Source organism: Cyprinus carpio, chromosome A14 (genome assembly GCF_018340385.1).
Source record: "Cyprinus carpio isolate SPL01 chromosome A14, ASM1834038v1, whole genome shotgun sequence".
Taxonomy (NCBI): Eukaryota; Metazoa; Chordata; class Actinopteri; order Cypriniformes; family Cyprinidae; genus Cyprinus; species Cyprinus carpio.
In genome coordinates, this window is record NC_056585.1 from 13,894,365 (window position 1) to 14,038,543 (window position 144,179).

Here is a 144,179-nt window from a genome sequence, read left to right on the forward strand (position 1 = left end):
TCTGAGGTGTGCAGTGGAGTAACTAAAGTGTTGTCCACTGAGCAACAGCGCGTGTAGATGAGGTCAAGTTGGTTGCCCGATTTGTGAGTCGCTGTAGTAGAGACTCGCTTGAGATCAAATGAGGCGAGCAGAGTGTTGAAGTCAGCAGCCTGGGGTTTATCTAGGTGGATGTTGAAGTCGCCAAGCAGTACCAGAGGAGTACCATCTTCAGGATAGTTTGATAGCAGCACGTCCAACTCCTCCAAGAAGTTTCCCAATTGACCTGGGGGGACGATAAATGACCACAAAGTGGATTTTTAAAAGGGTGGGTTACAGTAACAGCATGTGATTCAAATGAAACGTTACCTGTAGGTGGTGGTTGAAGATCAAATTTCCAGTCTTTCGATATAAGGAGACCAGTACCTCCACCCCTCCCAGTCGTACGAGGGGTGTGAGAACAAGTGAAATGAGAGGAGAGGGCTGCGGGAGTGGCAGTGGTCCTCATGGTTTGATCCAGGTCTCAGTCAGTGCCATGAGGCTGAGACCAGAATGAGTAGCAATAGAAGAAATGAAGTCTGCTTTGTTAACAGCGGACTGGCAGTTCCAGAGACCCAGTGGAATAGAGAGCGTTGGAGTAGAGGTCTATCACATGTTCTGAAAAAATATTAAGCAGCAGAACTGTTTCCAACTTTGATAATGAATCATCATATTAGAATGATTTCTAAAGGATCATGTGATAATGATCCTAAAAATTCAGCTTTGCATCACAGAAATAAATGATGATTTAAAGTATAATAAATTTAAAAACAATTATTTTAAATTGTAATAATATATCCCAATATTACATTTTTTTTTTCTGTATTTTTGATCAAATAAATGCAGGCTTGATGAGCAGAAGAAACTTCTTTCAAAAACATTATAAATAGTAATGTTTCCAAACTTTTGGTCTTTACTATATATATATATATATATATATATATATATATATATATATATATATATATATATATATATATATATACACACACACACACACACACACACACACACACACACTTTTTTATACACAAACAACGCTTTATACAATATAATTCATGTCGCGATTTATTGTTATGTCAGACCATTAAGACATATGCATTACATTGATTGGTTCACCAGTTGTACATATCATAATTTATGTTCACCTGCGAATACAATAAGCTTTCCTGCTGTTAACAGGATGTAGTGTTTAACTAATCACCTCTCTGAACAATCGGACCAGTGTTGCTTCCTCAATAAAGTTTATCATTCTCACGTGTTTTAAGCCGTGTCAGTTTAAATATTAAAGTGTTTTAAGCCATTCAAGCGTGAGATAGCACAGAATATATTTCAATGCGGTATTTACACACTTTGCTAGACCTGACAGTACTGCAAGAGGGCGGCGCCCTTGCTCCAAAAGCTATAACAAAACATCCCCTTTTCTTTAAAATGGTTACATTAATCATGTCTGTTATATATTTTTTAATTACAATGGAATTTGTTTTCCTAAATAATGCAAACTTGACTGACTGCTTCATTTCCACTTTAATGCTTTAAAGTGTCTCTCGTGGTTGGGAAGGGTGTTATGTACATAAAAAAATATTACTGGTCTAGTTTGTCGGGTTCGGTGTTGACAGAGGTATGTTTACTTTCTCTTGATGCTCTCCAACTCGGTCTTTGTGGCTAAAACTTCCCTGTTTATTAAGCCTCCCATGGATTATTCTGAAAAAACTTCTAAATCAAATTTAGTATCCATCTAATTACAGCTAAACTTTGATGTAAAATAAGATGTTTGGGTTTTATTTTGCTAATCTTCACAACAATAACATCAGGCGTTTAACAAGCAACGAACACCATAAATTATATTTTCTCTTCACACAAACACAGCTGCGCATAAAATACACAAGACCAGTCTGATTGGTGCAGAGGGAAAGATGTGTGTCTGTGTGTGTGTGAAGGTGAACCCTAAGTAAATATTAAAGTAAACCTTAACAGGATAATGATCTAAAACAAATTTGAGTAAACTTAGAGATAAAAACACAAATATTTAGTCATTACTTTGCATGGATCATGGTTTTATAACTTTGCATGTAGAAATGTGTCAACAGTATCATCCAATCACACACACTTACACACACACACACACACACACACACACACACACACACACACCTGTATTTGAACTCTTGATGTATAATCATTATAAAACAGCCTATTTTTTGATGTTACAAAAGAAAACCTATATTAAAAGCAGAACAACAAACACCATCACCTAAAAATATGTAAGTTTACATATCTGAATTTTTTACCATAAAAGTAATAAGACTTTTTGCAAAAAGTTATTGTTTTTTTTATTTTTTTTTTTTTTTGGTTTATGTGTGGGAGGCAGGCCATGCCGAGGTTGTTAAAACATGGATCATTAATCTTGTCTTGCTGGTTTCTGTGCACTGAGGCCACCTGAGAGTCTCTGGCCAGTTTGTCCACCAGGAAACAGGTTTGTCTCTCCAGGGCGAGGCAGACTTCGTGCAAACCGTGTTCTTATTCCCACTTCATTGTCTATGAGTGCTTAAGAATCCCCAAGTTATTTCGCCTCGTCTAGTAAGCCAGATCAGTTTAGGATTTCATGAGGAATTGCACAGAAGTGTTCCATACCTGTTGTCATTGTTTAGTTGGAACAACCTGGAATTAAACACCCTAATGACAAGGGATGGCTTTTAACTAAGTAAACCATTAGCTCTGAGGCAAGATCACATAGGTGGTTAGGCAAGATTTAATGGTTTTTTGTGCATGGAAAGTTCAACAATGGCCTGTTAGCTGCATGTCTTCTGCTGAAAATGCCATGATGACTGCCTCTGGCCAAACATTTCATGTGACTGCCTTTTATTACAATTCACAACACACCCAAGCAAAGTGAAATCAAACACAATTTAATCATTTATTTTCCATAATTCCAAATTACTTTAATTGTTCACTGTCAAAATAACAAATCAAAGAATTAAAAAAAGAAAATTAATTATGTGCTGGCTCTCAAACAAAGACCATTGTCTAAACAGATTTAAACCTTGCTTTAACTGACCTAAGAGGGAAAAAAGCCCAAGATTATTTGCCAAAGCATTTGGTTTGAGAGACAGCATTAGCCGCTAATCCCTTCTGCTTGCGAGTGCCGTGTCGTGTGGAGAGGTAGTTTTCTTTCCTGGTGCAAAGGACTTTTTATAAGGCATTGGAGAGTTTTTAAACTGGAAAGAAAATCTATGGGTCTTTTGGGGTGCTCGGCCCAGAGGAAAAAATTTGGCTGGCGCAACTTAAACATTCAGTACATTGTGTACGGGCTGTTAGTCGCCATCTTGAAAAGCACTTGAGCAAACAGCTGACACACATTCATTTGCTTCGTCTGCATTTCGTCCCCTGACGGAGTTGAAAGGCATTTTTGGTTTCCACAATCACAGGTTTTAGAATAAAACACAGTTTTCTTTGTTCAAAAGAATTTAAGAGCAGACCAGCACATGTGAGAGAAAAAAAAAAGCTACAAGTATCAACAGGTCAATTCAGCAAAGTTCTCAATGGCTTCATGTTTTCATTACAGTAGAGAGCTTGAATATTCTTGTGCCCTTAATAGCCAGCATAGATCTGAGAAATTCACAATGCAATAAAGGACCGAAAACCATGAAAAGGAACAGAGCAAATCTGAAAGCTTGGCCTGATAATGCTGCATTTGATTGGATAGATTTGCAATCAAAAAAAGATAATGCACCAAACAGAAGGGAGGAAATTAATGTCTTTTAAGATGCAAGGCTGCTACTTTGGTGTTCCAGCAAACATAACAATGGTCCAATATGCATCAAGCACTTGAGGATAAAAACCATGCAGGCCAATACATTCAGACATCTCACTCCTAACAAAGAGCGATATCATTTAAAAGGCTCTGTAAAGTACAAATAACTTGGTACAGCAATGAGATAATGAGATGCAATGCATAATACAAGTAAACAAAAATGTGTCAGCCCAAAAAATGCCAGTTTGTCAGTATCCACAACCCTTGATTGGTAGACCTTCAATTTTTTTTTTACATTGCTTAGGTTGCTGATTAACAAAATCGATCCTTTAAATATTCTCTTTCAAACACACAACTAAATGAACTAAATAATCCCATACACAGCAACTCGCATACTTTGTCCACAAGGTTATTTTCAACAGCAAATCAGTTTACTTTAATTGGCTGCTTTCATTGAATGGCTCAAAATATAGTCCTTCCTCAGCAGAAGTGTCTGAGACAGAACAAGGTTGGCCCGTCGCCTTGAGGACAACCTGAAACCCTTGTGTGTCTCCTTTAGCAGCCGAACAGTTCTGATACACTGGGCAAAAGGAGTCCAGACCCCTGTGTTCACCATCACATGTGCAAAGATGGCAAAACAAACATTTCTTAGTACTTAGGTGTCTTTTTAAGAATAGAATCCACTTTGAAAATTATCCATTTGACTATCAAGGCACTTTTGGTTTCGACAGCGAGCGCTGCGGTTTCACTCAGTTTTATGTTGGTCTCTACGCAGGAATCATGGTTTTCCCACATCCACTGTGATTTTGGTGAATAGCTGGTCTTTCTCAATTTTAACAACCTTATATGTTAATGAATTGATCCCATCTCTTGCCATTGTTTCCCTTGTGTGAGCTATTCGGTCAAACCTGTGACAGGAAATGACAATTAACATTACTCAAAGCAGGACTATTTATAACCTTGTACATCTAAAATCTTGCATTCAACCTATATGAGGGGTTATCACTTTCAATTAAGTGTATGCAACAAAATAATTTTTTACTCCCACACAATTTCATCTTTTAAATGTTGCAATGTATTTAACCAGTGAGATTATCAGAGTACTTTACAGCTGTAATATGTTTAAGTACCTCTGTGGATTGGGGTCGTTTTGTTTGTCTCGATCATGGCGGATCATTCTACATCTTCCAATGATCCCATCAGGCCTTGATATAGACATCCCTTTGGAGGCAACCCTGTGAAAACATGCAGCTCATGTCAGCCTCTTTTCAGTCCATAATTAATACATCTGATTCAAATCGTATTGGTCTAGGCACATAATAAGTGGAGGAGAACAACACTGGACCCCAATTTTTTAAAGGGACAGTTCACGTAAAATTTAATTTTAGGTGAACTGTCCCTTTAAAAGTGTCAATAAACATGATAGATACTGATCTGTCCTAATTCATGTAGATACAAGAGGAATTTGTTTGATTGGAAATAGTCTTGCTTGACTTCTTAAGGTCTTACAGAGTGCGTCAGTCGGGTTCTGGAAATGAAAATGTCATTTATTTTCATCTCAATGTCATTCACCAATCAGAGAGTCGCAGCAAGCAAATCGTGCCAGACGATCCCAGAGCTCCGTTCTCTCCCATGAAGTACCGCAAATGGCATAAACGAGTCAGTAACTCCATGCTCTCAAAACACTTAAATATATATAAGTTTGTAATTCTACTCATTACTGGTTGGCCTGGTTAATAGCTTATAGCGCTTTAAAACTTAAACAAAGACTTTTTTTTAAATTCCTATTGGAAAAATTATTCAGAGTAGCTGAAAAAGGGGGGCAAGCACCTGTTAAATCCTATTCACATTGTTCTGCAGTCCATGGTGCTCTGGGTGGTTGCTAATGCTTTCCTTCACCAGGGAACTGTTTTGCCAGACAGAAGACTTGAAGGGTTAGTTCACCCAAAAAGGAAAATTATGCTGTGTGTTACTCACCCCTGAGGCATCCTAGGACTTTCTTCTTTCAGACGAATCCAGTCAGAGTTATATAAAAATTGTCTTTGATCTTTCAAGCTCTATCGTTGCAGTCAGCGGGTGTTGCATTGCTTCAGTCCAATAGACGTGAAACAAAAAGTGCCCTCAGTGTCTCACATGGCTCCGGGGGTTAACAGGCCTCCTGTAGTGAATCGTTACGTTTTTGTAAGAAAAATATCCATATTCAAAACATAATAATTGCTTGCGCTCATTGTTTTAAACGGAAGCAGTTCTGGGCGGATGATGTATGGAGGTCAGCGTTGCGCATGCGCCGCTCAGAAGTGATGCACGCTGAAGCGCAGCAGAGAGATCAGAACAAAACAACGGTCACTAATTAGAAGTACAAAATGAGGATTTGGAAAGAAGAATGTTTGAGAATTTTAACATAAGCCAAGAGGAGACTGCAATTGGCGAGACTCACTGGAGCATGCGCAACGCTGACCTCATACTTGATGCTGACTGAACTGCTTCTGTGTAGAACTATTGGCGCAAGCTAGATTCAAGGGATTATTACATTTTGAATATGGAAATTTTTGTTACAAAAACGCATCAATTCGCTACAGGAGGCCTTTGTTCAACCCCCATAGCTGTGTGAGACACTTTTTTTTTTATGGAAGGGTGCTTTTTATTTCACGTCTTTTGGACTGAAGCAATGCAACACCCGCTGACTGCAATGATAGAGCTGGAAAGATCAAAGACAATTTGTAATATAACTGCCTTGGGGGTGAGTAACACACAGGATAATTTTCGTTTTTGGGTGAACTAACACCCAGTAAACCCAATCACCCAGTATTCTTAGGTTTTTCAAATATTAAAAGCAGTTTCCTGCTCTGCAAGTATTTTCTGTTTCCTGAATGTTTCGCAGCAAAAACAAGGCTGTAGCTGAGCAGCTGAAAAATGTAGGTGTTCATGCAGATGATGCAAGTTCACAATATTTCCCAGTCGAGTGTAACTCTCCACTACCCTTTAAATAACAGTGGTGAAAGTCACACACAAAAAAAAGATTAAAAAAAACACAAACATGAGAAACAAGACAGCTGTGGAAAATGACTCTGCGACATGCAAATAAGACGTTAAACCGCTATCGTCTTCCCTCTGCACTCTGACAAGCTGATGATAAGAGTGTTTATCTGCCATGTCCTGCTGTTTGCAGAATGCTCTTTATCTCCCAACTGTTATGAACATAGAACCAGGACATTTCAGTAATACTATGCTATTCATTTAAACTACATTACAGTTCAAATGTTTGAGGTCGGTAAGATTTTTTAAATGTTTTTTTTTTAAAGGTGTCATTTGATGCGATTTCAATTTTTCCTTTTCTTTGGAGTGTTACAAGCTCTTTGTGCATAAAGAAGATCTGTAAAGTTGCAAAGACTATGTTTCAAATCCAAAGAGATATTCTTTAGTTAAGTTAAGACTTGTCCTCGCCCTCCTAAAACGCCTCATTTAAACATGCCCCAACATGTCTATGTCACTGCGTGGGGAGATTTGCATAACACTGGCCAAATGTTCACACAAAGAAAGAAGGCATAACTTTTTTTCTCGCTGTTGCCGCTGCCAGCATGTTGTGGAGACGCTGTGTGTTTCGTTGTAAAAGCAAACCTACTTTGTTTGGCCTTCCAAAAGAGGACGATATCCGCTTCGTCATGCCTAGAGCTGATCTGTGCTGATCGCTGAGGAAATACATAAACTTTGCGCTGTGGATCGCCAGATCGGCTTTCACCGTGGACGAAGCGGAGTCCAGCCCGGGGTCGTCACATGTGGTTGCCGCAAGCTCCTTCGTCGAATCCGCCGGATAATAAATTTATTATAACGACTTATACTGTCTTTTTATGCAATGTGATGTGTATCGCGCCACATAAACATAAAACCATGTCTGCATTTGTGATCGGAGAAATGACAAACAACAAGCACTACTCTACACGGCTCAAAACTTGCATTCGAATCATCAGTTCCAAATTCTTTAAATATAAAAAACGTACTTTGACCCCTTTAAAGAAGCCTCTTCTGCTTGTCAAGGCTGTATTTATTTAAGAATACATTAACACAGTAATATTTTTAAATGTATATATTTTAAAAGATATTTTAAAATTTAATTTATTCCTTTGATGTTAAAGCTGAATTTTCAGCACCATTACTCCAGGCTTCAGAGTCACATGATCCTTCAGAAATCTAACAATGGTGCTCAAGAAACATTTCTTATTTTTATTAACATTGAAAACAGTGGTTCTTAATATTTTTGAGGAAACCAGGATTATTTTTTCAGGATTCTTTGATCAATAGAAAGAAATAAAAATGCTGTTTTTTTTTTGTTTTTTTGTTTTGTTTTTATAGATATTTTTGTAACAATATAAAAATCGTCGCTAAATAAAACTAATAAGTTCTTTCAAAAAAGAGAAAAATCTTTCTGACGCCAAACTTCTGAATATAAGTGTATGTGCTTTGTGATTTTGCAATGCCATGCTGACAGTACAGCAACAGGATGTGTGAGGCTTAAAATGGAACCCTCAGCTGAATTTATGTTTCCGGTTTTCGCTGGATCAGAGGTATCCTCGGTTAACTGCACTAAAAGACAGACCACTGGATGAAGCATGGAAACACATTAAACCGTGTTTTTCAATGTAAAGGAGCATTCACACTAGACTTTCAACTCCATTCACAGACAGTCCCAGACAGTATTTTAATGTGGATGTGCACAAATGTAAATACAAGGGAGGACATTTCACACTGTGATTTTCTGCCATGGTTTTCTCACCCTCCTGATGTTCCAAACTTGTTTGCCATTATTTTCAGTAAGCAATATCTCTTTTATAATATCTTACATTTCACAATTCTGACTTTTCCCCCTCACAATTCAGAGTTTACATCTCGCAACTGACATTTTTCTCCATTCAGAGTTTATATGAGAAAAAATCTGAACTGTGAGATAAAAAGTCGCAATTGCTTTTTTATTCCATGGCAGAAACGGTTTATAAGAACTATAAACTGCTGTTGTATGGTACAAATCTGTGAAGATGTATTTAGATTTATTTAGTAAACACATTTTTGTGTGTGTGCCACAGAAAAAAGAAGAAAAAAAAAAAAAAAAAAACACTCAGTAGAGGGGTCTGGAACAAGATGAGGGTGAGTAAATAAGTATAGAATTTTCATTTTTGGGTGAAGTATTTTTTTAAAAGAGTTCTCTGACCTGTTAAATATGTCATCATCTTCTCCTCCCCAGCCCCAGTAGTTGTTTGGGAAGCCGTTGATCTTCAGATACTGTTCCTTGCTCAGGGATGACACGCCACCAAAGTACTGTACGTATGGCAACCTGTTTTGGAAACGGACAGAGAGAGATAGAAACACTGAGGAACAGTTGCGTGTTGGGTGGCAGTTGCTATGTCAGGTGCAGAAGAAGTGCAGCATATAGCTTTATTTTTCTCTGCAGGGAAATGAGTGTTTCAATGACGGTGCACTAATGAGAACTGGGAGGGGGCTGAACATGAGCCATTAAACATCTGCCTCCTCTGTGTTTTGCTGTAAGTCAGCTTGTTTTGTAAATGATCAGGTGGTGTCACTCCTACTAACCCAAACTTGTGATGGTTGACATAGTGATAACCACAGCAACAGTTGGTCGTCAGGAAACACGCAGTTTAACCCGTTTGGTGTGAGATACTTTTGACCAAACTGAGGGCACCAGAAATTGTTATCTATTAATACCTACTGCAAATCACTGCATTATTTCACATCTGTATTCTTTTGGAAAACACTAAAGAACAAAGTTTTAAACCTAACCAGCTTTAAAGGAATTTTCAAATAAAATTCTGTCATCTGATTCCAATTATAAGTAGTTGACACAAAATGTACAGTTTCAGCAGTCTTGTTACAAAAAAAGTCATCTAGTACAGTAATCTCAATGTGACATCAATCACCACATCCCTTCAACCACATCCCATCACTGCCGTCTAAAAAAAAAAAATGTTAAAACCTACTATAAATCACTGCATTATTTCAGTGAAAGTGCTGCAGAGGGTTTATGAATTGATGAAAAGATAATATTTAATTCAATAATAAAAATGTCAAATTAAAATGAATAAATTAAATAAAATGTCTACATTTGAAATAGTTCATTTGTTGACCTGCATGTCAATGTGACCATTAACTGACATCAGAGAACTGTGAACATGAGTTGTTAAATTATTAAAAATGTACATGTTATAACTGACTGAGACGTGCTTTTGTCCACAATTTCTGAAGCATGGATTGCAAATTAATTTACATGAAAATTTACATAGCCATTCTACTATTTACATAGCCATTCTACTATATTGTGAATATTCAAAGGTAAACTATATGACACACATTCAAATTTTTTTTAGAAAGGAAAATCTGAAAAGAGAAATAAAAGGGGAATTAGGTAGAATCAGTAAATTATGAATAATTTACTGCCATTGTGTGAATAATTAGTAATCATGCAATTTATAAAAAGTAACTATAATCTGATATGAGTGTTTAAAAAACAATATAATCTAATTATAGTGCTAAATTTTTAAAATCTGATTAGGTAATCTAGATTACATGTAATCAGTAGTAACCCAGCACTGGTAAATGATAATATAACTTAATTTTTGGGTGGACTGTCCCTTTAGAAACTGCAAAGTCACGGGCAGGTAAAGTGAACATGCATTCAAAATAACATTCAAAGTAACACAAAATGCATAGAGAGGGAAACAAGTACATTTAAATACATTAAAATTCAAACACAGTACAATTATAGAGGAAAGCATGCCAAAGCACATTTTCTTTTAGCCAAATGTCCGTCCAATCTTCACACCATTCGTTATCATTTGACAGCTATTTTGCTTAGTTTCTACATAACTGTCTCTACACAAAGGTGTCTCTGTTTGAAATTAATGAGCAAACACTATCCTACATCAGGTTCTGGCCCGCTCTCGTCTGACTTTCTTCCGCACGCTAACTCTTCAAAATTACAAATTACATCCAGATGCGTTTGAAGTTCTGTGAGGGAAAAAAACCCTCCCAGCTCCTGCAGCCCATGCTAGCAGTGGTGAACGCTGTTAAAGGGTTTCTCCATCTCAAAATAAAAATTGACATTAATCACTTACCCCCATGTCGTTCCAAACCCATATAAGCTTTGTTCGTCTTTGGAACACAATTTAAAATATTTTGGATGAAAACCGGGAGGCTTGTGACTGTCCCATAAACTGTCAAGTAAATAACAGTGTCAAGGTCCAGGAAAGTATGACAGACATTGTCAAAATAGTCCATCTGCCATCAGTGGTTCAACCGTAACGTTATGAAGCGATGAGAATACTTTTTGTACACGAAGAAAACAAAAATAATGACTTTATTCAACAATTCGTCTCCTCTGTGTCTCTACGCATAACCGTAGCGCCATTTTGGAGAATATCCGCAGGCGGCGAACGCTCTTCTGTGTCAGCATGGTGCTACGGTGATGCAGAGAGACACAGAGGAGACAAACTGTTGAATAAAGTAATCTCGTCGCTTGATAACGTTACGGATGAACCACTGATGGCAGATGGACTATTCTGACGATGTCTTTCATACTTTTCTGGTCATTGACAGTGTAATTTACTTAGCAGTCTATGGGACAGTCACAAGCCTGCCGGTTTTCATCCAAAATATCTTAAATTGTGTTCCGAAGACAAACTACGCTTTTAAGGGTTTGGAACGACATGGGGGTAAGTGATTAATGACAAAATTTACATTTTGGGGTGGATTATCCCTTTAAGACCTTATAAAAGACTGCCGACATAGGTTAACAAAGAGCAACACAACTGCTTCAGTGTGTGGGAGTTTAATACCTAACCTTTATTGTTTCCTCATTACACACTGTAAATACCAAAGGAAACACGTGAATGCACACATGCCTTCAAATACAGCATTCTCATGTTACACAGAACTTGTGCTGGAGGTCACTGGTACAAGCCGCTCCAACAAGCTACAGTTTCATTTCAGACAGACAGTTGTGCTCACAATGGGCCCTAATAGGAATCATGTGACGTCACTAGAATATTCCTATCCAAACGCCACTGCTTTATCATTTATCTGACACTTTTATCTAAAGTGACTTACTTATTACAAGTCAAAGTCCTGCTGGCCTAACCTAAGGTTAAAGGATATTCTGGATTAAATATGACCTGGTTAAATCAACAGCATCAGTGGCCTTATGTGGATTACCAATGAAAACAAAGTTGACTCATCCCTCAATAAAAATTTATGAAAAACACATTTACAGCAAATTTAACCCAGAATATTCTTTTAAGAACACAATGGTCATAGACCAACCACTGAGAGTCTGATCCTACAACATTTGGATTTGTCTCATATTTTCACATCAAAGCTCAGGACTGCAGATATCTTAGACTTTAAGTACTGTGGTGGTACCATGCTAGATATAGGTGTAATTTGGTATATATACCATGGAAATGAATGATTACCATATACATATACAGTGGTATTTAGAAAAGAGAGTTGTTTTATATCTCTGTGACTGCATATCCACTAAAAAATTTTAAACTTTAAAAGTTTGAAGTCAGTAAGATATTTGAATGTTTTTGAATGAAGTCTCTTATTCTCAAACTTTTAAACCATAGTGTGAGACAATAAAGTAATTTTTCCAGAAAAAGAAAATTATTATTATTAAAGTCTATGGCAATAAAAAATACTGTAAGGCAGTACTGCCTGCTGATATTCATGTAAATATGTACACTGCAGTGTACAAATTTGCACATACATACAGCCAACATGATACTCCAAGGTATTTCAGAGAATAATTTGTCCAAATACCATGTTCAAACAAACCATGTTTGTTCCATATCACCTGTGTATTTACTATCCAAATGAATATAAATATATTCTGGCAGCTGAAAACACACCATTAAAAGGTTAGTTTACACGGAAATTAAAATTAGCTCATCAATTACTCACTCTCAAGTCATCCTAGGTGTATATGACTTTCTTCTTTCAGACGAATCCAGTCGGAGTTATATTAAAATTTGTCTTTGATCTTTCAAGCTGTTTAATGCCACTCAGCGGGTGTTGCAGTGCATCAGTCCAAAATAAGTTAAGTAATAGGCACCCATCCATAAAAAAATTGTCTCACACGGCTCCGGGGGTGAACAAAGGCCTCCTGTAGCGAATCGATGCATTTTTGTAAGAAAAATATCCATATTCAAAACATAGTAATCACTTTAATGTACCTTGCGCCAACAGTCAGCGTTGTGCATGCACCGGTGAGTCTAGTGAAAACCTACGTTTGTTAACAGGAGCAAAGGAAGCAAAGTTTCCTTACTTTAGCAAAGGAAAACCAGTCTCCTCTTGGCTTATATCGAAATCCTCTGTCATTCTTCTTTACAAATCCTTGTAAAGAATTTGAAACACAAATTCACAAATTCTCTATTTTTATGTTTCTAATTAGTGAATGTTGTTTTGTTTTGATCTCTCCCCTTCTGAGTGGCGCATGCGCAAAGCCGACCTCCATACGTCGTCCGTCTGGAACTGCTTCCGTGTACAACTGTTGGTGCAAGCTACATTAAAGTGATTATTACGTTTTAAATATGGTTATTTTTCTTACAAAAACGCATCGATTCGCTACAGAAGGCCTTAGTTCACCCCCCGGAGCCGTGTGGATGGGCACTTTTTATTTAACTTCTTTTGGACTTATGATCAAAGACATTTTTTTAATATAACTCCGACTGGATTTGTCTGAAAGAAGAAAGTCATATACACCTAGGGTGACTTGAGGGTGAGTAACTAATTGGGTAATTTTCATTTTTGGATGAACTAACCCTTTAAGTCACAAAATGAGATAACAGTCAACAAAGACTAAAAATACCTGAATCCAAACTTATCCATAGACACAGACAGATGCCTGGGCTGATTATAGCATTTGTAGAAGTTGCGGTCATCCATTGGGATGAGGTCTACATCACTGAAGACAAAACAATTGTAGTCATACTCCTTCAAAGCCTCAGCGTAACCAATGTTGAGCAGTTTGGCACGGTTGAAGATATCCTCGCCGTCCTGTCATTAAAAGAGAGAGAGAGGGGTGAGAGGATGATACAAAGCTAACTACACATTTAATACAAATGAAACAACATATGAGAGGGTGGTGGAAGAAATGTTTTACGATGTCTATAAAGCAGTGTGATTTATAGATGACCTTTTGCGCCATAAAAATTAATTTAGAACGGGTGTGTATGTTTAAACAAATAAAATCAGAACACTTGTGCTTGCTGTATGGGACCACGTCACTGCTATCGGTTTAATCTTTCACAACATGGTTGGCAGGTGGCAAAAACTAACACCCGTAACGCAAACTGAAAAGTGAGCTTTTCAGTTGGGCAAGATAAATGACCTGGGCTGATATTGAAGTGAATAATCTCAGAGAAAATAACTGATTTCTTAAATATACACTTCCTTATTCAGGTTTTGAATGTTATCCATTATTTAATAGTAAAACAAGAAGTCATCCTTTCTACTGTAAATCAAATGCAATCAAATTGGAATTTTCATGTGAATGAGGTTTAAAATAAAATGACGACAATACAGACTTAAAAATTGGATCATTAAACAACATAATTACCCATTATTAGCTATTGGACAGAAAGTATTATACTTTAAAGGGGTCATATGATGCGATTTTAAGTTTTCCTTTCTCTTTGGAGTGTTACAAGCTCTTGGTGCATAAAGAAGATCTGTAAAGTTGCAAAGACTAAAGTCTCAAACCCAAAGAGATATTCTTTATAAAAGTTAATAGTCAACCACACCCCATTAAAACAGCTTGTTCTACGTCACTGTGTGGGAAGATTTGCATAACGCCACCCAAAGGCTCACGCAAAGAAAGAAGGTGTAACTTTTATTCTTGTTGTTGCCACTGGAGACGCTGTTTCGTTGTGAAAGCGAAAATACTTTGTTTGGTCTTCCAAAGGAGGACACAACTAGAAATCAGTGGTTAAGTTGCATTTACAACACTGTTCCAGAACAGTTCAACCCAAATATTTAGTGTGCAGCACATTTTATGGAGGACTGTTTCCTGGTCCTGGGAGAGAAGACTACAATGCCGGCTGTTCTGACTCACAGTCTGTAAGTACGTCTACATATGTAAAGGATTTGCCACTGATGATTCAAACGCGAGTTTTGAGCAGTGTAGAGCAGCGGTTCTCAATTCCAGTCCTCTGAACATTTTGTATGCTTCTCTTATCGCTTCAGACGTTTGTTCTATTTGAACGTAAGTGCTCTGCAAAGTGGACATCACAGGATATTCCTCCATGATTCCAGTTCGACGCAAACGTATATGTTCCATTCAAAGTGCATTGAAGTGAGTGAGACATGAATTTAAATTGATTTATTTACCAAGGTATATGATGTCACATTTGTCCGTGTGTGAAGACGTTGCGCAGAGCAAATCCATGAATGAATGCTGCGAAGTGAGGTATATTTCAACAGATTTCCCCTGCTGAGGGAGCAATGAACACTGTGTAGGGACCATGTCAATGGGAACACAGTTCATGCACGGAGCTCACTTCTAACGAGCTGATTATATGAATCAGGTGTGTTAACAAAGAGAGACATACAAACTATGCAGAGCTGGGGGGCGTGAGGACTGGAACTGAGAACCGCTGGTGTAGAGTAGCACTTGTTGTTTGTCATTTCTCTGATCACAAACACAGACATGGTTTTGTTTACACGGCGTGATGCAACGTGTAAAAACACAGTATAAGTCATTATAACCCATAATTATTGTCTCCACTGGATGCAACAAATGGCTCGTTTGTAATGGGTTTTATTGTTTTTGTCTTGTGGTGCCGGTGTTCTGACCTGGACAAGCATCACAGTATAGTAAGGGGTGTAACATTTCCGTCACACACTTGAGGTATTCGGCCAATCACAAAACACTGAATAGTTGGCCAATCAGAGCACACCTCGCTTTTCAGACCAATGAGCTTTGTACAGTATGTGGAAAATACTGTTTTTGAACCTTTGAACCTTTCATTACACCAAATACACAAAATAATGTTTTTTTTAGCAACATCATATGACCCCTTTAGTGGTAAATAACAAAATTCTTATTAATTCTACAAGGGTAAAAACTTTTTACTAGATAGAAACTACTTTTTTAGCCTTTGTGTGGAAGTTGACATTTTTGAGTTTCACACAATTCCTTTCACATTGGAAAAGGTTGTTATTTGTTTTGAGATTTTTTTATGGATTTGAGGTGTCATGGTAATCATAGTGTCTGGCAAAATATGCTAGTTATTGTTACTACAATAAAGCAAATATGGTATTATGTGGTATTTGCCACCGCTGCCATTATAAAAAGAAAGAAAGCTTCTTCCACTGTGGTTAAAGAAGATCTTATACTAATTAATTAAATATTAACTTTACAGCAGGGTTTCCCAAAACTGGGGTCTGCAAATTTAATTACATTGTAAAAAATTTTATTTGTAAATAAAAATATTTTATTTGTTTACCTGCATGTCATGTGACCATTACCCAACATTAGAGAACCTTGACCATGCAAATGTGTTAAATTACTGAAATATTTACTTAAAATCTCAGGTGTACTTCATGTAAATATTAGTGTTAAAAAGGGTTTGGCTGAGAAAAAAGTTTGGGAAGCCCTGTTTTACAGTGAGAAAGAAGCCTCAATGTTTATTTGTGTTTTTAATGGTGGAACCTACGGTTACCATGGTACATTTTTGTAAAGAAGATCTTGGAAAGCACAAATATGACATTCCAAGGTGACTCATTCCCAACTGTCATTCAATTCTTTCTGCTGGCTTTGGGCCATGACTGGGCTCATGATTTATAGATGCACTCTCTGGAGCACAACTTTTCTTCCTCTGAAGAGCATCACAGTGGCATTTGAGCTTGTGTAATGAAATTTAATGATGGCGGAGCCTCAGGAGCCCAGAGGTATCTGTTAACCTCCTTGCACCCGACAGAAAGTAGCAATCCTCTCTTTTATAACACACAGCAAACTCAAATAAGCTGCCCTAAATGAACTTAGGGATGCTGCTTCTACTGGAGCAGACAACATCCATGATTGATTCAGAAGATGTGGCCTGTGCATTCAAAGCAAAACTTGGCTTTGAAGAACAAGATCGTCCTGTTCTATGGCCATCTTTTGAGTCGACATAATGTAGTGTTCTCACAGATGTAAGTAGCACAAACAGATGCACACTTCTGAAAATAGGACAGCAGAGAAAACAAATAAAAAAGACACTTCTGTCATTATTTTCTCACCCTCATTACATTTAATTTAATTCAATTCATTTAACCGTGTTTAACAGAAAAATTAGCAACATATGGGTTTGCGATGTCATAAGGATAAGTAAATAGTTATAAAGCATGTTTGGATTAATATTACTTTTCACCAGTAAATAAATAGATAACCTTTAAGAAGTCATCAGTCTTTCAGAAAGATTAGATAAAGTGATTAAATTACGCTTTGGCAACACAAACCAGCTATTTTTGGCACAGAACTGCCATCCATGGTAAAATGAGGAACTTAGAGTGAGAGCCAGAGGCCAGAGAAAGAGAGGAAAAAAAAGGAATGAAAAAGAAACCGACAAAGAGAAAACAGATAATCAAGAAGCCAACATTACCATTCGTTAGACGCAGCCAGGGAAGCGTAGTGTGATTGGCCAGATAAAGAGCAAGCAGACGTCTCACCTTTTCCTGAGCGCAAGGGCCTCTGAAGCGCATAAATGCGGTTCGGTTTGAACAGGAAAAAGGGAAGGAAATGTAGGATGAAAGGGTGAAAAAAAATAAATGCAAGGTGCAGAGAAAAGAAGGGGGTGGCAAAGAGAGCAAGAAAATAATTAGAAAGAACAATCAAGTAACACACAATCAGAGAAGACCACGACAAGTCCAAAACCTTTTTTGCGAGCACATTAGGATGATTTTAGTGCAAAACCACACATTAGTCATTTCATTTGCTTGGAAAATTCCCAAACCACTGATAACTGATTGTTTGAAATGGATTCGTTGAAGACTGAGAGAACCAAATAAAAGAGAGACAAGAACCGCAGCACTATGTCTCACCTCATTTCAGTCTGTAATGTCAAGGGTATTTACTGAATGATGACAACAGACCGCTCAACGTTTTTTTTGAAAGGACGCCCAGCCTCAAACAGCAGCTGTCTCTACCACAGTCTGGGGAAACTACTGTGTAATGTACCTCGCTTTAGCACTGATTAGCTGAACTTTTTTCTGATGGTGAGGAATAGCTGAAGAATTCCCGAACTCAAGGATGTGACCAGATATTTAAGATTATGGTGATCAAATGTAAATGTCTGAGTCCATTGAAAAAAATACTATTCATGAAATAATCCCCAATTTGAATATTTAGACTCCATCATCTTTTGTTCTTCTCTTACACATGAAGCTTGGCACTAGGGCTGTGGGGGTATGAGATTTTTTCTTACCGCAGTGAAGAAGCAACAAATCCCGTAAATAATTGGGCAAAACTTATGGATACGCCAATCAATGCTCTGAATTTCTGAGCATTCTAAGCATCAATTTTGCATGCTTGTAATTGTCAAACTTTGAAAATTCTGTCATCATTTACTCACCCTCATGTCGTTCCAGACCTGTATGAGTTGCTTTCTTATGTTGAACATCAAAGAAGATATTTTGAAGCAGTTGGTGGTTGCCACTGACTTCCATAGTATTTTTTTTTCCTACTATGGAAGTCAATAACAACCACCAACTGTTTGATTACCAGCAATCTACAAAATATCTTCTTTTATGTTCAACAAGAGAAAGCAACTCATACAGGTTTGGAACGATATGAGGGTGAGTAAATGACAGAATTTTCATTTTTGGGTGAACTATCCCTTTAACAATAACTAACAATGAACAATATATTTGTTCCAGTATTTATTAATCTTTGTTAATGTTAATTAATAAAAAAAAAAATACAGTTGTTCATTGTTAGTGCATGTTAGCTCAGGTCCATTACATAACATTAATAGATAAAATGTTTGATTTTAATTATGTGTAAGTCCATGTTGGAATCAATCAACATCAAGTAAGATTAAGAAATGCTTTAGAAGTATTATTCATTGTTAGTCCATGTTAACAAATGGAACCTTATTGTAAAGTGTTACCATTTAAAATATATGAGTGACTTATTTTACACAATCAGTGGAAATTTATTGACAAATAATGAAAGTTTATATGTAAATACAATGTATTTGCTAAATTAAAAATGTCAAAACTTTTAATCAAATAATGGAGGAAATAAGTGTTCAATAAGATATTAGTTTTTGCTGTAGGAGTCAAAATTAATCATGTGCAAATATCAATTTTCATTACAAACGTGTATATGAGCAGCCGTGTTTGCTACATTACTCAAATGGCCAATGAGAGAGAAATTAGGATTTTGAGAGAAGAGTTCACTTAACAAAACACATGCCAAACTTCATGCCCAGGCACGCCCACATAACAGACAGTTTACATTCCAGATAACACAATGGAGTAAACAATGCAGATTAAAGAAATAAAAGATATTACAAAACACAGGTTTAAGAGGAAGGATCTCATCATTAATGATAACAACCATATTAAAATATTTGTCCGTTTCAACAAATTAGCACAGATATTTAACGTCTTGACTTCATGATGACATCAATCCGTACCACAGGCATCTGAACCCTTCTGCAATTGCAGATTACGCACTCGCAGGTCAAAGACTGTATAAGTTTTACTGCACTGGTTTAAAGACATACCTGGTTGATGACGTAGATGCCGTAGTCCAGTTTCTGGCGCTGGAGGATGGGGTGTAGATAATACAACCAGTACTTCAGGTGCTCGTCGCGGTTCCTGAAGGGGATGATGATTGCCACCTTCTGCTGGGCGATGCAGTCTGTGGGTTTAAACCGTCCACCGGGCTGCAACGCTGGGTTCTCTGACCTCACCAGGTCTAGGGTGACCGGGTCAGAAAACTCTACCCGCAGCGGACCCACTAGAAGAACCAAGACACAAATTACATGCTTTATCATGGAGACATAAAACTTATTTTTTAAAAAGCAATACTGATATTGGATGATTCCTAAAAACCAAGCACTACTTTGTGTCTTTAAGTAAACCCTCTCTCCTTAAAGAACTCATTATTATTCGTCGCACTATGGTGTATCCAATTACATTATCATGCTACTGTTGCTACAAGCAACAGTGTCAATGTTGTCTGACAAAAGAGAAATATTGTAGAAGATATTTTTTTATTATGAGACAGGGGTTTTGTGTGGCCAATTCCAATTTATGAGTATGTGTATATTGTGAAAACTACCATATAACACTCATGCAAGAGACTGTTTTGTTTTGCTGTATTGTCAACAAAGCGTTACACAAAGGGGTAAATGTTAACATCCAGGTCAACAAAGCGTTACACAAAGGGGTAAATGTTAACATCCAGAGTCACAGCATGGGTGAATTTAAAACTGTCCCAGTAAATTTGATTTAACGTCAAACAGCAGCTGTTTGTTACAAAAAAACACACTTTTTGTTTTTTTTTTTGGAATCTGGACAGAGTGGGAACACTCTCAAATTAAGTGACAGGTCACATCATTTATTTTGGAAAAAAAACTGATTTTCAGTTTCATTAAATTTTTTTTCATAAAAATACTTTGTTACACTGTGCAAGTTGAATCATAACAAAGTATAAATTTACTGGCATAAAATATAAACTCATATGTGTGGATTCGGTCTGTAGCTCACTTTCCTTATACAAAGACTTTTAATTCTGCAAGAATTACATATCTTAAAAAACAACCACCATCTAACATCCAGCTGTGACGTAAATAGACCTTTTTTTGTAACAGCAAAAATACAGTTTCTACATGGTGAATTAACAAAAAAATGAAACTGTAAAATATGTAAAAACTGAGAAATGTAGGCATAGCCTTTAATAACTGTAAAAAACGGTTTAAAAGTTAATATGTTAACGATGTGCCCCCAAATTCACAATTAATTGAGTTTAACATCAGTTTAAAGTGTGTTTTATGAACAGTATCATTAACCTGCAATGAATTTGAAAGCTCTAAAACAGTACAAATGTATTTCCTTTGCTACTTTACTTTCAGCTTAACACTGAGGCTGAGAATTTGTGCGTCATTTTCTTTTTTGGTTCAATCTCCATAAATAACTTTTGTAGTGCATCAAAGGTGTGTTCCAGCTCAGATTTTTGCGACTGAAATGTGAGTTTTTTTTTTTTGAATATTTGTGAATAGTTTTAGATAGTTTGGGTTTTTTGATGTTTTTTTTTGAAATGTTTTCAGTTGGTATTTTTTTTTTTCAGTTGAAAATTTTTGGATAACTGTGTCTGTTTGATGATCCCTCTGGACAACTGATCAAGCAAGTTATTTGAAACCAAAATGATTATAAAGTTTGTCAGACAAGTAAAAAAAATGCCCTGCTGACGTAAGTAAAATGCCCTGCCTGACTTGGTTTTGGTCTCTAGCAAATCCAAAATGTAATGAACTGATGCAAAAAAAGAAGCAGCATTTTCATGTAATGCTGCATGTATGAATGTAAATGGTCTTCGAACCAGTCTGCCCCTGAGCGATTGTTACAATAGTGATCACCGAGTATTGAAAGAATAATGACACGTAGTGCTTTGAGAAGTTGATTAAAAGCGTAGTGTTTTAAAACCTTCACTTATCACCCCAAATTCTCCAGCGGTTAATGATTCCAGAAAGTAGGGCACCTGTACAAAGGAAATCGAGGGCACAGTGATTTTATTTCCACACTTTAAAAATATTAGTGTTTCTCCAGCATTGCTCTTTGCTACAAATACTACACATACAAGATAAATATAATAACATAAAGGCAGTGTAATATAGCCATTTGAATTTATAAAGTGGTACACTGTCATCCTCTTCTATTTAAAACATACGAGTTTACTGCCAAAAAAAAAATCCAACACGACCCGAGCTCGTTCAACGTTTGTTGACCCAGAATAAACTGCAACAGCCTTGCAGAGGTTTCACCCCGCGCATGCGCAGTCTCACTACAAACAACAACAAAAACTTAAAAAAACTATATTTTTGTGCAATAACTGTTTCGTGGCACGACCTCAGCAGTTATACTATTTGTTCCCTCGTTTTACTATATTTAGTTGTAATTTGTTTAACAAAATGAGGGAGGGATAGTTATTTATTAAACCAGTATACATTTTAGTTTTCTTACTGAGTGCATATATTTTAAATAAACAATAGCATATAATTGAAAACATATAATATTATTATTATATTATTTTTTTTATTTATTTTTACTTTTTATTTATTTATTTATTTATATATAATTAAGCTAGAGTTCCTAGAGATTAGCGCATATCAATATCAATTAGATTCTTTTTCTCTAATAAAGGTTGCTGGTGATTGGGTTCAGTTTGAATTAGTTAAGTTTGCTCTATTTATGTAGAAGATGTTCGTGTAGATTTGGTCTGTTTGGGCATGTTTAGAGGTTTCTCTCGGTCTCCGTGACATTAGACACCTTCATCCGACTCAACAAGCTCACGAGCACGGAGTCAATACATTAATGTTAGGCATGTGGCAGTCTGTCCCTGCTCTCCTCTTTGGCTCTGCAGCTGTTCGGCTAGCAGTGACCCGCTACAGATTAAACATGTCCAGACACTGTGGCTCTCAGATGAATTAAGGTATCTTGCTGATTTTTGTATTTTTTTTAAAGGTTTAGCAAAAATTCTTGATTTTCTGATATTTCTTTCCATCCTGACGTCTGTAAAGTAGTTCCCGGTTATTTGACAGTAACAGAGATATGTGTAGCAAAAAACATTAGCCTTGTTTAATTGAGTTTTCTCGCACTCGCACATGGAGATGGTCCTTTGCTGCGAAAAGTAAGACAGCAGTTCACCTGTGTACCGAGACGAATGACGTCACATGATCACAGACACCCCAAAACGCATCCCGCATTCAGGTAAAACTGAAAATCCACAATTTTCCATTTTACAAGTTTGTCTAGAGGGAATGGTGCAAAATCCTGGTATATTTCGAATGGCTATGTACTGTATATATATTTTTAATTGGTTGTTATTTCCAATCTAACCCAATCAATCACTTACGATGTACTTTCTACTTCCTGGGGGTTTTGGGTAACATCTAATATTTACATACAGATTTACAGGTTAAAAACTCTGTCAAATTCTGTTTTAATTATAAAATAAAATATAATTTTATATAAATATGTATATGGCTTATATAAAAATCTCACCGGATTCCACTAAATCTTAAATAATTCAACATTAATATATTCATAATATAAAAACAGTTTAGCTCACTTCTCTCCAGTTCTAGAGTAACTCGGTTTGTACACGCGAGCTCACCAGTCTAGGTGGACTGTCGGGGCATGTTTATTTCTCTCGCAGTGACATTAAACATGTACACTGCTCTCCTCTCTCGTTCGGTCAGTTTTGTGGATCTGAGGGTTTTGCCCTTGAATCTCATATAATATATGACAGTAACGATTTGAGACAAGTCCTTTAGAAACGCATCCCGCATTGTAGAAACAGACGTCCAGACCCTCTCCTTCGATGATCCCTGGGGTTTTGGGACATGAAGTCAAAAGTCTCGCCGAAATGAATCTTATTAAAAAACCCCACTAAATCTCAACAAAATCCGCCAGATCCACTATCTTTTATTTCATGATAAAACTACAGCGTTCTTACAGTCCCGCTCATGATGGACGTTTGAACGTTTAGAAACGCACGAAAACAGACGTCAGACTCTCCTTCGGATCCAGATGAAGTCAAAAGTCCGCCGAAAGAATCTTAAAACCCCACATCTCAAAAATCCCAGAAGTTTTACATGATAAATCTCCGTGCCAGACCGATCCGCTATAATGATATCGGAAGGGAGATGGCGACAAGTTTCCGGAAAAACTCCAAAGCAGTAGAGCTTTCAGATAGGTTCATACGTGCAGGGTAAGGGTTGAGCTCAGCTTGTGAAAGTCTCTGATCTCTAAACACTCTTTTTAGGCAAGTTTGCTGTTGACTTATGACTTGTAGATAGGCTAATGATCTAGTTGCGTCATCATGTGAAGCCAGCTACAGAGAGAGAGAGTCAGAATTCACAATAAAAGCCTTCCCTGCGCGCTTCAGTTTACTCTTTGGATGACTTAGCTCAGTCAAATATGTTATTTGTGAAACCAGTAGGAAACACAAAGACAAAAAAATCCATAAATGATTATGTTAACTTATACATTGGTTTGTTTATTTAACAATACTTTAAATCTACTATTTTATAATATGACCGCATCAGTGTAACTGGTTTATTTTAGTAATACTTTTTATTTTTTATACTTTGTTTTTTATTGGTTAAATTTTACTTTCCGCTTTTGCTATTTTACATCAAATAAAAGAGAGACAGGGCGAGAGAGAGAGAATGATGCATTGGCAGCTAGACAGAATATATATATATCGATCTTTCTATCTATCTATCTATCTATCTATCTATCTATCTATAGAGATATATAATGGTTGATATTTGTGAAAAAAACAGAGGGGGGGATGCTTTTGAAAAATTTTATGAAATGATTTTAATACGACGGAAATTGTATTTAGTGTGATCTCAGTTTAATTAAAACATTGTAAGCCTACGTTAGGCCTATTAATTGTAATGATTTAATGTCCACAAATTGTAATGATTATGTAAACAACAAATTACATAGAGAAAGCGAGCTTTTTGAAACTCCGAATCAGTTAAACCATTGCGTCGCAAAATGATTCACTGCGTATCGCGAATCATTTGATTCAGATCTGGACGTCAGAGCATGTATCGCGAATCATTTGATTCAGATCTGGACGTCAGAGCGTGTATCCCGAATCATTTGATTCAGATCGGGACGTCTGAGCGGGTTTGCATGATGTTTTTAAAAGTTTTAAAAGGTATTCAGCAGAGGCAGGGATGCATAGACCAGAGGGGGGGAAATCCCCCCCCATCCCCCCCGGCAAATAGCACCCTGTATATATATATATATATATATATATATATATATATATATATATAGATAGATAGATAGATAGATAGATAGATAGATAGATAGATAGAAAGATCGATAGATATAGATATATAGATATAGATGTGTATATATATATATAGATATAAATTTAAGTTATAATAGTTATTATTGAATTTTATATATTTTATTTGAGTGCTTGTCATGGAGGCATGTTTTGTATGTTTTGTTTGTCTGACTAATCAGATTTAGTTATTTTAGTTTTTAGTAACAAGCTGATGAGTGGAATCAGGTTTGTTAGATAAGTTAGATAAGGGAGACATACAAGAAGTGCAGGGCAGGGGGGCTCCGGGACAGGTTTGGGAAGCACTGTTTTACATAAACAGTATCAATGTGCTTTCTTTGATGGAAATAGACATTATCTTTAAGCGAGATGAATTTGAATTTTACAGCTCTATTCATGTGACTGTTTACGCCAGCTACGAAAAAGTAAAATGAAAATAAAGTACACTCTGAACACAAAATGTAACTCTCTGTAAAACTTCTTCAAACTCAAAAATAAAACTGTCACAAAATTTACCAATGGGATTAAATTATTTAAAAGATTAAATAAAATAATAAGAATGGAAATGGCCTAAAAAGTACGTAGGCGTATAGATGGGTTGTTCATGTTTGAGTTAAAAATAAATTCTTAAAGTTTGTGACTTCTCAGATTCATTCTTTCATGCTGAATGGCCAGTGCTTCACACGTAGATGTTCAGCGCACCCTTGTGGCCACAAAGAATATAACAATATGTTTGGCGTCTTGAAATAGAGTAAAACTTTCTTGATGTTTCAAATCCTTACAATATCATGTGTTTTAGCTATGTGCTTCACAGAAGGATGCTTTTTCACAAGTTCACAGTGACTCCAACATACAATGTCTTCAAAAACCCAGAGGGCATCAAGCTTTAGGAATTAAGCCCTGTTCCCCAGCCCAACTGACCTTGACTGATGTCATGTTATACGCTCTTTTTATCTTATATCTTTACAGAATCAGAATGAGCTTTATTGCCAAGTATGTTTACACATACAAGGAATTTGTTTTCATGACAGAAGCTTCCGCAGTGCAACAGAATGACAGCGACAGAACAAAAACACAGATAATGAAAGAATAAAAAAAATTGAGCAAGTAAATAAGGAATAACAATATACAAATTGACAATCGTATGTGCAGGTATATTACAATAGACAGTTTTGTATGTAGGTATATTATGTGCAGATTTGAAATGTAGACTAAGTATGTGTGTTAGATAAATGAGTGTATGAGTGTATAAATAGTGTGTGTTTCACAGTTATTGTCAGGTGTTCATGAGATGTATTGCCTGGGGGAAGAAACTGTTCCTGTGTCTGTCTTTTCTGGTGCTCAGAGCTCTGTAGCGTCGACCAGATGACAACAGTTCAAAGAGGGATTGTGCTGGATGTGAGGGGTCCGGAGTGATTTTGCCAGCCCTTTTGCTCACTCTGGATGAGTGGAGTTCTTGGAGAGAAGGGAGGGTTGTACCAGTGATTCACTCAGCAGTCCGGACTACCCTCTGTAGTCTTCTGAGGTCAGATTTGGTAGCTGAGCATATTGATATTCATATTGGCATTTAATGTCACAGTTTAATGGGTAAATTATTTTATCAGAGAGAGAACTTCAACAAACAAACAAAAAAACACACTGTTAGGCTTTTATTTGTGCACGTAACACGAGTCGATCTGTGTAATTTGTGGTCGCTGCTTCGTCCGACGGAGCGTCTTTCACAGGCTTTTGGCGGCATTTTTTTATTAAACACCAGATGGCGCTGTTTTTTGACACTCGAGAAGCTTTGAAACAGTCAGAGGAAAGCCTCAGTGCTTCATGAGGCTTTATTTACCCATCTCTACTGTCTGTCAAGAAGCTGGTGATCCACTGATAGACGGAGGGCACGAACATTTAAACATAATTGTAAAAATAAAATAAACAAAACTGAAAATAGCGCGACAGCCGCTCACGGAAGACTGCCGCGCACAGACAAAACCAAAACAACATAAATGGCCCAAGCCTGGTCCTCTCTCGTCCTTCACTGTCGTCGCTCCTCTTTTTATCCTTCCAGAGCTCCTCCATGGAACTGGTGTCGCTCATCATCATTAACTCCACCGCGCCCGCCCCACTCGTCACACTCACATAATAATTATGACAACGATGTTTATGGAAACATACACTGAACAAAATTAGAAACGCAACACTTTTGTTTTTGCCCCCATTTTTCATGAGCTGAACTCAAAGATCTAAGGCTTTTTCTACGTACACAAAAGGCCTATTTTTCTCAAATATTGTTCACAAATCTGTATAAATCTGTGTAAGGGAGCACTTCTCTTTTGCCAAGATAATCCATCCACCTCACAGGTGTGGCATATCAAGATGCTGATTAGACAGCATGATTATTGCACAGGTGTGCCTTAGGCTGGCCACAATAAAAGGCCTCTCTAAAATGTGCAGTTTTATCATGCAGCACAATGCCACAGATGTTGCAAGTTTTGAGGGAGCATGCAGTTGGCATGCTGGCTGCAGGAATGTCCACCAGAGCTGTTGCCCGTGAATTGAATGTTCATTTCTCTACCATAAGCCGTCTCCAAAGGCGTTTCAGAGAATTTGGTGGTACATCCAACTGGCCTCACAACCGCAGACCACGTGTAACCACACCAGCCCAGGACCTCCACATCCAGCATTTTCACCTCCGAGATCGTCTGAGACCAGCCACCCGGACAGCTGCTGCAACAATCGGTTTGCATAACCAAAGAATTTCTGCACAAACCAGAAACTTTCTCAGGGAAGCTCATCTGCATGCTTGTCATCCTCATCGAGGTCTCGACCTGACTGCAGTTCGTCATCGTAACCGACTTGAGTGGGCAAATGTTCATATTCGATGGTGTCTGGCAGTTTGGAGAGGTGTTCTCTTCATGGATGAAGCCTGGTTTTCACTGTACAGGGCAGATGGCAGACAGCGTGTATGGCCAAAGACTATAGAATACCCAAGACATGTCACTCGAACAGTTTTGAATGGGGAAAAATGCAACGCTCAATATGGCCGCTCAATCGCAGGAAGCCCCTCCTTCTGAATGAAGGAGCCAATGGCTAATCGGTAAAGTCAGCGCGTCACTGCAGCTGCCGTTAGAAGCGTCCCGGTTGCTATAGAAACAGTCAGCGTTCTGAGACATGCTCTGGCTGATCTAGCCTGAATAATCAGCTTTTTATAACGCTATTTGAGCAATGACACAGTTGTTATCAGATTTCTTTGGTGATTTCAAATATGAAATTTAATCGCAAGCCTAGTCAACAGTTTTGGAGAATTTGATATTTCCCCATTCAAAGAGATAGGAGTTCTTGGATGCCCGAGAGGCGTTTCAAAGATGGCCGCCGAGTGACATGACTTATCTTAAAAGGACTTTGGTATGATGTTGTGTGGCTGAGCGGTTTGCTGATGTCAACGTTGTGGATCGAGTGTGTTATGGACAACGAACACAGGTGCATTTTATTGATGGCATTTTTTTAATGCACAGAGATACCGTGACGAGATCCTGAGGCCTATTGTTGTGCCATTCATCCACGACCATCACCTCATGTTGCAGCATGATAATGCACAGCCCCATGTTGGATCTGTACACAATTCCTGGAAGCTGAAAACATCCCAGTTCTTGCATGGCCAGCTACTCACCGGACATGTAACCCATTGAGCATGTTTGGGATGCTCTGGATCGGTGTATATGACAGCGTGTTCCAGTTCCTGCCAATATCCAGCAACTTCACACAGCCATTGAAGAGGAGTGGACCAACATTCCACAGGCCACAATCAACAATTTTATTAAAATATTTTATTTATTTATTAATTTTTTTTACAGAAAGATTTCTACTAACATTGTTTAATCTATATATTCAGTCATAATTGTTTTCTATCATAATTTTGGACCTGATTAATTAAAACACACATTTCATTAGACCCATTTTAATCTTATTAGGAAGACGTGTTTTTCAATGTCGGTTTTCAAATTTGTCCAAAGTACCAGATGCCTTGAAAAACTGGATTGTTAAAAGTGTGAAGAAAAAGAACAGATAATGTAATGGAAAACAAATTTATACAACTTGTTTGCCAAGCACTTGTGTTGATCCTGTGAGTTCAGCTGCTTAATATCGTCCTGTACATATATTCCTTTAAAACCAGCTTAACATCACTTTTGCCTGTTTGCCACGTGTATCTTTAGACGACAAACACAAAACAATGAGTACAACTTGTACAAAGCTGGCTACTACTAAACTAACACTGCCCGTTTAAAATATCGTCGCGACGTTCTCGTTCATTTGTTAAAATCAGTCTGTTACTCTCCGCACTAGAAAAAACATACAATAGTAAACTTGGAGAGCGCGAGAACGGGAGCGCGCCCCGTGTGAGCGAGCGTGTTGACGTCACACCTCCCCAACGAGGGTGCGCGAGAGCGATGTGCTGGAATGCGCGTGAAAGTCGCGTACTTCCTCGACAGATGTGAGAGTTTGGAAATAACCTCTCTCGAAACTTGTTTCTACGACAACATCGCCAAACAACGAGCGAGCACCGCTGGTGAGTTCCTGGGTTTGGTTCCGTCGGGTTTGGAGCTGATTAGGGTGTGGTTTTGTGTTGTTTTGTGTCGCGCACGAGCCCAACTAAGTTTGAGTAAGTGGAGTGAAAATGGAGGGTTGCATTGAAAGGGAGAGGCGCTGTCCAGGGCTGATTTCAGCACGGAGAGAGATCAGATCAGGACCAAGGCTAACACACACACGCAGACCAAATAAAAAAAAATGCAGAAAGTGCATAAAATTATTGAGAAATTAAACAGAAAATCCTCACCATGTTATTCGATCGAATGTGTTGAATAAAAAGGGTAACTTTGTTGGGTTGTCGTGCGTAGTGTGTTGTTGCATGCATGCAGTTTCCGGAAAAGTAGTTTTTCCATCTTGTTGAAGGTTCGTAACGCAACTATTGCTGTCAGATTTACTATAATTTAGGTTTTATACGAATATTCAAGCTGGACAGTGACTTTCCTTTCGTCTTAAGAATAAATCACATCCTTTTTATGATATCTTTTGAGCTTTTGTTTATTCTGAAATCACCCAGATTTCTGTGAAATCCCTATTGGACGCCTTCATTTATTTTTAGACATGTTAAACTCCATGCTCTGAAATTAAACGGGGTGATTTTATTTTTCGTGCAACGTGTAGCTCGCTCTTCGTCTGATTCAGATGGGTCGTGTTTGGAGCTGTCCAACAAGGTCAAAGTTTTTCACTCATTTTGACAACTTTGATTTAACGCCATCATATTTTCAAGCAAAACCGGTTTGAGCTTTTTAGCACAAAATGTCAACGCTTTGCTGGTTGAATGAGTTAATCTAAATAAACGTCCATGTCATGCTGCATCAGTTCACACATCGGCTATATTTTCCCTCCTCCACTGGTAGAAGTTAGTGGTGCTGTTTTAAAATGGCCGAACACATTTCAGAGCATTCAAACTCACAGGCATTACACACACACACGGCTCTGTTTGCCGTGATCATACTTCTCCACACTAGAGCAGGCTTAAGTAAACTTTAACTCAATAAGAACAAAATACGAGACCTATTTTTAAAACTTTGTTTGCAGTACAGTGTAGCATATAGTGTTTCTAAATCAATCAATCAATCTATCTATCTATCTATCTCTGTAGTGTTCTATATAGTATTTATAAATGTTATATTATTGTTTGATAATATTTAGTATTATTATAATATTCATACAGTATAACTTTTTAAACTAGAATTATTTAGTGTCTCTAAATATTTTATATTATAGTATTCAGAAAGAATATGGATTAACTTTATGGAATAAGGATAGTACATAGTATTTAAAGCAAAGTATTTTGGGCTGAAGTGCAAAAAAGTTTAATCTGAATTGCGTAGATTTTAATAAATTGTGTTGTACACACAAACAAAGTAGAGTGAAATGATGATTGTTTTCTCAGTGCACAGAAAAAAAAATGCTCCACAAAGTTCTGGTTGAAATAATGCAACTCAAACATCGATTGTGTTTTGTTATTGTTGCTCTGAATATATGTCATGCTTGTCTTGGTTAGGTTGCATCTTAAACAAGTCATGCCTTAAAAATTGAATCATTACTTTTGAGGAGCATTGCCATACATGGTTGGAATTCTCTAAATAACTCACAGTTAAAGCTGATTATTGCTTTAATGGACTTCATACAAGAAAGAACAGGGTCATTTATTGACTCTATAAATATGTGTTGGTTTAGGCTTTGTTTGTTTCTTCTTAAACTTGTTTGGGAGAGTGAAATTGAGCAATCTGCTTTATCCTTGTAGGGTTAATCAATCAGAGATGGGCTCAGCCAAGACTCCTTATCTCAGAAAATTATGACTTTTGATTTAGTCATTCGTTTACATGAAAGTGTTTGTTTTGTCATAGTCAGATGACTTGCTCTGAGAAGATGTCACAGTTCTCACATCCTTTCAGACTTGTGCTTTCATTTCACATACACATTTTCATAAACTTGGCACAAGTTATATTTTAAGTGACACTGAAATCACTATTTCTATTTGCATTTCAGCTGGTTGAGCATGTCTGCTCAGACTGTGTATCCAGCCACTGCTGGTATCTTCATGCCTGTTGGCATCCCATTACCAGAGGTCGGCCATGACCTTCCAGAGCTGCCTCGGAACGATGTGGCCGCCCCTCAGCTAGTGATGCTCGCTAATGTGGTGGTATCATCAGAGGCGTCTTCCTCAGACTACAATGCAGAAGAGAAACAAATGGTCGAACTCAAGAACGTTGGATGCAACAACTACTCTGACAGCGAGGAAGAGGGTGTTATCAGATACAGCCTTGACAACTCTGAGATATCTGAGGGCGCATACACTGAACATGCTACTCGGGTTGAGCCAGAGGTGACAGAAAGAGTAATAGAGCAGATTGAAATGGAGCGAGAAGAAGACCTCTCCAACCCATCTGATTCCTCACCAGCGGAAAAACGTAAGCGCACCCCAGTCGTCATCTTCGAATCCAACAAAAAGAAGAAGAAGCCTTTCTTTTGTAAACCCTGCCAATACCAGGCTGAGAACGAGGAGGACTTCATTCAGCATATTCGTTTTCATGGCGCCAAGAAAATGACAGTGGTAAATGGCGCAGCTGACTCGGACGATGATCTGGCCAGTGAGTCAGGCCAATCTCAGACACCGAACACAGAGAATAATGAAAGTCTGAGTAACTCCAAAGGTGTGATCCGCTGTGAGCGCTGTGGATACAACACCAACCGTTATGACCACTACATGGCTCACCTTAAACATCATACTAAGGAGGGTGAAGATCAGAGAGTTTTCAAGTGCACCATTTGTGCTTATACCACCATCAGTCAGTATCACTGGAAGAAACATCTGAGGAATCATTTTCCCAGCAAGCTTTTCACTTGCAACCAGTGCTCATATTTTTCTGACCGCAAAAATAACTACATACAGCACATCCGGACCCACACTGGTACATCTCAACTTTTTCAATAAGTCTCAGTTCATTTTAAAATCATGCCGATTAAAGTTTACTTTTAGTGTCCTTTTATATAATCAGAAATATTTGTGAAAAATAAAACAATTTGATTTGATTCTTCTTGTAGGTGAGCGTCCGTTCCAGTGCATATATTGTGACTACTCCAGCTCCCAAAAAACTCATCTAACCAGACACATGCGAACCCATTCAGGTGAGTCTCTTATCCATCTACTGAAGCATTCTTATGCTGAAATTGATCTAGAGCAGTGGTTCTTAATCCTGGTCCTCGTTTAACACACCTGATTCAGATTATCAGCTCGTTAGAAGAGAGCTCCATGAATGAACTGTGTTCTGATTGATATGGTTCCTGCACAGTGTTCACTGCTCTCTAAACCCTGCACATGGGAAATTGCCTAAAGTTTACTTCACTTAAGAACATGGATTTGCACTACACCACTGCCTGCAGCGTCTTCACTCACAGACAAAAATTACTACAGAAGTGTGAAGTTTTTTTTTTTAAATGTTATCATGGGATTTGCATAGTAGTCATGTCTCGCGCACTTTAATGCCCTTTGAATGGAACAAATATATGTTTCTTTCTAACTGGAATCATGGTGAATATCCTGTGATGTCTGCTTTACAGTCAAATGGAACAAACCTCCGAAGTGAGAAGAGAAACATACAAAATGTGCATAACGTGGGGTCAAGAGGACCAGGATTAAGAACCACTGTTCTAGAATATATATTGATATATTTTAGGATTTATAATGTAGTTTGTTAAATTCTAGTCCAGGTTTTGATTTAATTAATCTGTTCCAAAACCTACTGAGCTACCTTGTTCCAAGACTTGCAGAATTTCATTAGATTAAGTCGATGACAGCTAAGCTAATGATACAGTATTTTAATAAGAATAAAAATACATGGCACACAATTTTTTTTTTTAAATTAAACCTGCTGCAGTGTATTCTTGGATACATTCTCTGTAAAATACTTGTAATGCTGCATTGAGTTTTAAAGTAGTATATTATATGTTTGGGAGAAGTCATGGGAATTAATTAAAATTAAATTTATAAAAATTTATAAAGTGCATATACATTTTTCAAGCCGACTATTTTGCCTCTGTAAGTGAGCTCTCTGGGTTTTGGTACAGAGCAAATGTGCTCAAGGCCTCTGTTTTCATCTTGTCCATGACATTTCTCTCTTTTGTTGCACTCCGTGGAGCCAGATGGCTTTGGATAAAATGGTACACGGTTTGTGGTATACAGAGCATTTTAGAATGTGATTCTATATTGTGATGTGTTTGCCTGTCTTTTATCTGTATCCCCTGCATGAGACTTGTGTCTGTGTTTTTCTCAAAATGTTGAAATAAAAGATTCATTGTTCAGCCTTGACCTTCTCCTTATGGTCTGTCTGGAATAGGTGAGAGGCCTTTCAAATGTGACAACTGCAGCTACCTGGCAGCCAACCAGCATGAGGTGACCCGCCATGCCAGACAGGTCCACAATGGACCCAAGCCCCTAAGCTGCCCTTACTGCCAATACAAGACAGCTGACCGCAGCAACTTTAAAAAGCATGTTGAGCTCCATGTCAACCCTCGCCAGTTTCTTTGCCCGGTTTGCAAATATGCTGCATCCAAGAAGTGCAACTTGCAGTATCACATCAAGTCCAGACACCCAGGATTCACTGATATCTCGATGGACGTATCAAAGGTAAGGCTTCGTGTGAAGAGGTCTGACACGGATGACATTTTGCCAGATAAGCTTGCGACAGACCAGTCTGGATCAAGGAGAAGTGAGGACAAGCAGTTCGGAGAAATGGATGATGTAGAATCAGGTCCAATCAACCTCTCCATTAAGAAACCCACTAAACCCACTCCTGCTGTGGAGACTGAGCTGACTTACAAGACCTCAAAGAAAAACCCAGATGTCATTATGAAAGAAAAATCTGGAAAGCTAACCCAGCAACTCAAAGAAAAAACTGCAGAGAAAAAGACCAATGCGAAAAATGAGGGGAAAGAGAAAAACCGTAAGAAGGTTAAAGGAAAGACTTTGGGGAAAGTTGTAGAAATCGCCGTGGCACAAACAGAAGGCTGCAATGACAAACAAGCTAATAAAAAGGAAATGAAGAAGGTAGAGAAATCCCCGAAATCTGTGGAGAAAGTAACAAAAGGTCGTCCTAAGAAAGAGAAGCCATTGAAGGAGACTGCCAGTGGAGTTATTGTGAAAAATCACCCCATTTTTGAGGAGCAAAGGTTAGATTTGGATAAAGAAAGAGCAAAGAAAGACCCTCTGGATAAACAGCAACAGCAAAATGAGAAAGAGGAAAGAGAGTGGCTAGAAAAAGAAAACAGATTGCTGAATGAGAAAGCGAAGGAGACTAAAGAGAAAGAAAGTGCAAAGGATTGCAAGAAATCTCAACCCAAGAAACCATGCAAGAGACAGACAAAATTGTCAAAGGTCAACAGGGAAAAAGATACCAAGAGTACAGAAGCGGTGCAAGAAGTCAGGACTAAACCTGTCAAAAGAAAAGCAGAGAACATGAATGTACCAGCAACTGATTCTTCAGAACCAAATTGTCCCTCAGCGCGGGTCAAGCGCACAATGAAAGATACAGCCAAGCCATCAACAAATTCTGGAGTTCCAGAGAGAAATCGCACCATACCTGAGGTTCTACAGGCCATGAAGAGCAAAGCCAAGAATGTTAAGGCATGTGCAAGCAAACCTGAGACTTGTGTCGTTGAACCTGAGAAGACCAATGAAGTCCCAGAGAAGCTAACCACTCTAGAAGCTGAAAAACAGCCCACCACAGTAACACTGGAGGTACTTCACCAACCAGATAAGCAGACACCTACAGTAGTGACTTGCCAACTTGAGAGGAATCACAAGGAATCTGCTTCCGTTGTGGAGGAACTCACAGTTCCATGCCAACCCCAAGATCCAGACTCTGAACAACCTAAAGAAATTGAGAACAAGGTCTCGCATGAGAAAGAAACACCAAAAGAAATTCCAGATGTAGACAGTGGAAGTGAGATGCCATCACCTACTGACAGCGAGACATCTCCGGGTTTCAGCCAACAGAAGCCTGTTTTCAGGCCAACTCTTAAACTTCCCGGCCCACCTGGTCACAAATCCACTGATGCAGAGGATGACGAAGGTATTCACAGTAACGATGGGGGAAGTGACATCAGTGATAGTGCCTCTGAAGGAAGCTACGACTCTGGTCTTAACGGACTGGCTGCTGCCACCGAGAGTGGAGAGAAACTTCCAGAGACTCCGACAGAAGAGCTTCCGTCTCCAACCAAACCGCTCAGTCACACGTGTATCTTCTGTGACCGTACCTTCTCTTTGGAGATGGACTACCGTCGCCACTTGAACAGGCATTTAGTAAATGTGTATTACCTAGAGGGGGCAGCTCAGGGTGATAAATGAGGGGTATCTCGTATGGAAAATGGCAACTTTTTTGTGTTCAAAGCAGTTTATGAGGTTCCCCTAGACTTGGAACTGAACAAAGCTTGTTCACTTTGTAATAAAAATAAGGTTCTCGATGGCTTTACAGCTCATGACAGATGTTCTAGTTTTTAGCTTGCCATGACGCAACATTAAACATCAACTAGTTGATTTCTTAGCCCAGTATTCTTTCAATTCAGAAGTGAAATCCATTATCAACTTGTGGTCGTATCCTTTTGTTGATCCCAAACTAACTGAATCTCTGCTTAGTCATGTGCTCCATGGCGAAATGATCATCGGGTTTTTCCTGTTTATATTGTTACACTACTCAGAAGCAACAAAAACAGAGAACTGCTCTGAAAGCAAGAACACTTTCTCCCTCCATCCCTGCAGTGAGCTCAGATTAGCCAGACCCAGGTGGTCCAGTGCTGAATAGCCCTGAAGATAATGGGGCTTTCAGTGTCTTTGTGCTGTTCCACTCCACTGAAGCGCCTCCATCTCTGGTCAGCAAGAGACGGAGAGTGTGCTTGAATCTGGCTAATGTCATTGTTTTCAACTGTTTCTTTGTTCCCTTTTACAGTTTAGAGAGAACTTGACAACTAACCATATTCTTACCTTTGAGGCTCTGTTTCACATAAGCTAACATTTCATTTTAACAGAAAAAGATTTCTGTACACTTTCTAAAGGTCTTTCTTTGATTTAAAAATTTGCTTTCAAAGTTTTTTTTTTTTTTTTTTTTTTTTGCATTGTAACTCTCACTTCTTGAGTTTGTAGGTTAATTTATCTGTCAATTTTCTGGTAATATGTCTATTACATGCTCAGTCCAAAGATTTTGTTGCTTTTTCTGTATATACACTGTACATATTTTTCTTTCTTATTTGCTCTTCAGTGCCTTAGACAATCAATTTGAGCATTTTAATTCATTTCTGAGATATTTAGATCTCATTTACCTTTAAATGAAAGAATGGCTCGTCTTTTCTCTGTATTTTACACAAGCAACATTCCCTTTCACATATCAAATTGGTTATCGACATCGAAAATCTGTTTATACAAAGTTTAACTAATCATATTGAAGTTTTTTTTTTTTTTTTTTTTTGTATAAGTGTGAATGTGTTGTTGCTGCAACCCTTGTATGTCAGTAAATTTGGAAAAAAAATACTGTAAGCGAAAAGTTATAGAAATTAATTGCCTTTAGTTCTTTAAGTGCAATATTAAACTTTTGGAAATATCACCAAAGCAAGATGTAGTTGGTTGAGGTTGTAGGGGCAAAACCCCAGGCCTCATTGAAAACTAGAAAACTTATTATTCACAGGTGCCCCAGTGCCCCTTAAAACTGCACTCTTGGATGGTTGGATACTTTATATACTGTTAAGCACTGCTCTTTTTCTTTTCTTCTTTAGAAAAGCATGTTGCCAGTTCACAACTCTGACTGTGCCATTTATCAATCTCTGTAATCAAGTGTGTGACTTTCTTTTTCCAATCTCTAGTAAAAGTAGTCAAATTATATTAGTTGAAATGTTATGTTGTCCCTTGATTTGACTTTTTTATGAACTATCTGAAAAACTGTTTACTATGTGACCTGTGTTTAGCTAAAGAATTTTCAATAAAAAAATCTTGGTACAGTTTTTTATTTTTTTATTTGAAGGACATTTCAAATGGCAGAATGTATAAACATTTAATTATCAAGTAAATTCATAATCATTTAGATATTTTAGTATAAAAAAACATAGAAACTATAATTGTAGCATATAAGCAGTACATTCAGTTCAATTAGAAAAATATTTTTGAAAACCAAAAGCTTGAGAGATACCAAGTGAAACAACAACAACACCTCATTTTTTTCTTCTTACTTTGAGCCTCTCAGCAGCATTCACAGACAGACCGGTGTCTACCAGCGCCTGTGGCTTTCTCGTCTTGTAGGCGGGAGTCTTGTTGATTCTCTGTCCTTTCAGATTCACGACTTGGGGCAGTAAAGGCGGGGTGCGCAGACATAGTCCTGCTGCTTCAGGGGCTTGAGTCCTCAACAACAGCTGATCTCCTTCGGCTGCTGTCACGGCAACCCAACCTGAAAAACAAGAAAAATCAACATAAATTTAAGTTTCTTTAAATATATATATATATATATATATATATATATATATATATATATATATATATATATATATATATATATATTTTTTTTTTTTTATTATTTAAAAAAAACCTAGAAAGGCAGCATGTGCTATGATCAAAATGACTTTTCTGCTTGTAAGTCACCCAAAAAAATTGACCTGCTGAAGAGATCTTGATGTCAGTAATGGCAGTGTTGCAGCCCTGCCCCTGCAGTTCAAAGTCTTGAGCAACAAGTGGTGGAAAGGTTTTCATACGCTCCTCACCACCAGACGGGACTTGTCACAAAACAATGTAGAACAACGATATTCAACACTGATAAGAATAATAATGAGAAAAGTTTCTTGAGCACCAAATCAGCATATTAGGATGATTTCTAAAGGGTCATGTGACACTGAAGACTGGAGTATTGGCTGCTGTTAAAAATACACATTTATTTATACATACTGCAAGAAGGATATTCCCAGCATGTTTCTGGTAGATTGCATCAGCCTTGTCCAAACTGGTGATATGAACCGGGATGCGATTTGAAGCAACAACTGTTAACCAGCATGAGCTTTTCCCCTAGGGAGAGTAAAACTACATTAAAAGCCATCTTGGTGTGGGGCAGATACAGCAAAAGAATAAGTTTTCACAGGTCAAAAGGACTCTTACCTCCAAATAATCAATGCGTGCCAAAGCCCCCAAAAATAAAACCATACCGGGCTTCATTATAAACGTTCTCGGCATAATGGCCTGTGTAGGAACCACCAGCTTCACTTCCTGCTCATTCAACAGGCTGAGAACCTGGAAAGTAACATTTTGATCAAAATCCATTGTGGTGCATGATTCAGAATGATAGACTTTTTAAAATATGGGTATACAGAAATGATTGTAATTATGAACATAATTATATCACATCAAGTGAGTACAGTTTGAATAGGGAGACTCACGTCATGTTCTTTCATGATGCCTGGGGTGTCATAGAACCAGTGTGCATCTTTGATTTCATTGTAGGTGAGCTCTGCATCTGTGGAGGCATCCAAGGATGGATCCTTTTTAATATCTTCCCCCAGGTCTTCTCCAAAGCTCAGACTGTCGGGATCAAATTCCACAAGAGTTTCCTTGGGTGTCTGATTTGCTTGGAATGTCCTCCCAATGTGACCTATATTTGGAAACATATTAAAATAAAAAATGTGTAAATTGTAAAAATGTCCCAATACTACTGTTTTTGGTGTTTTAAACATGTTACTGTTTTAAACATTTTTTAAATCAGTCATTTTAAATGCTGCAAGTGCATTTAGGCATCAAAACATAATGTACAGTATGAAAAATAATAAAAAAAGAAGATATTTGATGGTGTTACTGAATTAAGTTAACTTAAAGTTAGCATTAGAAGATGGCAAAGGAAATCTAAATGTAAAAATATTATGAGCATGCACAGTTAAATATTCAATATCAGCCGACACAGATAAATGAAAAATCTTTAATATTAGCTGATAACCAATATGGAACAGATATATTGTAGATTCCTAAAAAAACAAAAACTGCAAACTCACCAACCAAGTATCCCTGTTTGCTGAACTGTATGATTCTCTTCAGCTCCTCAGGATTCATGTCATCCTCTGTCAAATGAGATGCCTGTTTCAGTCTCTCCGCCCGCCTGGACATCCGGTGGGGGGTCGGGTTGATGATGGGAAACTTCAGCAGATTTAATGTTGTTCCTAGATTTACAGTGGACAGATACGTGTGTTTTTAACCGTTTCAAAACCCTGGACATCAATATCATATTTCAACAACAGCATAAGGAATGCACAACACATTCCTAAATGACTAAAATGGTCAAGCATGCTAAATAAAAAGCTCTTTGTTCTCGTCTTAATACTTGAAACATTCCTCTCTTGCTCACACTACTAGTCAAAAGTTTGGAATAATTCATTTTTATTAATGTTTTTAGAAGAAGACTTTTAAGCTCACCAAGAATGTGTTTATTTGCTAAAAAAAAATACAGTAGTATTATTACAATTTAAAAGAATGCATTTGCATTTGAATATATAAATTTCAAAATATAATTTATTTCTGTGATGAAAAGCTGAATTTTCAGTGTCACATGATCCTTCAGAAATCATTCTAATTTGTTGATTTGCTGCTCAAGAAACATATTTTATTATCATCAATGCTGAATGCAGTTTTGCAGCTTAATATTTTTTGGAAACTGTAACACTTTTTTTCAGGATTCTTGATGAATAGAAATTTGAAGAGAATTTTTAACAGCATTAATTTTAAATATATATATATTTTTTAACATAAATGTCTTTACTGTAATTTTGATCAACATAATGCATCCTTGCTGAATAAAAGTATTGTTTTTTATTATTTTTTTTTTTTTTTTAATTTAAATCTACCCAAAACTTTTGAATGGTAGTGTATCATGATTTCTACAATAATATTAATCATCAAAAACTGTTTTTAACTTTGATAATGTTAATCAAACCATCAAATCAGCATATTAGAATGATTTCTGAAGGGAATTAAAAAGCTTTATTATTCAAACTTTTGAGTGTTTTAGTGTAACCTAAATCTTAATCTACATAATGCATTGATAATCATTTATTTATCATATTTACTGATTAAGGCTCAATTCCTGACCAACTATCTTAAATGCAACATCTCACCAGGCCATGGAGATATAGTAGCTTTGTGGATCACATTTGAGGCTCTGGATTTGCAATAATCAGATTCCAGTAGAGTATTAAACAGCGTGGATTTGCCAGCATTGGCCATTCCGACCAAATACACATCTCCCTTGTACTTCCAGGTCGACTGCAGTCTTGTTATAAGGTTTTCTATACCATATCCTGTTTTGGCACTGATGAGGTGGAAGTCTTTGTTATCACTGGTAGAAATGCCCGTGCTGCCACAGTATGCCTTCAGCTGACGTCTGATACGCTGCAGGTAATTTTCAGCATCTCCGGGCAGCAAGTCTATTTTATTTCCTAAAATCACAATGTGCTTATTCTTCCCAACAAGCTCTGGAAGGTCTGGGATGATGGAGTCAGGGAGATCCAGAAGGTCCACTATCAGCAGAACTAAAGCCTTCTCTGATTTAATTCTCTTGACAATCGCTCTGTACTCCTCTTTAGACATGGTAATGTTCAAAGCTTTCTGGTGGTGATTGATTAAAAAGCATCTCTGACATATTGCCTTCTTCAGTTGGTCCTCTTCAACTAACACTCTGAATTTCTCACTTGGCAGGTAACCTGGGATTTCAGGGTCCGTACAGTGCATGAGGGCCCCGCATCCAGAGCAACAGGTATCACTGACCGCCACGTCCACATCAGGAGTGCCATAGATCTTTTGATGCTTTTTAACCTTCTTTGATTTGGTGCATCTGTCCAGTGGGAATCCTTCATCATGGAACTCAATCAATGAGTTTTCCTCCACCTCAGACTTTGCAGAGCCCTTTAAATTTTTCATTTGCATTTCCAGTCCTCTAAGGTGCATGTAATTGCCATGCTTTTCATGCACCGGCTTTGCTTCTGCATTACTTGTAAGATCATGCAAAAGAAGATGATCTGGCATTTCATCATCTTTATTGTCCACTGGTACATCAAAGTCGGGGAACACAAACTGTTCTTGTTTCTGTGGCTCCACTAAAGTGTATAGTTCCTGAGTTGGGTTTGATGCTGGCTCTCTAGCTCCTTTTCGAGTGCTGTAACATCTCAGATGTCTGGATGATCTGCACCTCTGTTTTGTGCCCATATGGGTTGCCCAGTCCTTTGATATTAAGCTGGAAACAAATGACCGTGGAAGCAGTAACACCCCTTCACGTTCCCTTGACAGCTGAGGTCTTGAAACATGTTTTAAGCACGTACGAGTGTATAAGTGGAATACCGATGCTCCTAAAAACTTGTACATTATTATAGCAAATTGCAAAATGTGTTAAAAGAACAGTAACATCTCTACAGTTTATACAAGCTTGAAAAACATCGAACCCACGTGAGTAAATAGAGCGACCCACTCGCCATTTCTCTGGTATAATGTACGTCACCGGAAACATTATTTTGGACAAAAAATAATGCGTATTTTTTTTTTCGGTTTTTACTTAACACATGTTATTTAACATCTTAATTATGATTTACTAAATCATAAATGCGCAAATACATGTGCATAAATATAATAATATAATTTGCGTCGGAAGTGACGTATAATTCCGTAGCCGTTTGTGTTGTTCATCTCTGAAAGCCGCTCAGACGTAAAGCGCCGAAGAGTGGGGCGCGCAGATAACCTCTTTTTAATTTAATCAGGAATAAAGTTATTCACCAGCAAATATCATGTATGATCAAGACGAAGGTATGTGTGGAGAAATATAAGCGTAATTTGTGTTTCTTTATTGTTTTATTGCAGTGAAAAGTGTAGTTGATGTAGTTTCAAGCATTAACACAGCGTAACGTGCTAACTGGCTAAAGCTAGCTTTGTCGCAAATGGACAAGTTAAGCAAACCCAGCTAACTTTTAAAATTATACGTCTAGGTTTTATATATAGTACAAGTATTTAATGTGTGGCTTCCATTTTAGACTGATAGAGGGAATGAATGAGGCAATGAATGTGTAAGCATGATTTGTCAGCTACTTTTACACTTCTTGTGTACGTAAATTAAATGACTTTAAGTTCTGTAATTATTGTAGATATCCAGTATGATGAAGATGATGATGAAATCACCCCTGATTTGTGGCAGGAGGCCTGTTGGATTGTTATCAGGTAATTGTGTAGTAAAAAAAAATCATCATTGCATTTGTGCAGGAATTTAATGTAACTTTAATTAAAGTTGCTATATATATAATCTTTAAGAGGCATCTTAAACTTTATTGACAATGCTTTGCATGTTTCTTGTCATACTTCTCTTTTCAGCTCATACTTTGATGAAAAGGGTTTGGTGCGACAGCAGCTGGACTCATTCGATGAGTTCATCCAGATGTCTGTGCAGAGGATTGTGGAGGATGCTCCACCCATTGACCTGCAGGCTGAGGCCCAGCACACATCTGGAGAGGTGGAGGAACCGGTGAGTGGCTGGATTCAGTGCCTTTCTATCATATGTGGTTATGGTCCTTTCTAAAATTATACTGACTTTCTCATCTTATTTTTTTTCTACAGCCTCGGTACCTCCTGAAGTTTGAGCAAATCTACCTGTCCAAACCCACTCACTGGGAAAGAGATGGTGCTCCCTCGCCTATGATGCCGAACGAAGCCAGACTCCGAAATCTCACGTGAGTGATGCCCGTCAGTGTTCGAGGGCAGTTTAACCCTGTCACGTGAAATAATAGATAATATGAATTTTAAAAAATGGAGCAGTTTATTGAACCTTTAGATTAAAAACATAAAAAACAAATTAGATTTTTTAGGTTTTTTATTTATAGTATTTATATTTATGGTATTTATGGCTCAGAGTGTTATATAGGAGAATATGGAGCTCATACTTGAGGAGGACAGAAAAATAAATTTTATTCAGAGACCCAAACTGAGCAAATATAATGTTTAGTGCAGTTGCTGATATTTATATGGCCAAAATGATGAAATTCTGATCTGAGCTTGTGATGGGAAGCATTGAGATCTTTATCTATGTATGCAAAATGCATATGATGTTTTGATTTGATATCTTTATATATTTTTTTTCATGTCTTAAGATGTTTACTTGCACTTAATATTTAAGTTGCTTTCAATTGATTAAAAAAATGTAACTAATTAATCGCACATTTTTTCTGAAATGAATCGCGATTAATCCCACTTAAAATTAATGTTTTTAAATATACTTTTATATTGCAATAATTTCAACATAGACACTATATTTTTAGAAATGAATCGTTGTCCCCCCTAATATTTAACTATTGACTAGCCATTCAACATTACAGTATAATTGAGAGCTATCAATTTTAACATTTATTAACCTTTAAAAAATAACAACTTCTAATTTAAGTGAACTTATAACAATCTTCACATAAACCCATTATAATAAATGTCATATTTAGCTACCTGTGCCCTTCAGCAAGTAGGAAATATACAGAAATTGAATAAAGTTATGAATTTAGTTGATTAATTAAATATAGATGTAGTTGTTGATTTCCCCTTTATTAATTTTTTTCCTTTGTTCTTTGATTAACAGCCATCACAACAGCTGGGTTATTAGGTTATTTTGAGTGCTTTAAGAGCTGCTGCTGAACTTGATGCGGTTCTGATACTGATACACATCGTATTTTCTCACAACTCTACCTTTTCTGACCCACTTCAGGTCTTAAAGTCTCTACTAATGAGTTGAAGAGTTGAATCGGGTGTGTTAAATGAGAGAGACAGTGCTGGGCTGCTCCAGGACAGTTTTGAAAACCACTTCATTTCAGAGACATGTTCTTAAATCTGACTCATATATATAACACAAATACTTACATGCATACACAGTTTTAAGGCAGCTTTAAACACCTTTTTGTTAATTTAATGACTTAACTGACGACATAACTGTGACGTTGCATGCTTGTTTCTTTTGCGCTTTAATATGAAAAGATATAGGATACAGCGCACATCGCCACATTTGTGCGTGCAATTGAAGAGTTAATGAGTTAAGTGACTGTGTTAATTGCATTATTTTTAACACATTAAACTGAAAAAAATTAATCTTATGCATTAACGTTAATTTTGCATGGTTTTGTGTGAACTTTAAAAGTCCCACAAATTTGACAGAGGCAGACAGAGCTTTTATTACATGTTGTATCTGAATGCACGTTGTGACTTGCAGGTATTCTGCCCCTCTGTATGTGGACATAACAAAGACCATCATAAAGGATGGGGAAGAGCAACAGCAGACACAGCATCAGAAAACGTTCATCGGTAAAATTCCCATCATGCTCCGTTCCACGTACTGTCTCCTGAGCGGCCTGACAGATCGTGATCTTTGTGAGTTGAACGAGTGCCCACTGGACCCTGGAGGCTACTTCATCATCAATGGTTCAGAGAAGGTCAGTTTTGTTCCAAAACACAGAATTACAGACATAATCAATCATAGAAGTATTTTGTTAGTGAAATCATATAATTTGTTGTCATTTTGCATCATTTGTTTCAAAAGTCTGATTTAGGAGAAATGTGTTCTGTGATTTCTCCAGGTCCTGATTGCTCAAGAGAAGATGGCCACTAACACAGTATATGTGTTTGCCAAGAAAGACTCCAAGTATGCTTACACAGGAGAGTGCAGGTCATGTCTGGAGAACTCCTCCAGACCCACCAGTACCATCTGGGTCAGCATGATGGCCCGTGGAGGGCAGGTCAGTATCTGTAGACCGTGAGCAAGTATTCTGCTTGCAAATTTGTTTGGTTTTTTGTTTCATTAACCCCTTGAGCACTTCTTACACAAATATTTCTTCTGTGTCCAGGGAGTAAAGAAAAGCGCCATTGGCCAGAGGATTGTTTCCACTCTGCCGTATATCCGGCAGGAAGTACCCATCATCATTGTATTCCGTGCTTTGGGATTTGTGTCAGATAGAGACATCCTGGAACACATCATCTATGACTTTGATGATCCCGAGATGATGGAAATGGTATGTACCCTTTTGTGAAAAGTGAAGCAGTCCTTTGATTGATTAGTAGAGTTTTATTTCAGAAGTACCAATAAATTTGTGATTCAGCTCAAAATTAATAACACCATTGTCGCCCACCCCCGCCCAGGTGAAGCCATCTTTGGACGAGGCCTTTGTAATTCAGGAACAGAATGTGGCTCTGAACTTCATTGGCTCCAGAGGGGCCAAACCTGGTGTCACCAAAGAGAGAAGAATCAAATATGCTAAAGAGGTTTTGCAGAAGGAGGTGCTGCCACATGTTGGTGTATCAGATTTCTGCGAAACCAAGAAAGCATATTTTCTAGGGTAAAATAGCATTATGATTTTTCCCGTTGGCTGTAGCTTACACTACCATACAAAAATTTGTGGTCTGCACGATTTTGATCAAAAATACAATACAGTAATATTTTGTAATAATATTACAATTTGTTTTTATATAAAATTGAACCATTTTAACCCAGTAATTTATTCCAGTGATTGCACAGCTTAATTTGCAGCAGCCATTAGCATGATCATTCTAATATCATATCTAATATAATTTTTATGGAAGCAGTGATACATTTTTTCAGGATTCTTTGAATTGAAGTTTAAAAGAACAGCATTTATTTTAAATAGAATAATATTTAAGATTATGTAAAAGTATTAACTGTCACTTTTGATCAGTTTAGTTTGTCTTGCTAAATGGAATATTAATTTATTTAAAAAAAATATTGACCTCATACCCTTGAACAGTAGTGCTTATTTATTATAAAAAAAAATATTTACTTAAAGATTTTTATCTTTGTGTAATATAAATAAATACTGATTGCTTTCTCTTTTTAGTTATATGGTTCACAGACTGTTGTTGGCCGCTCTGGGCAGACGAGAGCTGGATGACAGAGATCACTACGGCAACAAGAGACTTGATCTCGCTGGACCCCTGCTTGCTTTCCTTTTCAGAGGGTAAAAATAAAAAACTTTTTAAGATACATTAAGTAATGCTTGTGGAAGTTTCGAGATGAAAATTATCTCCAGAGCTGAAATCTTTGTTTATCTGTTTTTCCCAGAATGTTCAAGAACCTGCTGAAGGAGATCAGGATCTATGCACAGAAGTTTATTGACCGGGGGAAGGACTTTAATCTTGAGCTGGCCATTAAGACTCGCATCATTTCTGATGGACTTAAGTACTCTCTGGCCACGGGTAACTGGGGGGATGTGAAGAAAGCCCATCAGGCCAGAGCTGGAGTATCTCAGGTGAGCTCAAATATGCTTTCTTTTCTGTTTACAAACCCTTCTTCCATTGCTCTACCATTTTTGCTAACTGTTCGCTCACGTATCTTCATTGCCTTTTTATATACAAAGGTGTTGAACAGATTGACCTTCGCTTCCACTCTTTCCCACCTGCGCCGTGTAAACTCGCCTATAGGACGAGATGGCAAGCTGGCCAAACCCAGGCAGCTTCATAACACATTGTGGGGTATGGTGTGCCCTGCTGAGACCCCAGAGGTAGTACCCTTTAAAACTAGTATGCATGTGACCTTCAACCCTAACCCAAGTTTTCTAATGGAGTGAAATTATTTTGTTGCAGGGCCATGCTGTAGGTTTGGTGAAGAATCTAGCGCTCATGGCCTACATTTCTGTGGGATCTCAGCCGTCCCCCATCCTGGAGTTCTTGGAAGAGTGGAGCATGGAGAACCTGGAGGAAATCTCACCTGCTGCCATTGCAGAGTGAGTGTCATCCTGTTCTATAGGGGGCAGCAGCATTCCGCTATAATCAAGCTTTTTGATTTCACAGTTCTATTCAAAGTTTTTTTTTTTCTTCTTTGTTTATAAATTCATAGTCAATTATTTTATTGCATTTTTACTGAATCATACAATATAATTGTGTATCTTCCTTCAGTGCAACTAAGATTTTTGTGAATGGTTGCTGGGTGGGTATTCATAAAGATCCCGAGCAGCTGATGAACACACTGCGCAAACTGAGGAGACAGATGGACATCATCGTGTCTGAGGTGTGACAACACTTGAGCACCACTCCAGCTTAACGTTTTATTCTGTGTACAGCACCTAACTGTGATCTTGTTTTCATCGTGGTCCAGGTGTCAATGATCAGAGATATTCGTGAGAGGGAGATCAGGATCTACACAGATGCTGGCAGGATCTGCCGTCCGCTGCTTATTGTAGAAAAGCAGAAACTTCTTCTGAAGAGACGACATATTGACCAGCTCAAAGAGAGAGAGTACAACAATTACAGGTACATACATTTGTGAAGATTACCTGGTTTCAGAATCTGACTGTTCCTCAGTAACACAGTATCTGTCTCTTGTGTAGTTGGCAGGACCTGGTAGCCAGTGGTGTGGTTGAATATATTGACACACTAGAGGAGGAGACTGTGATGTTGGCCATGACCCCTGATGACCTTCAGGAGAAGGGAGTGGCTTATTGCTCCACCTACACACATTGTGAGATCCACCCGTCCATGATTTTGGGTGTCTGTGCATCTATTATTCCCTTCCCTGATCACAACCAGGTACCGCCCCACATATTACCTCTATGATACCTGTATGATATTGTGGATTTATTAAAGGGGTCTTTTAGTTTCTGAAAATCCTGCATCGAATTGTGCTTTTTGTAAATGAATCCGCTGTGAATTTAAGTGAACGAAGGCCAAGTTCTTACTGACACGATCTGGAACTTCATTAAAAATAGTTCATCCACTCTTTCCTAATGTTAGGATCAGAAGGAAGGCGATGCAAAAGATCAAGGATTTTTAATTTATCATTTCATGATCCCTTTAACATTTTAGAGGATTTTAACATCTGCAAACCCAAATATGATATCTAATTTGAAAATTCTCTATTATAACCATTTGTAGCTGAAGAACTTGCATAATATAGCATCTAAATGATACACTCTCCTGTCTGCAGTCTCCCAGAAACACGTACCAGTCTGCTATGGGTAAGCAAGCCATGGGAGTTTACATCACCAACTTCCATGTGCGTATGGATACCCTGGCACATGTGCTCTACTACCCCCAGAAACCCCTTGTCACAACTCGTTCTATGGAGTACCTGCGCTTTAGAGAGCTGCCGGCAGGTAATCAGTTTCTTACGTTGAACAGTAGTGCTGCAGCTGTTTCTACTCTGCTGTTCAAAGGTTTGGGCTCAGTGAGAATTATTATTTTTTTTTAAATAAATGTATACCTTAATTCAGCAAGGATTCATTAAATTGATCAATAGTGGCAGTAAAGACATTTATTATTTTACAAAATATATTTCAAATAAATGCTGAAATTCACAGTTTCCACAATGTTAAGCACAACTGTTTTCAACCCTGATAATAATAAGAAATGTTTCTTGAGCATTACATCATCATATTAAAATGATTTCTGAAGGTTCATGTTACATTGAAGAATCATGGCTGCTGAAATACAGTTTTGCCATTCTACCATAAATTGCTTTAAAATGTAATAAAATTGAAAACGCTTATTTTAAATTGTAATATTTAATAATTTTACTTTTTATTGTATTTTTGATCAAATAAATACAGCCTTGGGCGCATAAAAAATTCTCACCAAACTCAAACTTTTTAACCATATTGTGTAAATGATTCAGACATAATTCAAAACTAAATGAGAAAAATTTGTAATTCCAAAAAAAAAAAAAAGTAATATATTTTTCTTAAAAGGTATCAATTCCATTGTGGCTATTGCATCATATACTGGATACAACCAGGAAGATTCTGTCATCATGAACCGTTCAGCTGTGGATCGTGGATTCTTCAGGTATTGGACTCTAGGTTTTAGCTGGTGAAATTGTAATGTGAAACATTACTTAAAATTCTCCTTTTTCACAAAGTTCCTGTTTTGATCAAAATGTGTGTCATCTCAGGTCTGTCTTCTACCGCTCATACAAGGAACAGGAATCCAAGAAAGGCTTTGACCAGGAAGAGATCTTTGAGAAACCCACCCGAGAGACCTGTCAAGGTGCAATTCTAGTGTTTTACTATTCTTTTCATCCTAAGCAGCATGTTTGCAGCATCATATAACAGGGTTCCCATGGGTCCTTGAAATCCTTGAAAGTTTGTGAATCTGAAAAAAAAAAATTCAAGGCCCTGGAAAGTAAACATACATTAATGCAGGTCCTTGAAAGTGCTTGAATTCATTTTGTACAAGAAGTTTTCTGGAGAAAATTCCATATTATTCCCTCTGGCCAACAATTTGTGGCCTATGCATACAAGCTTGCTTGATTTACATTAGTTAAGTGCATTTATGCGTTACGTGTTTCGCAAGTGTGTTGTACGTTGCCATGATGTTAGAGTGACCATATTTCCTCTTTTTCCTGGACATGTCCTCCTTTTGGACCTCAAAAAATGTGTCTGGCCGGGATTTCTGAATCGCCCAAAATGTCAGGAATTTGCTTTTGCTTTCTACAGTCGCCAGTGCGTTTTTGTATTAGAGCGCTGCGAGGGACCGTTTTCTTAATCCTGCTCCAACTGAATTTCTGACCATTATTGCCCGCTCCCGTGATTTTTGTGTCCAATCCCACCCGCTCCCTGCAAACATTGTAATATTGCATAATTTTCACGCATCAATACGCAGAGTATTTAAATCTCTTGAATCAGCCATCTCTCTCTCCTCAACCCGTGATCAGTCAAATCTCACTCCTGCAGCGCATGTTGAATGCAGGGTTGCCAAGTCTGCATTTTTTTTTTTTTTTATTGCTACTTTTAAACTGCTAATGGCTTGATTTTCCCCATGGGTTAAAGGGTTTGAAATGTTGCATAATTACATTTGACTAAAATGCTTGTATTGAAACATTTTGCGTTCTGCCTATGTGTTTATGAACAATATCCATAACAGTGACTGTAAAATATGTATTTTAGGTATGGAAATGACATCTTTCCAGTTTTGATATTTGGGAATTGGGATATGGTCATTTCACTACTTTGGGTACTATTTTAACCACCAACCAACCACACCCCAAGCCCCCCGCCCCGCCCACACCCACTGTCCTCTTTTTGGAAAACTAAAATATGGTCACCCTACATGGTGTTCATGCGTGCACAAAACTACTAGGATGGTACCTGAACGTTTCACAGACACACCCGGAAATTAATGTTGAATTGCTTTGCTTGTTAAGATAATGTAATCCCATGAGTCAAGAAAAAATTAAAAGCATATTCATATATCTTAAAACTTCTGGTTACATGAGCCTAAGCTCTTTTCAATAAAATACATGCAAAGGTTAATATCAAATCATTTTAGAATGCAGTATAGGATGTACCGAATATTTTTCATTTTTATCCAAAACAGAAATACAACAAATAGAATATCAGATCTCTATCATATGGCCAAAAATAAATCCCCCAAAAAAATTTTTTTATCAAGGTGTGGGAACCCTGATATAATTATCCTGACTACTGGATGAAGTCTAAATATTTGTCTGCATGTGTGGACCAGTGAGTTTTTAGTTTCGCTGTAAACCTTAAGATAATCATGGAGATGGGATGCATTGCTTGATGTTTTATCACGTCTCATTTAGCTAGAACATGGTGAGGCATTCTGAATAAGGCGCATTATCATTTCTGTCTCTTTTTCTCTAAAGGTATGCGACATGCCATCTATGACAAGTTGGATGATGATGGTTTGATTGCTCCGGGTGTGCGTGTGTCTGGTGAGGATGTTATCATTGGCAAAACCGTAACGCTTCCCGAGAATGACGATGAGCTGGAAAGCACCAACCGTCGCTACACAAAGAGAGACTGCAGCACATTCCTGCGCACCAGCGAAACCGGAATTGTTGACCAAGTCATGGTCACGCTAAACCAAGAGGGCTACAAGTTCTGCAAAATTAGGGTGTGCATTGATTTGACTCTGAGGTTTATTTTGCCATTCTTTAAACACCGTTAGTCCAAAATGCATTTTACAAACTTTGTGCAGGTCCGTTCAGTTCGTATACCACAAATCGGAGACAAGTTTGCCAGTCGTCACGGTCAGAAGGGTACCTGTGGTATCCAGTACAGACAAGAGGTAAGTGTGCACTATCATAGAGAAGTTTAAAGGCCAATACAATTATTTTAAGTTTTTGAAAGAAGTCTCTTATGCTCACCAAGGCTGCATTTATTTGGGGAAAAAACTGTAAAAACAGTATTGTGACAATATATTACAGTTTAAAATAGCTGTTTTCTATTTTTGTAAATTATTTCTGTGATGACAAAAGTGAATTTTCATCAGTGTCATATGATCCTTCAGAAATCATTCTAGTATGCTGATTTGCTGCTTGAAAAAAAAAAAAACATTTCTCATCAGTCTTGAAAATGGTTGTGCTAATTAATATTTTTGTGGAAACTAAGATTTTTGTTGCAGGCTTCTTTGATGAATAAAGTTCAAAAGAACAACATTTATTTTTAAATAAACTGTCACCTTTTAATCAATGTAATGCATCTTTGTTGAATAGAAGAATTAATTTAATAGGAAAAAAAAAACCTTTACTGAACTTCTGAACGGAAGTCTATAATGGAGGATGTAATGTTGTAGTGCTCATTTTTAATGTCAGTGTGACTAAATGTGTATGCCAGCTTTGTTTAGACTAGCCTGTAGTTGAGGGTCTGTTCACAGGATGTGGCTCTTAAAGACTTCCTGATAGCAGAGAGACTCACAGCTGAAGGCCTTGTAAACAGTCACCCAAAAACCCAAATGCAGATGAGGTGCGCGTCTGACCTGAGCTGTGAATTTCTCTCATTAGGACATGCCGTTCACATGTGAAGGAATCACTCCAGATATCATCATCAACCCTCACGCCATCCCCTCCAGAATGACAGTCGGCCATTTGATCGAGTGCCTGCAGGGGAAGGTACTTTGGCTCTCTTCTCCTAATCCTGCAAATAGGGACTTATCTTTCAGCTCGTTGTCTGCATTAGCGACAGATGTTTATTCTGGAAAAGTTGCTTGCACACGTGCACCATAAAGATTCTCCAGCTATGTCATGTTGACATGTTTGGTGCTTTGTAAGGAAGGATATTTTACAGAATTGAACGATTCTAGTCCAGTGACTCTTTTTAATGATTCCTTTTTTTGTAGTGATTATAGCTTCTAATGCGCACATTTATGCATATTGTTTTGGCTTTTAATGTGTAACTACACATTGTCATATGAGCAACCAGTTGGTAATTACACTGATTTAACTCACAAGGCTCTAGTACAGAGGTGTCCAAACTCAGTCCTGGAGGGCCACTGTCCTGCAGAGTTTAGCTCCAACTTTCCCAAACACACCTGCCTGGAAGTTTCTAGTATGCCTAGTAATACCTTGATTAGCTGGTTCAGGTGTGTTTATTTGGGGTTGGAGCTGAATTCTGCAGGACCGTGGCCATTCAGGAACAGGAATGGACACCCCTTCTCTATTACAATATATCATAGTAACAGTTCTCAGTGCATTGAAAGGATGACATGACTAAGTTCATATGATTTGCTGGGTTAGCAAGTCAAGTACTTTTTTTTGACAGTTTCAAAAGAGCCAATCATTTTGAAGTCAAATTAAACTAGTCATGTTGTTTGTTAAATACAATTTATCCATCAGTAGAAAGATGTGTTAACAAAACTGAGTCATTCTGTTTCGTTACACTTTCGTTTTTTTTTATTTTTTATTTACTCTTCCGTTCAGGTGTCTGCTAACAAAGGGGAGATTGGTGATGCCACGCCATTCAATGATGCTGTGAATGTACAAAAGGTCTCCAACCTGCTGTCAGAATACGGTTACCATCTGAGAGGCAATGAGGTGAAGAGCTTCTACCTGAGAATGTGGCAACACTATTAAAGGGATAATCCACCCCAAAATTAAAATTATTAGAATTTATGCATCCTGAAGTTGTTGCAAATTAGTTTACCTATTACTTATTGGTCTCTTTCTTCTGTGGAACATAAAATAAGATATTTAGAAGAATGTTGATAACCAAACAGCTTTGGTTGACTTCTGTTGGACAAAAATTCAATGGATGTCAATGGGAGCTGAAACCGTTTGGTTATCAAAAATCTTCAAAATATTTTCTTTTGTGTTCCGCAGAAGAAAGTCATACAGGTTTGGAACCTTGTGAGGATGAGTAAATAACCATTTTAATTTTTGAGTGGAGTGTCCCTTTAAGAATGCATTAAATATGTTGAAACATGTTTCTAAAGATAGTGTTTTTTGCAGGTTCTGTATAATGGCTTCACCGGCCGCAAGCTCACCTCTCAGATCTTCATCGGACCCACATACTACCAGCGTTTGAAGCACATGGTGGATGATAAGATCCACTCCAGAGCCCGTGGTCCGGTCCAGATCCTCAACAGACAGCCCATGGAGGGTCGATCACGGTGAGACAGCACGATTATACTTTTAATATTTTATACTTTTATAATTTTTTCTAGCATGATATATAAAATCACCTATGGGATCTTAATACTGTTGTTTGTTTGTTTTTTTCCTTCAGTGATGGTGGGCTGCGTTTTGGAGAGATGGAACGTGACTGTCAGATCGCTCACGGTGCCGCTCAGTTCCTAAAAGAGAGACTTTTCGAGGCCTCTGACCCATACCAGGTCCACGTCTGCAATCTATGTGGCCTCATGGCAATCGCAAACACCCGCACACACACTTACGAGTGCAGGGGCTGCCGCAACAAGACACAGGTGAGCAAGCACTGATCTCCTGTCTGACTGGGTCAGTCAGGTGGTAATTAAAGTCAGCATGACATGAACTTTCACGCTGTATGTTATTGATCTTATTATGATCAATTCATCCAGTGCATGAATGCAGTACAGGATGTTTGTTGGTTCAGTTCCCACAAGGGGCAAGCACAAGGAGTTCATTATAGAACTTGTTTTAGATTATTTAAGATGTTAACATGGGCTCTTTCATGACTCTTTCCATCCTCTGCTCTGCTCTTTCAGATCTCTCTGGTGAGGATGCCGTATGCCTGTAAGCTGTTATTCCAGGAGCTGATGTCTATGAGCATTGCCCCACGGATGATGACCAGCTAAATAACACAAAGATGAATGATGGAAAACGGGATATACAGAATAATGGAAAAAATCATTGGGGAAATTATTTTGAATGGATCCCAACAGCACTTCCTGTGGTAACTGCTGGGCTTGTGAAATTTTTTTGTGTGTGTTTCATATGTTATTGTTCTGAAACAGATATTTTGGCTGTTCAACTTAGAATAAAATAAAGCTTTTTTTTTAAAAAAAAAAAAACAAGTTGTGATCATGAAGACATGATTTCTTAGTTTTTCCGCACAGACAACACACTGTATGCCTCTTCAAGTGCATCTTTATTCATTAGTGTTATACAAATATCAAAACATAAACAGATGCATTAGATTCTCAGACTTTTATAGGACAAAACTTAATTCTACTGTAATTTAGGAACCAATGTAAAGTATTCATTCTTAACACCCAGAAAATTAAACTAAAACGTCCTCTGAACTACAGTATTTGTGACTTGTTTAGTGTAAAGGCCGGGACACACCAAGCTGACTTCAAACTACTAGCGGCGACGAAAGCCGACAGGGTTGTCATCTCGCGTCGGCAGCGTCGGACCAAAAAGCTGCGCTCGAACACACCGCAAAACTACAGCCGATGGCAAACTAATGTGTGTTCTGCGCATGAGTGAGAGGAATTAACTGTCTATATCAGGAGTTATCAATAGTATATATTTGTCATTCAAAAGGAGAAACCGAAACAAAGATATACAAAACAAAGCAGTGCTTGCTTAACATGAATATCAGTAATGTTGATAACTTGAATCATTTTAAGTGGCTCATGTTATGAAAACATTAGCATATAAGAATGTTTGGGAAAGATCACATAACATCACTTTCTCGGGCACTGACTCGTTCGCTAAACTGAACATCCAATCAGAGCTCTCACTCTCGCAGACGGCCCCGATGCCTATTCAACATGTTGAATCGGGCAAACTACCGCCGACGTGAGCCCGACGAGTGGAACACACCAAACAAACTAGCCCGACCGTTGGCTTGGTGTGTCCTGGCCTTAATTGTCATGGCATTTACTAAAAAAAAAAAAGTCTAATTTTGTTAGCTTTCACATGACAATATTCTCTTTATTCAGCTCAGAGATGTTCAAACCAGGGCCTGCAGGCCAAATTTGGTCTCAAATAGGTAAAAAATAAAACATACCATTGATGCATATTTTAATTAGTAATTTAACTTTTGTATTTATTTAAATTTGTTTCTTTTTTTAAAAATGATTTTTTTTCCTTTTCTTTAAAATTTGAATAAAATCTAGTTGGATATAATGCAACATTTACTTAAGGCCCATGGTTTTCAATTAAGTATGATTTTTGGCCCATTATAGTAAAACACTTGAGAAACCCTGATTAAGATTAAGTAGTCTTCAGCTTTTTGTTTTGACTGAACCTTGGAGGAACAGCTAAAAGTCTAAAAACACAAATTGTGCACAAATAGTTGACGCTCAAAATAACTGTTTTTCAGCACCACAGACATCAACCAAAAAAAAAAAAAAAAAAAAAACCTAAAGGAATGAGTATAATTTGTATTATCAAAAACATCTTGAAAAATAAAGCGAAGCAAAACATGCATATGATAAGTGAAGATGAGATATTTGAGTGCCTTCACATGCATGCGAGAGTGAATGATATGATGGCCGGTTGGTGCTTTACAGTATTGAAGTTATGTGGGCAGACTAATTGAAGAGTGAGGTAAAGTGTATATTTGGATTTTTGTGAGTGTCTCTGAAAAGCTTCTATAGAATAAAGTGCCCATGTGCGAGCTGCTGTTTGTGGTTCAGGCGGTGTGAGAGAGCAGTGATTGCGCTAGATGCTTGTCATCAGTGCACAGGTGTAGTGTTTCAGCATCTCAGTCAGAGGCCATGTCCTCTTACAGCTCAGCATCTCTCCCTGCATACAAACAGACAAGAGGCACCAATGACAATGAAGTCTTAGTTTTTTTTGTTTGCTTTTAGTTTGCTGCACAAAAATGAATATTGTGTTATACAGTCAAACAAAGGTATTTGACATTAGATAAATAACACCTAAAAACTAAAATTCTGCTCCAAAATAATCATAAAAGTAGTTCATGTAACTTGTGTGCTATATTCCAAATCATATGTGAGGAACCAGTTGAGATTTAAAGGTATAGTTCACCCAATAATTAATGTTCTGTCATCATTTACTCACAAGTAAAAGTTATTGAGTTCAAAAGAAGATATTTTGAATTATGTTGGTAACCAAACAGTTGATGGTAGCCATTCACTTACATAGTATTTTTTGTTTGTTTGTTTGTTTGTTTTTGTTTGTTTGTTTTTTCCCATGGAAATCAATGGTCACCGTCAACTGTTTTATGGAAGATAGGTTTCTGTTGAAAGATACAGGTTTGGAATAACTTAAGTGTGAGTGAATGATGACAGAAGTTTTATGTTTGGGTAAACTATCCCTTTAAACTTTTAATTTTGTATTATTTATGTATTTTAGCATTTATTAATATTATTATTATTTTTATATATTTTCAGTTTTAGTTTTAGGTTTAGTCATTTTTATGTGCTTTTATCATTTTTATTATTATTATTATTTCATATTTTTGTTTACATTTTTTCAGTTCCTAAAAGAACTGACACTTGTCATTTTTTTTTTTTACTTAAACTTATTTTACTTAAGGTAGTTCCAAAGAAACATTTTTCTTTTTTTGCTTCTATTTAGCCTTCTCTGTCCCTAATAGAACTAAAAATTTTGCATCTTATTACATCTTCACCTTGTTTTATTTCAGTTAGTTCTCAAGGAAACGTTTCTAATTTTTGCTTATATTTTATTTTTATTATAAAACTGTCATCACAATGATTCCAATGCATGGGAAACAGCAGCTTGGACATTCTGCTATACATAGAAAAAAGAAAGTCATCCAGGTTTGGAACAACATAATGGTGATTAAATGAAAATTAGCTAGCAGGCTTTTTCAGAAATCATTCAATCTCATCTGCTGGAATTTTTGATCATGCCTTAGTGAAGCAAAATTTTAAAGGACTGAAACTAGGGTATGTTCCTCACAAAATTGCAACAGTAGAAACTCTTGTCAATTCAAAAATCTTGCTCACAGGGAACTGGCAGGTGATGGTGGCCAAGAAAACAGCTTGGCATGATGGGACACGTTCTACACAGCCATGTGATGCACACATACATTTCTACATTTTCTACTAATGCAGGTCTTTTATGTATCCTAAAGCATGAAGTAGGTGCAAATGGACTGATTTATTGTACATCAGTCAACCACCGTTCAACTGCACTCACTCACCCTTCTGGGAAGGAATGTCATTGATGGAATCCACCACGTGAATGGTACCCACAGCCGATGCTTCGCCCTGAATGTTGCTGGCGTGACACTCGTAGGAGCCCTCCTCATCCTTGGTAAGTGGAGATATCTGCAACAGATGGCCATCAACCGTCGTTTTCACTGAATCAGTTTTCAATGTTTTGATAAGTGCAGAGAACTCCAAACGAATGCAACCTGAGATGAGCCTAGAGAGCCTTCAGAGCAGCACTGCCAACAAAAAATGCTGTAACGGTTTTGTTGCGCAATAAATAACACTCATAACTTACAGCAGAAAGCTTGTAATAGTTATGCGCGGAATGATAAATAAACAAAAGAGTGTATATTTAGTTAAAACACACTTACTAGCACCCAGCCAGTAGCCTCATGCTTTTCCGGACCCCCGCGGGTCTGGACGGCCAGGTTGTCTTTGTCTCCAGGGAGTGGAAGAGTCTTTTCTTTGCTATTAGAAACCTATGAGAATCACAACACTCATAAAGATCTTTTACTTTTATACTGCATGGGTTCATTCAAAACAAATTTCAACATATAAATCCCTAGCACATGATTTTGCAGCATATTAAAGCTTGTTTGTTCTGTGGTGACGTTGGTTATGCGTGATTAAGTTTCACAAGACTCTACAGAAAGAACTTTCATTCACACAGATTATTAAAGATAGTTTTTGAGTTTTTCTCTGTGTGTAGTTCGATAAATAACAGCCATCTGAATTCCTTTGAGGTCATGAGCATTTATGGCAATGCTACATTAAAAATTGTCTGTAAACAGGAAGGAATCTTCCATGTTGATTTTTCACAGGTGTTTCCATGTTTTTTAATACGCATTGCATTTATTCTATGTTTTAGGGTTAAAAGAAATGTCCATAAAATGTCCTGGCAGAAAATTGTTTTTTCTATGTATTTTTCCATATAGGGTGAGGTAAACATAAGCATATTACTGAAGTTACAGTAAGGCTATGGAAATGCCTCTATTTTGCATATTTCTAAGGAAATACACATTTTCCTTGGATATTTTATTATCTGAATATCGGTTTGAGAATCACTTAATGTCTGATGAAGGCTTTGAATTTGGCAGAAATTTTATTGTTTTTAAAGAAAAGTTACATATATGTTTGTAGAGTGAGTGTTGAATTTTTTTTCTAGTGTTCAGTATCAATTTGCTATATATATATATATATATATATATATATATATATATATATATATATATATATATATATATATAATGATCTAATAATTATTTTTAATTTATTAACTATATTTATAATTGTTCTTATTATTTTTATTGTCGCTGTTGCTGTTATTATTTAATGTAATGGCAGTATTAACTTATAAGTAAAAGAAATTAAAGATTATTATTTTTATTATTTGCAAATTATGCAAATTTCTCTAACTTTAGAAAATACTCCCCTCGCTCTTTCTCAAGCCTGTCTTCCAGACTTTGTCTTTTACTACTTAAACTTTTTAATCTCCTTCTCTAATCTCATAAGACGCTATAAGTAGTTTTAAAGATTAATATTTCCCAGGGTTTCAGATTTTCTGAGAGAGGTTAATAAGGACCTCTTTTTTTCTGAGAGAGGTTAATAAGGACACCATTAGTCATTTGTGTATCCAGTCATCCGCTGTAGCAGTTCATATTAGTGACCTACTCTAAAGCAGTACAAAGCAGTGCCCAGTCCCGTGGAATTCTTTGATTCTGTCTTTAAGGAGAAAGCCTATCTCCTTTAGTTCTAAAATAGAAAAATGTGATAGCTGATGACATGCTTGATAAAGTGCTTCCTGCTCTGATCCCTCCCTTGTTTGTGGTGCTATTGTTTCTGTGCTGTTATTCATAGCAGTGGACATCCTTTGGCATAGCTGGAGCTGTACTGTATGCACAAACACATCCTTCCCTCTTTTCCATATGGGTTTTGTGTCTGTGCTTTAGGACCTGATACATGAAAACGTATCAGCTCAGACGTTAACTACTTGCAAAAGCAATATCGATAGAGTAATTGAAATCTGTTCTTTACCTTTCTCCATGTGAGCACAGGTGTGGGTATCCCGGTGGCTTCACAACTAAGGAAGACCTGTGAGCCAGTCACGTTCCAGACCTCTCCTGGAGCTGTTACAATAACTGGTGCTGCACGGAACACAAAAGAAACAAAATTATTTAGAAGATGCATTCTAGTTGCATATTATAATATAATAAGCATGCCATGCTTAAGTTATCAGCATGTGGGTTTCCCTCATGCCTGGTTGAGTAAGGAATTCTGGGACAGAGTATGCACACTGCACTGATGGGCGGACTGTAATACAGACAACAGCTGTTTCATTGCTTCTAGTGTTAAGTGTGTAGTCACTTAAAGGAATAGTTTACTCAAAACTGAAAAGGTTCTTTCCAAAACTGACACAAGGGTCCGTATGACTTTTCCTTCTTTAAACAAATAGAATTATGAATTAGTATGATTAGTATAGAATAGTGACTGGCTTCAAAAAATATATATCGTTGTCGTCGGCATCCTTCTGTCTCGTAAGACAATGGAAACTGCACCATGGGGCCTCTGTACATTTGCTGAGTTACAGTGCCTGCTGTGAATGTACAGTCCAATACACATTTTTATTAAAGATGTGGTCCTACCAGGAAATGCCCAGACTCCATCTTAGACTGTGAAGATGGGTGACATTGAGTCTGTGTTCCTGGTGGGAATATACAGTCCATGCTTCAGTATGCAGATTTGATATACCTTCATATTATAAAAATTGTTGTTCTCAATCGTTGCATCAGTAACCACGGTCTCTTTTGAGTAGAGTTCCCGATAATGCTCTGCCCATCTTTTCAACTGCTCCCCATGATCGGTTATGATGTCACCCCGAAACGGATTTAAGGGGTGATACCTTGATGATGCTTGGACCGAAAGCCTTCTTCATTCCCTCATACATTGAGCGGATGTTGCCACAGTCAGCAGAGAGTTGAATGCTCTTGCAGATGTTCAGCCAGAAATCATTGGCACATATACAAGCAATCCGTTGGGTCATTTCTAGCCTTCCTAAACACTTTAAGAGCTTTCAGTGAAGCCTCTTTCTTATAGATAAGCAACGCTTCTCTTTTTGCACTGATAGCCGGCTCAAGAACAGTCATTTCCGCCTGGAACCAGTCTTGGCTCTTTCTTTCCCTCTTTCCAAAGATGTCCAAGGTGGACACGTAGATGACTTCATGAATATGCTTCCACCTTTCTTTGACATTGCTAGCTAGACAGTCTATAAGGGCTTCTTTAATAGCATTGACAAATTCCTCACAATGAGCTGGAACTGATGTCACAGCTGTATTGATATGTGGGCATCCTCTCTGCTTTGAGCTGTAGCATATAAAAGATATAAAAGCATCGTAAATGCACCTTAAAAGTAGTCCATACGACGTGTGTGGTATATTCAAAGTTGCATTGAATGGTAAACTTTGAGGATTAGATTAAAAATTCACTCAACCATTATGACTGAGTTGTTAAACTCAAAAATCTAATAGGTCTATAGTCCAAAGGAATAATTAAGAGATAATTAAGTCGTGATAATGAGAAAACTTTCGCTATGTTGCCATCACAAGAAAATATGGAGTCGTGATTATGAGAAAACTTTTATGTCGAGATCACAAGATAATTATGTTGTGATAAGACAACTTTCATTATGTTGAGATCACAAGAAAATACTGAGTCGTGTTATTGAGTAATCTTTTATGTCTAGATCACGAGATAAGTCTTGATAATGAGAAAACAACTTTTGTCACATCGAGATCACGAGATAATTAAGCTGTGATAATGAGAAAACTTTTGTTATATTAAGATCACAAGATAATTAAGTCGTGATAAAGAAATTGCACATGTATGTCTGCAAGATGTCCGTTAAAGATCACTTCATGTGGAAAGCATCTGCTGTGTACAAACATCTGACTGATGTCTTTAAGATGTCAGTTTTACATACATTCTAAATCATAAAAATTCTAAATGTTTATTTGACGTCTGATAGGAAACGTCCTATAGACGTTTTGCACATGAGAAAACACTCTAAAAAAAGACATCTTGAAGATGTATGTAGACATCAAATAGACGTCTCTGTGATGTATGTGTGCTGTCGTCGATGTTGAGATCACGAGAAAACCAAGAAAAATAATCATAATCCATGGCCTCTTAAGACTTCCGTAAGAGGGTAAGTAAATGATGACTGAATTTAAATTTTACCATTTTACAAGTTTGACATGCGAAATGTTATATCAAATTTATGATTTTAAGTATGGGGCTCTCTGTAATAGGCTAGTCTGATTCATCAGTCGCAGCATTCATAAGTCTTTATTTATTTCCTAATATTTATCAATGTATCAATCACTGGTCTCAAGTTTTTATACGAACGCAACTGGTGCTATCTAGTGTATCATACATTGAAAAAAAATTATCTCAGAGATTATTATTATTTACAAAATAGTTTTGCAGTGTCTTGTTGCTTATTGCTCATTGTAATCGACTATTATTTTCTTAGCATAAGAATTGAAATGATAAAATAATAAAGTAAAACTAATCTATATAAATCGAATCACATGTTCATTTATATACCATCAAAACTAAAATATGAATGCCATATCTCCAAGTATGATACACAACTTGGTAATTCAGGTTAACTGGGACATTTCTCGTGGCAAAAAGTGTTCCAGTTTACCTAAATTCACCCCTATATTGTTGAAGCCCACATACACTTGTTACTTTAGAAAAGATAACAAAAGGTAGTAAAGGTAACAAAACATGTTTACCTGACATACTGATACCTTCCCAGATAGCACACGTACGTCTGCAAGATGTCTGTTAAAGATTTCTTGATCTGGAAAGCATCTGCTGTCTACAAACGTCTGACAGACGTCTTTCAGATGTCCGTTTTACATACATTCTAAATCATAAACATCTTAAAGACATCTAATAGACGTCTATTTGACATCTAAAAGGAAACATTCTACAGACGTATTGCAGATGAGCAAACACTCTAAATGCAAAATAGGCGTCTCCGAGATGTACGTGTGCTATCAGGGTTGTAGTTGAGGAGTGTTTCAGCTCTGAGTATTTCACTCCTACTGAGTTCTGTCATATTGTCAACTTGTTGGGTTGATTAGCAGAAGCCAGAGGTCAGAGAAAGCTCTACTGGAGAGGCATACAGAATCCTCTGGCTGTTTTAATCCCATGCCAAAATGCTGTTGTAATGAATTATACACAGGTTCACTGATTCATGCAGTCTGACTTTGCTTTAAAGCAACAGTCTGTCTGTGTGTTCTGCTAAACGAGACACTGCTATTTGATCAAGCTTGATCTCCCTTTTCAAAATTGAAAATCTACCCGAGAGGCTGGAATTTCAGACATCTCTATTCAGGGATAGCGGAATGTTACCACCCTGTATGAAAACAATGGCCTCTGGCCTGTTCCGTTTTTAGCCTTAACACACTTTCAAGGTATCTGTCCCTGGGACAAATGAAATGTTCACACACAAAGTACAGGACGGGTCAGTGTATGAGCGCTCTGGGAGAAAAGACACCCAAACACAAGCACATGACTGCTGAATCATGTAAGTGATTGCATGATGCAGGGAATTAACAAGCAAAAAAATTATCTAAGTAGTTGTTGACGCAGCTGTGCAAATAAACCAGCATTGGATTTCTTTGCACATACACTTTGAGCCTTGTGATCATCATGGTTAAATTCTACATTGGATGAAATAAAAAACTGACCTTTAAATGGCTGCGGGTGGTTAGGAACACTTCAAAACACGAAATATTCTTGCAACATAAACAGTCAATCTAAATTCAAACAGTGAGCCATTATAAATATAAATTATAAAACTGCAGGCACATAATGTTTTGTGCCTGGTTTGGTTATTTGTCAAAGATGAAGCAACATATTGTACTTACAATATTAATACATTGGCCCCAAAACTTTAATCACACTCAAAAATTGTAAATTCTGAATTCCATTGCATTACATTAATACAAAATGCCTTCAACTGAATTCCTAGTCACAGGCTTCATTGTGACAGTTTACCCCTTAGTATGATTTATTAACCGGAATATCACACACACCTAGGCTATATGTGTGTAATATTCCGTTTAATATATTAAATCTAACGTTCATGATATATTGCAGCCTACATGCACTATTAATCACCTTTATTTAATCTAAACATATTACTTATTTAAGTTATTATAGTGTTGACTGCTAGATACAGAGACGGTCTTACTGTGTTTGAGGCATCTCACCTTGAGCGCATTTGCCCTTGTTCTGAATCTTAATCTCGGGTTTTTTCTCCTTCACTGCTTTCAGACTTGCTTCTTTCAGCTCACAGCCGCTTTTATAGTTCACGCCGTCAGTGCCGCACACGGGATAGTTGCTCTTGCACACGCAGACCCCTGATTTACTCTTCTTGTCTTTGTCGCTCTTGACGCACTCGAGTCCGGACACGCAGCGCTTGGCTGAGGCTCCGCGTCCCCCGCACGGCTCTCCCACCCCGGACGCGCAGAGCTCGCAGCAGCCGCACGCGTCCAGCAGCGTCCCGGAGGAGCAGCCCTCGGCCGGCAGAGGCGCGCACTTACTCGGGTCGCAGGTGCCGCAGCTGCGGGGCAGCCGGCCCGCGGACACCACAGCAGACAGAGTTAATAACAGAAAGCAGATCATGGTGAGGTGTGAAGGGTCTCAGGCTGGTTTAGAGTCTGCTGCTCCTTTCTGCTTTGGGATGGAGATACAAGACCCCGCCCAGCTGGACCATAAACTTAAAATAGCACAAGTAAACATATCCTTCATTTTTGGCATAGTTCTGTTTTTGTTGGCATAATTTACGGATACCATGGAAAGTTGTTTTTTTTATTTTTATTTTATTTGTGCAAACGTGTTCACTAATGGATTAGAAGTTTTTGGTGGTTGCGAGGGTTTTCTAAATGGTCGCAAGTGTCCCAAGTCAAAAGAGGCCAAGGCTGCATTTCCCAAAAGCAAAGTTGATCGTAGAGATAATACTGTTTTCAATGTATTTTTGATTAAATAAAGACAGCCTTGTTGAGCTTAAGTGACTTCTTTCAAAAACATTAAAAAAAACTTTTGAAAGGTAGTGTATACATTGCACACCTACACAAAGATATTTAAAAAACTATTTTATAACAACCCTTACACTTTTTTCCTCTAAAGAATTTGACATTTGTTTCTACCAGGACAGAATCGTAAGCCAAAGTGTGAACAAGTAATGTTGGCCTTAGCAAAAATTGCAGACTTGTTCCTTTTTTCACTATTAACTTTCATTTTAACATTATCCTTACATTTTACTACAAAGCAGATTTTAATAAACACATCTGACTTGCATTTGTTCTGCCATATTCTTCTGGTTACAGTGTCATGTTGGATGAATTCCCACTATATTCACAGGCATCCACTCGTTCCGTTCAGTAGCTGATGATCTAATTTGCCACGTCCACATCCATCTATTTGATGTATTTGGCTGCAAATGCAGCTGCAATGTCCTTGTATGGCGTTTCAGAGTCTGAACGTGTTGGAGGGATCCGACAGACGCCCCGGAAGCGAGGGGATCTCAGGAGCAGGTTATGTGCCAGGCCAACACAACTTGAGCAGAGCCAGTACAGAGACATGGACTAGGAATTAAGGAAAAAAAAAAGAATAGAAATCACCAGGAGTCATTAAAATTTCTAATATGAATATGAATGAGTAATATGAATTTTTAAATTCAGAGTGCTGTTTTTGTGAAGCATTCTCAACTTATCTACTGCTCCTACATAAAAATGAATGGAGACACAACACAAATACGTCAAGGACTGCTAGATAAGCACAAGACATCGATTTGTACATCTGCTGAAGATACCACAGAAAAGCTGTACAACTTCTCAGCCCTTTGTAACTATTCTAACTATGCTTCAAAAACACAAACCTCCTGATGCCCCCTTTTGTCACAAGATCAAAAGAGTCAGAGCTATGTGCAATAAGGGGTATATCTGTGAAGGTACAGAAAACATGTACCACTGCGGTCTTTTGAAAAGCACTTGGAAACGTGAGTGATATTTATTCATGTCATACAAGTTGAAACCTGTCCAGACCTTCACGTAATGTAAAGTTACTGTACACAGATACAGCAGATAATGTTTGAACGGAGTTGCTGAGGGGCGGGACACTTACAGACGGGACTGTGGCGGCTATAGGAATCATCACCAGAGAAATTCCTCTAATGAAGTTAGTCACAAACTTTTGAAACTTTGAAGGCTCTAGCTGTCTGAGGGCGAATATCTGGAAAAATAGATTGGAGAATTATGAAAAACATTAATTGGTGAATTATAAGATCTCGTAAAACCGGTCAAAAACAAGTAATACTGTAATATTGTATTTTTAAAACAAAAATAAATAAAAATAACATTATAATAGATTAGAAATAGGCAAATAATTTTATATTAATAATAATAATATTAATGCTGCTCAAACAGTAGGAACTTGCAATGCCAAGGTCATGGATTCAATCCACAAAGAATGATGAAACCGATGATTGAATGCTGTGTCTGCCAAATATATAAATGTAAGAGTAATTTATTTTATATTATTATGGATTTTTATAATTATGTTGTTATTTAACAATTCAGACAAAATAAACAAAATCAAACAAATAAATAAATACAATGAATTATTAAATTAATTATATAATTTACTGAGAATATACTTTGTAATTAATTAATTAGAAATTAGAACCCCACTGTATATTCATTGTTTTGACTATATAAAGAGTGGATTGCTTTCTTAGTCAAGTTTCAAAAGCTAGGAGAAATCAAACTTAATGTTAGATTGATTTTAAATTACATTAATATGATGTTGTAAGTCCAAATCTGGAGAACTGCCTCACCTCTGTGATAAGCAAATTGATGAGGCCAAGAGAAACTGGCACGATCCAGGTAGAGTCTGGGAGAGTGAGGTCAGGGAACCACAGAGCGCCACCTGTTGCCAAACCTGCATCTGATGCTGATGAATGTACAGAAATATGTATGGGAGTTCATTAAAAGCCTCCCTGCAGGTGATTATAGGGTGGCATTGCTAAATACAAACAACAAAAGAACATATGTGGAACAACTGACTGATGAATGCAACTCACCAAGGGGAACATGTCCCATTCCCAGGCTGAGATTACGCAAGGCCAGTGAGAGACAAACCCACATGGGCAGCTGGACCCAGATCAGCAAACTGGCCTTGAATGGGTGGCAGTTATCCCGAACATAAAGCTCAGACACGATTCGTTTCAGGTTCTTCTTGAAATGGAACCTGTGGATGCAATTATTGTAATGTACCAAGTGGCTGACATAAATTTAGTTTAGTTTAAGTGTAGATGACGAACTACATTGTACTTTTTTTTTCAGACCATGTCTGTGTGAGGAAAATGAATCTTGTTCAGTAAAAATATCTAAACATCTTTAAAAAAAAAATAAAAAAATTAATGGAGAAGCACAATTGCATAGTTAGATATTAGAACTGTTTTTTATTATTGCATAAATGTTTAATATTTAACAATATAATTAATTATATTTAAGTTTAAAAATAAAGTTTTACAATAAATATATATAAAAAAATAATCTCACATTTAAAAATATTTAATATTTTCTTATCCCAATGGCAAATAAAGTTTACTTGTTTTAATCAAAAATCTTGATTACTTGTAAAACTTGTCAAGAAAAAAAAAGGTAAAAAATCATACCTTTAATAAATATCTAAAAATATTTTAAATTAAATTTAAAATAATGTTTATTATTATTATTTTATTTTTTTGCAGATTAATTAAATTCCTTTTTTTCTGAGACCTTTAGTATGGGCTTTTTAAGACTTTAACCCAAGACACTGCAGATGACATGAAAACAATTCTTTCCTACCTGCATGTTTTCTCTGACCAGCCCTTCTCTTTGGCTTTAACAGAGATCTCAAAGCGTAACTGGCGAGCCAACACAGCTATCTCCTTCTGCAGAGCTTCAACCTAGCTGGGGCAAAAGGGGACAAGGGTTACTCTTTTCCAGCCAGAAGTCCTTTTCAAGTCTTTCCAAAAGATACAAAGTCCCTCGCCTATTAAAACAGTAATCCACTGCCACTGGGACTCAAAACATAAAAACGGCCTGGATGGACCAGTGTTTTGACTCAGCTTAACAAATTACAAAATATTTTCAGTGGCTACACATGAGAAACTCGATTTAAAAAGGTCAATTGATTTCTCCACATCTCTGCTTGTGTTTAGATTTCAAAACATCGGTTTACACACTACAGCTAATGTTCTCACACTGTGAGGGGAGGCACATTCTTTTTCTCTTTCAATCCTCCTTCTTGGCAAGAGAAACATCCCACGGCTTGGAAGAGTGGCCGATAGAGAGACTCTTAATAAGGCACATGATCTCCAGTGTTTACTCTGTGATATCTGCTGACCTCCAAGATGTGCCGTACATACTGTAAACAAATTCACATGAGAAGGGGCTGTTTACTCGACAGTTCACATTAAAACATGTCAGAAACCAACACTCTCATGTTGCAACCTTGACAAATCGTGGCAAATGTTTTCAGCCATCAATCAGCCATTCAAAAGGCAAACCTCCATTCCTGGCCCACCCAGACCATTTATAAAATTTAAAATATTCATAAATTGAATACACATTAATGTGATGCAGAGATGCTTTAAATGTTTTGTCACTTGTTATAGCTGATTAATATACAAAAACGCAACAATACATGGAAAAAAACTGGAACTCAAATAACACCGAAGAGATGTCAATCGTAGGAGTAATGGAAAACAAAAAGGGAAATAATGATGCTTACTGACCCCAAACTTTTGAATGGTTGTATATAGTAGATAGCTAAAACAACAACAACACCAAAGCTAACAATTTACACAACTTAAATGTACATATAAATGTACAATAATTACAACAACTTCTAGCAAGACCTTTGCAATGATGATGGACTGATAGATCCCCAGGGGGAGAGTGATGGCGGTACGCAGGGCCAGCGTCGTGCACATGATGCTGGCCCACCACGGCAGACCCGTCATCTGTTGAGTGGACACAAGGAGCTGCTCTGTGAGGTACACGGGGGTAGAGTCTGCAACACTCTCATACCAGCTCGGTCGGTCTGTGGTTATAGTTCTTCTGGGCTCCAGCCCCAGGGTCGGTGTGATGGAGGCATGGCCAGCTAAGAGGGGTGACCGGCAGCAGAGAGGCCGGATGCTGTGAGTCCTGGTGTCCAGGTAGGAGGAGCCCTGAGAGACACTTCTGATGTGAGGTATCAGTGTTGTTAGGTTGCCATAGTGACATATCCGTAGATTCACAATGGTTGTCAACCTGGTAAACTTCGGCCACATCATTATGGGTAAACCTCTGATAAAAAACAAAAAAAAAACATCAAGGTCTCAGCAATGACTGCACACAAAAGCAAAATCCTTTTTTTCCAGTTTTGCAGACATATCCTGTTTTTGTAGTTTTTTTTTTTTTTTTTTTTTTGTAGAAAACATCCTGCTTTTGTTTTTGCATGTCTCGAACTAAAGCAATTGTTGCAAGCATGGCATAATGATTTTAATATGCAGGTTTGGTTCATTGCTTGTTTATGATTTAAGATTAGTTTTTTTTGTGTCCTTTATTATTTTTATTGGATGATATACAAAATAACCTTCTATGTATTATACACTTTACGTCTTTCTTGCTCTTGACACATAAATTGTATGTCATTTATGTTATATTTCACCTTTTTATGTTCTGCATATTCTGCAAATCTCTTTAAAATAATACTTAAGACTATTAGTATTATAATAAAGCACAAAAATGTGGATAATATTGTTCGAAAATATCAATTTAAAACTAACAAAACGCCTGTAGACCACTAATCAATAGTTATAATAATAATAATAATAATAATAATCATTATTTTTATTTTATATATATATAAAACACCTTTAACCTGGCCAGAGTGTTACAGTAAAGTTAACTAAAAGAAACGTCAAAAAACTTTACCTTCGTTTGCAGTTCAAAATGTAAGATAAGCAAGTTGTATGTCAAATAATTTGAGCGTTAAATATGTACTGAAACATTTTATTTTTCCCAGTATATCTATCCTTTTCATTCGGAATGTCAAAATGAGCGCAGCATGACAAGTCGCTTGGTTATGACGTCATGGACATCGCAAAACATTTGCGTCACCGGATCGTTTAATTTTTATTTAAAATAATTAAGAACGCATCACAACTATTACAAACTACAGAGTAGATTTAATGTATTCTAAAAGCGTATTATTATTATTATTATTTTTAAATAAATATAATTCCGTTCGTTGTTGACGTCTCCCAAAGCTCCACAGCGCCATCTGTTGACAGCCGCAGGTCAAACAGAGACAGAGGCGTACATAGGAACAACACCGGGCCAAGTTCATTCATCATGCTATTACAAAAGTTTGTATACAAACGATTCCCGTTTCATCTGGATCTCTGTAACTACTCGCATTTGGATAATACGAGTGCTTGTCATATTGAGATATAGTGATCTCTGTACTGTTTATCTTGATACATGTGCTGCTAGTTTTTGTTACAACAGTTTCCTTAAAAAAAAAAAAAACATCCATGTGCTAAATCATACAGTAGTTAATCAAACTTAATTTTAGGGAATTGCTAGCATTATAAATAACCCTCCAGTATATATTTAATCTGATATCTGCTCTTTTCAAGGTTAAACCGTTTAAAATATAGCAGACAAAATATAAACAATTAATAAAACCATTTGACAAAACATCAGTTCCAGACGGAGATGTTGTATTTGCTCTTTTCAGTGCACAGATAAGATTGAAAATCAAACTTTCCAACAATGGTGTTATTTTAATTGCCCATTTTATCAATAACAGTGTTTAGTATAAAAGTAACATTCTGAAACATTTTTGGGTGAAATTTACACTGCATAATGTATCTTCTCTAAACATAATTTACAGGCCCTCTAAATTGCATTTGCCTGTGACACTGATAGTTTAATCCTGTACTTGGCCGGCAAAACAGGTAGAAGGTTAAAGGTCAGTCTAGTTGTGGGCCCCTCTAGCCCTGCGCTGCTGTGATGCCCTGCGTCGATTAATAAGCTTAGTGCTGGCACGCAGTTTCCGTATGCGCAGCTGCCGCAGTCGGAGCTGTAGGTCTTTGGGAATCTTGCCTCCCTTGGCCAGGATCTCTCTCAGACGCTGTTTTGGTGTCTTGGTCAGGTGGAAGTCGCATATAGTGGGGTAATGCTCGTACTCAACCCTGCAACTTTGTGTAGCTGGGAAATATCCCTCTGCGGTCACTGTGACATCATAGTCACCTGGGTTCAACAGGCGCCAGAAGTCCCCATCAAAAGCTGAAATAGGATAGGATAACATTTTTAGTTTTACACGTTTGAATGTTGTGTATTTACATTAAAGTAATTTTGTAGCTGCGTAAAAATATTTGGATGATTGTTTTAATCATTTTGAATAGTGTTACCTGATCTTATGTGGTGGTCAATGTCATCTACTTTGATGATGGCATCAGCGATGCCGGCTTCAGTGTCTCTGTCCTTAACCACTCCTTTGATCCCTCTGTGCACCTGTCATATGGACAAATCAGTGTTTGCATAGCTTTTTCTGACTCATTCAGGTGTTTAGACGTGGTTGCTGGTATTTTGTATGTAATATGTTGTACCTGCTCCATGTAGACAAGGAGAGATTCTTTATTGCTTTCCCATTCTATGGGCAGCTCACTGGCATGAGGGAACTTATCACAGGACAGCTCCACCGTCACCTCAAAACAGTTGGTGTGCAGGTAACTAAAGTCATTCATACCTACAGATGAAGACACAGGTAGAGTGATGGAATCAGGGTTAATATTCTCACACACTACCATTCAAAAGTTTGGGGTCAGTAAGATTTTTAAATGTTTTCTGAAAGAGGTCTCTATGCTGTATTCAGTTGATAAAAATACAGTGAAATACTGTGAGATATTATTACAATTTAAAGTAACTGTCTTCTTTTTTAATAAATTTTAAATTGCAGTTTATTCCTGTGAAATGCAGTGACACAAAATCCTTCAGAAATCATTCTAATATATAGATTTAGCCCTCGATAAACATTTCTTATTTTTATTAATGTTGAAAAAAGGTGTGAAACTGCATTTATTTAAAAACAAAATATTTTGTAATGTTATAAATGTCTTTGCTGTCACTTTTGATGCATTTTAATGCATTTTTGCTGAAAGAAGTATTAATTACTGTAAGAAACCTTACTGACTCTAAACTTTTAGTAGTATATATTGGTTAAAGGCCTACATTTTGAACCCTGAGTGTAATGGTAAAGGTCCAAAAAATTGAAGAGGTAACAGAATGATGTTAATATATTTTCCTGGTGAGTAAAAATGAGGGAATTCAGGTAGCTAGAGTAGATACTACAGTATAGCATTACATACATAATGCAATAACTCAGCCTGTATATGATTGATATGATATATATATATATATATATATATATATATATATACACACACACATATACATACATCTATATATATATATATATATATATATATATATATATATATACACACACATATATATATGCGTAATTTTTTAATAACACAGAAAACCTTTAAGTCAGGCCTCTTTTTTGCCTATTTTATATATATATATATATATATATATATATATATATATATATATATATATATATATATATATATATATATTATCAGCAAAGATTGAGTTCCTTTGTGGTCTCAAAAACAGCAGCACTCACTGCCTGGCACCGTATGCCAGTTTGCTCCATTGATAATGTTATTGTAACGGAGGAAGTCCTCATTGTGACAGGGCCTTCGGTCTGGGTCGGACATCACATGGTTGGTGCTTGCATAAACTGTGGCCAGCCAGCGGAAGAAGCTTTCATCAGGGGTAGGAGTGTGCTCTTTGGGAGCCCAGTCTTTGGTCATGTCAAATGGGTATGTGACCACTAGCTCTCCTCCATGGAGGTTAGCGCTGAGAACAAATGGTATAGTTTGCATCCAACTGATGACGGCTCTCGTTTCTGAAGCCACTGAATGTAAGACCAAAATAATATGATTCATTTAAAATCTTATGGCAAGATTATATGTATGGATAGGAGAATGATCATCGGAAATCATTTAAGGATGGAAGGGGTGCTTGTTTTAATCAGTGTGACCTGATATGTGGTCATTACAGGCCTACTTTACCATAGCCTCTTCTGAAGTGTAGTGCTCTGGAATGGGAAAGTAGTGATTGATTAGTTTAGATTTGTCTGTTTCAAGCTCGATGGCATCCCACATTATTGTGTTCAGATCTGCAAAGTTGTGATTCATGTCAATGCCCTCATAACTAAAGCGACCCAGTGACCACCCGGCCAGCTCTGAACCCTGTAAAACAAAGCACAAAACACAGCCATTATGAAGTCACTGACTCAATGAGCTTGTTTGTGCTTGAGATAAAAATATAAAACACACAAAGATTATTTCTTAAGGTTATTTAGTATGCAGTGAATGAACTGACGGTGATATGATTTTCCTGTTCAAACTTTGGGGTCAGTAAGATTTTTTAAAGATCAAATAAATGCAGCATTGGTGGTGAGCATAAGAGACTTCTATCAGAAACATTTAAAAACTCTTACTGACCCTAAACCTTTGAACAGTAGTGTGTTGATGGAGAATAATTTTGGAAACAGCAGAATATCCATTCCTTTCCCCGCTCTACCTTCTTGTAAGCCATTTCATAGCCATCAGGGTTCATTGAGGGCAGTAGATGGATGCGTGTCTCTTCAACTAGGTGAACTATGCGCTGATTTCCACGTTTGTACTCTTGGCATATATACTCCATTAAGTTGAGCAGTAGTTCCCTCCCAAGCACTTCGTTCCCATGCATACCAGCCACATAGCGAAACTCAGGTTCACCTGCAGGGGGAGCCAAAATGTCTTTATATTGTCATGCTCTTTCAAAGAAAATAGATTAGGTGTGTGCAGCTATTAGGAGTGTTATGGTACATAGATGTACAGATGTAGGGCTTTGTTTTGAAAAGTAACTCCATGCTTTGCACAGATTCCTCTCCACCTCCCATATAGAGTGTGCTAACAGAGGGGTCTGAAATCTGGCACCCTTTCTCTAGTACAGAAATTTCTGCTTGCCTATTAAATGTTTTGTTTTGAAGTTAAATTTTTTTATTTTAATTTGTCAGGCATAATGTGTGTGGCCAACATTTTTTAATTGTTGCTCTTCTCTGGTGGGAACAATAAAATAGGCACAATGAAGAGTGTCTTAAATGTTAGAAGAATGACAAGCTTTTACATGTCTTGGACTACTATTACAGGTTCTGGTCATATTGTAGAAATACATTTCTTGTGACCATTTTTCCTACTATTGATTAATATATTTTGAGCTGGAATACTGTGATGAAGTGAGCTGTATTCATTCAACATGGCTACCATTGTGTAAAATTAAAACAACTTTTTAAAGTCATTACTATGACTGGAATCCTGATTTTATGTTTGTTTAGAACACTTAAATTTGTATCATGCATTTCGTTTTAGGGTAAAATTGGAAATGGGGGGCGGGTGCTTTTAAATGTTGTAGAAGATTTATTTTTGGAGAATAGGGCCGGAGCAATTAATCGAATTTCTAATCGCAATTACAGTTATGGATGCCACAATTACGTAATCGTTCAAAGCGGCAATTAATCATTCAAAGTCCATTTATGTTATGCATGCTTAAAATGCATTTTCTTTTCTCTCTGCATGTTATCTTAAGGGTTTTTCCATTGTTTTAATTTTAGTTTTAGTATAACATTATAATACCATTCATATTTTTTTTTTTATATAATTTAAAGAAGAAGCCAATCCAATGTATAGTTGACATTTGAGGCTTAAAGGGATAACGTTACTCCACCCCAAAAATGAAATTTTGTCATAAATTACTTACCCCCATGTCGTTCCAAACCTGTAAAAGCTTTGTTCGTCTTCAGAACACAATTAAAGATATTTTCTCTCCACATCACCGTAGCTCCATTTTGGAGAATATGACCTGGACGCAGGCAGCTTACGCTCGTCTGTGTCAGCTGCACCACAAGGATACGTTTTCTATGTGTATTTATGCGGCTGACACAGAAGAGCGTAAGCTGCCTGCGTTCAGCTCATATTCTCCAAAATGGCGCTACAGTGATGTGGAGAGACACAGAGGAGACAAATTTTTGAATGTCGTTATTTTTTTATTTTTGTTTTCTTCATGTACAAAAAGTATTCTCGTCACTTCATAACATTACGGTTGAATCACTCATGGCAGATGGGCTATTCTGACGATGCTTTTCATACTTTTCTGGACCTTGACAGTGTATTTTACTTGGCAGTCTATGGGACAGTCACAAGCCTCTCGGTTTTCATCCAAAATATTTTAAATTGTGTTCCGAAGACGAAGAAAGCTTTTACGGGTTTGGGGGTAAGTGATTAATGACAAAATTTTCATGTTGGGGTGGAGTATCCTTTTAATACTATGGAAAAGTTTTTCAGTTAGAGTCTTTTCAGCTTATTTTCATATAAAAATGTGGCATGCAGTTGCATCAAACAATGGTATAAACATCATTCAATGTAAATTGTGATAATCATAATTAACAATCGCAATTACAATTTCAAGGGAATAATCGACAATTATGATTTTAGTCATAATCATGCAGCCCTGTTGGAGAATATTAATAAATTAGTAACTTGATAAAACAAACATTAATCTGTACTCAGTTTTTGTCTCAAAAAGTCATCATGTTCTACATAACATTAATATATGTTGGAAAACGTTAAAAATTATTATTTTTATAAAACATTAAAATTAATGTGGTCAACAGTTTCTGTCTCAGAAAAGCCATTCTTACATTATATAAAATAATTAATATGGATTGAGGTGGTTATGGCCTTTTTCCATTACAATATCATTACATCTAGAACACAATGATTTATTCCCCCTAAAAACAGGTACATTTAATATTGGCTCTGAATTTTTAAGCAAAAACAGGAAATTGAGCTGCATCTATGCATATCTGACCAAGCCTGGCTGATTTCTTTCTATAAATATTGATTCAGCTCGCAGCTTGCTGCCTCTTTGTCAGCCAAGTTGAGTCTCTTTTGACAGTGAAACTAGGCGTCATTAGGTTCAGGTCCTCTGCAAGGTTAAATTGCACCTCCCCTCTCTCACTATTATGCTAACAGTTGACCCATTCAGTCTCAGTCTGGCTCTCGTTAGCCTTGCTGAGAAAACATCATCCACCCCGCCACAGAGGAGGAATTTCCAGAGGAGTAACTAACTGAACTTTGACCCCCACATGCAGACCACATCATTTATATGCCATTGATTTAAAATGCAGACAGGAAATGCATGTGTCTGGAAAACCCCTGGAAAATTAAGGGTCCAAAAGATGTTTTTTGCTGCAATTAACCATTTTTGGTTCCCCAAAGAATCTTTAAGTAAACAGTTCTTAAAAGAACCACTTTTTTTTCTTAGTGTGAAGACTATTTAATGTTCTTAATATCATGTTTCCACTATAAAGAACCTTTTGTGCTGTAAAAAGTTTCTGTGGATGTTAAAGGTTAATAGATGTCAATACAGCATTTATTTTTAAGAGAGAAGGATCTGATTTGCATGAAGTGTACAACCAAAAATGATGATATACCCATTGGGCAGGCAAGAAATTTTTAAAACCAGTGTTCTGGAAGTAAAAACTGAATATGAAAGGACTGTTAATGTGTTAAGAAAAAGTAGTTAAGCCAATAATGATGTTTGGGTTGTTATTTGGCCTCAGACATGATGCATGTGGTTTGTAACACTAGAGCACATAAATGCACTTTCATACTGTTCTCATTTCATAAACACAGCCAAAATAAAGGCAATTTTTTCCCAGAGAGACCATAACTTGTGGAGTATTGTAGGCTGGCATTTCTCCACAGTGCCTGGTATTTTTTTCACATTAATTGGGTCAAATTTCTTCCTAAACAGAGTTGCCACATTCTTTGATCCACTTGTGAAACGCTCTATGATATTCTAACACAATGGGTGAGGTTATTTCTTCCACTTTCATTATCTAGACACTTTCTGAGGTCTGCCGCCATGGCATTCTGCGATTGCATCTTTGGCTTCAGCCTGCATTTTGAGTGCTGGCAGGAGATGAGAAAACCACTGCCAGAGCTGGCCACCTCTCTCCAAGAAACCAATCTCTAACCCACAGGCCAATGTAAACACTAGAGTTGCCCAGTGTAAATGGACAGGGCAGAGCAGAGTGAATGAAAGTGAGTGAGAGAGAGGAGCAAAGGGTTTTTGGGCTACGCTTCAACTGCTCTCGTTTCAGCATAAAAACTGATAACTGCACTCACATAGAATTTGTGCCAGAAAACGCCACAGAAATGCCACAGAATTTGAACTCCAGTTATTTTCAAAATTCTACATACACTTGGTCCTTATATGTTTGTTTAGTTATACACATTTTACCATAGTTCCACAGATTTTCTGCCTGGTTATCTATAGCTTAAAAATCAGTCAATGGCCTTAAATTTACTCACAAAACAGGTTTACTAAGTGTTTATATATCAGTAAGGCTCAGCTAATAATTCAAACACGTTCAAAGCAAGCTAAAAAAACACTTAATGGGCTAAAATTATGCTTTTATCACATAAAATATGTATTATTTACATAAGATATTTTTTAAAGCAGGCAAAAACTTTACATTTCTCTGATTTACTGTAAATGTTTGAATTCATTTATATAAGCCAGGTTTAAGCATGATTACACAGAATACAGTTAGTGGTAGATCGACTTGTGTTGGGACTCAAACTCACCCAGCTCATGTTTGCCTGGATTGTCTGAGATTTCCATCACATACAGTTTAAGGCCCATGTAGCTTTTTCCAATGCTGTAAATGCGGGTGATATCAGGACACATCTCGTTCACAGACTTCATGAGCTGAAAGACAATTTTTTTTTTTTTACAGCTTTTTCTTACATAATGTACTCTAAGGACCATCACATTACATCAAACATGGTTTCCTCAACAAAAAAAAAAAAATACAAGAAATGTTTCTTGAACAGCATATCAGAATGATAATTTACATTTCAAAATAAATTAAAAAAAAAAAAAAAAACACTTACTTTAAATTGTAATCATTTCTCCCAATATGATTAATGATTCAATTAATGCAACTTTGGTGAGCTTAAGAAACTTCTTTTTAAAAAAAACATAAAAAAATCGTACCGTCCCCAAACATTTGAACAGTATGACAGCTCATATTTTTCTTCGGATCATGTCATGTATTAAAGAGATCAAGGATCAAGGACTGGAGAATATACTAAAACATTCCTTGCATTTATTTTTCTATGTGTATATACAGTGGTTATACTAGACTGACCCAAATGACCACAAGGACTGGTTATTAGATGCGGCCTGACTGATAGACCATCTCAATCAATCTAGTGCACTGTATTAGCATGTAGGGCTGCTGGCTTTAAGTAGCAATTGTTTTTTATGATTCACAATCATTATTTATCTTTAATAAGCAAAACAATATACTCCAGTATACATATGTAGGAATTTTTTTGTTTATTTATGTAGGTATTTTTTAATATTTATTTGGGTTAATAATCTGCAATATGTCAGTGGGTTTAAAAATTTAGACAAGGTAAGAAAAGGCTCCACCTTTCTCATTTTTCTTATCTTTTTGTTTTTGATGTCTGAAGTCCAGTTTGTCCTTGGTGCCTTCCTCAGCTTGCCATGGGTAGATATTGTTTGGATCTTAAAACACAATGTACAATCCACGAATATTACTGTGCCTACATTTAATTCACAGTTGTATATTGTTACTTTTGTACTTAACAATTTGATCAATTTCAACAATGCATTGTTTTCCTTAGTCATGGGATCTGCATGATATGTCAAAGAAAGTGACATGTGAGATGAATGAAAGGTTTGTGTTTGCCATACCTGGCAGCTCACAGCCCATAATTTCAGCTCTCAGACAGATGGTCCCATTCTTAAACCAGGTCTGAGGGTTAATGCGTATGTATTGTGCCACCGCTGGCTCAGGCAAAATGGCCAAGACTGGCGTTTCGCTGTCCTTGTTCCCCTCAAACACCTGTTAGCATACAAGATCACTTCTGGTGAGTGATCTTATTGATACGATCCAAATGAGACTTGCCAGTGGCAGCTGGCACTGCACCTCATTCTATGCTCAAGGAGGGCACACGAGAGGCTGGCACAGCACAGTGGGCAGGCTATTCTTTTCAAAAGAGCCTCTTAACCCTGCCAACTACTGCCAGCGCCTGCCTCCAACCTCTGTAAGCACAAACCACCCTGTGCCAGCTGGAAACACTGAATGGATATAATGATGTCACAAAGATACTGAGGCTAATATACACCAGCAGCAGTGAATGGCACAACCTACTGTCTGGAAAACAGGGCTTATTTTAGAATATCTCGGTTAAATGAAAGGAAAACTGTAATTCAGCCTCAAAATTACACATGGAGAGAATTTAAATGGAAAGTTATTACAAGATACTTCCCCACTCCATAAATTGTAGCAGATGCGAACACACCTGATTCAGATCATCTAGCAGACTTGTAATGGGTATGTCAGACAAAGACATGAGCAGTGTGGTGACCTATTGGGAAACCAAAATCATATCTTTTGGTCCTGCCCAAAGATACAACAATTCTGTGAAGATATCTATATAAGTATTTGGAGACATATTTTATATTGATATTCGTTTTGATCCAACTGTGGTTATTCTAGAAGTGATACCTGAGGGCATGAGGGAAAGGAGATTGAGTTATCTACTTCAAATATTACTTTCTGGAGCCCTAAAATGTATCGCATCTAAATGGCTTAAATCTGACCCACCCACATATGAACAGTGGATACGGAAAATTAGATAAATTTACGAAATAGAAAAAAAAATTACTTATTCCCTTAGACTTCAAATTAATATTTTTAAGGCAAGATGGAGTTAAGAATAATACATAGCGATTGCTAACTGATTATACATAGTGGAGTGGATTATGTATGCAACTATATGTACATGTACACAAAGCATATGGATTTCCTTCCTTTTATATATGTTCTTATTTTAAAAATCTTGAAACTGTGAAAAACACCTACTTCTTTTTCTCTATCTTTGTAATTTTTTCAGATGTTGGCACCCCTATTGTCTATCTCTGATTTATAACTTTTATAGCATGTTCTAATAAAAAAAGAGTTCAAAAAAGAAAAAGAAAATGCCTAATAGGGTCATATAATGAGGAATACTGTTGTTTGCAAATGTTGGTGTTTTTTTTTTTTTTTTTTACAAAAGAGAGTTGTTTTCTGCACTGTAAAAAAGTGGCAACCTGCAACTGTTACCTTAAAAACCTATTTCTACAAAATTTCACTTATAAAAATTAATTTTGTTGGTCTAAAATACTGTATTTAGTTTGATTCAGTGATATTAATATTTTTGACTTGAATAAAAATTACTTGAACATAATTTAGATTTAGTTAAAAATTTTTCACTGTATGAAAATACTGTAAGTCTCAGAACATTTTTAAGTACAAACTTTTTTTATTGAAAAGTTGAAAATTTATTTAGATGAACTATAAATGTTTATGTAAAAAAATGATCAACTTTTTAAATACTTTTTACACTAACCGTAAAAAGTTTGTAATATAAATGTTATTTAAAAATAAATAAAATGTTTTTTAAAAGACAAATATGTAAATGATTTCTAAAGAATGTGACACTGAAGACTGGATTAAAACTGTTGACAATTCAGCTTTGCATTTCATGATTAATTTACATCTTAAAACATATTAAAATAGAAAACAGTTAAATATGAATTAGTTGGAATATTTCACACTATTACTGTTTTACTGTATTTTTCGTCATATAAATAAAGCCTTGGTGCACATAAGAGATTTCTTTCAAAAACATTTTAAAAAATCATTATTATTTCAAACATTTTACAGATAGATAGTGTGGAAAGTAAAAAAAAAAATCAATAATTTCTTTTTACACTTGATAACAAAAAGACCAACATACCGCCTCTTCTGTTGCATTCATGCATGGCTTCCATTTAATGGTGTCATTGCTAACTTGAACCTTAAAGGTTTCTACGTAGTCTAAGCTGCAGAATAAAAGAATAGTTACTGTTGGAATTTACTATGTGTTTTAATTATGGCATTAAGGTAAAGAAATATATTATGATATGAACCTCCATATAGAGCCACGACCCTGTAGTATCACTGCTGTGAACCGTGTGAGTTTCTTGGCATCTATCTGTAACCATTGGTTCTGGTCTTTATACTCGGCACACCAAGCTCCGTCATAGATATCACCATCCTCCACACCAGACTGCAAAAAAACAAACAAGCAAACAATGTAACAGTGGTTCATGTTAATCTGAAATCCACAAACTGGCAAATATGCTTTCAGATAATGGATGCTATATTTATGGTGACACATACACTCTCATTCAAAAGTTTGGGATCTGTAAGATTGAAGCCTTTCAGGTCTCTTTGCTTATCAAGCCTGTTAAATACTATTGCAAATTAAAGTAACTGTTTTGTATTTTAAAGTATTTTAAAATGTACTTTTTTCTTGTAATGGCAGAGCTGAATTTACAGCATCATTACTCCAGTCTTCATGCTAATATGATGATTTGGTGCTCCAGAAACAATTCTTTTTAGTATCATTGTCAAAAACAATGTGCTGCTTAATATTTTTGTTGAAACCATGTTTTTTTTTTTTTTGGTTAAAAAGAACAGCATTTATTTTAAATAGAAATCTTAACATTACAAATGTATTTACTGTTACTTTTGGTCAATTAATGTTTCCCTGGCACATTGCTAAATAAAATTATTATTATTATTATTTAAATGCTGACTTACTGACCCCAAACTTTAGGATGTTAGTGAGCATGTATATATTTAAGGTTTATTCTGTAGTGTGGCCAACCTGTATGTTGAGTCGGCCCCTGTGTGGCCCCAGGCCCATGCGCTTGTAAGAAGAGGCCTGAATCTGTGAGTCTTTTACTTTCAGAGACTCCAGACCCAAAGGAGGACATTCTGAGAAAGCAAAGGGATGATTTAAAGTGGAGGAGGGAAATAGAGGAAAAGAAACATTGTGTGCTCTTTAGATTCTTGAGCCAAGTGAATTTTGATTTTCTTTAAAAAAACAAAAAACTGTTTAGTAATCAGTGCATATGATTTTACATTCAGTGCAGCTGCAGGACAGACAGGAAATGGTTGTTTGAGGAGTTCAGCCCATCTGCTTTTCAAATACGTTCTCCCTTCTCAAACCAGGCTGTTTTGTAGTGTCTCTTTTACAGTGTTTCTATCTGTTTTTAAAGTCTTTAGGATCCATGCTGGAAACACTGATACCTATTCACTATTGCAGAAATACCCAAACATTTTCTGGGTCAGCTGAACCCATTTGACTTAAAATACTTGAAGAACCCCTAAGATTTTAACTGAATATTTCAATAACTTAATACCGCATTCACATGTTCAAGATTTGTTTTTATTTCTTTTAATTCTATATTTTTACAATTTAATTATTAGCTTTTCATCAGCATAGCAACCTATTGTAGTTCCCTCGCAAAGCCACAAACCCCAGTTTGGTAAAGGCTGCACAACTGGGAAACTTGTCCTTTGGAGTTGGGAGTTTAATATAACAACAAGAATGTCAGACATTCAAGTTGGAAAAATAACATGGAAGTAGCTTAAACAAAACAAATATTGTATTATATTTTGAACAATAAACCTAAATGACTACATCTGAATTCAAAATAATAAAAAATATTCATTTCTGTCCCTTACTAATGATATCACAACTATATGAGATGTATACCGTAAAAGTTGAGTGATTAACACCTTTCGCTATGGACTTGCTTTCCGCTCACTGATAGATTATATATGTGTTATATATAGATCAGTGTTTCTGTCATGTTTCACACCCTTTACAGCATCACATCTGGGCAACTTGTGTATCATGCATAATTCTGAGTTCCCCACTTCGCTTGGTCATTCAAAACTTATAATTACAGTATTTTCACTACACTTTAGGGGCACATTTACTGTATTTACTGTTATGTACTTCATTTTTTATATAGTATGCCTTAACAGTTTTTATTTTGCTCTAATTAACTGAAACCCCTTTCCTTCCTTAGTCTATACAAGCTTTATGATGCTAACAATTAACAATTTGACTAGTTCATAATAACTGTCTGGTTAACAATAGCATGTTCAAAGCAATACAGAATCATAGTATTTTTTATAAATACGTGTCTTAACACACAGATAAAATCGGTAACAGTATGCATGATATAATCTTTCATACTCCAAATCCTGCTTACATTTTATATAAATATTTTCCATAAATCCACATGCATTAACTGCTGCTGTGGGGGCTTCATGCTCTTTTTATGCAAGTATAAGTAGTTTAAAGATTTTAGTATTCTCTTTACTTACTTTACTACTGACCTCCCACCCAGTTAACCTTGTGAACTTCTTAATGAGCAAAAAGCCTGGATAATATTTCCAGAAATGTCTTGTTTGTTACTGGTTAGCATTATTGTAGCTGACTGAGCCTGTTGCATATGAACTTTTGTATCTGGACATCATGTAAAAGTTAAAGTGATCAGACTTTCAGTGGGAAACAAGCACATCTGGTTCTTGTGGGTGAGTCAGTCTGATGGTTTGTGGAGTCAGCATTCTTCACCAGTTTGTCTGAAAGTGGGGAGATTTCCTGGCACTGCTGATGTTTAGATGACCCAGTTACGTTGATCTGGACTATTGTCTCGCTGTCCTTTAAACTGTTTTATGCTTCAAGTTGACAGACAGCAGGGCTGTGAGATGCCACTAGGCATGACTTTAAGTGTTTGGAGAGGTCTGGATGTAATTGGGCTTGTTACACAACCACCTCCCCCTATAAATCTGCTAAAACACCCCAATTTCTGAGATTAACTGAGAAATTGAAAAGAACAAGAACTGTTGCTTGTGAAGTTTCATTCCAACGACTGCTTTGTTAAAAAGGCAGTTTCTTGAATGGGTTTGCTGTCTCTGTCCTCATCATAATAAAGACTTAAACAAACTTTATAATCCTAGCAGATGTTCTGTACATGTCCTCATTTTAGTTAACCTGATACAACAAGATACTTGATGGAAACACGGTTTTCCCATAAATTTTGTCCATAGAATTCCTGCAGTTAATATAATCTATGGAAAACCTTGCTTTTCAGCTCTGTGGTTTGTTTGGTAAGTGGAAAGAGCTAGTTCACTGAATGTGTGACCCAATTGGCTTTGGAAACAGGAAGAGGACTATTAGTGCAGTGTTTGAATATGGCTGGAATTATGTAACAACGCTGGCCTGCATATTTATGAACTGATAATTTCATAATTTCATGATAGTTTTTTTTTTATTTATTTAAAAAAAAAAAAAGGATGGATGGATGGGGATGGACAGATGATGCATTTATGTATAAATATATCTGGATGGAAGTATGGATAGATACATGTATGTATGTATGTAATAGATAGATAGATAGATAGATAGATAGATGTTATATTATTAATGCAATTATATATTATATTATTAGCGTCATTACAGAAGCTGATGGTTTTTCACTTTCTCTTGTCTTCTAAACTCCCCATCCATTTTTTAAATTATGTATTTGAATACTGAAACAATTCTAATCGCACATTTTATTGTATTGCATTAATTGTATAAATATTATAATTATAAAATAAAAGTGAAGGCTATATAATATTTTATTTAAAAATATAATTTTATCAGTGTCTGAATATCCATTTCCAAAAATGGAAAGGAGAGTGTCACATTTACTTACCAAATACCGGTGGTTCTTCACTTTCTTTTGTGTTCCAAACTCTCCGTTCCACGTTTTTATCGATGTTCTCATTCAGGTCCTCTGTGTTGAAGCGTACTGGGGTGGTCGTTGTTTTTGTGGCTGGTAGTGTTGGCTTCACTGCTGTGGGTTTTAAGAGTTTCGTGGTACTCGTTTGTTTGGGAGCTCCGGTGGCTGGAGTGGGTTTGAATGTCGTGGCTTTCAGAGGTTTGGTGCTTCCCTCAGTGGGTTGTAGAGCCCTGGTGGTCGCCTCAGTGGGTTTGACCGTCTTGGGCAAACTGCTTACCTTCGCAGGTGAGATGTTTCCATAAGTGCTGGTGGTCCTGGGTTTAACACGGGCTCTCACGCTTCCAGTTGCAGATGATGCCTGAGTGTAATTTAAATGATATGATGCAGTTGTAGCTGATTGTTTAGGAGGAGGTGAAGTAGTTACTCCTCCAACTAAAACAACTATAAAAGTTAGCAAAGATAAAAGTATAACGGTTGGTGCCATGATTCCCTATTTAGTCCCTACAGTAAAATCTCAGCTCAGAGATGTTGCCTTTGTCTGAACACACAAACCCCGTTATGTTGCAAAATCACTCGCCACTAGTGTTGGAAAGCAAATGTGAGGACATATTACTGTGAATAGAGGGAGAGAAAGTTTGAGGGGGAAATGTGTGTCATACTCTTTTCTTTGCTGACTTCGCATTTTTCTCGTTAGGGTTTCTCTCCCTGTGTTTTTGTTAAAAATATAACATTTTGTGCATCAATCCAGATATAATATATCGTTTTAACGGTGACTTTTGTATTGTTTTTCCACTCAAAAAGAAGTGTTGGCCTACTTCTAGTCCCAATTAATGGGAGCAGAGCGCCATCTCGTGGCGATCATAGACCAGACTTTTTTTTTTAAATATAATTTGACTGGAATAGTTGATTAATAATGGGAAAACACATGCGTTTTGTTGTTCGAGACCTTTTAGGTAGGCTATATTAGGTGCTATTATCTAACATATAATTAACCCAGTGTGATTTATAGGGACAAAAATGTCTGCACAAATAACTTTTCTTGGCTGTATTCAACAAAATCACATTGACAAAATTTATGACATAATCGGTTGAATTGATATTCAGTCTATTCTAGTAGCTAACTATTTTTAATCAGCTGATTTTAATTACCAGCAACATAGTATTTAGCTGTGTGCAACATTTTGCATGCCACCTTTTTAAAGAGTAAATTTAAATAATTTTGAAAAATGTAAAATTCCTTAACATTTGTGACATCGAAGAAGTAACCTGACTTATTCTGCAGCATGGAGGAAATTAAAGGATTTAGGAGGTTACATTTTCTCAAATTTCTACACACAGTGTTGACTACTGTAATTTATGAATTGTCTATTTCATTTTAACATTCATTTCATTTTGATGTTTTTGCTGCAAACCCCCATATGGAAAATGTCAGGAATTTATATTTAGGAATGGAACAATGTCGTCGTGTGTATGTGTTTATCATGAGCATGTATAACAACGAAATGCAAATCGAAATTTTATCATGAGCATGTTTTACTTATAATTGTAATTTGTTAAGAATATAGTTGCCTAAAACGTTCCACTAGGTGGCGACAAAACACTGTGTATTTTTTAATGTGACAATTTGATAGGGTTTATATTATTATTATTATTATTATTATTATTATTATTATTATTATTATAACTCATAATATGACTACTACTAGTAGTAATAGAGTTTTGGGCAAAACTAAATAAAACGCACAGACAGTCCTTATCAATTAAATAAAATAAGACATTGTTTAAGCGTGGAAAGATGGACTTAAAATGTTGGTTATTTGCACTGCTGACTGTCTTTCGTGTCCAATCTGAGCTCCTTCTGAGCTTTACTATAGTAACGAGGTTAGAGACCACATCTTCATCAATTATTAATGCATTACGCGCTTCAATAATATTCTTACAACCATTTCAGAAATGTGAAAAACAGACAAACAATTCTGAGCATTTAAAAAGGTTTATCATTTTATGTTCTATCAATTATTGAGTGGTGTTTTCTTCTTTTCGTTCTTAAGTAATGCTTGGTTTAGATTCCCTTTCTCATATAAATATTTCAGTGTCTTTTGACATCATAAGTTAATATAGTGCCATTATGCGCTGAATGTTAATACAGGTAAGCGTCAGATAATGGAAATGTAGGCTATTTATTATTTAATTAGTTATATGTTATAGGTGTTTTTAATTTTGAAAACATTTATTAGTGTCTGCATAAGAGCAAAGGCAAGAAAAATAAACTTAATATTTGAGATCTGTGAAGTGGAGGATGTAGTTTCCTAAAAAAAAATCTATTTACTCCCTTCTCCCCCTGCCTTCTCTCTCTAAAACATGCAAACACCGGATGCGAGAAACACATGGAGTTTCAATGGAAATTCCTTTCCCCAACCTGTCAGTTTCCCCCAGTACCACCTACAGTGAGGAGTGAAATGTCAAAGCTTAATAGGAAACTTAACACTGCAAAATATTCATTGACTGCTCTACTTAAATGTAGGCTGTATATGCTATATAGAGTCTGTTGTGCTGTTATGTTGTCTGTATGGGTAATAACATAACTATTGTACAGTGTTTGGGTTCATCTTTACTTGTGTAAAAACTGGAGTACTAAGTGAACTATGCATGTCAAACCATAAGTGAATAATTTGTCAGCTGGCTGATGCTGTCATGTAGCATATGAAATTGGTGGGACTGGTGCAACTGCAATGAAACTAGAAGAAAACATGCTTTATTGCTCCCAGCGGTCTGCTTGGACATAATAGTTGTTGTGAATATAGCTCTATAATTGAGTTACTAATTAGACTTCGATTGTACAGATCAATTAAATATTGCCTCCTGATTTTAATTTCAGAGTGTAAACATGTTAAGGGGTGTATGCAATTTTTTTAGAGTTCCCTTTCTCTCTATATAAACAAATTGTAAAATATTATATATATACACATATTCTTACAAATGTATATATAATAAGGAAAAAGACACCATGGTGCTAAAATGATTTATTATTGAATATTAAAAAATTTTTTAATAGAGAAATAAATAATCTATGTACAGATAGATATGTACATACTTAAAGAAATACTAAAGATTACTTAAAATAATAACAATTATTAAAAAATAATTATTGTTTTTTTATTGATTGATATGTACATACTTAAAGAAATACTTCCAACACACACACACACACACACACACATTAAAATAATAACAATTATTAAAAAATAATTCATATTAATAGAATACACAAAGCACGCACACACACACACACACATATACTGTGTTACTTAATATATTTAATAGAAACAGATTTAGTCTTTCTGTAATTCGCTAAACACATACACACACACACACACACACACACACACACACACACACACACACACACACACACACACACACACACAATTTTCAAAATTATGTCTGGTTCCCTGCATTCTTCAGCTGGTCTGTTTTGTAAGTTCTGAAGTCATGAGAGTTTCATTAGGAGCAGGTCTAAGTGTAGTGTGTGTGTGTGTGTGTGTGTGTGTGTGTGTGTGTGTGTGTGTGTGTCCTGTACAGTGACCCAGCAGCAGTGCTGTGAGAGCTAGCAGCATGCCGCTCCTTTAATGACCTATGAGAGCTGTGGACCCAGGCCATACACTGGGAACCTGAGAACCTGCTGAGCAACTTCTGTTGATCTAAGCCAGGTGAGGGGCCCACACTTCTTCGTGACAGAGAGAGAGAGAGAGAGAGAGAGCTGAGGACAAGACTTTGAGTGTGTGTGTATGGGGAGTTTTATGGCACGATTGTTGTTTGAATTATTGATAGCTTGGTATGCCATTCTCTAATCAGTTCTTGTACATTTTATGTTTCACTATATGTGGGGTTTGTTTCCCAAAGACATCCTATTAATTTCAGTGTACGTAATGTTTCTAAACAGTTATGTGAGAATGGAAAATTCAGTTTTGTCTAATAAAACTACTAACAGCATTAAAGAGAGAGAGAGAGATTTCAAGTAACGTACTGACTCTGTGCTCTTGATTTAAACTCACTGTGTCATTCAAATAAACCACAATATTGCTCATGCAGCAGGTGAGCTGCATCAGTTCATTGGAGTCCATCACAGACCTCCACAGCCGGAGAAATTTAACCTCCTGATGGTAACTGCAATGTCCTGACCTAAAACCAGAGACCTGAACAACAGCAAATAAAACACAGGATATACTCGGTGAGTAAAGTGCGTTCAGATGTTTCTTTCATGTTCTTGTACAGCTTGATTATTTTTTTTTAGCTCTGCTTGGTGTGTCCTCTCATTACCACGGTGTACTACCTGAACGCTACAGGAATTCAGAATTATAAATATTCATTCTTCCCTTCACCTGGAAACCTAACAGCATGCTATACTTCACTGCTCAATTATTGATTTACAGCAGGCTTATAAAAGTATCGAAACTGGATTGTTCAGAAGAATTTGGAAAACAACTGGTGAGTAAATTCTGGAAAAAAAATCAATTAAAATATATGTATTCATTGTGAATTAAATTTCATAATTTACAGCAGTTATTCAAAATGTTTTATATCACAGAAATACTATAATATTAATATGTAAAATTTATATGAAATGTTATATTTTACATAAAAATGCAGGATTGTGCATGTGTGGGTTACTGCATTTATGCTAATTTGGTATTTGTAAAAGCTTTTGAAGTAGAATCTTGCTAGATTTTGCATTGCATAATCGAGATTAATAGGGGAAATACATCTGGTGTGTTTTAGTGAAAAGGAAACTGCGATCAGCAGGTGGCAAAAGTTTCCCAAGACATCCCATTATAGCATCAACATGCTGCAGTTTCTACTTTGAGAATTAAGAAGTTGTATTCTTATATCTAGCAGAGCTATTCTGCTAAATGTCAGGTCGATCAGCCATATACAGTCATGGCCAAAAGTTTTGGCAGTGACATAAATGTAGTGTTTTGTAAAGTTTGCTGCTTCAGTAATTGTAGATTATTTTTCCAAATGTTTCTATGGTATACTGAAAAACAAAGATAAACATATCGTAAGTTTTAAAGGCTTTTATTGGCAAAAAAATATATAATGAGTCAATTTACAGTGTTGACCCTTGTTCTTTATAACTTCTGCAATTGGCTCTGGCATGCTGGATATTTAGCTTCTGGGCCAAATCCTGACTGATGGAGATCTATTCTTGCCTTATTAGTCCTCGGTGTTGATCACAATTTGTGGGCTTCTGCTTATCCATTGCCTTTTGAGGACTGACCACAGGTTCTCTATGGGATTTAGATCTGGGGAGTTGTCTGGCCACGGATCCAACATTTCAATGCAATGTTCTTTGAGCCAATTCTTTATAACTATTGCTTTGTGACATGGTGCTTCATCATGCTGGAAAATGCATGTATCACCAAATTGCTCATGGATCGTTGGAAGAAGTCACTGTTGCAGGATGTTTTGATACCATTCTTTATTCATGGCAGTGTTTTGGGGCAGAATTATGAGAGAGCCCACTCCCCTGGTTGAAAAGCAACCCCACACATGCATGGTCTCAGAATGCTTCACAGTTGACACAAAACAGGACTCATGGTAATGGTCACCTTTTCTTCTCTAAACAATCGCTTTTCCAGATGTCCCAAAAAGTTGGAAGGGAGCTTCATCAGAGAAAATAACTTTGCACCAGTCTTCTGCTGTCCAATCCATGTACTTTCCTGGAGAATTTCAGTCTGTCCTTGACATTTTTCTTGGAGAGAAGTGGCTTCTTTGCTGCCCTTCTTAACACCAGGACGTTGTCCAAAAGTCTTGGCCTCACTGTGTGTGCAGATACTCTCATACCAATCTACTGCCATTCATAAGCAAGCTCTGCACCTCTGGAGACATGATTCCGTAGCTGACTCCTCAGGAGGAGACAGTCCTTACGCTTGCTGAACACTCTAGGATGTCCTGAAGACTTCTTCACTGCAGATGAAATTCTTTCCTTGAAGTTCTTGATGATCTGCTAAATGGTTCTAAATGGTGCAATATTCTTTGTAGCAATTTCCTTGCATGTGAGGCCATTTTGATGCAAAGCGATGATGGCTACACATGTTTTTTTTGGAGGTAACCAACTTTTTGGCCAATGAAGGTTTTATTAATTATTTAAAATGCATCTAGTCACTCTACATAGTATTCCAGAATCAATGTGGATGAACACCACAACAGCTTAAGTAGCAAATTTGGCAAAACACCAAATATATGTCACTGACAAATCTTTTGGCCATGAATGTATGTAAAAATCCACAAAAAAAGTTTATTCTTCCTTAAAACTTCCCTCCCTTGACTTCCACTGATTCATCAGAAAAGAATACATGGATGAAACCCCCTCCCAAGACATTCCCTCTTCCATGAACAATAAATGTGGAAGTGTCATGTAATATTGATGGGCTCAGCTGATGATCTCTTGACGACCCCAGTTTGGTCCCTCTCATGTTCTATAAAATATTCATGATCCTTACCCCCTCAGCATCCCATAATGCATGTGTGATGTTCTGCCGGGCTGCTCGCACAAAAACACACACCTGGCTGCAGGAGCAAAGAGTGATGGGATATATAAGCATGATCTCCTGTGGTGAAACCAGCTTTGAGTTTTCTAAACTTAAAAAACAGCACAGGTTTTCCCTTATTTCATTTCCAAGTCTGGAAATGTCTCCTCCATTGTACACCTGATGTTCCCCACCCCTCCACTTTGAGTAATCTCACAACTATCATTAATGTCATTAAATTTTTCTCTTCTACTCCTCCTTCTCTCTCTCTACCTGTGCACCTGCATCTGTTCTTTTGTCATTTTTATCAATGTGTCCTTCTTCTGTTCTTCTTCTCCCTCCCTCCCGTTCCTCCTTCCATCGTTCTCATTAACACCCTGGCCCTGAAAGATGTAGAGAGGTGGCCTGCTGCTCCTTGAGAGGCTCTCCTGGGTGTCCCGTTCAGCCCTGGCACCCTGTGTTCCTCTCTTTAGATCCGGGCCTGTGCCATCTGCCTCTGTCACTGCCGCTGCTGGGCACTGGGAGTCAGTGTGCATGAGGCAGCCCTCTTCTGCTGCAAGAAGTCAACACACGCTGTGGCCGCTGCAGCTTTTCAGCCGGTAGATATACTGAAAGTTTACTTTTTTGTGACTAAAAGTTTATTTAAAAATATAATAACTTTAAAGGGTATAGGCAATTTTTTTTTTTATTTGAAGTTTTTTGTCTCTATATGTTTTTTTTATATATACAATTTAGTACATACTGTATTGAGATTTTTTTTTCAAACTATACTGTGATTGTTTCATTTGCTAATAATACACACTATTGTTTAAAAGTTTGGGGTCAGTAAGATTATTTTTATTTTTTTGTTTTTTTAATAAAAATAAATTAATACATTTATTCAGCAAAGATGCATTAAATTGACCAAAAGTGACACTAAAGTCTTTTTCATTATTATAAAAGATTTGTTTCAAATAAATGCTGTTCTTTTGAACTTTCTATTCATCAAATAATTCTGAAAAAAGTATCACCGTTCACACAAAAATATTAAGCAGCTAAACATTTTTCAGCATTGATAATAATGTTTCTTGAGCAGCAAATCAGCATATTAGAATGATCACATTTTACAATATATTAACGTACAAATAGTTATTTTAAATAATTCATAAAATTACTGTTTTACTATATTTTTCATCAAATAAATGCAGCCTTGGTGAGCAACTTGTTTCAAAAACATTAAAATATCTTACCAACCACAAAACTTTTTTTTAGAAGGGTGAGTTTTTTTTTATTTATTTAATTTTTTTTTTTTTTTTTTTTTATTGGATTGTATCTTTGGTTGGTTGGATGGAGAGAGATGCATGCAACCAACCCACACCATTGTTGTTATGTTGTGCTGGTCGGGATGCTCAAGCAAACATGTTTTCACAACACCACAAATACTTTTCAGGTAAGACAACCTACAGATGGTTTACTTATAGTCATCTTTGCATATTAAACTAGGATATTAGGAGGTATTTTAACATTTAGCAGTAATAAATGTTTAAAAAACAGCTGTTGTGATACAAGAATATTTGTTTTTGTTCACAAATCATACACAAAATATGCACCTTACTTTGAATGTTTGTCTGGCATGGAAAATGTAATTAACAAACCATGTTTGTGCCAACTTGAGCAGGCAATATGCTGTTTACCTAAACCACTATCTGAGCAGAGAAAACAAATATTTCTAGTTGAGAGAGGCGCTGAAAGTCCCACGGGGGCAGACTGGAGCTGTGTTCTCTCCAGCACCATACCTCTGCACCTACCACTGCTCGAGAGCGTTGGCAAACAGTCAACCAAGAAGGCGGGATACTTTTCCGTGTGGACGACAGGAGAATGTGCGTTACCCGCCAGTGACTGTCGCGCAGCCAAAAGACAAAACCAGGATGGGGCAAATCAGACACATGCATGTAAGCAAACGCCCTATGTGCACTTGTGTCCACTCGTTCCCAGCTTTCCCTACTTGCTGGCTGAGTCTAATTCAGTGTCATGTTCTGGGGAAGCCCAGATTGTGAACTAGCTCCTTCCCCGTGTGTTATTTATTGGGTGGGCAGTGAGTTGCTGTCTCCTTATTTACACCAGATTGTTTCTCCAGATGTTTTTTTGGGAAGAAATCCCCCACCCCTCCCAATGCCTCCCTCCCACCGCCCTCCACCTCTCTTTGTCCAGATGGAAATGATTTTTTTTTGTAAGGCTTTCTAATCCCTTTCTTTCCTGGGCTATTTTCCACCACATAGATAGGAAACTTACGACGAGCCGAAGAGAAAAGTGCATGGTTAAGGCCAAGTCTTGTCATCGGGAAACAATCCCTTCCTCTGGTTGTTAAATAAAACTTACATGCATCTTTTTTTTATACTTGGTGTGTGACCCAGCAAAAGCTGCTCGGCCTGGTATAGATGTATAATGAGCTTTTGTGCTCAATGGTTTTCCCTCACTTTCATATTAGTTCCTCACAGCCAGTGTTGTAGAGAGCTCAGCACGGGGAAATGGACTGTGAGAACGCTAACCAGATGGCTTAGATCCCAAAACCCCAGGGGAGCAAGGCATAGTTCCGGACTAAGCAAAATCAGTGTACCTAGACTTCAACAGCAGATACACGTAATAAGGAATCTGTCTGAGCAAAATAATAAAGGATTGTGGTGGTTTAAGAGAATATATTTGGATTAAACAAACTGAGTTTAAGTTCTCTGTGAAATGCAGTAACTAGGACTTTTTGAGTAATGAACTAACTCAGTTCTCTTAGACAAGGGATTTTCAAACTTTCTGATACAGAGGGGGTACCTTTTGTGAGGTACACCTTTCTACAATACAAAGGCATTCATAAAGATCCTTTTTATATTGTCAAAAATGCAGATTTTTATAAATGGGTAAAATATTATTTTTTTTCTGTTTACTTTTTACATTTTTTTTTACTTACTATTAAGGTGACTCTCTGTTTTTGTTATGCACTAATAGAATACAATAATTGTAATTATTTTAAAAAGTTTTATTAATAATACTTTTACAAATTATTTTCTTTTAATTATTTAATTATTTTTCATGATTTCTGTCCAGTGTTTGAAAACTAAATGAACATCAATAATATAAATTCAGTGAATTTGAACTGTTTTATTATTTTATACAATAAAAAATGTATTATATAAAACAGTAATAGAAAAACTTTACTATTATTATTATTACTATTATGAAATAGTTATTTGTGTGCATATATATTTAAATATATTTATGTATTTGTATGAATTTAAGTTATGAATAACTTTTCTGAACTTTTCCACAGTTTTGTGGTTTTGTTTGATAGAAACATCAATCAAACTCCCAAAATCATAGTCTTTTTTAAATCTGTGAGATATTCTTTTTCTCTTTCTTCAAGAGTAGTCAATTGGCACTAAAACTTTCCAATTTTATACCGCAGATAAAAGATCATTTACTTCTCCTGAAATCAAATAGGAAATTTCTCTGGTGAGCAGTAAGGAGCATTGTTCTAAAACGATAAGGCACAGATTTGTCTGTAGATCTCTGGCGAGGTCCGTGGGAGTGGGAGGAAGATGGGGGGGGGGGGGGCAGATTGATGAAGAGCTGAAGTGGGTCCCTGGGTGACACACGCTCCACTCCACAATATTAAAAACTCCTACACGTTTTTGGGGAGGCAAAATTGCCCTTGCTAGAACGCTGGTGTATTTTTTTCTCAGTAATGAGCAGCATTTGTTTTATCTTGATAGATGGGACGTTGAGGAGAATTCATATCATCGCAAAACTCCGAAAGTGCCTTCCATTTATGCCTGGGTGCCCCATTGATCGCTGCTGAAGGACATCTTGTCAGTTACACAAGGGACGCCTTCAAGAGAACGGTTCAAATCCAACTGCGACACAATGAGGATCTTGCGTGGTTTTTGGGGGTGGCTATAAAGAAAATTTCAGAGTTTAGTCTTGCAACCTGTTACTTTTGCCACTGCTTTCTTGTTGGCGTCTCACACAGCCAGATTTTTGGCTTCCAGAGGTCTTCCGCGCTAGGAAAGACAGGTGCTACTGAATATTCAGAAGGTGTAGCTTTATGAAAAATTTCTTTTAGTTTGTGCTCTTTACACTCATGTCACTTTTGATCATTGCTTAAGTTTTCCAGGCGTAGTCCACTTCACGCTTTCATCCTGAGACCATTATCAGACAAACTGGACCTGGCCCAATGCGTCAAAGTGACCCTTTTACAATGACGGCGAGACTAGATCCCTCATGTGGACTGCACTTGCACCCGCTTCCCTCTCCACAGGATGTAAAGGCCCGTTTAAATGAATTAATGTAAGGTTTCTTTCATACATGCCCCAGTAATATTGAAGCCATTACAGTCCTCTCTGGAGCTGGCATGGTCAGTGCTTAGTGCTTAATGTCTTCCATGTTGAGCTTATTAATCTAAACAGTGCGGCCCAGCTGCTGTGGATCAGCCGTTCCTGAGCAGCGGCAGCGGTGGTGGCGGTCTCGCATATAAACAGCTGCTATATGTGGCTGCGGAAAAGCTAACTGGCTTGTGTCATTTTCTACACTTAATTCTGACCACTCCTGGTGAGTAGGTTTTCACAGAGGTCTTCACTGAGACCACTTCCAACTGTAAAGCCCCAAGCGGATATGACGTTCTTCCCTGAGATCTCGCCAAAAAGAATAAACCACAGAGCCACTGATTTACAAAGCTGTGACTCCTACTACCAACCACCTCAAACTGCTTTGGGCTGTAGAGCTGAGCCGGACCGTTTAAAGTCTTACCATAAATGTGTTCATGTATTACAGGGAGAAAATTAATCAGAAATGACTTGTTTATGGAGTGTATGACAATGTGTTGATTTTCACCACAGTCATGACATGTGGCAAACATCAGCGCTGACAAGAGGAACGTGTGAGTTGGAAAGATCACATTATTTATGAGAATGGACTGAAATTGTGGTTTGGCTGGTCTTGTGGCTTATCTCATTTGAATTTTCAAATTAAAAACATTGATACATTTTGAATATTTTTAAATTCATGCAGGGATGAGTTTGTGTTTGTCAATGAAATTGGAAAGCAGTTTTCTCCACAACTTAAACTTTTCATATTTCTTCTTCTTTTTAATCAACGGGTGAGAGCAGACAAGAAAGTGGGAACTTGGTCTGGAAATGGCACAAAAATCAAACAATCTTTGTCTTTCTCTTACAGACACAGTTGCATTCTCTCAACAAAAAAGCTTGCCACTCTGGATTCAAACAAAACTTGCTAAAAAATTTTGTTCACAATAACAGCCGACCGGTAAAAGTAAGTAAAACTTTATATATACATACATACATTCAGTGCACCTTTATTTCCAGTAATTGCAACTTAATATTTGATCATCTGAATTTATAGCTCACAATCACAACTGTCTCAGAGTCCATTTCAACCTAAGAGTTAAAAATAAATGTTGGCTTCATAACTCCCAACATTTAATGTTTCACAGTTGTGAATTTATTTCTCATAGCTGCAACTTTTTTATATCTCCACGTTTGTATGTAAGTATTTGCATATTTTATAAAATTGATTTGTATTCATTTTTAATTTGAGGTGGAAATGGACTTCATAAATGAGAACGTACACTACTGTTCAAATGTTTGAAGTCAGTGAGTTTTTTAATGTTTTTTAGTCTATTGTGCTGACAAAGGCTTCATTTATTTTATACTACTAGAATTATCTTCATTTTATAGCTGTTTGTCTGTTGCCATGAAAAGTTTCCTTTAATACTGCTAGAAATCATAATTTAAGAGTGTGTTTGGACACTTGTGAACATCCTGTCGTTACATTCCCATATTCACTTCAGTTTGTCCTGTCAGACTGAAACAAAAGAGCTGGGAGGCATTAACAAAGTCTCTTTCCCTGTCACGGTAAGGTTACTAACAGGTCGATGTACTAGTGCAGAAAGGTAATGAAACTGGGTTCACCTCGGCACTCTCACTTGGGAGGGTCCTCTTCGTCTGCTGTCTGCACAGATGAGAGCTTTAGGCTAAATCTCTGCTCCGGAGGGTGACACTCTTCAGCTCTTTGCCACTATAATGGCAGGACTCAAGCCAGATAATGATGCTGACAGCCCAACTGTCAGTCTGCCTCTTCCTGCAGCAGCCCCTTAAGAGCTCAACGTGGGACACTGGCCATGAATCCGTGAGACTGCTGCATTTTCAAAAGTCATTAATCTAAACAAAGACACCCCGGAGTCTTCCGTGACTCCCTCCGCTCGGCCTTGTCCTCTGCTCAGGATGGAGGAGACGAAGAGTGAGTGCAAAAGAGGCAGCTCAAAGTTCTGCAGTGCTCTGACGGCCTGACGTGGAGTCAGTGGGCCTTGCAGGTAAAAGGAAGTGGCTTTTTCAGCACCTTGGAGAGCTCTTGAAACCAATGCAGTGAGGGCAGCTTTGATGAAGGCTATGAGTGAAGGTTATTCTGGACACATCAGAGTTAGCAGTGCTGCATTCAGAATTCAATTGAAAATGCATTGTACATTCCAGGTGAGTTCCTGACTTTGATTTACATGCAGAATTGTAATTCAAATTTGAGTTTAAAGTAGAATTTTCAGAATGCTCTAACTTTCAAGTTATTAAATTCCTCTTACTCGTCTTCCATTTAAAATTCTAATTAAACATTCTATGGGGTGTGACTTATCAATTAAAATTCACAATTATGAATTGAAAATAATTATTTAATTCAAAATTTTGCACAACCCTTTTTGATATGCTATTATATTTCATGTTGGTGGAAGCCCAGTTTTAAATTAGAAATAACCAAGTCTGTCTAGCCAGCTCTGTTTGGGTGGCATTTGAACAAGGAATCTGGGCTGTGGACTGGACTTTATGTCTTTTTGATTCATATAGTTTGATTTTGGATGTGTTATTAGTCAATATTCCCACCCTCATCAAATGAGTGAGTCCTCTTCTGTCAGTGTGTCATATCTCTTTCTCCATCGCTATTTCAACAAGCCCTCAGACTGACACACATGCTGCTTACCACATCCAACCAGCTCCTCCAAAGACCCCTAAATCTGCAAACATGTTGAAGATGAGCGAATGAGAAAGGTGTAGCCCTTAGAATAAAGCCAAAACTGCTTAACGACAAAGACACCTGGGCCAGAAAAGGATCATGGTTATGAAACAGCGACTCCACAGTTGCCAAATACTAATGCAGATGTTTGGATCTTTGTTTGCTCAGCGATTAGCTGGCCAAAAGCAAGCTATGATTTAATCTCTGCTCAGATGATCATCAAGACTGAGAGTCAGCCACCATTACTGTGGAAGATGCATCAGTAAGAGATGATTTTACATCTGGTGCATTCACATTTGGAGCAGTGCTTATGTATGGTGGTGGGACCAGTTTTTAACCTTTCATGGTACGGTGTTGCACCTTCTTAATTGTTGTTAATAAAATGTGTTGTTAATAAAAGGACAGTCTTTAAAGTAGCCAATCATTTGCTGTTTTTAATATACATGACCTCTAATGTTCTCTTCAAGACTTTGTACATGAAGTGCAAATCGCTCTACTATGTTTTTTCTGCATCGTGATTTTTGAGGCATGTTTGATAGGTTAATCGTGGTCGACTTGTAAACCTTATGTAACAGTTTATAGAAAATCTTAACACTACAAATGACAAAGCTGTACTTTAATGAAATTACACTAATATTGTTTTCTCTTTTTTCATAGAGCATGGAATTAGTTATATATTATTTTTTGGAGGGTTTGTCATGATATATTTGTATTTATGTGCAAATTACACAATCTTGATTTGTTTTTTTTTTCAGTCAAAAACAATCCTGGCAATGTTCTATGGGAAGGGCAAGAAGAAATGACAACAGCGAAAAGGTTTGGAACCATTTTTTTTTTTTTATGATTTTAAATATTTAGTTAAACATAATAATGTAATAATGTTTCACTCAACTTAAGTTTTTAGATGTTTTAAGATGTTCCAAGTACATAAATGCATTCATTTGAGGCATAATCATTTAATTCAAGTAGAATTGTATTATTATCTTTTTTTTATTAAGTTACAGTGCAGATTTTGGACTATTTTGTATTGTTACACAGTTGCCAAATGACTACATTTAAAATTTTGTTGTTGTTTTTACCCCCCCCCCCAATTTTTTTTTTTTTCATTTTTGTTATTAGTACTATTTTATGTCTGAAAAAAATATTCAGCCATACTTGTGTACATTGAAAATAATTGGTGTAATAACCATTTTCATTTAGAAATGTCTAGCAAATTTCACAAACAATTACTATAATATAAACTATAGAAATAGCGAGTAACACATTGAATTAAACACAGATCTTAGAAGTAAAAAAATTTAAATAGTATTTTCTTGTAAAATGCCCTTCAAAAATGTTTGTTTTATTTACAAAATTGAAAATCATTTTTATGGTGTACATACTTAAAGATGCAGTCACACTTATTTGAAGAGAACATATTATCAATGTCACTTTTATTCAAACCATCCGCACCTAACAGCAGGATCAGGAAGCAAGTGGGCTGTGAAATATCAGCCTAATTTAAATATTTTATTATAAATATTTTATTTCTCCTTTAGTTGTGTTCTCATGACTGCTGTGTTCTTATACTACTTCTCTTAACTGTAGAAAAAGAAATAGATGTGCATATTCAGCTAGGTCCTGATGCACCATGGGTAGAGCCATAATCAGGCGCTGCATTTGTTGAAACATCATTTTCACGTAAAACAAGGATGCAATATATAACGTGGGCTTCCCACAATGCTTTGAGATCCCTAGAGCCACGTAAAGAATCACCACTCACAAGATTCATCGTAGTGAAATCATAAATAACTCTAAAATGCCGGGCTGGATTTGTACGTTTGACTGTGCTCAAGTCTGACATCATCTGGAAGGCATTCCAAGCAAACCTGTCTCGTGTCGTTGCATTTGTCTGAATCCTGCCGGATGAAGCCGTTTTTGGCTCTTGCCCCTGCATTGCATGCTATCTTCTCTCTTAAGAGCAGAAGATGGATCAGAACATCAACTTTCTTTCAGTAGTTTTGGAGGATGAGAAAAAGATGAGCCCTTGTAGTGTTTTCCATCTCTTTCTCCTTACCTGCAGTTGGCTCGATCATTAGCAAGCAAAGGCAGCTTTCAACAGTCTGCTCGTTTTAGATTAATCTCTGCTGCTTCTGCTGTCAGTGACATGTCAAATTGCTGTGTAAGGAAGAGGAATTTGCCCTCTGCAATGCATTTGCAGAAATGAAAATAGGTACAGGAAGTGAGCAGCATTATGGTCTCTTGAGATTAGACTGTAACTGAGATATAAGGATTGTATGCTGCCAGGCAAAAAAAAAAAAAAAAAAAAAAAAAAAGAGAGAGAAAAATCCTTTTCTTTTCCTCATGATAAATGGTTAGGGGAAGTTTTTGTTGCCTTTTGAGTATTTTATGTAATAACAACAATAAGTTAGTACAAATTATGTGTGGCAATACATTCAGTAACTCCAACAACTATTGGCAAAGAGGGCAATCACACAGGACTTATGTTTCATCTGAGCTATTTTTTCTGTGTTTTTTCGACTGTTACATCATGCTTAATTTTTGTTTTTTGTTTGTTTTTTGTCTTCCAGTTCAATGCAGTTCTTATTTAATTTTATTTATACTCCATTCCTTTACATAGATACAATTTTTAGATTTTTATTGTTGTTATTGAATTCCAATGAAAAAATGTCCATATATATCCATCCATTTTCCAAACTGCTCATCTTATGTAGGGTTGCTGGACAGATATATACACTACTGGTCATAAATTTGGGGTCAGCATGGTTTTTAATTATTATTATTATTATTATTATTATTATTATTATTATTATTATTATTATTATTATTATTATTATTATTATATTTTAGAAGTCTCTTTACTCACTAAGGATGAAAAAATAGTAATATTATAATAGGAATATTACAATGACAATTTAAAATAGCTGTTTTCTATGTTAATATATTGTAGAATGTTATTTATTCCAGTGATGCAAAGCTGAATTTTCAGCATCATTACTCCAGTCGTAAATGTCACAAGATTCTTCAGAAATGATTCTGTGCATGCTGATATAGTGCTCAAAAACATTTCTTATTACTTTCACAGTTAAAAAATGGTTGTTTCAAGACCTTTGATAAATAAAAAGATTTAAATTAAATTAAATTAGAAATAAATTATATTTTTGGAATTATGAAAATTGTAAAAAAAATATGAGAATTATATAAATTATGAAATTGTAAATTGTATACATTTCCAACCACAATATAATCAGAATCAGAAAAATAATAATATTAATAATAGATGGAGGGAGCTTGTTGCAGTAGCTCATTTTCCTCTTCTCCTACTTTTTCATGGTTTACGTTATGTTAGAAAGGAGTTCAGGTTTTTCAAATTGTATCTTGAGACCCCTGCTTTCAGTTCTGTTGCACCCCATCTATGCAAGAGCCCGTCTTGTGTGAATGCCCCCTAACTGAGTGTTTGTGTTGCAATTGCACATTTTGATTTAGTTCTCAAAGCCTCATTTAGTTTTTTGCCCATTTTTACATGTACTGTAGCAAAATTTTTCTGTTTTCCTCAGGCATGTGGTTTAATGTCCCACCTCTGTAGTGTCCACTTCCTGTTCCGCTTCAACTCTGATGGCAGCATGGAGGTATTTAGTCGTCTGAGACGAGGACTGTATGTTTTCCTGCGGTTGCTTCACCCGATTCCCCTCCACTGCACACCAGATGTAACCAAAGCAGAGGACAAAACAAGTGCATTATTTTTTCAGAGGCATGTCTAGTATGAGACAGTGATGCGCGCTGACAGGGCCTGCTAATTGGAGTAAATTAATTTACCTCGGGCGCCATGTTCTCACAAAGTGCCACGCTCCATGTGAATAAGTGATGATCGGCAGGGCTCATATAAGCCCAGAGTTTTTAAATCATTTAACAGCGCATTCTGCTAATTAGCACAGAGAAAGCCGGCTTTCAGCTACAATTAAGACGGGCCTCTGTCAGTCAGGGGACCGCAGCCGGGAAGAAGCACTGATTTATTCATCCTGCAAGCAGATGCTGAGTGCATTGGGGGTTTGGATGGAGGGACTTGGAGATGAAGCAAGCAAGGGGATCTGAGAGATGAAGGCAGTGAGGGAGAGGAGTGCAGTATGTGTGTGGGTTGTTATTAGTGTGCTGGTGCAGAAATTGTATGTTATTTTTTTTTCTCTGCAAGGAAAGGCCCAAACAAAGCAATGAGACGAGTTGGTGCAGTACTGTTAGTCTGCCCATGAGGTTGCATGTGTAACTTGTGATTGGTCACCTATGGGCTTTACTACCCATGCTTAGTTGACAAGGCTCTTTCCAGGACTATAGCATGGTCATTCCTGTTATGTTTGGGCTTTACTACCCATGCTTAGTTGACAAGGCTCTTTCCAGGACTATAGCATGGTCATTCCTGTTCTGTACATTTCGTTTCATGTACCACTGATAAGTGACTGTTACTTTTAATGAAATCTGAGAGACGCAGTTCAACTAAAACGCTCCTTGACAGTCTACACAACTACTGTACCACTTTTTGACGCTCAAATTTTCTGAAGAGACTCAATCACTTTATATAATGAACAGATTTAATTTAGCCTTTTATTCACATATAAACATTAATCAACGCACAGATCAGTTATGGCAAACGGAAACTCAAGCATGCTTGCTTGACGTGTGAGAACCAATGAGGTTCATTCTTGTGTGTTACGCAGCATGTTTGAGCTTCCGTAAGAACCATCAAGCAAGTATGGTTCAGCTTCTGTTTATTTTCACTGATCAATGTAAATATCTGAATAAAAGCCTAAAATAAATCTGTTATCATATAAAGTGATGGAGTCTCTTGAAAACGGCTGAATGCATTTTGTCAACAAAAAAACTTTAAAGCTTTAAAGACTCCCTGCAGTTTTCTGGTAAAATAAAATGTTGATAGTTTTAAAATTTGAAAGTGAAGAAATTCAAATGGCCATAAATATTGTAATTTCACAGTTGTACTGTAAAAAATATTATTGTTGTTAAATACTTAAAAAATATATTTAATACTATAAATTTTTGCTTAATATTATTAGTATTTATTTTTATTTAATTAGTATTATTAAGATATAATCAAAAATATTTTACCAGACGTGTAGCTTTTTTTTTTTTAAATTGCATTTTAAATCACAATTACAATTTTATCAGAAAAATCATAATTAGACCACATGCATTGCTAAAAGTTGCTTCCATTTGTGTTGCGATTGCACCAATGATGATTTCACCTCTTGTATGAAGATATTATTAAGGAAGTGGCTTGTAAGATTGGAAGTGTTATTGAGGACACAGGGAAAAAACAAATAAACAGAAAAAACAAACAAATAAACAAAAAAACCCCACTTGAATTAGTTAAAACAAAATTCTCAAAAAATCAAAAAACAAAATAGGTTTTAAAAATGAAATTTGATTACAGAAAGGATTAATATTACAAAATTAAGGAACACTTGGAAAACTTCCTAATAAATTGGCTTTTTTCATGTTAGTGTTTTCTTAAAACAAATTAGTAAAATAATTTAAAATAAATGAATATGATATGAGTTTAGTATTTTATCCGCTATATAAAGCTGCATGAGAATGTACTACATAACAGGAATGACCCCTCACTGTGTTATGACCCTAAAGTGCATCTCGGATCCAAAGGTAGCGATCCGACTTCAATGGCTCTAAGATGCACACATTGACAAATAACATTAACTCATCTTTCTTGAAAGGAGGAAATACTCTGTATAGCTTAAGAAAAATATATCTCTGGACCTTCGAGCCAAATGTCTATTATTTTCAGCGATCACTCAACAGTCTACACAGCACATTTCGAGTTTGTCTTGGCTCTGTAAAATCCCAGGAACAGTCTGGCAGACAATTTTAAACAAATTTACAAGGTGCTTGACACGTAATGAGAAAATGCTTTTCATTCTCGCATCCAAATATTTGACGGCAACACGGCGGAAGGTCTAGGTTTTGAGGCTGTCTAACATCTCGGCTCTCAGGAACGACGCCAGCCGATCCATGTAAGTACATTTTATCAGGCTGTTGAGATAAACACGGTGGATTTGGCTATTTTATTTCTTTCAGGTGCTCAGTGTATCTGTGTGTTTGGCTGTGCCCTCTGCTTTACAAGATCCCTCCTGACCTCTGCTCTGTTTTGCATCTCGCAACACGTCCCGTCGGGCTAATCTCCAACAGATACGAGACATACATTTTAGATCAGTGGATTAAGCCCATGGTAAAATGCAATGAATCAGTAAAAAGCAACGGTTCTTCCTGCTCGGCCATGCACATGTGATCTGACGGATGATTCCTCGGGTTCATCCATAACCCTGACAGCTTCTGTCTATAAACAAACCCTCGTTTCAATTCCGACACCGAGATGTGACACTCGTGCGGCAAATGCTCACCCAAAGCTCCTCCAGCCCCGCCGATTTATTCAAGGTCAGGCCCACGTGTTCGTTTGTCTTATCACATAATGGCTTGCAGGCTTCTGCAACTTGGAAATTTGTGTCTGGCTGTGAATTATAAATACTGTTCAGATGAAGCCTCTATAGATAAAGGACCCTGAAATTGTTAGCATGGCGCTGTTTTTTTCCCTTGGCTAAAGTTTGTTGACCACTATTTATTTATCAGGTATTCCTGATATGCTTTCCTTGGTTATAATTACTTGATTTGGCTTACTCTCGCTCTCTCTCACCAGTGCTAAAAGTCTTTTACTTTGATCTGAAAAGTCTTTGCAGGCTCATTGACTGTAATGAGATCTGGAGAATCCATAAAGACGGCTGGGATTTGACTGGGAGCCGAAAACTCGGAGCTGGGAATCAGCCGCATTTCACGGATGGAGCAAAAAAAAGAAAAAAAAAGATCTCAGATGACTTGGCAGCGCTTTGCCTTACCCTCCTCTACGCCAGATCCGAACATTAATTTCCCCACAGTCTGGAATTCCTGTGTGGAGTGGGGGGGAATTCACAGGAGAAAGAGGATTGGAAAGAGGCTTCTAGATGTTTCTGTTTGCAGCCCAAAAGGGGCGTCCCGTGATGAGAGCCAGGATTTCTATAATCTCAAGCGTTGACAAGCGTCCAGTCCATCAATCAGGGGCTCCAGGGTTTCGTTCCTTTGCTTTATCCAGGCCAACTTTCACACGGTCTCCGCTGATGTCTGATAAAGCTGCTTTATTGGGTCAAGGAGAGATGGAGAGAGGGCTGCCCTACCGCTAACCAAAGGGTTTCTCTGAACGCCGCCCAGATGGCCTTGCCAGCTTCGCTCTATTGCCGCTGGGATGTATTTCTCCATCAGATAAACATCAGGGCAGCTTTTCCTTCTTAATCTGTCAAAAGGGTTCAGACAGGATCTAAAAATACCCTGTCGGTGTTTGCCCATGTCCAACTAAATTAGGGGAGGAGCAGGGCTAAACAAAATTTGCATCAGACAACTTAAATGAGTCCAGTTTTTTTTTATTAGATTATACATCCATAATTATGTTAGGTTTTAAAGTGATAGAGAATAACTCTGACAACACATGTTGCTGAGTAACTAGATAAAAGAAGCTATTGAAATATAGACATTTTCAATGATAATTTGTTGTTTTGTATGTTGACGAGGTATGTTTTTAATACATTTGTCCTTCAGTTTCTTGTCCCAGGGTTGATTTAATTATTATTTTTTTTTTTTATGAAAGTCACATTTAACACTGTCACCATGCATTTGTCATTTATTTTTGCTACTTTTCAAACATCATATATATATATATATAATATATATATATATATATATATATATATATATATATATATATATATATATATATATATATATATATATTAATTATTACATTTGAAACTATGATACTTTTTTTTCTACCTTTGATACATGTATGTAAATAATTGGACATTGTTAGGGGTCAAGTTAGATAAAATAATGAGAATTTGAATATTGCGTTTTTAAAAGAGTTCAGAAAATGTCCACAGTTAATATACAATGCTCTTGTATATTAACAGTATTTATTAATGAATGTTGAAACTTTCAACAAATGTTTCAACAGCATATTTTATTTAAACGTATCAACGAGTGAGAATTGCATATGCAAATGAGTTTTCTACATACAGTGACAAGAAATCAGCTTTTGTGTCTGACAATCTGCAAAAAACCTTTATATACTTAGAGCTTAAGCTCTATGAATGTTATTGGTATGGGGAGACATGAGGATAAAGATTCAAATGTTCATACAGCAATGACTGTATTACTCACACCTTTAACACACACCTGTTTGTCAGTCTGAGTGAACACCTGCTGTTAACAAACACAAACATTCAAGTGGGGCTTAGAGTTTAACGTAGAACATCAGCACATGAACACCACACACCCCCTCACACAGCTCCACATTTCATGCTAGTCTATCCTATTTATTATTAATGAGCATGTAAATAATCTTTTGCCGACCTGAGGTCTCAGGCTCAATTATTTTGTGTTTTTTTCCTCTAGTGTCCCAGCTGGCCTGAGAAAGTATCTGAGTTGTATATCATACCGTATGATTTCATGCTCTCTGTCCTTGCACTATAACTTGCTGGATTATTGCTGACCCTGAAACTTTTTTTTTTTTTTGCAGAAGTTCTTTTAAATGATTCAGAAGTCATTAGAAAAACATAGACAGTTAATTGACATTGAAATATGATCACTTCTCAATCACTTTGTGATAGTGATTGAAACCTTTGAGGTCCTATAATTAAAAAATTGCTTTTGCAATCACTATTGTATTCTGCTAGCATGGGGCTAGTTGTCATTGAAAGTTACAAAAACTTATTGAACATATACACTTTTAGTGGCCTGGAAAAAGATAATTTAACACACCTTAACCTTTTGTGACCAAGAGCGGGGCATGTTGTCACATAAGAATCTGCCCAAAAAACAATTATGAAACCCAAAACAGTGTGCATTTATACTACAGTAATTATTTTTTTCATGCTTTGTGTTTCATAATTGTTATATTGATAGATTTCATTCTGACGACATGATTCAACACTTAACATATACAAAATACTGTAAATAATTGCTACATTGTATATAAATACTGTATACTGTATATATTGCTTTAATTTGTATTTTACTGCTGCAGAAAAACAGAAAATACACTGTACCACTCAAAAGCTTGGGGTCAGTAAGATTTTTAAAACATTATTATTAGTACTAGCATTAATAATAATTTCAGTAATTGCGAGTAAATTTTATTACAATTTAAAATAGCTGTTTTCTATCTTAAAATATTTAAAAATGTAAGCTGAATTTTCAGAAGTCATTACTCCAGTCTTCAGTGTTACATGATCCTTCAGAAATCAATATAATATGCCTAGGAAAATGATGCTCAGGAAAAATGTCTTATTTTTATCAATGTCGAAAACAGTTGCTTAATATTTTTGTGTAAACGGTAATAATTATTTTCTGATTCTTTGATGAATAGAAAGCTTGAAAGAGAAGCATTTTTTAAAAAATAGTCTTTTGTACCATTATATACAGTATGTCTTTACTGTCATTTTTGTTATTTTTTTTTTGTTTTATATGCAATTAAATATTGTTGTAATTATATATCCACTTTCCTTATGGGCAACACATTGTAGATTTTTGACAGTTTCATATGAAAGCTGTATTGCCTATACTTGACTTTTAACAATGTACTTCTGTATTTCTCTCTACTATAGAATGCTGAAGGGTCTGTTTGTTCAGTCAAGGCTGAACGTGTTTATTTCTGCTAGACTGGTGGTTAGAGGCCCTGTCCCGTATCACCACAGCGAGTCACTCATTTACACATACACACACGCACACACTCTCTCTGTTTGTTCTCCGGTCCATCATTAATGTCCAAATCAAGCCACAAACAAAGGCTCCTTCCCCCACGCCTGGCACTTGCTTGCTAATAATTAGCCTGGGGTCATTGTTTTTTGATACCGCAGTGAGAAGGGTAGGTGCATAGAGGAAAGGAGAGAGAGAGAGAGAATGAAAGAAAAAGGTTTGATTTGCATAGCTGTGCTACACTGCAATATAGCCACTTATTACAAGTGCAGGTCAGCCAGTCGCTGACACTGTTCAAAAATAATTAGCCTGATTCCCCGTCACACATTTGTTTTCATTTGAACTCCACAAAGCCCTTGAAAGTCTGAACATGCCCCACAATGCAGTTTTTTTTTTTTTGTCCTAGAGTCGTGCATGCTTGTTTTGTGAGATACTGTATAGGGATTGCGGATGCCGTATCAGACCAAACATGCTGCTATGGAGCTCTGCTGAATAGAAATTAGTCAGGTGGCTCCCAGTGCTGGTGATACAAGTGATCAAAATGAGGAAATGGCCCTAAAACAAGCAAAAAATTCTCAAACTGCTCATACATTCGGTGCACTGGGAGATATCTTTGAAGCATTGTTAACAGTAACATAGTAAAAACAAATCAATACATCGATGTGTAACAAACAAACACGGCATCTGGAACGTGTGGAAATCATCACAACTCTGCGCGGTTCTACCAAAAGGCCTTTATTTTTCATCATGTTTTGTTACACCTAAATCTCATGAGTGCTATTTTGAAAAATCTTGTCAGACAGTCGAAATGAAGTTTGCATGGTGAATGACCATGAGCGAAAGCAGCAGAATCATGCTAAATGTAATCATTGCGCTAATGCGCACACATTATTTCCTCTGTCATCTTCACACGTGGTTTTCACAGAATTAGTGACATCTCGCATTATTTCGCCGTGATTAATTTGTGTTGGGAGCGTCTAGATGCAGCTGTAACTGCCGCGTGGCAAAGCAAATGATAGCAGAGCAGCGATTAGCTGTCATTTCCCCAGAGGAGAGGAATATAATATTAAACTAATTCTCCTGTTGAAGTAATCATGTTGTCTGTTTGAGGTGATGGACAACTAAATTAGGAGAACAAGTATGCTAGCATTTTATATCTGCAAGTGTTCTGTTTATTTTCTTAATGATGGCACATCACAACCGATTCTTTACAAGCCCCAAAATGACGGATAAAAAGCTGCCTCATATCCACAATCAGGGTGAGAAAAACCTATGATGAACATCATAAATCAATAAGCAATAAGCTCATAATTGCAACTTTATTGCTCATAATTGTCTCACATTGTGACTTTATATCTAACAATTTTAACTTTATATCTAAAAAATTGACTTTTTATTTTTTAGTACTGTATTTTACTAAGCAGTTAGATAACAACTTTTTCAATTTTCTTTCTTTTTTCTTCTTCTGTTTTGGTAAATGAACATACACATACAAGTATGATATGTAGATACAAGTGCACTAATGAAAACCCAAACCTCAGATGTTAAAACTTGTAATGGCCAGTCCCTGGGCTCAGTCTCCCATCTGTCAGAGGAGTGTGGGAGTGGAGCGTTAAGTCCTATAAGGGTGGGAGAGAGAAATAGAGAGGATGAGTGAGAAGGAGAGGAAGTGTTTCAGCCCTTCATCTTGGCTCAATGAGAGTATGACTCTTGCTTCAACTCCTGACCCAATCCCACAGGACCAGAATCCATAGCAACCATTCACTCATTTTGTGACTTCTCAAATGCATACCATATGAACAGTGATTAACTCTTCCATTTAAAACAAGGATAGACAGAACAGAAAGTAGCAATGATAATAGGAAACAGATGGTTAAGACAACAGGTAAACCGTTACACAGCTAGAGGTTACCGCATATCCATTCCACACCATATAGTTGTTCACACACACACACACACACACACACACACACACACACACACACACACACACACACACACACACACACACACACACACACATCAATTTATTATTATAATTGTATTATATAATTATGTTATTATTCAAAATAAATTAATAAATATTAATTTATTTGTATTTATTAATTATTATTATTATTTATTATTTGTTAAAAGGTTTTTTCCCCCCTTTGGTTAATGTTGTGTCACTAGTTCCCCCCCTAAAAAAAAAAAATAGTTGTATGAAGTCCCCTGAACGAGAATCCCTAATGTCAAATTTCTTGAGACCGAGTTCTCGCTGAAAGAGTCTGAAATGAGTTGCTCCATTTTTCTGGAAATAAGGAAATAAATTGGTGCACCTTACTCCATATGGTGACTTTTAGGAGCGTTCATATATAGTTCTTTTGACGTGCACTATTAAAAACTAACATATTACCCACCGCTGGCACTGCACCAGTGCTCTCACATGTAATTAGATTTGATTGCACAATCAACTGGGACCAAATGAACCGTCATATGTTTAGAGGCATAACTCCTGCAGCACAATAGTGAACTGTCAAAAGATGCAGAGGTCTCGTCCCAGAACATGTAGGAGAGTTTTAAAGTGAGTCACAGCCGTTCTCCTGCGGAAAGCCATTCATTACAGGAGAAACTCCAATTACTCAGCGCTGGAGTTTCTGGCAGGCTGAAGAGAAAGGTGTTCTGTATGTTTCCTGCCAAAGCCTGTATAGAAATGTTTGTTTGGCCCCCTGTCAGATAATCGTATTTTCATGTACTCAGGCTGTTACCGCTGCTATGAAATGGATTTAAAGCACTCTTAATTCTGAAATGTTATGTATTTGTTTGAGAAATGTGGAAACTCTGCTGTTTATCCATTAAAATATTGTAGGCAGGTGTTTGAAAATGCAGCTAACTTGTTTTAAAGGAATGTTCTGGGTTTGAACACAACTTGGGTTCTTCTGACAGCTTTAGTGTGATGTTGACTATATATATATATATATATATATATATATATATATATATATATATATATATATATATATAAATGTATAAACATAGCCATTTTATCATTAGAGCACAAAGTTCTGTTTTGACAAAGACTTATGTAGAGACTATGTAAGATGTGAATACTGCATAATGTATGTTGGCTTAGTTTGGTGTAATATATTAGCATGCTAACCATAAGAAATGGATGATATTCTTAGCAGACTAATCAGTTAGCATGCTAATTGACACAATAATTTAAAATTCTATTTTTTTTTTGTTAACATCACATAAAGTATCAATAAGTAAGTTAAAAGAAACAAGTTAGCCTTTTCGCATTTCAGGTTCCATTGTCATAGTAGTGGTAACATTTACTGTAAGTCATGCAACCAGGTATCCATATTTATAAAAGTTGTGTTAATTTGTGAAAAGATTGATTTACAGCTCAAACAATACGGATATTTTACTGAATAATTCATGTACGTGCAAACATTATTAAATTAATAGATAAATAAATAAATAGTTTCAAATTTCAGATTTTAAATCCTTTCTGATGCATCCCTAGTTTACTTTCATTGTATGTGTGTTACCATAACAATGATGTTTTTTGTTTTTAATATATATTTATTATTAATTTTTCTTTATTGGTTTTTACTGTTTATTATTTCATATTTCAATTTCTTTATTTTCTTTTTTCTGTGGTAATCAGCATAGTGCCAGAAACGTTATCAATTGTACTTAATCCATTGTATTGAAGAAAATCAATGTAAATACTGATTAAATACTTAAATACTTTAAGAAAATCAATATTGTTATTTATTTATTTTTTAATAGAATTTACTTACATTTAATGTGTGTTATTGTAACCATTTTTATTTTATTTTTTCCTTTATTTACTTTTCCTTTATTATTTAAAGTGTATTTACTTTTTAAAAATTATTTTCTGTAGTAATTGGCATAGTGCTATAAGTGTTTAATTGTTCTTTGTTAAACAATGAAGATTGAACTTTGATGTGGATGAGTGGCAAAGGGTTGCTATAGTCAGTGAGGGTGACTCTGTTTGTTTTGTCATGATGTATGTCCATTGGGCCATTTCTGGTGACCACAATTTCTCACACATCAGACTGATGAGAAAACAAACAGACACGGATCCTTCCTCTCTTTCTTACCATCCACTTACTCGTTATATGTAATGGGCAAAACACAGAGGGCTCGGGGCTGTGTGTGTGTGTGTTTCTCTCATGGCACCGCAGGTATCAGAGAGCGTGAGTGATGTGTGTTGTGTTGTGTTTTGTGTGTGTGCTCTTGTCCCTTGTGTCTTAGTCTGTGAAGATGGACTCCCCCTCACAGATGGGGCTTTAATTAACACATGGGCTCTCTCATCACAACACCATGGCCAGGTGTCGCCCAGGAAACCGTCTCAGGACCAGGCGCCTGGGACCTGTGCTCAGGGAGAGGAGGAGCAGCCAATAATACACAGACTACACACTTAGTCTTCAACATAACACAGTCTTCACAATTAATAGACCTGATTAGAATAAAGCTAAGAAACTAAAATTAAAAAATAAATTACAAAATATGATAACCAAAATTTTCTTTTATCATTTTCCCCCCCTCTCATTATTTTTATTATTTTAAATAATTACTTTTAAATTTCCACTGAACACTTGTATTAATTTCACTTGTATTTCTATGTTACAGATTGTTTTTTTACATTTCAATTTTTATGCATTTAACCAAAGCGACTTACATTGTATTAAAGGTGCATGTGTTTCTTTTTTCTTTTCAACTCAGATTTCAGCTCTTGCTTTTGCTGGGAACTGATCCTATGGCCTTGACATTGATAGTGCTATGCTCTACTCTTTGAGGTACAAGGTTTTTATTTTAAATATAATCTATTACAAAATTATTACTCCAGTTATTACATTTTAACTACAAACGTACACTTGTATTTCCATGTAACAAATATATATTTTTTATTTGAAATAATTTTTATTTCAATTATTAATATTATTTTAACACATGTACCTTTGTATTTTCATATATTTCCAAAATTATATTATATTATATTATATTTTATTAATCAGTATCACACCAAGTCATTATCAAACAAAGTGGCGTATATATATATATATATATATATATATATATATAAAAAAAGGACAGCAAAATGAATATTTCATAGACATGTGTTTGCCAGATATTTAAATTAAAATACAATTAATATTATATTCAAAATTGAGCCAGAAAGTATTTGACACTTTCTGGTTGACAAATGTTGTTTAATCATGTTCATAGTTGATGAACTATATCTTTGGTTACTCTTCTACACCTGTGTGAACTTTAGGAGAACTTAAAGCACACTAACATCGGTTAGTTAAAACTCATTGCTAAAATGGTTCAGAGAAACTTTAGCATCATTTACTTGTGAATTCCAGTTGCTTTGATGTTCTTTACTGTATGTAATGCAATTCATTTTCATATTTTAAGCCCAAGTTCCTTTTGCGTCCACTAAATGTCTTAAAAGTGAATTACTCTTTATCCTTTGCAACTAAACATACTTTCATTTCACATTTTCTCTGTAATGCCACGTCTTATGCAACTTGCAGCACTTGTTGTTCCCGCAAACCTCGGAAGTGAAGCTGTCATTGACATGTTCTCAATTCCACCAGCATCTGGCCCCAAACAAGTACATCAAATCCCACCCAACAGCTCGCCGGAGCGTGCCAACTGACACTCTCCATTACGTGTCATGCCCGCAAAGAGCCATGGCCCACAGAGTGGCAGGACGGAGCACTTCCCATTAGAACCCTAAAGAGGAGGACATCAAACAATCTGGGGAGCAAACACAACCTCGGGAGAGCCACACATCATCATATTTTAATAGAACATGTGGCTTCTTTGCTGTTGTCTTGTGTCCAAATTGCAATAGTGAATTCTGTCCAGCTGTCGATCTACAAATGAGGCTCAATTACCCAGGCACTAGCTGTAGCGTATGTGCAAGAGCGCCGTCTCTCTCTCCACGCTCTGCCAGACTCCTGGCTCTAAATGTTGAACAAAGTGAGACAGAGTAGTTTGAGTCGCCTTTGGTCAAGCTTCCATGTGGGTGACAGGTGACATCATCCAGACTGACATTGTTTTCTCGGCCCCCCACTTCAGCAACCCTCTGTGCTTCTGTGTGTAAACACTGGGAAGCATTGGATCCTGAACACAGCGAAACTGTAAAATTGACTTTGCCACCTTCGTAATGGAGCTGTTGGCATGTGATGCTTGTGCCACCACACAACACGAGCCAGTTTGAGCATGCTTTTTTAATGATTGGGGTTATGGCATCTGCGTTATGCTTCCTGTGTGTTGCTATCACCAGGCGATAGCTGTTTAGCTTTGGCCCTATATGCATAATTATATTCAGTGTGTAACTAATTTTGATTTAATCAAAAAATCATGCTGATTTTGCTATCAAATATGACTGTTTGGATGCATCCAATCAAATAATATGATAGTGTTATCTAACAGACTTAACAGTTAACTTAGCTGTGTATTTGGATCAAATTTAAAAAAGCCGTTTTCTTTGAAATTTCTCCTTCAAAATGGCTCTTCATAAAATTAATTGTGTTTCATTTTAAAAATTGAGTGAAGTTCATTGATGTCAGAGGCAGAGTTACAGTATCACACTTACAGGGCCCTTGTGAGCTTTTGGAGCCCCTGTGGGAAAGTTTTGGCTTTGCAGTCCCAGAATTCATCAGATCATCAGCAGACTAAATGAAATTTTGTGATGGCTTGAGCAAATAAAGCAACTTTTTGTGTCTTTCCAGGTGAAAATAATCAAACATCCTTAAAACAAGATCAATTGAGAAGACAAACTGCGCAAGATAATAACATTAGTTTTAAGAGATTACATCTCGCATAACATTACTGTTCAAAAGTTTGGGGTTGGTATGTTTTTCTCTAATCAAGACCGCATTCATTTGATAAAAATTTAGTAAAAACATTAATGTTGTGAAAAATTATTCAATTTAAAATAACTGTTTTCCTTTTTAATGTATTTTAATACGCAATTTATTTCTATGATGAAAAGAGAATTTAAATTTTTTTGTCCTTATGAAACATTTCTTATTATTATCAATGTTGAAAAAAGTTCTCTGTTAAAAGAAAGTTCAAAAGAACAGTATTTACATGAAATAGAAATCTTTTGTAACATTATGTATTTTTATAAGCATAAATCTCAATTTTTTTTGTTACATTTATGCAAAGAATCAGAACAATCTATTTGTCAGTGAGGTAAGACTTTTTTTTTTTTGTCTTTTAACCTACTTGTAGGCCTATTTATGTTTGGTAATGTCTTTTCTCCCTTTGGTAGAACCCCATTAATACATTGCTAAGTAAGCCAGTTTAATTGTGCCGTCAGCCTTATTAACATTTCTTGAGACCCCTGCACGCTTTATAGAAGGACCCCGCAACCAGTTAGCATTACCCATGCCCTCGAAGTGTAGTCCCAAATAACATTACCTCAACTCCCAACATAACTTCCCACAGTAGCCGCGGCTCCCTACGGAGCACGTATTACCCAGGCAATGAGGTGGCGTCGCGCTTTTTGCACTTCACTAGAGAACAATACCTGCTTTTTCTGTCACAGGGCCTGTATCGCTTCACTTAGTTTAGGTAAACAATCGTACTCTATGACATCCTAAATACCTTTGAGCCATCTGCGACTTCCCCTCGATGCAGAACGCCATAATAATCTTCATCATCACTGCCATATATTACAGAGGCCGCCTTCTAATGCCTGTGAGGCAGCGCAGCCTCTCCCAAACCCGGCAGCCCTCGCCTCTCACTGCATTTTCATTTCGCTTCACTCTCTCTCACTTTTTATTTCCCTTTGGCTTCTGCCGCGGCTCCCTTTACAAAGCCCGGGAGCATTAACAAAACATTACGGTGCGCAGCATGTGTTTGATTAAAAAAGTGTAAAGTTACAAATTAGTTAATAAAATCATTTAGGCCGATCGCTGCAAATGGTGATAAATGCGTTCCATATGTTCCCAATAAAAGAAAGAAAAAAAGAAAGAAAGAGAGAAAGAAAGAAAGAAAGAAAGAAAGAAACTGAGTGCCATGTGCCCGTCCCCCTCTGTCTTTGCCATAAACAAATAAATTAAAACAATTACCGTGGCGCACGCCCCCACTGTCTTTAATGAGAGTGCCGCCATATAAAAGATGTGACAGCTTTCATATCCTCAAAATGGTGTATGTCTCTATCTGGAGAGGCTGGGAAGTTCCAGATGTTCCCGGTGAAAGGGCCTCTCTCCCCTCTGTCTCTCTGTCTGCCCTGCAAACTTTATATCGTACCAATTTATGTGGCTTTGGGTTCTTTAACTCCTGCTGGTTAATGAGAGGTGGTGACTGCAGGTGCTGTCAGTCCTCTATTAACCCAGCGCGTCTTGATCAGCATTTTGCTGTAGATTATGGATAAATTTGCTCCCGTCCATCTGTAAAGTATGTTTATTTTCTAACTTTGAAATGCTCACACTTTGCCCTCTTGCAGTCAGTCTTTCTTCAAAAAAGGTTGGAAAGTAACTAGCTAAAATGCAACACATTTTTCAGTATCAGTTTTTAAAATTAACAGGCCTCTCCAGCTAACAGGCAAAATTTTCAGAACTTTGGATAACATTCTGACCTCTCGAAGTTATGAACAAATTTTCTTCCAGCAACATTAATAGAACGTTTGTTCAGAGTTATTTGGACTTTAATTATGTTCTCAAAACATTAGCCCAAAAACATTATTTATATATTCTTCATGGAACATTTTTATTTGATGAAATGTTTTCGTAGGATGTTAATTTAGCATGTTCTAAATGTTACTTGTTTCAGAATGCTTAGAGCACATTCAAAATTAACAACCTCTTTATGTTTATATATTTATAAATATCTATCTATCTATCTATCTATCTATATTATATATCATTTTTAATGTCATTACAAGCAGTGTTAATTTCGCAATGAAATAATTGACAAATATTTTTTAATGCTGTGTTTTGGTTTTCTCAATGCTATCAAATGAGAGGCAGAAAATGCACATCATAACAATAATTAAATGATTCTGATTAAACTATGCTAATGAAGAAAATATGGCAAGAAAAAAGATAATTGAATATCTTTGTATGTAATCCTAATGATTGCAAAATGTCTGAATATTTGGTTGAATTTTTTTCCTCAACTAATTTTTTTTAATTAAAATTAGAAGCTATCTCAGTCTGAGTCAAACTGAAAAAGTTAAAGAATATGACATGATGAAATATTAAATTAATATTTTCATAAAAAGGCAAAAAATAATAATAATAAAAAAAATAACATTGATTACATGTGGAAGGCTGTATTTGCAATTAAATTAATTAAGAAATGTAGTTTCCTTGTCTGGCAATTTTTACTTATATAGCTAAGAATCTGCAACTGCTCATCTCAATTAAATATAAGCATATATTAACATTACATGTTTCCTGAGTTTCTCATGTGAGCCATTATGCTGAATCAGCTTTCACCATGCAATAACTTGGCACTTTGGACAGGATAAATCTTCATGCAGCAGATAATGCCAATGTCTCCACCCCAATCTGGCACTTGTCTGTAGGGCTTGGCCACTACGTTCCTCTATTACTCTTCATATAAAGAGCATGACAGCGCCTGGGAGGCCTGCCACCATGCCTGAGGTTTGGTCCGGCCTGGGGAGATTCAACAACCGCTGTATGAGTAAAAACAAATTGTTTTCGGGGGTCCTCACCAATCAGGCCATCTCACACCTGCTGTGAAGATAACCCCACACACACACTCCAAATCAACCCACGCTGATTATTAGCCCTGATGTCTGTTTTTATTTGCTCCATTATTAAGTTTTTGTTCAGCCATTGCCGGGCCTCCATTTTTAATTGCACCTCCTGGGGACGCAGCAATGATGGATGTTGAGCAGAACAGCTGAATAGGAATGACCGCTATTGTAAACTGAAAGGTTTTGTCAGTGTATATCTAGCGCAGTCTCAAACTGAAATGTATTTTGCAGACACTTCTTTAAAAGGTTTTTTGGTGTGTGTGTGTGTGTATGTGTGTGAAACAAAACCTACATATACATATCCCTGTATAATATTTTTTATTAGGTGATGAGGTTTTGTGGGCCTCTTTGCCCCTTCAGCTGCTACTGTATGTGGTTCTTGCTTGAATATAAAACAAGGAATTACATTTTATCCAGCTTTCTGAGTCAAAGATAAACTAAAAGCTCAAAAAATACCCCCCCGCTAATGTGTACAAAATAGGAAAAAAGATTTGTCCAAAATAGGGTTAATTTGTTGTAATGAGCAGTTATTTTGTTTTTTTGGCTCCCAGCAAGCATTGCAGCATCAATAAATTACGAAGTTACTTCTTTGCTAGAGCTTCGAGAAATCTTTTTGCTTAATGATATTTGTTGGTTTTTCAGCATTATTGCGATTTGAATGTTGAGGTCTGTTATATGTCTACATGCAAATAATATCTTTTCTAAATGTATAAGATTGAAATTTTCTATTTGAATGTATTTAATCTTATTATTTTTTTCAGTGTGATGCAGCTGTTTCAATATGCGTTTTTGAGTTAAAACAATAGTTACACTAGTTCATTCAACTTTCAGCTTAGTTGTGAGCCACCAAACTGAAAATTTCTTGTTGTTTGGACAATTGAGTTATGTCTACAAAATACATAAACAAACAAACAAACAAACAAACAAATAAATAAATAAATAAATAGTTGAAATGGCAAAATCTCAAAATTATTTTTTTACAGTTTAAATAGTCCAGTCTTCAGTGTCACATGATCCTTTAGAAATCATTCTAATATGCGAATTTAGTGCTCAAGAAAATATTTCTAACTATTATTATTGTTAAAAGCATTTTTTTTTTAACTTTTTTTTCTCCAGGGTTTTTTAATGAGCAGAAAGTTCAAAATAACAGCCTTTATTTGACATAGAAATCTTTTGTAACATTATAAATGTCTTTGCTGTCACTGTTGATCAATTTAGTGCCTTCTTGCTGAATTAAATGTTAACAGTATATTATGTTATATTATATATGTTTATACATGTATGTGTAAGGGAAAGAGAGAAGAGAGACAGTGTGGGCAAATTTCTGTGAACATTTGTTGCCGTCTGTCATTGACCTTCACAGTCACACATGCTCTAGCCACTAACCCTCAGTACGGCCCTGGAGCTTGAACCATGTCCATTTGATGTCCATTTATACTCAGCAGAATAAAACACACAGGAAGCAGATGAGGGGAAATGAGCCCTTTAATAGAGAGCCTTATAAAACAAGTGAAAAAAAGTGAGAGAAACTCAATCACTCAAAGTCTTATTTAGATGAGTTTAGCGGGATTTTAAACCCCGCCTGTGGCTTAAATTAGAAGTGTGAGATATAGTTTGTAGCAGAGTTGAATTGCTGTTATAAAAATAAAGTTATGGAGAGTATGAAATATGCAAAGAATTTTAGGAATTATTCAAAATTGAATATTATTAAATTGAGGTTTTAGGTCCAGGATCCTGATTGGTCAACAAGTATTTATATATATAAAACATTTCTTAATCTTAGTTCATGTTGATTTCGACATTTCCTACATGGTTAAAATCCAAAGTTGTATCTGTTAATATTATTTTATGGACCTAAGCAAACATGAATAAATATATATAAAAAAATTTACTGCTCATTTTTTTAGTTATTGTTGCATCAACTAATATTGACTAATACTTATTGTAAATTGTTAACATATATAATGTTTAGTGTCCTTGAATAATTATCATAAAAGTTAGAACCTGAAAACTTTTTTTAAATTAAATTAATTTTTAACATAATTTAATTTAATTTAAAGTGATGGTGTTTTTAACTTTGACAGTGTCATAGATTGTGCTAAAACAGGCTGATGAAATTTCTATCATGTGTCACATTCATCATTCTAATGAATAGGTGATTTGATATGTGAAAGGAGTTTTTATGGTTTTATGTAAATGATCTAACAGGGACAGATAGTGTTATCTTAAAAGCTGAATGTGCAGTAGAACAAAAGTGTGCATTTTGCATACTGTACAGTATGAGCCCTTTCCTATACACTTAATAAAAGCACATTGTTGTGTGTGGATTCTAATGCATCCACAGAGAGTTTTAATATCAACTGTGATATTCTGAAGTTCACCCACGTTAATCTGGCAGTGAGAATGCCCATGTGCATTAATCAAACAATGACCTTTATTCTGGTTTCAGTGTCTGATCTCAGTTCCCCCAACTTCAACAAAAGCCATACCTCTGAAGGCCTCGGCACTGAAAGACAGAGTGCCAGGGAAGAGGGAATGAGCAAGTGAGCGAGTTAGCGAGAGTGAAAAAGAGAACCACGCGCTCTTGTCTTTTCCAGTTTAGGGAGTCCAGATGGAAAGTCATTTTTTATTCGTCTTGAGGCAGCACTTCACATCTGCTGGCCCAGATGCCTAATGAATACGGAAGCAGGGCCGTGCTGTCGCCTCATTAATACTGCACTCGCACAGGGAACGGGGCCGGCCTGTACCCGCCATCCACCACCGCCCCCCTCCCACACTCCTGCCGGCCCCGCAGCCTACTGGTGCAGAACCACCAGCTCCCCGCTGGCTCCTCCGGGCCCGTGGCCGGCAGCTGGCGCCTCGCTGTAACAAAGCTGCCGTGCTTTGTTGGGCCTAATGTGTCTCTGTGTTGTCACTTAAAGTCTTTATTGGTATTAATTGATAGGATCGATCCAAGTTTGTCATTTTTGGTACTTCTTCTCTTTGTTGCGGTCGCATGCGCATGTTTTTTGGGGCGTAGGAATCTATTCAAACAGGTGTCGCCGCGAGGAGCATGAAACAGAGAGAGAGTTGAGAAGCTCAAAGCACATGTCTGTCAGATTAGACAGATTTAGCATTTTCCTCTGTGAATTAGACATGTGTGTTAGGCTAAAAATGCTGTTAAACAAAGATTTTAACACTATTTAATAGAACACTATTAAAGTACTCTAACTTAAACTACTCCAAACTCTTCCTGAAAGTGTTTCCTGCCATAATTGTTCAACAACCACTGAACAGTGCTTTTGAATCTACAGTGGAAAACAACCAAGGTAGCTCAGTTCCCAAATGAATGACTCCCATTAACTGGTTTCTTTTAGTGTATCCAAATCATAACAATATAGATTGTTTCCTGAACTAATGACTCACAGTCAAAAAAAGTGCTATGAGAAACCAGTTCCTTGCAGGCAATCATGCAACTGACCAATCAGAATCAAGTATTCCAAAGAGCCATATAATAAGCATTTTTATTTCCCACAAGTTAATATAGAATGTTCACGAAGAACACTTACAAAAAAAAAAAAAAAAAAAAAAAAAAAAAAAAAACACTATTGCAATTTTGTTTTTGACCAGATAATTAATTCCCCCCCCCCTTCTTTTCTGGTATGTTATGAATGTGTTTAACCTGAAGTAATTGAATGTCCCAAATCAATGTGATTAAAAGAGGTCTTGGCGAGCACATTGTCATATACTATGATTTTGACGGCATCCTCGTATTACATTTTAATATGCACACCAGCCCAACAGCCAAATATATACAGTGACAGAGGCGTTAATGTCTGAGAAAATATACCCAGGTCTTTAAAAAAGAAATTTCCAAGCTTACTCAAAGGGGAATTCAATTCTGTCTAAAAAACAAGATGAACAAAACAAGCAAAGAACTAAACAAAAGGAGAGTTTATGTGGCTATGTTAGCATCTAATAAAGAGACAAGGGCTCGGGGGAGAGGCTGAGCCCTGCCAAAATGTACCACCGCGGCCTGCGCCCCGCCTCTTCCTGTCCTTCGTTCTGATGGAATGCCTGGCACGCTTCGCATTATGGCTGCAGAATGGAGGAGCGATGAGCAGGAGAGATACAGAAGCTCGGCCCATGAGACGCACAGCAGAGCTTACTGCTGGATGCTTGTGGGGCCTGTCAGAACCAACCAGCCACCTGCCAGCCTGCAAGCGCCAGGCTACAAAACCTTGAGAATGTGGCAGAGAATTAATCCATGGCTCTTCATTAGCAGGAATGGGCTTGTATCAAAATAACTTCTGTCAGACAGAAAAAAACTCAAGCTGAGTGGATTTTGTTATTGAGGCAATGTGATTGAAGAAATATGATTAGATAATTCTATCAAAAGCTATATGGGATGTGTTTTTTTATTTAGTTTGAAGCCGGGGTCTTCAACAAGGGGTCCGCAGCAGTACTGCAGGGAATCGTTGTATGCTATTAACTGTTCAAAAAAGACAATTAATATTTAGTAATAGTATTGATTTAACTGCATTGAGACTTAGAACTGAATTGAGATGGATAATAACACTAACGGGGCAACATCGACACGGTGTTGAATTGAATCAGCACTGAACAGACTTGAGATGATTAACAACACTGTTATCTTCTGTAGAGCTTCTTAAAACTGAATTGAGTTTGTTTCACAATTGATGAACTGGTAACACTTTAAAATATGTTTCCATTAGTTAATGTTAACTAACATGAACAAACAATGAACAATGCATTTATTACAGTATTTATTAATCATTGTTAATGTTAGTATGAAAATACAGTTGTTCATAGTTAGTTTGTTAATTCACAGTGCATTAACCAATGTTAACAAACACAGCCTTTGAATGAATTAAATGTTAAAATTAAAGTTAACTAAGATTAATAAATGATTTGTTCATTCTTAGTTCATGATACCTAAAGTAGTTAACTAATGTTAAATAATGATCCTTATTGTAAAGTGTTACTGATGAGCTTTGCAACATTTACTCCCAATTTTTTTTTTCTTCAGTGTTGACACAATTATTTAACTGAATTTAAAAAAACACTGAAATAATAATGACACTATTATATTCGGTAGAGCTGCAAATACATGAAATTGAATTTGTTTCATGAATTAACATTAACTGTTATTTTCCTGTTTATCTACTGTGAAGCTGCTTTGAAACAATCTGTATTGTATAAAACACTATATACAGTAAATAAATGTGATGGCTAATTTTTAAAAAAGAAAAGAAAATGTTTTGAATAAAAATGCAATATAATGTTAAGCTTACCAAGCTAAAGTTCAGCTAAATGTTTCACCTTCCCACATTAAAGTGTATTAGTAAAACTAGTATGTAATGTGTAAATATTATAACATATGAATCTGTACATATAATAATGATTATTTTAATGGCTTTGCAATATTAGCAGCATTACAAAGTATGAATAGAAAATACATTAAGTTAGGTCAGTCTTAATATGGATTTTTTTTCAGGGGGTCCCTGTTGCATCTCTGTCTGAAAAAGAACCCTGAAACAGGATTCTTTTCAAGTTTAGTGACTGCGCTCTGACAAAAAGTTGCTCCAGTGGACTAAATTTCAAGGTGTGCATGTGTTTTATTTCTGTTTTAAACTGAGTGTTTGTGGGTATGTGTGTTCGACATGGGGCAACACAGCAACCTCTGCTGGCTAAAGACTAAAATTGATATGTGTGGATGTGTGTGCAGGTGTGTGTTTTGCCATTTTGTGTGCTTAAGTCTGAATAAGCCAGCTGCAAGGAGAACAAGCAGATCTTTCATTTATAATGAAGAGAATTAGAGTGAAGCCTTAATCTTAAATTCATACAATTCTCATGTTTAATGCACCGGTTTAACATATGATGCCAAAATCTTTTCAGTTCTCTATATTTTTTGATACTATTGAATTATATCCAGATCAACCCTTCACATATGCTTATTTATCCCATTTATAGGCTACTTAAGATCAGATAGAGAAATTCCCACATTAAGTTCTGTATCTGTATTTTTTTCTCATAATTGTTCCTCTCAATTATGTTCCATTTGAAATGGTTAAATAAACATTAAGCAGGCAGTTTTGTACTTGAAATCCTGCCCATGACCTTGCTGCAGCCAAAGTCAAATTGTGGATATTCCCTCTTGCTTCCCATTATAAAATTATATTTAGATCTTTTAGCAAAAACACTTTCAGTGGGAAGCAGATGAACTTTCGATACAAGAACACAATTGAGTTGGATTAGATCTCATCTTACATTACAACTTAATGTTAACTGCCAAAGGAACTGCATTAGATCTCTGAGTGCTCAGGGTCTATTAGAGGTTTATTAAAGGTAAAATGCATTATAAATATCTACATGTCTCTGTCCTTTTGAATTGGGCCACTTGATTTGGAGCGTGTTAATGCAGTAATGTATATAGACAGCACATTACTGTTATTATTCGATTGAAAGTAAAGGCTGCACGCTGTCACCTTCAATCATCAGTCTCTATAATCAACAAATGAGAAATAGTACAATGGCCATATTAATACTGCACGCATGAAACCACTTACAGAAGGATCTGAGGTCACTTTCACAGTTGGGAATGGATTTGAATGGAATAACTGTGGTATCGTCTGTCAAAAGCACTGTTCATTGAGTTATGAGAAATTCTAGTTTGGAGTGTTTACTTGTTGCAAATGTTGTTTGATTTGCTCACTAGGCAACACTTTGAATTCAATCCATCACCAGATGCATCCGGATGTCACTCACGAACATCTCAGAGAGCTTGTCATGTTTTTCGTATGCTGTAAATACAAATATTGTGTCGCACTTTGATTCTGCACTCCTCAAAATAAAGTTTCCATAAGGAGGGTTTTGCAGCATGAAGTTCATATGCTGTATGAACAACATGCTGCAAGATGTCCATATGCTGAAGAACCATTCTGGGTTCTCCAAAGACCCTTCTAATGATCAGCTATTAAAAAAGGTTTTTTTTTTCTTAGTGTGTCAGCATTTTACTGAATCCTCCAATTCCAACTGAAAAAAGTAACAAATAAATAAATAAACAACAATAATAATAATTATTATACACTTTTTTATTTAAGGGTAAAGATGCCAAATGCCAATATTTATTTAAGGGTAAAGATGCCAATACCATAGACAAACCATTTTGGGTTCCCTAAAGAACTTTTCAGTGGAGAGGAGACACACACAGACATACACACACACACACACACACACACACACACACACACACACACACACACACACACACACACACACACACACACACACACACACACACACACACACACATATTTATATATATATAATTCTCATCCTCCACTTGCTCCAACCATGTATGAGTTTCATTCTTCTGTTGAGCAGAAAAGAAGATATTTTGAAGAATGTTGGTAACAAAACAGTTGACAGTAGCCAGTGAATTCCATACTATTTTTTTCCTATACTATGGAAGTCAATGGCTACTGTCACCTGTTTGGTTACCAACATTCTTCAAAATACCTTCTTTTACGTTTAACAGCTGAAAGAATTTCATACAAGTTTGGAACAACTTTAGGGTGAGTAAACAGAATTTTTATTTTTGGGTGAACTATTTCTTTAATAATCTAAGGAACCTATTTTGTGTATTTGAAATGTTCCAAAGATGTTAAAAGCTCATCATGGAACCATCAGTGGCACTAAAGAACTTTTATTTTTAAGTGTGTACAGCATTTTTTTTCTTTGTTGTTGTTTTCTGTGTGGTTATATACTGTATATATACATAAAATTATGTGAAAGGTAAATCTCTATTTTAAGTGTGAGAAGGGTTAAATAAGCCCTACTTCCTGCACTGCTCATTGTCAGTTTGTCATTAAACATGATGCACTTTCTATGTAAGGGGGTCTTTTTCGTTCAGCATTTGACAATTTTCCATGAGTCTATGCCAAAAATCATATTCGTACTCAGAGACAAGTTTCTTTCTGAAATCCCTGATGCCTGTTTGAGGGAAAAAAAAGACAGAAAGGGAGAGAGTGAGAGTGAGAGAACGGAGAACATGTTTTTGTCATTTGCATGAACCCAGGAAATACAGTGTTGTCCAGAGTTGAGTTATAACTCATTGCAGATCTGCAGTGAGTCAGTGCTGGGCTCTCTCTGTCCAGGCTGGCTTCAGTGTGATGTGAACTCTCCCAGCATTCCTCACTCAGGACCTCAGCGCAGTACAGGACTGCTGGATGACATGTGCATACAGACGTACACCTGCAAACACAGCAGGACAGAAAGAATGTGGAAGAGGAAGAGAAATGAATATGTGGAAACCTGTTTTGATTTGTATATAATCCCCTCTGACGCTTTAGTCATCTTTCTCTCAACAATGTTGCAAGAAAGAACTTATTTTTTTAATATATTAACAAAAAATAGACCTGTATATAAAACATACAGGTTGTAATGCTTTTTTAATTTTTATTTTAAAGTATGCAAATTCAAAGCGGAAGCATGCCATTTTCTTGGTGTTAAAATATTTGTGAGAGCGTAAAGTGACAACTTTATACCATTCGTGTGCACAGTAAAAAGGAAAAACATGCATTTGTGGTTTCCATACATGGAGCTCATACTGGGAGGAAGATATTCAGAGGCCCAAGCTGAGTAAAAATATGCAATTTGGTACAGTCAGGGATATTTACATGGCTAAATAGTAAGATGAAATTCTAAAAGCTTGTAATGTAAATGCATATAAATATCCAATTATATGTCTTGAGATTAAACATAAATGCTTAGTTTTATAATCAAAGATGGACAAATAAACATTCCTCAGAAGCCTGATGTATCATATTTGATGCTCACATTTTAATGTCATTTTTCAAAAAATAAAAATAAAGACAAATATAAATAAAATAAATATTATGGATAATTATATTGCCTTTGCATCATAAAAATCAGTATATATCAAGATTTCACAGCAATGAGTCTTTTACTTGCTAAAAAGTATGAACTATCAAACAGGCGACAGAAGGCAAGCAGTAGATTGTGTACAATAAATGTTCAAACAAAGTTTTTATATTGATAATTTATAGGCCTTGGAAATTTGTATATCAGATATGATACAGAAGGCTTTATAGGGCTAAAATATTGCAGAAAGAGAAAAAACTGATTCGCACAGCCACTGTCTGAATACTTTAAAGAAATCTAAATGAAAAGAAAAGAGAAAAGAATTTAAGATGTTAGTTATTTAATTCAGTTTTTAATTATTTATTAAGCAAAGGCAAATCATTGTAAAGCTATTGCATATATCATGTGATTCATCCTGTAATCATTGGTTTACATTGAAAGATCAGAGGAAAATGGGTTCATTGTTAAAATTGTTTGAACTTTACATGCTGTCAGGTCAACAATGTTGCTGATGCTTTATGCAACAAGTAACAGGACGTTAATACAGACCAGGAGGTCTTTTTTTTCTACTATGAAAACATACAGTAGATGTGCAGTGATAAGATATGTGATAAAGTTTGGATGTTAGATAAGATGGCATCAGTCAGAGTAGCGCCTCAGGCCTGCTAGAAGATAATGATAATTGCAACAGTGTTCGGTCCTTGAAACCAGGCTTTCCATTATTTGCCTGTCTGAGCACTGCTTTCTTTGCTGACAGGAGGCCCATCAGGTACCAGAGAGAAGGAACGTCAGTGTTTATAAGGATGGAGAAGATTTCACAGAACGTGGTAAATCACGGGGGACACAGAAGCACCAGCACATGTTGTCCTCAGGTTAAAAAAATATGAATCCAGGTTTCTGTAAGCCTGTGGCGTTTGGACCATGTTCAACATCTGCCTTCAACTGGTGCTTTTCTTTCTAACAGAAACTTGAAATGTGTCAAGAACAGTGTCTTATTAAACTTCAGCTCACTCTTTGTTGTTGTTCTGAAGAAGATGGGGGGAAAATCACGATGGACTCCACTTGTATCAACACAGTGATTTTAGCAGCTCCCAGTCAGAACAGAGTCTGTCACAGGGTTGTTTTTTTTGTCCTCCACCTCTCAAGGGATTCAAATCACCCAGAGCATTTTGTCTCGTCTCTCCCTCACATCTCTAGCTCACTCCCAAGAGGGAGTGTCGACACAAAGCAGATCGTTTCAAGTTAATAACAAAGCCAAGACGAAGTGTGTTATGGTTATTGTTTCATCCAAAAACCATGTTGTTTAATTTGAAATGCCTTTTGGGTTTCACTGGAAAATGATATTTCAGAAGGACAAAGAAAGAGTTAAGAAAAACAGAGTCTGCATAATTCATCAGCCATACACGCAGAAATCTTTTATTTATTCTACATTTACCTTTGACATGATTTATTGATGTCAGATACTTGGAGGCACTGCAGGTGCATGGACCAGAAAGAGAAACTTTTGAAATGACACAACGTCAGAATTCACATCTGGTTAGAAGCAAAAAATAATTACTTGAGTCTACGTTGCATATTGAAAGCCTGATTATCTTCTTTATAAAATAAACTTTCATATACACCAACAGAAGGTTAAAAACTAATACAAATCATTTCATAAATGAAATTAGAAATTTATTGTATACCTTTTTGATATCCTTTGGGTGAATATCAAAAATATGTTCACATCACTAAGAAATTATTTTTGTATATAAGTAACCATTAAAATTTTATTGAACTTACTTAGAAAATGTGTATAATTGTCATAATAATAATATCATTAAAATCTTCCTGTTACTAACACACATTCATAGAGTAGGCTACATATATAGTGCTCTGAAATACTAAAAATTTTCACATATTGTACATACACACATAAATGTAAATAGATATTGTATATTATTTAGTGCAAACACACAGACCATGTCCGCAAATTAACAGATAAATGTCTTCATTTTAAAATAAATCTGAGGGTGAAAAAACGTTGAATTATCGAACGTAGAGAAATGGTGCAACACAAGCCATTTCAAATTCACAGCCCTCAGCTAAAGCAGAGGAAGATTCCTCTCTTTTCTTTGTCTTTATTAACCTCAGTTTCCAGTCCCAGGCCTCTGCGCTCAGAGCCTGTGGGAGACCTAGACATCCATCCCAGAGCTCCCCAGAGCCGGAATGTGCTGGACCTGATCGATTCTGACTTACAGTTCTATAGATCAGACCTGCTTTTGGCTCCCCTATGCAGCACCTCTACCTAAATACACCATCAACACTGTCTCACTCACAGCATATACCGTCTCCATGAACATACAGTGTGTTGCAAAAGCACCCGAACTGTCTGAGGATTTAGTTTTATTGTGGAAGTACAGTGTCGTATTTTTCTGGCTTTGTTCGAAATGCTGAGATGCAATTCATCATCAAGGACTATAAAGATTATTACTGACATGACTTTTGGATGGAATGTAGCTCTTGGATATCTCTTGCTAAAACTTTATTTAAGATTAGCCATGAATCAGTGTGAAATATTTGGGCTGAAATGGACTGTGACCGTGTGTTTTCCTGGAGTGATATTTACTAAGAGACTGTTTGTGATGGCAATGTGCCTCCACAGGGGGGCCAGAGATGACACCATTTACTTTCGAACAAACATCTCTCTCTGTCACTGTCTGCATCTGCGCCTCTTCCATCTCAAAGATTTGTCTTGATAGGGGTAGGGTAGAGGCTTTAGAGGCCAAAAACACACCTGTCTTCATAATTGCTAAGCTTAGAAGGTGGCGTATTCTCACAAAGCATTAGAAATGAAGGGCTGAAGGCACAGATGTGTTTATCTATTCACGGCTGTGCAGCACTGCTAATTGGGAAGGCTTGCCATTTGGAAATGGGCAATAGCCTGTGGGCATGTTCAGCAGGCTGCATCAGTGTGGACTATTTCAAACAATTCACTGCAGTGCATCGTTCAGGTATGGCTCCCCTTTGTCCTGTGGAATCTTCCTTTACATTCTGATTTCCTCCACCATTGTTCTATTATAAAATCTCAGTCTCACATGGGAAACATCACTCTAGCAACTTCTGCACCAAAAAACAAACAAACAAAAACACACCTCGCTCTGACATTCTTAAATAATTTCAAAAGTGACCTGCTTAAAGGATTAGTTCACTTCCAGAATAAAAAATTCCTGATAATATACTCACCTCTTTCTTTCTTCAGTCAAAAAGAAATTAAAGTTTTTAAGGAAAACATTCCAGATTTTTTCTCCGTATAATGGACTTCGGTGGGGATCAACGGGCTCTTTCAATGGAGAGCTGGCAATTTCCGGCGACACAAGTGACAGTGGCCATTGGCGACCGGATGGGGTATGTCCAGCGATGCAACAAAGTTCAGAATCCTTCAACTTTATGCAAATTAAGAGCGACTTTCGGTAGCGACAGCCAATAGGAAAGAAGACGTAGAGCTCATGTGATCATTCTCCTCTTAGCTGTAGATAAACATACACAATGGAAGAAAGTAGGCTCTGTTTCGCATTCCTATTTTTTTGTACTGTATTTACAGATTTAATTTAGATTATATTTAGTCTTTTGCCTCCAAAATGTTTGTACTTAGCAGCAAGAAACCTGATTTGCTGTAAAGGCAACCAGTATTGAGAACACCCACTAGCAACCTCATTGCCAGCCCCTGGTGACAAAAGCCGCTGCTAGTGTGAACGGGGCTTCGCTCACTGTCGCTCGTGTCACTGGAAATCTCCAGCTCTCCATTGAAATGAATGGGATTGTGTAGCTTTGCTGTTGCATATCGCATGTAGTGTGAATGGGGCTTTTGTCTAGTAATTAGGCAGGCCCTGTTTTAGTGTGTGGTCTGTGCGAGCTTCACGTGTTCGCACTCAGAAAAAAAAAACGGAGAAGGTCCTCAATGCAGAACACAAGTTCCATGGGGCGTGGTTGGATCCTGGAGAAACGCATGTTAGAACAGCATGTGAATTAAATGTTTAACTGGCAAGCCTTTAAAGCACATGCAAATAATGTGCTTTTGTGATTGCACATAAGTGCAGTGTCCCGTGAGTGTAACTCTATCTCTGAGTTAACATTAGTTGTGAATGTATATTGCATTGTACAGTATATTGAGACGGAGGCACCAGAACTGTATCGCATGTGTGCTACACATGGACTGTAAAAAAAGAGGGATGTTGTGTCTCCTATTCCTTTCACTATAGAAAAGTGAAGCCAAAGCATCTCAGTATGGCCGCTGCCATCTTGAGTAAATGTAGTCATTTGGACCAGAGTCTGCACAGTTGAGATTAGTTTGGATCAGAGTCTGCGCAGTAGAGATTTGTGGGTTGGAGCCGCGGTATCAAACTAGTAGTGTTGTGGGTTCCCTCAGACCCAATCAACCATAACAACACGTCCCATTTTTATAACATCAAATTACTAGCTAAAATCAAACTTATCACAAAAACAAACAATTGAACATATATCAACATGATAACAGCTACCTTAAAGGACCAAAAACATCTTTTGGAAAACTGTATTGGAAGCGTAATACATTTTTTTATTGTGACTCAAGTCCCATTTGTTTACATGGGGAGGTGCGGGGTTTATAACCTGTACTGCAGCCAGCCACCAGGGGGTGATCAAAAAGCCCACAGCTTCACTTTTCAGGATGTGTGAGGCACACCCGGTGCTACAGTGATAAGTTCATTCATCGCAAAGAGCAGTTTCTTTATAGCACATGCGACATATATGTTGCACTGTACAGCCCTGATTTGATTTAGCATGTTTTGATTTGTACCCTAAAACAAGTTGATATATTACTTTATTACTTCAAAATGTGAATAAATATCGATGCTGGATTAAGTGGTGGGAGACAAAGCTTTTCGATGCTCTGAAAAAATTGAACCAATTGCTTTGATTCACTGTTTCGAAGCGCCCGAAACACCTGCAGCACCTGCTGGTCAAAACGGTGCAAATGCAACTAAAATTCAGCTTAAACATGTATTATGACACCTTTTACAAACCAGTTGTAGTCTACAGTCATGGGCAAAAGTTTTGGCAGTGACATAAATGTTGTGTTTTGCAAAGTTCGCAGCTTAAGCTGTTGTAGTGTTCACTCACATTGTTTCTAGACTATTGTACAGAGTGATCAGATGCATTTGAAATAATTGCTAAAAGCTTCACTGGCCAAAAAATGAACTTTTCAAAAAAAATAAATAAATAATAATAATCACTGTTTTTTGATCCTGACACAAAATGACCAGCTAACTTTAATTGACTAATCATATCAGCAGCACATGTAAAAGTGTGAGGGAGTACTATTCAGGTAAAATCACTTAATTAGATTGTAAGAGCAGACTGATTGCTATAAAAGGAGGGAAGAAGCGTTTCCAATCATTGTGTTCTTGTTAGCAATGATTCCCTTCAAAGAAACACATGCAGCCTTCATCGCTTTGCATCAAAATGGCCTCACATGCAAAGAAATTGCTACAAAGAATATTGCACCTGAAAGAACCATTTATCAGATCATCAAGAGGTTTGACAGCAGTTAAGAAGTCTTCAGGATGTCTCAGAGTGTCCAGCAAGCGACAGGAACGTCAACTCCTGAGGAGTCAGCTACGGAATCGTGTCCCCAGTAGTGCAGAGCTTGCTCAGGAAAGGCAGCAGGTTTTAATGAGAGCATCTGCACACACAGTGAGGCCAAGACTTTTGGACAACGTCCTGGTGTTAAGAAGGGCAGCAAAGAAGCCACTTCTCTCCAAGGAAAATGTCAAGGACAGACTGAAATTCTGCAGGAAGTACAAGGATTGGACAGCAGAAGACGGGTGCAAAGTTATTTTCTCTGATGAAGCTCCCTTCCGACTGTTTGGGACATCTGGAAAATCGATTTGTTCAGAGAAGAAAAGGAACACTACCATGAGTCCTGTGTTGTGCCAATGGTGAAACATCCTGAGACCATCCATGTGTGGGGTTGGTTTTCCACCAAGAGAGTGGGCTCTCATAATTCTGCCCCAAAACACTTCCATGAAAGAAGAATGGTATCAAAATGTCCTGCAAGTGCGACTTCTTCCAACGATCCATAAGCAGTTTGGTGATCCGTACATTTTTCCAGCATGATGGAGCACCATGTTACAAAGCAAGAGCGATAAAGAAGTCCCTTAAAGATCATTACATTGAAATGTTGGATCCGTGGCCAGGCAACTCCCTAGATCTCAATCCCATAGAGAACCTGTGGTCAGTCCTCAAAAGGCAAGTGGACAAGCAGAAGCCCACAAATTGTGATCAGCTCCGTGGACTAATAAGGAAAGAATGGATTGTCATCAGTCAGGATTTGGCCCAGAAGCTAACATCCAGCATGCCAGAGCAAATTGCAGAAGTTATGAAGAACAAGGGTCAACACTGTAAATACTGACTCATTTTTATTTATTTTTTTGCCAATAAAAGCCTTTGAAACTTATGGGCTTTTTTTTTTTTTTTTTTCAGTATATTGTACCAAAGAAACATGTGCAAAAATAATCTACAATTACTGAAGCAGCCAAACTTTGCAGAACACAAAATTTGTCACTGTCAAAACTTTTGGCAATGACTGTACAAATATGTACCATTAAATATGAAAGTATGTTTCAAACAAAAGATTTGAAAGTGTTAAAGCACCCTTCACTAACTTGGCTGGAGATTTGTAACTTTATTATTGTGTGGTCGTGTATTGCATATCGGAAGATTAGATGATTTTTGAGAGTGTAACATGCACCAAATACAAATAAAAGTCCATTTATAAATATGCAATACATAAACGAACAGACATTGGAGGAAAGGTTGTGGTGTGCCAGGCTGAATCATTTTTAAGTTTAGGAATGGTAAAGTGATGCAATCCTCAGAAACGAGGTGATTATTCGAAATATGAAAAAATGAGAAGTGGTGTAGGATAAAATTTGCTAGATTAGAGAATGGAAGTTGATTTAAAACACACACACACACACACACACACACACACACACACACACACATATATATATAATATATATATATATATATATATATATAAATTCTTTTCAATTGAGGCATTGAGAGCTTGGAGTGGAATCAACTACACTGAACGGGAATTGACACTGAAGTAGGCATTTTGATTCACACAATGATTTGAATGTTTTTATCTTGTTTACCAAAAAAAAAAAAAAAAAAAAAGATGTTGTTCAGATCTGTTCACTTCATTTGGGCAACTCTCTCTGTAGGTCGTTACAACAGCAAATGGCGAACAGTGATTCTTTTATTGTGAGTGTCATCTTCACTCATAGCAGATTTATTTAAACTCATTCATGACAAAGCACTAACTTAAAATGCAAATTTTTTACATGTAGAATAGACATATTTATATACTTATTTTTAATGTAAATTTTTCTTGTCATTCATAATAGTATTAATTATACTTTATAATGTAGCATTTATATAATCTCATTTATCACCTATTTTTCTAAAGAATTAACAACATTAATCTGGAATTGAATTCATTGATTACAAAAACCTAGCTAGAGTGACGTTGCCTTCTGGTTGTGTGTTTGATTACATCTTATCTGTCATCAGCCAATCAGGCCCTTGTCCAGCAGTCACATGACATGCCGTTGCACTCCTTTGCAGTTCTTGCCTCTTCCTGGGGGCATGGAGTCTGACACAACACCTCATCTGCTCTCAGCAGTGCTCACAGTGAATGTTTAACCCTGCGTTATCGCCTCTGTAGAGATGCCCTAATTGCAAAAGAGGTGAGGCCTGTGTCACCCCACCACACCAGCGGCTTTGATAACACTCTTGCTTGGTTGCAGACACAGTCAGGCTAATTAACCTCTCTTGATTAAGGCAATTATCTCCCACACTTTACAGATAATCCCAGCGCAGAGCAGAATATACTTCCTTTAACCACGGATTCCTTATTGCTCCCACAAAGCACTGGGAAAACAGGGGCATGTGGAGGGGATTGAATGGGGATAGACTTTAAGGTAATTGTTTTACAGAATACCTGACAAGCAGACAGATGCAGGTCTGCAGTTCAGTGCACCATAGTCATTAATTTTTTTTCAGAAATATGGTATAAATATGATTATTGATAAGAGATATGAATATTTTTTTGAGGACTTTTTTCCCAGTTTGTCAAAAGGCAAATGCTGTGCTACATCAGATAGTGTACAGTTTAACGCAAGACACTGTGGGCAAAAACATTGCTTTTTTTTTTTTTGCTTCGGTAACGTCAGCACTTCTTTTAGACTAGTGGAAAGAAAACATCCAAAATAAACATTTTATTACACTTATTTTATTTAATTACACTTTATATAATTTTTTTTCTAACACGTCAAAATTTGTTGTGAAAATAGCTTATCATGTTTGCTGTTGGCCAGTCAATATATAATTAGTATTTTCTAACAGCTTTGATTAGGTGCCTCTCTGCCACCCTGGCCTTATGTTGCCTAGACCCTGAGGTTGATAGAGGAGAAAAACTGATGGTTTAAAGCCAAATCCTCTTCTTCATTACACTGCAGAGGGTTTTGCGTGCTTTCCTTTACACTTTATTAAAGAGAAAACACAAACCAACAAAAATGACACCTTTGCTAAAGCGGAGGTGAAACATTTCCCGATTAGAGCAAGTGTTTCCCGCACATAGGGGAAATGAAGCATATCAAACAATAAGATGAGAAGGGGCGAGAGAAAGCGAATAAAGAAAAGAACAGTGCAGAGGTAAAGAAAACAAGTGCGAGCTGGTGTAAATGAGTGCTGACAGAAAGCGAGGGCCTGCTGTAAACGGGAGGAGACAAAGCGCTTTGCATTAATATTCATGGGCCAGAAGAGGCAGATGCGTCTGACATCTGTGTGATGTCAGCGTGTTGTCAACACATTGTTAGAGCCACAAATGTGCAAACAGATTAACAGCCCGCCGAGCCACGCTGCAATGCATTCATGGAGTGCGAAAACGCTCAGCCCCCTTGTTTTAGAGGAGAGGAAGCGACATCTTGCGTGCCACTCCATCCTGTCTTTTGCAGAATTCGTCTGCCGCTGAAGGTGCTCTGTGCCAAGGTGGCACCTCACAGTGGCCCTACCACCAGTGTGTGTCCTTGTGGCTACACACTCCAGAACAGCAGTGAAAGTTTGAAAAGTTGATTGCTATGTGTTACATTTATGGCAGAAATGTTTTACATACATACTTTTTATGCTATTGTATCAAAATAATCATGTAATGTGCAAAGACAACTTTGCATTATATATATTTGGTATATATACCAGATTTTGTCAGTGTAGTAGATGTTTTAGCAGTGCCAGATTTTAATTTGATATTTAATTATTTTTGTGAAATGGGCTAACACAACCCCCCCCCCCCCCCCCCAATTGTGTTAGAAATGAAACAAAAAACAAAACAAAACAAACAAAAAAACAAAAACAGTTTTGATTTTTTTTTGCAAAAAACATTTACATTGCAAATATATCATTACAAACAGATTTTATTGAAGTACATTTTATAAAAAAAACTATTTCAGTTTTTCTACTTAAAAAAAATGTTTAATTCAATATATAACTTGCCATTTGTTTGTAATTGTTTGTTAAATTCACTAGCAATTTCTGAATGAAAAAAGTTTCTACAACAAATGTTTTTATTCAATTCGTTTTTTACTGATATTTATTCATTTGTTTAGTTTTTGTGAAATGAACTGGCACATTTATTTATTTTTGCAAAAACAGGTCCTGATTTTATTGTATTTTTATTATTTTTGTGAAATGAACTGACAATTTTTAAGCAAACATTTAAATTGCAAATATTTCATTATATTACATGTTTTAGCAGTGCCTGAATATTAGAGTCATGATAAGGGGGACCATTCGGGCTATTTTTACGGGACCCGTCCTTTCCAGGATTTCTATATTGCCTAAAATATCCAAGTTTTGGCATTTTGCACTATGCAGATCGATCGTTGTATGACATTCACGAGAGCTATCTAGCAGAGCAGACAGCTCCTTATGCTTTCGAATCGCTCGTGGTACTTAGGTGTTGTTCAATGATTCAAGTCGAATTAACGCACATGTGCACGTATTTGCATCGCTTTGATCGTTCTCTGTAGATCTTCCTTCTCACGCGCCACGATTGGTCGATTATATACAATACCTCCATGTTATTGTTCAAACTACTGTGGATGTTTTAGGCAATATAAAATTCCTGGCCAGGACGTGTCCCATATGAATGGTACATATGGCCACCCTAGTCACGATTCACACGATTAAATTCAGGTCACTGACTCAGACAGTCCTGTCCTGCTCCAGCCAAGCAAGTGCCATTGAAATTAGCAATGCTAACGTATATCTTTCTGCAGGTATTATTGAACCCTTGGGTATAGAGTGCAAGCATTCAGAGACTCAGCAGGTGTTGACGCAATGTGTTTTTGATGGAAACGCCGGACTGAGGTTGGGTCGGTGGTATTAAGGTGTGTCTTGAACAGACAATGCAGATCTGTGTATTTGTATGTTTGTGTGTGTGTGTTGAGTGCAAATGCATGACCATGTGTGGGTTTGGTGAACACTAGCCAGACAAACCTCTCTTCTCTCTTCAACCCACGCAAAAAAAAAAAAAAAAAAAAAACTAAAAAACAAGGACATTCCAGCCTCTCCTTGCTCTTGGCAAATATGCCTTTGTCTATTTTGGAGACCCTTTCTTGCTCAAAACATATTTCCGAAACCATAAACTAATTTTTCAGCCCTCAAAACCTTTGGTATGAAGACACATCTACCCAGGCCCGGAGCGCTTTCCTTTTTCTGATAAGTAGCACCATGAGAATTGCTCTTTAAATAAAGTAGCTCTTGTTTTTCCTCAGGGTTTTGGGTAACGACTCAAACTACTGATCAGAATCGAGAATTGGGACCTGCGAGAATCAATGGATTTTTGCTGATTTAGAGACTCGTGATGGACCATCGGATATAGCCGAGCCGACAGGTACATGTCAGTAATTGAGTTCAGGTCATTAGGAGTGTCCTCTCAGCCGGCTGCAGTCGCCATTTAACAATGACAATGCGAATCCACTGACTCACATACTGTAATTCTGTTAAATAAATCTCTCTCCTCAGGGTCTCGGACTCGGACTTCACGAGAAAGCCACTGACCTTTATCGCCCTGAACGTGGGCTGCAACAATAAGTCTTTGAGTGCGAATGCAGCCGGCTCTGTGTAAAGGGTCCCTCAAGGCAGCCTTCTCAATATGTCAACACAGAGCACACCAGGATCTTCAAACAAACATGTACCAAACATAATAAAAACATTAATGAGCCCCCCTCCCTCGCAGCACCTAATCCAGCTCCCCATTTCCCAAACCTCTCTCCGCTGAGCCACCGAACTTAATGTGTTTTAAAAGAAATACAATTAGTACTGTAAGTGCATGAGCTCTAGCTGCCTTTTCTCCTCTGTTGATCTTTCTCTTTGTGTGTTTTAATCAAGAACCTTCTTTCCTGGTTCTGTTAGAATCGCCTGGCTGAAGACATCTTTCTCATTACGATGGCCGTCTTGTGATGTACTTTCTAAACATGCTCCTCAGGGGGGAAATACTGGCGCCCCTCCAAAATCCTCATGAGGAGGAGACCTTTAACCGCACCCGGACTGTGGGTCTTGGGCTGCAGGGACGTAAAAGGATGTTAAAGGAACGCTACTGATTGCTTTGCTGTCTCATGTGGCCTTCTCTTGGAAGTTTTGAAATAACTTCTTAGTTGAATGTCAGATGTTCAAGGAAAATCTATAGCTTACAATCTTTGGAATAAATAAGGATGCAAACATTACTTTAGGATTGTTTCCTGCATGCAAGACATGGGCTTGAATGTTTAGGGTCTAAGGAAGCTCATATTTAAGGTGATTTCTTTTTTCACTGTTAAAATACTCTTAATCAAGTTTAATATTCACAGATAGTTGGAAACACTGTGGTGCTTCCAAAACATGCTTCCCATTCTTCAAACATAGATTAATTTGTCTGGATTTAATTGTTCATTTTGGAGTTCTCATAGTAGCCTGCTGAGGTGCAGGTTTAACATGCTGTAAACCTGATTAGAATCATGCTTTTAGGCAGAAATTTTGTTTACCGGATGTCTGTCCCAGTTGCTGCATCAGCCCTGTTGAAGTAGGTGAAATAATACTTTTATATTATAAGAATATTTTACAGTCTGCATTGGTTGTATAGGATCTCTGTGCTCTATAGCTTGAGCTTCTCTATACATGATGAGAAATCTTGCATGATTTTCTTTGTTTCCTGGCCACATAAGAATGCAGGTTTTTATAACGTCATGCAACTGAGCTATACAACTATTTTTACATTTTTTAATTTAAGTACAGCAGCAGCTCTGATAGTGAAAAAAGGCAAAAGCATAGAGATATTGTAATGCAATTTGCAATAATGTTACACATTTAATGTATCCATTTAATTGGCTTTTGAGCTCATTGTGTATATTTTGACCAATTTAGTTTTACTTTTATTTCCCTTTAAAAAATTATAGAGCATGGTGACTTTTTTGTATATACATATATTATTTATTTATTATTTGTATTTATTTTTATGTAAATTATAGCCATTAAGATGATATAATTCCCAGAAGTGTAAAACAAAAATAGAAAACTTTTAGTTTTAACAGAGCTATCCTTATTTAGATGGAGAAAATATACCTGTCAGTTATTGACTGATTGCGGATTTATGATGCAAAATAGTAGAATGAAGTGAAATGTTGATGCAAAATCAGTTCAGCCATAAAATAAAAATATTTTTTTATTTTGTTTTGAAAAATCTTTTACTATGCAGAATAGAAGCTGAAGGGATGTGTAGATCAAAATGCTCTGAAGACATACAAAGGCAGTAACATTATCCCCCTGTTCAATCTCAGTATGCATGAACAATGTATCCCAATGTCTTAGATATAAAAATAAGTCCAGTTTGACAGGTTTAATGATGTAAGGTTCAAGGCAATTTTGTTAGTTTGAAATGACCATGAAACTTTTTTAAATTCATCATACCTTCAAGCAGTTGAAAATGATGATTCTCATTCAGAGAAGGAAATGAAAAGAATATGTAGATGCAGATGTTTTGGTTAAATCTGTTCCTCAAATGCACATACATTTATAAATGACAAGCGATTGTGTTGTAATGATGGCGATGCTGAGTATCGCATGATTTGCAGCGACTGCGGAATCGTACGGTAATGACACTGATGTCCGCGTTTCTGCAGCTCCTCTATAATTAAAAGCACATCCTGTTTTCAGCCCACAAGTTTGAAATGTATATCTTGGCAGCATAGAGTGTTCATGCAGAAGAAATTAGCAATGTAGTGGCAATTGTTCATCTTAATTGTAAAAACAGCACATAAAGATTTTAAGGAATAGTTCAGCCAGATGTGATAGCACCGGCAAGCCAATTTGCATTTAATTTGGCACTGACTCGAAATTCCTGATGCCTTTGCAATATTGAAATGCAGCGAGGAAAAAACTGTGACTTCTCGGGCAGGCGGCTCTGTTTGCCCGCGAAAGCGAGACACGAGGCCGGCTCCTCCTGAAGCAATTAACTGTGAGGCTTGTAACATGCCAGAATCACTCTCACTAAGTGATTTCATCTCTGTCAACAAGCCCAGATTAATCTGAGTGATACTTTTCATTTAGTTAGCATCAAAACAGCATTTTCTTTAGCATTCCATATGGGGGCCTGATGCAAGGTATGTCATTAAACTGCTGGAACCAGATGTTTCCTACAGCCACACCATTATCTATGCAAATTTATTCATTAAACAATTTAATTGTGCTGGTGATTGACAGCCGGTGGTGTTATTACAGGGCAATGTTATGGAGCTGGGCTAATAATGCTTTAGTCTTATTAACTCTGAGTATAAGCAGTGCATGTGGCGGATCTTGTGTAGATTAAGCCTTCCTAATGTTGTTGCACTGAGGGCTAGATGAAGATGCCCACCCTTATGACAGGTAGGGAGGGTATAGTTTTATTTGGATATGAGGAGCGATTACAAAGCACAAATTAGGGAGTTTACGAGGAGGATTCTAATGAATACTGTGCACCGCCGAGACTTGACCTCAAACTAGTAAAACAGTAGAGTGTAATAGTGAACTGAAGTCCCTCAGTGAGATGGGAGACGAAAAGATAGCTTAAAGAGTGATATACAAAGCAAAGAGATCTACTTCAATTAAAAGTTATGCTGTAAACCAATTTGGGTCGTGAAGCTTTGCTATGCCTCTTCACAGCCATTATGAGAACAAAATTACAAATTTTTAGTACATATTAGACGTTACCTAGGGCCACAGTAATCTACTTTTTGACACCGGCATAATGACTTCTACCTGGGTGGGCTTCATTAACCTTCTTTTGGTTGATTTTGGAAGTTCATAGGCTTATTTAAAAGTCAGCGGCCATCAGGAGGGGCGTTTTACCCGCAGTCCTTCCTTCTGTTCTTATTAACGCAGCCTTGACAAGCGTTCCCCAGACGGCAAACCCCGCTGGCTTTAAGGCCCGGTAACCTCCTCCTTCAGGATGTTGTTTTAGCTCTGTAAGTGTCCCAGTGCTGCGCGGCTCTGCCACCCTCTGTGTGAGAAATGTGTGCAGGCAGGAAATGGAGAGTGTGTCATACAGGAAGTAAAGGCTCTCTTTCATAACAGTAGTTGGGCTATCAACATGATTCATCCGCATCTCCCCTGGACTACACTATATCATTCATACAGATCAGCAAAGTATACAGGGGCTCCTTCACGCTTGCTCCCATAGATTTACCGGTTGAATTCAAATTACAACATGGCCCTGCACAAAGGGCATTTTCTTTCTTAGATTTTTTTTAATTTATTTTATTTTAGTATTTGAGTAAATTGTGACTTTATCGACTTTTTCTGAAATGAGTTTTGACATTGTAAACCATTTTTATTTGCTGTTCTGCTTTGAAGTCAATCAACCTCTTCACTATGTACTTGGGTCAGTTTAACATTTGAAGAAATGGCACACTGTGCAAAAAAGTGATTTAAACTTCAAACCAGAATGATTTTTCTACAACACACTCCCTATGAACTGTGAAGTTATCACAGTAATCAATATGCGTGAAAGGCTGTACAATAGCTAGTAGTGTTCATTTGGAAAACACAGGCTGAAACATAGTTATGGTGAACAACAACAGTGGCTAAAGTATGACAGTAACAGACAAGCTAGCAGAGTCTCAATTCATGTAGTTGATTTACTTTCATCTAAAGTGACTTCCAGAGTTCTGAATACTATTCCATTTCCCCAGGAGTGACCTGAAGTTAAGTGTCTTACTCAGTGCCACCAGACTGATACATGCTTGGGTTGAAAGCGTCAATGTATGTTGTGCATGCAGTATTTTATACCATTTTACACCACAATTATCAGACATTTTTCTCTCTGTTTTGTGGTAGTGGAGGCTGTTGTTGGTCATCCTAGAGGGTCATCCAACAGCATAGAGGAAATCTAAGGCATTAATGGTGTTTTACAATATATTGGATTGACTATCAGCCCATGTTGGAATTGGAAAATCAGGTTATACATCTCCAAAAAGGCAGATATCTCTGAAAGCAATCCCTTGTCCCGTACAGTCTCCTGAAATACGTTATTCCCCAACACTACACACCAGCAATAAAAGCTTAATTTCATATCCAGATGCTAGCCATCCTCTGATACTTTATGCTGCTGTCATGCCCAGAGATAATATTGCATGTCACTTCCTGCGATTGGAACCTCTCCGAGGCCATTCGCCAGTGCTATGCAATAAAACACAGAATGATCGTTCCATCAAAATGTGTTTGAATGTTGCATATCATCTGGGTTTGGATGATTTTCACCATGCTTGCCTTTGAAATAAAGCCGTAAACAACACAGAAGGATAATCTTCTTATTTGCACCAACGATACATCCCAGTCGTTTCATGTTAATTGTAAGTAATTTTGCCTCCTGAGTTCAGATTGTTTCGTGCACAGGTGACATGGTGGAGTGTTTCAAGATGAGGAGGCGCTCAGAGGCCTATGGGCAGCTTTGTGTTTGCTTTGTTACACATGCTCCTCTCCCTCGGGCTGGAGACTGGTTTGTTCCAGTTCAGTACACCCCACTTCCTTTGGGGTGTTTTGGAGCTAATCCACCTCTCTCTCTCTCTCTCTCTCTCTCTCTCTCTCTCTCTCTCTCTCTCTCGTGCTCTCTGTCTCTCTCTCTCATGCAGATTTCATGTCCCACGTTCGTATGCAGTCAAATTAATGTACAGACTCTATTCATAATCAGCAGACTTGGTGCATATGCACCTTCAAAACTCTCAAGCATGTAAGATTTCATCAGCTTCTTGCAGTTATATGTTTTCTGTGCAACACTCGTGTCGGTTGCACTGCCCAAGGCCTCATTCTCTCACTGCTATAACCAGTAAAAAAAACTTCCCCCGTGGGACGTTGTGTGAGAGAGAAGGGGCCCGACTGTTGGATTCAGTGCTCAGGGGCCCAGGTAACAGAGTTTGCTTACTTTTTTCTGAGAGGTTATGTGTTTTTTTTTTACAGCAACATCCCAGAAAAACCTGTGGCAGAACTGAGGTATCGGAAAATGCCTCGGCCTTTGTCAGTATTAACATTCATATCTTGGACCAGAGGCCAGAAAAACAAAGAGCTGTATGTTGAATATTCAGAATATCACTTGTCAAAGACAATAGAAGCGAATAGCCTTACCTATGCATAACGAGTATGTCAGAGCGAGTCAGGGACTGTGGTGTGTTTGTTTTGTTTGAGCTTTACACTGCTGCTTCACAATCTGTATTCTCCAGAGTGAGTGGAAAAGTGTGTGTGTGTGTGTGTTTGTGTGTGTGTGTGTAAGTAAGAGAAAATCCAAACCGAGCTTCACCGATGTCTTAATTTAAAGGCCCAGCCAGCAAGGTGACTGATACTCTTTCATCTTAATTGTCTAGAGAGGATGTCACTAAAGCTGATCTAGCTAACTCAAGACTTTTTTTTTTGATAGGGTTATTATAGATCTGAGGTTTTAATTTAGTTAATTTAGATTTTATTTCCAATTTAGTTTTAAATCTGTCGTTATAATTTTTATTTTTTAATTCTTTTTCAAGTTTTCTAGTTTCATTTTAATTTAGCTGCAAATGTTAATATTTACATTTCATTTAAATTTTTAATGCGGCAGCCCTAAAATACTTAAATAACTAAAATAAACTATAAAACTAAAAAAAAGAAGAAAGAAAGAAATAATTTTTTTTTTAACAAAATAAAATAAAAACAAAATGATTACGGTATAGTGTTTTTGCTGGTGTTTCTGTCTTTGTGACTTTTTCATGTTAAAAATTTTATTATACACCATATGAAAAAACAAAAACTAAAATTCATTTTTGGTCATTATTATTTTATTTTTAGTTGGCGTTTAATTAGTTTGAGTGCTGAAAATGTTTTTCCCAGGTA

The 144,179-nt window shown here is 36.8% G+C and overlaps 7 protein-coding genes across 8 annotated transcripts; 2 read left to right on the forward strand and 5 right to left on the reverse strand.

Annotated features, from left to right (window-relative positions):
- Window positions 1–2,908: 2,908 nt before the first annotated feature.
- LOC109047435 (beta-1,4-galactosyltransferase 1-like) lies at window positions 2,909–19,851 on the reverse strand. The gene is made up of 5 exons (XM_042769948.1): window positions 19,546–19,851; window positions 13,644–13,831; window positions 8,973–9,095; window positions 4,900–5,004; window positions 2,909–4,677 (listed from the first exon to the last, which is right to left on the reverse strand). The coding sequence occupies exons 1-5, from the start codon at window positions 19,816–19,818 to the stop codon at window positions 4,548–4,550; spliced, it is 819 nt and encodes a 272-aa protein (XP_042625882.1). The 5' UTR covers window positions 19,819–19,851; the 3' UTR covers window positions 2,909–4,547.
- Window positions 19,852–29,221: 9,370 nt separating this feature from the next.
- On the forward strand, window positions 29,222–37,415 carry LOC109047204 (RE1-silencing transcription factor-like). The gene is made up of 4 exons (XM_019064908.2): window positions 29,222–29,403; window positions 31,416–32,338; window positions 32,472–32,555; window positions 33,764–37,415. Exons 2-4 carry the CDS (start codon window positions 31,426–31,428, stop codon window positions 35,770–35,772), a joined length of 3,006 nt encoding a protein of 1,001 aa, XP_018920453.2. The 5' UTR covers window positions 29,222–29,403; window positions 31,416–31,425; the 3' UTR covers window positions 35,773–37,415.
- noa1 (nitric oxide associated 1) lies at window positions 37,409–41,928 on the reverse strand. Its single transcript, XM_042769950.1, has 7 exons — window positions 40,554–41,928; window positions 39,438–39,602; window positions 38,832–39,043; window positions 38,554–38,685; window positions 38,347–38,463; window positions 38,061–38,178; window positions 37,409–37,855 (listed from the first exon to the last, which is right to left on the reverse strand). Exons 1-7 carry the CDS (start codon window positions 41,794–41,796, stop codon window positions 37,623–37,625), a joined length of 2,220 nt encoding a protein of 739 aa, XP_042625884.1. The 5' UTR covers window positions 41,797–41,928; the 3' UTR covers window positions 37,409–37,622.
- Window positions 41,929–42,082: 154 nt separating this feature from the next.
- LOC109046462 (DNA-directed RNA polymerase II subunit RPB2) lies at window positions 42,083–54,670 on the forward strand. The gene is made up of 25 exons (XM_042769949.1): window positions 42,083–42,231; window positions 42,567–42,639; window positions 42,790–42,940; window positions 43,033–43,145; window positions 44,663–44,882; window positions 45,027–45,185; window positions 45,294–45,458; window positions 45,586–45,782; window positions 46,299–46,418; window positions 46,523–46,709; window positions 46,818–46,961; window positions 47,044–47,183; window positions 47,356–47,467; window positions 47,555–47,709; window positions 47,787–47,985; window positions 48,383–48,551; window positions 49,143–49,239; window positions 49,346–49,440; window positions 51,062–51,312; window positions 51,397–51,486; window positions 52,202–52,309; window positions 53,117–53,230; window positions 53,645–53,805; window positions 53,922–54,117; window positions 54,379–54,670. Exons 1-25 carry the CDS (start codon window positions 42,213–42,215, stop codon window positions 54,466–54,468), a joined length of 3,525 nt encoding a protein of 1,174 aa, XP_042625883.1. The 5' UTR covers window positions 42,083–42,212; the 3' UTR covers window positions 54,469–54,670.
- Window positions 54,671–54,742: 72 nt separating this feature from the next.
- LOC109046464 (insulin-like growth factor-binding protein 7) lies at window positions 54,743–64,535 on the reverse strand. The gene is made up of 5 exons (XM_019064210.2): window positions 64,050–64,535; window positions 59,800–59,909; window positions 58,137–58,244; window positions 57,756–57,882; window positions 54,743–56,368 (listed from the first exon to the last, which is right to left on the reverse strand). The coding sequence occupies exons 1-5, from the start codon at window positions 64,462–64,464 to the stop codon at window positions 56,349–56,351; spliced, it is 780 nt and encodes a 259-aa protein (XP_018919755.1). The 5' UTR covers window positions 64,465–64,535; the 3' UTR covers window positions 54,743–56,348.
- A 98-nt stretch (window positions 64,536–64,633) lies between these two features.
- LOC109046465 (cytochrome c oxidase assembly protein COX18, mitochondrial) lies at window positions 64,634–69,963 on the reverse strand. 2 transcript variants are annotated; one of them, XM_042769951.1, is made up of 7 exons: window positions 69,807–69,963; window positions 68,747–69,174; window positions 67,692–67,792; window positions 66,923–67,089; window positions 66,677–66,792; window positions 65,965–66,072; window positions 64,634–65,426 (listed from the first exon to the last, which is right to left on the reverse strand). In XM_042769951.1, exons 2-7 carry the CDS (start codon window positions 69,161–69,163, stop codon window positions 65,259–65,261), a joined length of 1,077 nt encoding a protein of 358 aa, XP_042625885.1. In that variant the 5' UTR covers window positions 69,164–69,174; window positions 69,807–69,963; the 3' UTR covers window positions 64,634–65,258. The 2 variants fall into 2 exon arrangements, with proteins under 2 accessions (XP_042625885.1, XP_042625886.1); XM_042769952.1 differs by lacking the exon at window positions 69,807–69,963 and adding an exon at window positions 68,090–68,253 and having other exon boundaries at window positions 68,747–68,879.
- Window positions 69,964–70,576: 613 nt separating this feature from the next.
- On the reverse strand, window positions 70,577–85,494 carry LOC109046460 (probable carboxypeptidase X1). Its single transcript, XM_042769953.1, has 13 exons — window positions 84,684–85,494; window positions 81,794–81,903; window positions 81,051–81,190; window positions 80,879–80,963; window positions 78,789–78,939; window positions 78,513–78,599; window positions 77,651–77,776; window positions 73,539–73,735; window positions 73,025–73,204; window positions 72,574–72,868; window positions 71,489–71,628; window positions 71,291–71,393; window positions 70,577–71,165 (listed from the first exon to the last, which is right to left on the reverse strand). The coding sequence occupies exons 1-13, from the start codon at window positions 85,192–85,194 to the stop codon at window positions 70,855–70,857; spliced, it is 2,436 nt and encodes an 811-aa protein (XP_042625887.1). The 5' UTR covers window positions 85,195–85,494; the 3' UTR covers window positions 70,577–70,854.
- Window positions 85,495–144,179: the final 58,685 nt, after the last annotated feature.

Excerpts from the sequence above, each read along its gene's own strand:
- LOC109047435 (XM_042769948.1), bottom strand. The coding sequence starts at position 19,818 with ATGATAAAGCATGTAATTTGTGTCTTGGTTCTTCTAGTGGGTCCGCTG. Across the intron at positions 9,096-13,643 it reads ATGGATAAGTTTGGATTCAG|GTTGCCATACGTACAGTACT; the intron begins GTATTTTTAGTC and ends TTTCCAAAACAG. Across the intron at positions 5,005-8,972 it reads GATGATGACATATTTAACAG|GGTTGCCTCCAAAGGGATGT; the intron begins GTCAGAGAACTC and ends ATGTTTTCACAG.
- LOC109047204 (XM_019064908.2), top strand. The coding sequence starts at position 31,426 with ATGTCTGCTCAGACTGTGTATCCAGCCACTGCTGGTATCTTCATGCCT. Across the intron at positions 32,339-32,471 it reads GCACATCCGGACCCACACTG|GTGAGCGTCCGTTCCAGTGC; the intron begins GTACATCTCAAC and ends TTCTTCTTGTAG. Across the intron at positions 32,556-33,763 it reads ACACATGCGAACCCATTCAG|GTGAGAGGCCTTTCAAATGT; the intron begins GTGAGTCTCTTA and ends TGTCTGGAATAG.
- noa1 (XM_042769950.1), bottom strand. The coding sequence starts at position 41,796 with ATGTACAAGTTTTTAGGAGCATCGGTATTCCACTTATACACTCGTACG. Across the intron at positions 38,686-38,831 it reads GCATCATGAAAGAACATGAC|GTTCTCAGCCTGTTGAATGA; the intron begins GTGAGTCTCCCT and ends GTTACTTTCCAG. Across the intron at positions 38,464-38,553 it reads CACGCATTGATTATTTGGAG|GGGAAAAGCTCATGCTGGTT; the intron begins GTAAGAGTCCTT and ends TACTCTCCCTAG.
- LOC109046462 (XM_042769949.1), top strand. Across the intron at positions 42,640-42,789 it reads GCCTGTTGGATTGTTATCAG|CTCATACTTTGATGAAAAGG; the intron begins GTAATTGTGTAG and ends TTCTCTTTTCAG. Across the intron at positions 47,986-48,382 it reads CCTTCCCTGATCACAACCAG|TCTCCCAGAAACACGTACCA; the intron begins GTACCGCCCCAC and ends TCCTGTCTGCAG.
- LOC109046464 (XM_019064210.2), bottom strand. The coding sequence starts at position 64,464 with ATGATCTGCTTTCTGTTATTAACTCTGTCTGCTGTGGTGTCCGCGGGC. Across the intron at positions 58,245-59,799 it reads CTGTGCTCACATGGAGAAAG|GTTTCTAATAGCAAAGAAAA; the intron begins GTAAAGAACAGA and ends TGATTCTCATAG. Across the intron at positions 57,883-58,136 it reads AGGCTACTGGCTGGGTGCTA|ATATCTCCACTTACCAAGGA; the intron begins GTAAGTGTGTTT and ends CATCTGTTGCAG.
- LOC109046465 (XM_042769951.1), bottom strand. The coding sequence starts at position 69,163 with ATGATGTGGCCGAAGTTTACCAGGTTGACAACCATTGTGAATCTACGG. Across the intron at positions 67,090-67,691 it reads TGGTCAGAGAAAACATGCAG|GTTCCATTTCAAGAAGAACC; the intron begins GTAGGAAAGAAT and ends TTGCATCCACAG. Across the intron at positions 66,793-66,922 it reads AATGGGACATGTTCCCCTTG|CATCAGATGCAGGTTTGGCA; the intron begins GTGAGTTGCATT and ends TACATTCATCAG.
- LOC109046460 (XM_042769953.1), bottom strand. The coding sequence starts at position 85,194 with ATGGCACCAACCGTTATACTTTTATCTTTGCTAACTTTTATAGTTGTT. Across the intron at positions 80,964-81,050 it reads GGTCGTGGCTCTATATGGAG|CTTAGACTACGTAGAAACCT; the intron begins GTTCATATCATA and ends TTTATTCTGCAG. Across the intron at positions 73,736-77,650 it reads TCCAGGCAAACATGAGCTGG|GTGAACCTGAGTTTCGCTAT; the intron begins GTGAGTTTGAGT and ends CTCCCCCTGCAG.